The following is a 144,179-nucleotide window of genomic DNA, read 5'->3' as shown; positions in this document are numbered from 1 at the left end:
TTTGTTGCGTTTAAGGCTTGCGTGACTTACTACACTAGAAGTGTCAACTTTCAATCAGTCCTGACACGAACATCGGTGCTTGGTTGTGTATTATTTATCAAGTAGCTAAGGGCGTTTTTGCACGCGGTGTTGTCGGCCGACTAATTCTCTGCCCAGCATTTCAGCATTTCTTATTAAAATGACTGTTGTTTTAGCGCAGCTTTCTTATAAATGGCGCACGAGCGTTTTGAAGCGAGGCCCCCTGCGTTTATAGCAGGATAGGGTGTTGATTTATAGATACATGCTCAATATAATTTATTGGCAACGTTAGGGTTCGAAGTTGTGGAGTTAAGCGACCTGGTGTGATCGTAATGGCTAACAGTGAAGTGGGAAAGTCGTTACTGGGAATAAATGTATGTCACAACTGTCCCTAACTTTACAGGTGTACATATTTTTGGATCCTACTCCTGGCTCTTTGTTTAAACCAGTTAAAGAGACCTGTCCAGGAACGGACAACGGAGGGAGATTTTGAGGGTAAAGCATACTCTGACAGCAATCTTCAGGTGTTTTTAAAACCTTTATTTTAGAGTGTTTCTTAGAGTTAAACTATAATTTGCAAACATAATCAAAGTGCATCGTAGATGACCTTGAAGTGGAGTTGGAAATACGGTAACTTCTGAACGTTCTGAACGATGTTTTGAGAGTTTTTGATCATGGGTTAATTGTAAGGGACATGTGAATTTAAAACGGTGTGACCGATCCATTAAATGATGCTTATAAAAAAGAGAGATGTTAGTATGCGGATTATGAGCAAATTAAGTGGTTAATTTTAACAGCTTCACCATTTTGAATTGACGTGTTACTTCATGGCTCAAGTGATTGTTTTCAAAAACCTGGCCAAAACTGAATGAGTGAAGATGACACAATTTGAGAATCGCCCGACCAAGTGACTGCCCTTGAGGTGAATGGGACCAGATAGCATTCTCCAAATATCATACACCTCTTCTGTCAAGACAGGAAACCCTCCAGAGCTGCTGTTTAATGCTGTCACGCTAGATCACAAACACTTACGGCGTTACCACACTCTTCGGGGGATTGCGATGCACTCATCAGACCGGTTTTCACACACAGGATTCTGCTATCTGGCTCGTTCTGCCATGATGCTTAATCAGATGTGAATGACTCTGTTGTAATATTCAGCGTCTGCTGTCACATGACGGAAGTCAAGATAAGAAAACCCACTGCTGACAGCTGAGTGTCATGCAGTGGCTAAAGACCGGAGTATCCAACACTTCCTTTAGTTTCAAACGTCCGTCAAACTGGAAAGTCTTCTGTTCGAGTCTGTTCTGGTTTACAGCGTTAGGGTGGCAGTGTGCTATTAATTTAAAGGAATAGAGGCTGTCAGACTTAAAGGGTTAGTTCACCCCAGAATGAAAGTTCTGTCATTAATTACCCACCTTCATGTCGTCCAAACCTATAAGACTTTCGCTCATCTTCAGAACACATATTAAGATATTTTTGATGAAATCTGAGCGCTCTCTGACCTCCATAGACAGCAACACAACTGAAATGATTCAGCCCCAGAAACTTAGTAAATACATCAGGAAAATAGTCCATGTGACATCACTGATGTCACATCCTGTTTTAACTGATGTATTTACTATCGTACTATCGTACAGTTCACAGGCATTTTCCAAATGATCCACTTGTTAGTGTAGACTTGAGTCGTTCGAAACGCACTTGTCCTCATTCAGCTGGGATATTGTCATGTTGCAAATAAACATTAATTTTATACATCACATGTTGCACTATAAAAACCCCTTCATTTCAATTGTATGTTCTTTCCGCATCCTGTGTGAAAGACCCGTAATACTAACGGTGTGTGGATGATTAATACCAGCAGTCTCTACAGTCATCACCAGTGTCACCACAAAATAGGAGAGATTCCTCCTGAAACCTCAAAATGTTAATAGGTTAGTGCTCTTTGTGTGTGTGTGTGTGTGTGTGTGTGTGTGTCTTTGTAATTGAGTGCAATAAATTTTGGTTGGTAAAAATGAGAATCGTGTATTTTGATCTCAGTTCTCATGGAGAAAAATTGTGATTTACATTTTGGCAAGAATGATCAGATAGGGCCACGCGATTTTAGACTGTTGCCAATATACGATATGCCAATAATTTTCTATTCTTTTTGTCCTATAAGCAGATGCTGATACGATAATTATTTTCTTTTTGTTACATTCGTCTCGCTTTTAGCAAGAACTCATTTGTTAGAATCAAATAAACATTTCCAAAGTTCTTTTATAATGACATTTTTCATGTTTAAAAAGAATCACATGAGTCACGTCTGAAGTCTGACTAATGAAACCAATGGTGCTCACCAACTCTTCTTCACAACTGACTTTTTAGGAACTAAACTCTTTATTCTTATATGGACGCCGGGTGATGCTGCTGACCAGATATAAAAGGACATCAAACCTGTGCTCATCACACTACCTAAATAGTAAATGAGTTTTTATGGTAATGACTGGCAGAGTAGTGTTTAGCAAATAATGTTGACCCATATGCTGTTTAGGTCAAACAAGTAGCCATTTATTCAGAGAACAGTGCTGTTGCTGTGTGTATTGTAAACCAGAGTACTGTTTAGTAACACACTAAAGCTGCTCACACACGGACGGACAAGCGCGCAGTTGCCGTGTGCGATGCTCATAGGAAACAACTGTTCAAATTTTAGAAACATGTGACTTTTTTATTAGCTTTTGAAAATAACAAGCCACTCAGATGTCAGCCATTATTTAATTTTCATATTGTTTTTGTAATTTCACAGAGAGCTTCAAAGACGACAGAGAAACTCAGAATCTCCTTATGTTCACTGCACAGGTTAAAAGAAAAGCTAAAAATAATTTGAGTGCTCAAGTTTGTCCAACACAGGTTTCTGATGATATCGATGTCGCTTCATTTTAGCAATCACATAGCAATGCCTGGCGTAATTTGTCAATTTTAAAGTAAACTGCTTGTTTTCTTCAGAAATCAAATTTAAAATCTATAAACCCATCACATGTGAGCTTAATGCAAGTCATTTGTTTTACTAAAATTGAATTGAAAACAGCTTTAGAGTTTATCTATTTTTTATTATTGTGGGGGTTAATGACAAATTAAAGAATTAAAGAACACTTCAAAACCATTTTTGTATTACTTTTGGTTCAACGTGGTTTTAAAAACATTTAACGCTTTTTGAAGAACAATCCCAAAATATCACATACTATAACCCTCAACTGATTTTAATAATAAAGTTGACCTGTTACCCAAATTGTTACGATCACCCCCACCCCCAAAAAAATCGAATTGAAAGTAAAAAAAGATTCTCCTGAAATACGCTTTATTCTAGTTATGGTATTCTTTTTAGTGATTATCGATCAGGATCATTGGCCTCAATGCGTGATGGTCAGGAGTGTATGTTACGTCAACAAGTGTTTAGTAAATCTTGGTTAACCCAAGCACAAGACGCCAGTCACCATGTTTCTGTTCTTGGCTCACAGGGATTTCCATCAAACAGTCATTAGATCAGACATGATTCAACACGACATATCCTGAAAACCTCTTCACCTCCATTGAGTTTTCCATTTCCTGCTCCACGCTCACTCACGCCAGAAACACCTCTTCTCGCTTGCTCCACTGCAAAGTTATTTTCATATTTTTCATCATATAAAATATCATATAATATATCATTTTAGCGTGTGAACGTGTGTAGACATGGCTGTATCAAATATATTCGATAATGCCGCTTCTTCTTTGCATTAGCTTTTCCTGCATGGTGGTCAGACTCTGTTTTAATGGTACGAATGTTAAAATGCAGCTTATATTTAAGACAGTCATGTGCTGATATGTAATCACTCCACTGTTTCTTAAGCTTATGCAAAATTCTGAAAGAGGAAGAGGCGATTTGAGAGGAAGTGATGACTTAAAGCGCTCCTCTACAGTATTCTAACTCGCTCTTAATTTTTTGTGCCCAGATGAGATGACGACAGACTGCTCTGGTTTGAAGTGGTGTCCCTGTGGGCTACTCGGCGCTGGACGGACGGCAGCGGAACCCGACAGTGACAGATAGAGCGGTCTTTGTCTCCAGCTCACCTGTGGTGCTCCTGGATGTTCATCAGGATGGTGCATTCAGCGTCTCTCTGTGCCTGTCTGTCTCTTCTGACTGTGCTCAGCTGTCACTCTCATGTCCTCCCCCGGCTCTCTTTTCCTATGGGTAAGGGTTACTCTTAAACTTAAAGATTTAGAACTGCAATTTTGGAGTATTTATTTATTTATATATTTTATGCCATTCGATTTTTGAAAAACCTGTGAGTTGCCGTTGTTATCTTTATCTTCTGCCCGTAGCGGTTATCAGAAGGTAATTACTCAAGTACAGAATCAAACATGACCTAAAGACCTAATTACGTTTGAAGGCGTCTTTTAATAGCGTGAATGTGCCGCCTTTACGTCACTGTTATTTTAGGACTATTTATTTACTTTTATTGTATTAATATTTTGAATTAGCTACTGTATTTGTATTATTTATTTGAATATTTCCGTTTCTTAATTTCTTTTGTTTTACTTCAGCTTTAGTCATTTTAGTGCTTAAGTCATCAATATCGCCTTGATAATTGACTGAAACTTGCTTTTATTTAATATTTTAATCTGTTTTTAAAAGCAGTAACAGGAACAAACCTCTTTTAAATTGTCTTTATTCTCCTATTTTTTTCAAATTGTCATATATATATATATATATATTCATTCTATAGTAATATTAATTAATTTATAGTAATTATTTTAGCTCGGGCTTTGTGACAAGACTACTGCAGATCTGTTCACCTGCCCTGACACTAAACGCGCTCTCAGTCTCGTGTTTATCCACCAGCACCGCACATAGTCTTCCTGTAGTCTTTTTTAGCATCCACCATACCTGTTTACTCATTTTTTGACCATGCTTTTTTTCTCGACCGTGTCTATAAATAAAGGCTCGCACTTGTATCCGATCACCTCTCGTCAACATCAGCTCTGTTACAGATATAAATATATATTCTATAATTAGGTAACGAAATGTCAGTGGCGTTACGCTTTTCATTTTTTAATGAGGCATCACAAAATACATTAGACATTTTAAATGAGATCTCGTTTAAAATGCAGTAGACAACTGAATGACTATGGAATGACCCTAGTGCACTTGGTTTAGTCGTGCACTGCAGAGACTGGTGCAGGTACTTACTGAAAGACTTGGATTAGATGCTTAGCTATGATTATGCCAGCAAGAACATTTTTTTTTCAATATATGCAATGTGCAGGTTATATGTAGAATGTCATGGCAATTATTATCGTCCGCTCGGTCACATTGGAGCAGCAAGTTGATTATAAGTATGTGATTTATAAAATGGCGAAGTATAAAAAGTAATTCTTATTATTTAGACTGCATTGCTTGCTAAAGATTTTGCAAACATTATTATTGTCCACAGACTTGAGTCAGTCTGATTCAGCCCAATATGTTCCTCCACTCTTATCATTTTGTGTGTCTTTAAAATCCAACCAGGCTAGAAATGTCAGTCCATTGAAAAGCTTTCTCCTGGACAATGGTTTAGTTTTGCACTAGCAAGACAACGAGCAAAAAGCCTAAGAGAGGTCTTTAGGACAAACAGCGTTCCATGTAGACCATACTTGGTGTTCAGATTAGAAAGCATCAGCCCGTGCAAGGAATGAAAGACGCTGTATGCACCTTCTTTAGAGGAAGTATCTGCCGTTCTCAATGGGAGATGTGAAGCAGGCGCCCTAAAATGGCCTCTTGATCTATTTCTGAAACTTCTAGTTAAGATTTCATTTCTCCATTTGATTGCAGTACAAACAGTATTTGATGCAATGCTCGCTAAAGTTGTCTTTATTCAATCAACCACACAGTAAGAACGGCAATATTCTAAAACATTATAATTCAAAATAGCAATTTTCTATCGCAGTATATTTTAATTTGCAATTTATTCCTGCGACGCAAAGCAGAATTTTCAACATCATTACTCCAGTCTTGATCACATGATCCTTCAGAAATCATTCTGATATACTGATTTAATGTTGCATTATGATTTAAGGATCATTTCATGAGTAGAAACCAATTTTTAAATATTACAATGTAATGCTTCCTTGCTGAATAAATGATCTATTACTTAAAAATAAAAAAAATACAATAAATTGAAAATACAGAATAACATATCTTAATAATAATAATTAAATACAACATCAAATAAGGTACGATAAATCAAAGCAAGCAGCGCAATACTGATTTAATTTTAATTTCTTTGGTACAAATACGTGTCTCGGTCGAACTGACCCTCTAACACACATTAAATAATGCGCTTTATGGTTTTAGGGTAATAAATCTAGGTCACAGACAAGGAAGTTGAAACAACCTACTTTTGAGAAACAAGAAAGTAAACAGAAAGTTGCAGATGAAAGTGGTTATTTGATTGTTTCTTAATGAATGAAGGCCGTTGTTCTCTAAAGCGCAGTTATTTGATAAGAGGAGGCCGTTCTGTGAGCCGGCGAAACAGGGCAGAATTAGACTGACCTGGCAAAAATAACACCAATCTGCCAAAAGGACTTGTTTATCTGAACCATGGTTAAGATGGATACACAGTTGCTTAGACATGCAGATGCATCAGTTTCGCTGATTCAGGATCAGTCATTTGACCCGAGCCTGTTCGCTTACTCGTCGTATTAACGTCCAGACATGAGCGTGAATATTACAGGGCTTAATTCAGACCGAGTCCCTGTTTCCCAGCAGCACCAATTACAGCCGTGTCAGTGAGTCAGATCACACTCACGCAGGGGATTGAGTCTGATGTGATCTACCCGTCGTTGAAACATGAAAACTAGACAATAAGCAAATAAGCAATAACCTGCAGGCCTCAGTGTACACCTTTTTGTGATCTTTCATGGTTAGCGGGATGAATTATTGTTTCAGGTATATTTGCGTCAGTAATTTCATTAGGTTGTGGACACTTTGATGGTTCATGTTGTTATTTTATTTATGCATTTATTACAAGTAGGTTGAAGCTGCGTGCAGCCTAATAGACTAATTAGTGGAACATCATGCGTTCTCCTTCATTTATACAAATAAAATTCAGATTTGATTGAAGGTTGTGGTGTGGCTTCAATAAAGTGATCAACAGCCTGCAAATGCTTTAATTAAAACCTTTTTTTCAAATTTGTGCGGTGCGGTCTTATCTCGGTTTGTCATACGACTAACAAACTGCTCCGTCAACACATTTATTTTACAGTATTTGCTAAAACCCCTCTTTTGACGCATGTCAGCTTTCTTTTTAGATATGTCATCAAGAAATGCCAATGACGTACCCATCATTCTTTATCATTGACAACGTCTTTAGTTCTGAGATCATATATTATAATCATCATGTCAATTCGACTGCGACTTTTAGAATCCGTTTATGCAACTTAAATCAAACTGGATTCATTATGATTGAGCATTAGTGTTATGATAACATGGTGAGAGCTTACTTTTCACCGTATTGCTCTCTTTGTTAGTAGAACCAGTCACTTTGGCCACCTTGTTGCAATAAATAGTCTCTTTTTACTGTGGAAAAGTGATCTAAAAGTTTAAAATAATGTTGTTTGTGCACCAATTCTCTCAAATAGCTTATAAGCAAACATATTACTAGCATATTAACTGTTTATTATTACTTATGAAACGCATCCTAATGTCTTATTCTGCACGACTGTATTTTACCTGAACTTAACTACCTTACTAACTATGAATGAGAAACAAATTAGGAGTTTATCGAGTCAAAAACTGTAGTAAAGCATGGCCAAAAAATGTACACTTTAATAACAGATAACTGGGTAACACTTTATTTTACGGTTACACCTATCTGTTGCTTATTAGCATGCATATTACTAGAATATTAGCACATATTAGTGCCTCATTCTGCATCACTGATTCTTCACAGTAGCTACATGTTAAGAATTTATTGAGGGAAAAGTCATGGTTAATAGTTACCTATCTTAAAGGAAGTTTTGATTCCTCATGTGACCTTGACATATTTAACGGATTTCCTGCGTAAAGACACGGTAGGCAGTCAAGCAAACCTCTGCTCAGTCACATTTACATTTTTCAGAGTCTGGGAAAATGCACGTCGTTTCAAGACGCCGATTTACTTTACTGGGTCAAGGAGGTTTTAAAGTTTTGGGTTACGGTTATGAATGAACTGAAGCACGTCTTCGGTTCACTTCTGTGGGCCTCGTTGAGAGAAATGCACCCTGGGGTTGCATAATTTCACAGCCGCATGCTGACTGTCACATCCACATTCTTTACAGCCCTCACAAACAAGAGAGCAGCTGATACGAGGAATTACAGGACTTCAGCTCAGCGCAGGCGCTTAAGAGGCCATTACACGCTGCCGATAAGCCAAGATTTTCTTGAAATTCCTCCTCTTTTTGCGACCAGAACGTAACTCGCTTCAGCAGAGCTTCTCTTAATAACCGCATGTATGCATCGGCTGTCTTCTGAGCTGATTGTTGTTTGAAACCTGTTGAAAACATGTCGGTTGTCATCAAAAGCAAGCCGTCATGTGAGCGAGAGATAGTGGAAATGGGCGGAGGAGGAAGAGCGGTGTCGTTCTTCTCTTGGCTCAGAGGGTTGTTTGGAGAAGACAGCTGGTATGCTGCGGCTCGGCTTTAGGATTAGCCTCCCGCGGAGCCCAGTGTTTTCATCTCGGGGTCACGACAGCGAGCGGCAGAAGAAGAACTGCGGTTGGGGCAAGAATGTGTTGATTTTAATGCGACTTAGAAGTTAATAAGCTTGCTTTTGTCGTCGAGCTTCCTTTCGTGACCTCGCTGTCCTCGCTGCCGGCGCTTTTCCAAACGCCCAGATAGTGGTGTGTGTTTCCGCAAGCTTTGGCAGGAGCTTTTCAGAGCTGAAATAGTTGCGTAACACCATCTCACCCTACTTCTTTCCCAGCTTTCTGCATGGAAAACTGAGGATGAAATTACTTTATCGGGTATCTGTCTTTTTTAATGCTGCCAAATGATTAATCATAATTAATCGCATCCAAAATACCGACATTTTTGTTTACATAATGTGTGCGTACTGTGTATAATAATTGTGTATATATAAACACACATGCACGTGCGACGTATAAAAGCAAATACATGTCAATATTTTCAATATTTTTTATATTATCAATTATATATAATATATAATATATTATCAATATTTTCAAAATATATACTGTTTGCATGCATTTATATATACATAATAAATATACACAGTACACACACAAGCAAAAACCTTAATTATAAAATGTGTAATTGTAACTTTAATTAATCAACTAATTTATACATTTTTTAACATTCATTCGTTTTGCATGTACATACAATCATTTGGATGATATAATATAAATGTGGATTTTACAATAACATTCTTTAGCCATTTCTACAAAAGATGAAATATTATTTGCACATGAATTTAATGTGTTCATGAATTAGAAAAGCATTTTCTAATGCTGTTTTCCCCCCTCCAACTCTGTGGTTTTTTGTTTTGAGTGTACGCATTGAACTCTGCTCATATTTGACCCAAGCGAGCTTCCTGTTCAAAAGCTGACATAGTTACGGATGTTAACAGACAAACAGTCACACCTTTTTGTAAAAAAAAAAAGCTTAGACTTTACCCATTTATCTGTTAAGACTTCATTTATAGATACGGTATTTAGGCTGTCATTGTTAACTACACCACTTACAGTTTCAGTTCTTGAGAATAACCTGAAGCATAGCTGTTTATTCTGAGCTCTGTACATTATCTCATGACCCTCTGTGTTTATTTTGCCTACTACAATTATCTTGACTTAAATAAGATCATGGTTCCATGTTGAAATGAAACCTAACGTTGCTGTTTTGCATGAAAACTTGTTAGACAAGAAACATTTGAAAACATTTCTTTAGAACTTTACATAAAGTAGCATTGCTTTTTCCGTGCATTGATAAGAAATGCTTCTTGAGCATCAAATCAGCTTATTAGAGTGATTTCTGATATCATATTTAAGCTAAACGTATTCAAACAGAAAACAGTTCATTTTAAATTGCAGTAATATTTTACCGCATTAAAAAAAATAAGCAACCTTGGTTAATATAATCAAAGATCCTATCAAAAATTTTAAAAATGTTACAGATTTCATAACTGAACTGTTCGGACATTCATGCTCAACCCATGCAGGTCATTAGCATACATTCATGTAGATCATGGCAGATATCACCCGAGCACGCATTATGTACACATGTGTTTGTTCTGCCGTATTAAATCCAATTAAAACACAATCAATAATTCATGCAGCAGCCTTCACATTTTGTTCTCGTTCTCATTGTTCTGCTGTCACAGGCAAGCGTTGTGGTTTATCTGTTCTTTTTATTATACAGTGTTTGCGTGCACCTTAAAGAGATCAAAGGCAGGCTTTGAGTGATCTCATAGCGAGATATTTCAGCTTTAGCCATCTTATCTTCAGTCTAGACTCAACCTGATGTAGCTAAGATATATCAGAGATGTGGTTTTTAGGGGAAGATCACTTCACAGAAAGCAGTTATTGCAGGCTTTGAGGCTCTGACAAAACGGTACAAACCACTTTTACATTTACAAACGTCCCAACTTGAGGTGAAACCAGCCGCTTGTTAAAAGAATAATGCTGCGAGTCTAATAAAAGTCGAGCAAACGCATGACAGGCGTTTATGACGCACTCTATGTTGCCTGTATAGAATCAACAGGAAGTTGTAGTTGTCTTAGCACTTTTTCACAAATAGACTTCTTGGAAATTGCAGTGTCTATCACCTGGGGAGCTAGACGTCAAGGTGGTGAATTTAAGTTGAGATTTAAGTCAAGATTTTTGTGTGTGTGTAATTTCTCAAGCTAGGTTGCAACAAAACCATGATCGTGATTTTAATTCAAATTTCGTAAGTAGTCGACCACTATTATTGTCTCTCACAGGCCAAACCTCAAGATTAGAACATCAGCTGGTGTCTCAGCTCGGTTTGATGCATCAAGTTGTGTCATTTGTGTTTGGTAAACTGATCTCTTCATCAAAAACCTGCAGGCTCCAGTTCTCACCAAACACTGCGTCATTGTCGTGAGAACTGCATTTTTGTCTTTTGCTAATGACCGGTTGCTTGCGGAGACTTGGCTGCCCTCTGGTGTCAGTGGTTATATCCCAGTTTCTCTTATCGTTGCTCTCTCAGCGTCTTTACAAAGCGTATGGCTAATCTGAAGGCTGCTTCTTAAGAAACCAGCAGTTTTGGAAAAATTCCACCAGCAACTGTAGCTGTTTTACTTGCAGTACTGTAATAGTGCTACTGATGTTATATACTGTACACGTAGTAGCTGTAATTTGTATTAGATATTTTGACTAAATTTACCCATTTAACTCATTGCCCTTGTTACCTTTTGTCCATCTGTGTTTTAAATCACCTCAGAATAAAATAATAATTGCATTTGGAAAAGCAGGCCTTAAGATGGACTGTTAAATATGATAAATGCTTTTTTTTTTTTGATTATTCACATCATATGGGCTCCATGCCTTAACTTTTATTCTGACATTATTCACTCGTCCTCATGTCATTCCAAACCCACAAGGCCTTAGTTCATCTTCAGAACATAAATGAAGATATTTTGATGAAATCTGGGATATTTATAACCTTGCATGTTCAGCAATGCAACCACATTCAAAGTCCAGATAGTGAGTAGCACTGTTTAAATGGTTCATGTCACATCCGTGGTTCAACCTTAACATGAATTTCTGAAGATAAACGAAGGTCTTATGAATTTTGAATTTTAATTTTGATCTATGAACCAAATATTGACTTATTTTTCTTTGTCAGTCGCTAAATATGATTTTATCTTTTGTTATTCTGGCAAACGCACTCATTAATTGCAATAAAAATATTGTTAATCATTGATATCTATACAATCAGACAGTAATTCGCCGTCATATTTCCAATTCTGTTTCTGCTCTTTAATTCCCTTTTCTGCTGCGTCACAGGTGACCCAGGTCGTTCCCTCAGTATCTTCACAAACCCTGACGTTTACAACACCACCACGCTGTTGCTTAGCAATGACGAGGCCACGTTATTCGTCGAGCACGCGCGATGCCGTTCTCGCAATCGGCGTCCGGTCAGAGTGATGCGATGACCTTGAAGGAGAAGGTCAGTGGGATTTTGTTTTAACCTAAACATCCACCGTGTCAGTGGAAACCAAATCAGGATAATAGAAACCAACATTTAAACTAAATTATAGACTGTTTGTTATTAATGGATCATCCCTCAATGCTGTTTGGTCAATGCAGCCTTCACACGAGACTCATTCTTCACAATTACGTCTCGTGTTTCACAATACAGTAACGGCTTCCATAGCAAATCATTATTTTGCTGCATAGCAACTTTCTGTTATATCACATACATGGCACTTTTGTACCTAAATGGGCATATAATTATGACTATAATCAAAATTCAGCAAGTTCTTTCATACATTGTTGCTAGAATAATTAAGCTATTGTAAGATTACTTTTACAATAAATATTAGCTTTTTTTGTTGAAATAATTATTTCTTTTGTTAATCAGCGTGCCCTGAAAATTGAAGTGATTTAATGTGTGTATGTTTGCACACATGCATATATTGTGCTTGTTTTCTTTTCATTTTAATAAGCTTAATAATAAATACACATTTGTGTTGAATCTGACCCATTTTTCATACTCTCTTTACAGTTGGACTGGTCTCCGTCAGAAAAAGATCTTACTGACTGTGCTATGAAAGGCAAAATGAAGGTATGGGAAATCAGCCGCTTTCGGCCCGACCTTTTTAACCCCTGTGTTAAAATATGGGTCTTCATAAGCCGCATATGTTTAACCTAACCCTCTATTCCACCCACAGATGGACTGTCATAACTTCGTGAGGGTTTTACAAGTGCTGAACTCCACTCATATGTTCTCCTGTGGAACCTTTGCCTTCAGCCCGCGCTGCATCTACATCGTAAGACACACAGCATCCGTCTTATCACAGTTATTTTTGCCCTCGGTTTACTCCTATTAGGTTGCAACAAGTGATAGACCAGTAGAATTTTCATATTTACATTAGAGCCTTTTATAATTAAATCGGTTTCTATTGTGTTAAATTTGTCTAGACTGTATGCAACCACTAGACCGGATATGACGTGTTCTAATTAAAGCCTTTGAGGTGCAGGGTGAAAATGACGTATATTTTGCTGCATTCATTCTTCATTTATTTTGCAAAAGTGAATAACAAGTGGAGGGCAACGGTTAAAAGTTCTGTGTGGCTGCCATTGGGTGGCAAATAGCAATAATCTATTTGAGTTAGTGGAAGGCTTTTTTACTGTCAAAGGGCCCGAGTTCATGTAATGTCCACTTTTAGTAAGATTTGATTAGTTTAAGACTTTAGTGCTCTTATGGTACTGTGCACTTTAAAGATGGAAACTTGCGTGACTGTCCTTCATACACCATCGAGCTTTCTGAGATCCAGTCATGCATGCACTTTTAGTGCCTCTTCCTCACTCTGTGCTTTCATGAGTGTGAGAGGAGAAGATCTGTACGTGTGTGCGCAACATAGAAAGCTTTCTGTATGAAACCGCCGTGGCCTGTGAAGGATTTCTCATCGCTTTTTAATTTTTCAGATCAAATCTGAACAATCAAGAGTGAACATGTGGCGTGAACCTTTTCCTAGTCTTATTGCTTCAAGTTGTGATCAGTTTATTAATGTTCATATGCTTTATGTGCTCGCATCTGCAGAATTCAGAGACATTTTCCATGGCTACAGGCCCCAGCGGTAAGCCAGAAGAAGGTAGAGGCCGGTGTCCTTATGACCCGTACCAGAAAAACACTGCCATTACTGTGGGTAAGAACCTTTCCTCTATTGGAAACATAACAAACTGGCATTCGGTTGATTGGTGTTGCGTAAAAGAAGCATAGCTGGAAGTTAGGCTGAAATCACTATAAACAAATTGGTTGGTTTTAGCATGTTAATGGTTATGGTTTTGGCAGACTGTATCTGCTACATATGCTATATAATCTTCAGAATAAGCAGAGGCCAATCACCTTGCGATTGAACTAGAAGACTAACAGATTTATGCAATATTACAAATGAATAGAGCTTGATTTATCGTCTTGTATTCAGAGGTTTTTGGTTCAGTGACAAATATATATTTTTAGTCATACTTGGGAAGAAGGAAAACACTGGTCATCAGGTCTTTGTAATCACAAGGACACTGCGTTTACTTGGATCTGGTTTGAAACGAAACCTCATAATCTATACAAAGGGAAAAAAGTAAAGGACCGAATACTGAGCCCTGTGGAACACCACATTTTTATTTCATTTTTTGTATTTACGCAAACAAACCGGTATCTTAACAATGTATAAAAGTAAAAGCATGCAGTGTAATCAAATAAAATGTTAAAATGTCAAATATAGACACCAAGAGAAAAATGCCAATGTCGGGTGTCACTGTTAGAGTGCAACGCAACCTAAAGTGTTTTGGTAATTTGCAGACGTTGCTCTCGCAGGTTAGTTGTGTCTGTGGAAAGGGCCTTGGCGCAAAGAAGAATAGAGTTGATGATAGAGAGAGAGACGGGTAGATTTCCCTCAGTGAACAGACACCATTAATCCTCTTGCTCTTAAAACCTAGTGTTGATCTACTTATCTTTGGGTGGCCGACATGTGACTTCAGACATGAGGCCTGAGAACGTTCACTTCACATTTACCTCACCATCGGTCGGACACGCTTGATTATGTGCCCACAATCCTTAGCTTTATCTAACTTTTCTTTTGTGATTGTCTATATCTGGCTTTGTGAGACGAAAATGTGAAGCTGCAAACACATCAGTTTTTAAATGAACACAGAAATTATGGTTTTGCCATAGACCAGTATCAAAGTCTTAACAAAATGAATAATGCCAACCACAAATAGTTGGTGGCAGATCAAGCAAAATGTAGAATGTGAATGAAGGATGTTGGTATTTGGCGCAATATAATGCTTCTTTACTTGCTTTTCAGATGGAGAACTGTACAGGAACGGTGGCAGACTGCGGGAACTGGCCGTCATTTCGCGACGCGGGCGAGGGCGGCGTGTTGATCGCGCTGACCACTGTGTACGGTCTCCATCTGCTGCTTTAGCGGCTAAATACCAACATCTTCATTCACATTCTTCTTCTGACTTTAACTTGATCATTATGTTCATTTTGTGCTTCCAGTTTCTCGTTTGCTGGTCTATGTGGGCGCCAACAATTTCTGTGTTCATTAAAACTGTGTGTTTACGGCTTCTAAAGCCAGGCTATAGACAATCTGAAAAGTTGGGCAAGGCAGTTAATGGGCGCACGCATAATCAGCGTGTCCATTTTCCGTGTTGGTAATGTGTTTGAGCGTTACTCGGCACTAAATGCGAAATGCATGTCAGCTCGCAAACTAAATGGATCGGCGCTGGAATTTAAAACGGAAGGGTGTGGTGTCTGTTCACTGAAATCTACCGGTCTCTCTCTTCTTATCATCAACTCTGTTTAACTGGCGCCGAAACCACTCTGGTTCACTTGCTGCGACAGCGATGAAACCACCAAAGAATTGCGTTGCTGCAAATGACACCCGACCGTGGCGCGACCGGTATCAACGACATTTTTAACATTTTGTTGATTACACTGCATCTGCACATACATTAAGACTGCGATTGTTCTTGTAAATACAAAAATGAAATAAAAAACAATTGTTCCTGAAGACTTCTTTTCGCTGTATAGATAGCAGTTTAGTTCAAACGATAATCACTAGTACAGACATTGTTTCGAAATAATTTCGCTCTTCCCCAGCTATGACTTCAAAAATATATTTGTCACTGAACCAAACATACGAGCCTGAACGATAAATCAGCTCTATATTGCGTTGTACGCTCGTCTTGTTGATCTTCTGGTTCGTGTAGTGTTGACATAACTTATTCTGAAGATTACTATGGCATATGTGGCGAATACGACTCTGCCAAACCATGACTTAAACAACATGCTAAAAACCAACCAATTTATTTATGGTATTTCGGCACAACTCAGCTTTATGCTTCTTTTACGCAGCGCAACTCAACGAATGCCGAGGCTGTTATGTTTCAATGAAGGAAGATTCTTACCCGTATGGCGTGTTCTGAAATATGAATATAACACGACCTCTGCTATTTCTGAAAGCACGCTGAACTGGCACCGTGGAAATGTGCAATTCTGCAGTGCGACATAAAGCGCTGTGAACGTGAATAAACGATCACAACTTGGCAATAAGACACAGGAAAAAGGTTCAGCCATGTTCACTCTTGATGTTAGTTTGATCTGAAAAAATGGCGATAATCCTTCTGTTGCCAGTGATCTTATCATTAGCGCACACGCCTGAGTCTTCTCCTCTCACATACAGAAGAAGGCACTAAAGATGCATGCGTAACTGGACTCTCGAAAGCTCGATGGTAACATATGGCGTTTCAGTCACGCAGACTCCATCTTTAAGTGCAGTACCATAAGGCACTAAGTCTTAAACGGCCAAATCTTTAAAAGTGAACATTACATGAACTCGGGCTTGTTTTGTGCCTTCCGCTAACTCAAATGAATTGTGTTGCCAATGGCAGCCACGCAGGGCTTTGGCGTTGCCCTCACTTGTTATTCGCTTTTTAAAAATAAATGAAGAATAATGCGGCAAACCTAAATCATTTTCACCACCACCTCAAAGAGCTGAATGAGGCTGCGTCCTTTGTCGGTCTGTGGTTGTACGGTCTGAACAAATTGCTGCAATAAAACGATTTATTATGAAAACTTTCTAATGTAAATATGAAAATTCTGCACAGTGCTCACTGTTGCAACTGGCAGAGCAAGCTAACTGTGATGGCGATTGCTATTCTCTGCGATATAGATGCAGCGTGAACTGAGCTGGTTCCTGAAGGCTATGTAGTGATTCAGCGCTTGTAAAACCTGCGAAGAATTATGACGATCCATCTGTGGAGGTGAATAAGGTGGAATTAGCATATGCGACTTCATGAACGCTATTTTTAACATAGAATTAAAAGGCAGACGCTGTTCCCATGCAGCTCATTTTCACTGTAACGCGATCAATGCTGCGACAGAACGCCAATCAGCTGTAAAGTATGAAAAATGAGTCAATTCAACACGAAATGTGTTATTTGTATTAAGCTTATTAAATGAAAGAAGCTGGCTTTAATATAACTGCGTAAATGATACGCACATTAAATCACTTCATTTTTCGAGAACGCGTAACAAAAAGAATAATTATTTCGGCAAAGAAAACTAATGTTTATTGTAAGAAACAATCTTGCAATAAAGCAATTATTCTGCGGCAATGTGAAAGAGCTTGCTGAACACGATTATGTCATAATTATATGCTTATTGCAAGTACAGCGTGTGATATAACAAGCTATGCAACAGTGTGATTGGCTATGAAGCGTTACTAATGTACGGGCGTGGTGTGAAGGCGTAGACTGCATTGATAGTAACATTGAGGATATCGTAATGGCAAGCGGTCTACTCGAAAGCCCAGTTTAAGTTTCATTATCTGATTTGAATTTCCACTGACGCCGCGATGATGTTGGAAACAATCCCCGCGGTATCGCTACGACGACATCGATCGGCGACGGCATCGGCAATCTGCGTGACACCGTCATGCTGCTTAACAGCATGTCGAGATTTGAGAAACATTTCTGAACGCAATAACATCAAAAGAAAATTAAACGAAACAGGAAATTGAAATGTGGCGACGCAATTACTAATGATATATAGATAACAACCTATTTTATTGCAATTAATGATGCGTTCTGAAATAACAAAATAAAAATCATGTTAACGACTTTGACGAAAAAATAAGTAATATTGTTCGCCGTCAGGTAAAAATTCAAAAATTCATAAGACCTTTACATCTTCAGGAAATTCATGTTGAAGTTGAACCACGGATAGCGACATGGCTCGACTAGTAGTGTACTCATCAGACTTGAATGTGGTACATTGCTGAGCATCCCAAAATTAAATATCGATTTCATCAAAATAATGTTCATTTATGTTCTGAAAGACATGAACTGAAGCACTGTGAAGTTTGTATTTTTATGAAAGGTGATGATAATGTCAGAATAAAGTTAGGCATGCTGTTAATGATAATCAAAAAAAGCATTTATGCATGTTAACTGATCAAATAAACATAACTTTCAAGCTCTGTGTATTTTATTCTGGTGAGCAAACACAGATAACAAAGGTAAGTGATGGTAAATGGGTAAATTCAGTCCGTGACGTTACGGCTTTACTGCGTATTGCGTACTCGCATCGGTAGCCTGTTGTGCTGCAAATAAAACGGCGTGAATTTTCCCAGGCTGCTGGTTTGAAGCGGCCTTCCGAATGACCATACGCTGTAGACGCTGAGAGGCAACGATGGAAGAAACACAGGATAACCGCTGACCAGAGAAGGCTGCAGCCAAACTCTCCGCCAAGCAGCCGGTCGTGGCAAGGGCAAAGATGCAGTTCTGCGACGAAAATGTTTACGATATTTGTTGAAGAACTTACTACAGTGTTCACCAAGCTGCAAATGACACAACTTGATGCATCCGAAACGAGCACAGAACACCAGCTGATGTTCCTGTCTTGAGGGTTTTGGCCTGTGAGAAGACAATAATGAGTGATGCGACTATACGAAATTTAAATTAAATCGCGATCATCAATTTTTGTTTGCAACTGGCAATACACACACAAATCTTGACCATCTCAGCAAATTCACCGCATGTCCCAGGTGATAGGCACTGCAGTTTCAAATCTGACTGGCAACTGCAACTTCTGATGATTCTATACGAACGCATAAGTGGCGTCATAACGCCTGTCATCGCGTTTTGCTCGACTTTTATTGAACTCGCAGCATTACCTGTTTGAACAGCGACAATTTCACCTGAAACGGACATTGTAAATAACAAAAGTGGTTGCCGTTGTCAGGCAAGCCTACGTAACTGCTGCAACAGTGTGCTAAACCACGTCTGCTGTTGTCTTGGCTACGGCTCGAGTTGTCTGAGCTGAAGATAAAGGCAGCTGAAACTGAAATATCTGCGTATGTCGAAACCTATTGATCTCTTTTAGTACTAACGCCAGACACTGCTATAATAAAAAGAGCAGATAAACCACAGCGGCTTTACCTGTGACTGGCACAGGCTGATGAGCGAGGCAAAATAATGAGGCTTTGCTGCATGAGCCGTGATTGTGTTTTATTGGTTTTGCTCGACGGGGAACAAACTTACGTATTGTATAATGGGTGCTCTGTATCGCCGTGATCTACGTGAATGTAACGTGCGTGAGTTGAAAATGAATGTCGAACATTCGGTGTGAAATGTAACATTTTACAAAATTTTTGACCAAGATCTCTTTAGGTATATTAACGGAGTTGCTATTTTTGTCTTGGTAAAATGTTTGTTAAATGAGCTATTTTGAATACGTTTGGCAAATGCATTGTCGAAAATCACTCTAATAAGTTTGATGCTCAGCTTCTTATCAATGTAAGCTTTGTCTTCACTATGTAAAAAGTTCTAAAGAAATAATTTTCCAAATATTTCTTGTCTAATTTTCATGCAAAGCGCTGCAACATTAATTCATTTGTATGGGGTATGATGTATTTGAAATAAAGATATTGTATTAGGCCAAATAAGTCATGAATATGCAAAAACTCAAAGCATAGATATCTCAGAAACTGAAACTGCTCAGTGTGCTATTAACAGGCAACCTTCAAATACAAACAATATAAAAGAAGTGAAATAAATGGAAGTAAGTATCTAAGCTTTTACAAAATGTGTGCTATTTGTCTGTGCATCATAACTATAATCAAACTTTTAATTTAAGCTACGCTGGAGCAAAATTCAATAAACACTCAAAACCACGAAATTGAAGAAGAGCACAACGATGGCATCTTTTCACGAACTAATGAACACATTGGAATTATAAATAATGTTTCATCTTTTGTAAATAATAAAAAAATATTGTTATAAAATCCATTTCTAATATATCATCCAAATGATTGTATCTTCACATGCAAGCAACAGATGTAAAAAATTAAATTATTTAAAAACAAAGCCAGATGATTAATTACTGGTAATCACGACATAATTGGAATTTTTGCTTTTGTGTGTGTGCTGTGTATATTTATTATGTATATATAAATGCGTAAACAGTATGTATTTGAAAATATTGATAATATGATATGTATTATATATAATTGACAATGTAAAAATATTGAAAGCTATTAGTCATAACTGTTAACTTTTACTCATCTTGCGACTCTGCTGTGTGTTTACTATACAGTATTATACACGTACACACACGTGCTGTAAGCAAAAAATAATAGATGACTGAATAACGGGTATGAATCAATAATTTGGCAGCATTAAAAAAAGCATATACCCAATAAGTAATTTCGTCTCGGTGCAGCTGGCTAGGAAGTGAATGGTGTGCGTAACCCTTTCGCTCTGGCTCACTGTAAGCTGCGAGAAGGCTACTACCTGTCATAACCCGGTGGCGCCGTGGCGGCGGTTTTAACGATCGCGAAGAAATGGGCGTGCGCGCAAGCTTATTGCTGCAGAGTGGCGTGCGTCAACGCATTCTTGCCCAACCGCAGTTCTTCTGCTGCCGTATCAGAAAGCGACCGAATGAAGCACTGAAGGAAGGCAGCTCTAAGCCGAAGACACGCGCTCTCCCTTACCGGCAATATTTCTCAAACAACCCTCTGAGCCAGAAGGCGGCAACACTACCTCTGCTTACATTTCTACACTATCTCGCTCACGTAACGACTTACTGATGACCCAGCCGGCACGGCATGTTTCAACATTTTCAAACAGCAATCGCTCGAAGCAGCGATCTCTGCCACATGCGTTGTGCTGAGGCGTTCGGTCTGATGTAAAAGGAGTGGCTTATCGGCGGCGTGATAACCTCTTGCGCAACGAAAGCAATCTATGTTGCGTATCGCTAACTCTTTATTTGGTGAAGATATTGAATGTGACGATCGGCATGCGGCTATGTATACGGCCCCGAGGTGGCGAACCGAAGGCGTCTTCAACCGTTCATAACACGTAACCTAAATCGCTTGACCAATAATGCGTGGCTGATACCCCAGCTTTGACGTGCGACACTACGAACTCTGAAAAAATAGCAAGGCTTTGGCTGAAGGTACAACCACCATATTAACTAGCGAAATCGTTAAATATAATCGAGGCACGTGAAGAATCAGAAACTCCTTTTAGGCTCAGATGACTGACCAACCGTGACTTTCACAAATTAACGGCGTGTAGCTGTGAAGTGTGTTTGAAATGAAGACGCTATCTGTGTATGTTGGTAATATGCATGCTAACAACAACAGATGAGTGTGTTTGTAAAGTGCATTTTGGCCGTGCTTTGCTGATTTTTGACTCGATAAACTCTAATTTGTTCATGGATAGTTAATTCGGTAAACTACGATCGACACGAAATAGACATTGAGATGCGTTCATAGTAATAATAAACGATTAATAACTCTTTATTAATATATTTTGCTTATAAACTTATTTGAAAATTGATGCACAAACAACGACATTTTACTTTTAGACCACTTTCAGTAAAAGAAGATATTTATTGCGGCAATAATGTATGACTTTGGTTCTGGCAAAGAGAGCAATACGGTAATAGCTCGCTCAATAATCCAGTTTGTTGGAGCCATAAGCAGAATTCTAAAAATGTGATCGGAAGGCTCATTGTGTTATAATATATGATCTCCAGAAAGAACAAAGGCGTTGTCAATAAATAAATGACAAACAAATATTAACATTCTTGATGACATGTCTAAAGAAAACTGACATGTTTCATAAGTACTGTGAAGCAAATGTGTTGGCCAGGCAATTTGTTAGTCGTGCAAACCAGACATTACGCACCTCTAAGTGAAAAAGGGCACAGTAAGCATTTGCAGGCACTGTTGTGTCAACCACACCCTGTACTCAATCAAGCCTCTGATTTCTTGTATAAATGAAGAGAAGCATGATATTCCCACTAGTATTCTATTGGCTTTGCCTTCTTCTTATAATAAATGTAAATAAGCAACAGCATGAACACAGAAATGTCCCACAACCTAATAGTACTGACATAAACCTCCTGAAACAATAATTCATCGTAATATGAATACAAAAAACAATACATAACTACGAAGACATTACTTATTGCTGTATCTGAATTTTCATGTTTCAACGGCGATCATCTATGGAATAATCCCCTGCGTGGTGTGTCTGACTCTGTTTTCGCGACTGGCGCTACAGATAAGCCACTGTAATTCGCTCATGTGGGCGTTATCGACAGTGGCGAGCTCGAGATGTATTTGATCTGGTCGGCGGAAACGATGCGTACTATTATCCATCTTAACCATGTTCGAATACTTTAACAATTGGTGTTATTTTGCCGAGGTCGGTCTAATTCTGCCCACTGTTTCTGGCTCAACGGCCTCGCTTTATCTAACTGCGCTTTGAGGAACAGCGACTTCATTCGTCAAGAAACAGTCAAATGACACTTTTCATCTGCAACTTTCTATTACTTTTCTTGTTTTCTCAAGAAATGAATTGTTTCAACTTCCGCTGTCTGTGACACCTAATTTTATTGCCTAAAACCCTTAAGCATTATTTAATATTGAAAGATAAGTTAGGCTGCGTATATGTTATGCCAAAAGTGAAAATTAAATCGATATTAACTGCTAACGATTTATCGTACTGTTGATATTTATATTTAAAGTATTATTAGATATGTTATTCTGTATTTTCAATTTATTGTATTTTATTTTAAGCAATGGAAATGTCATTTATTCAACGGAAGCATTACGTATGATATTTAAAAGTGATTTCTACTAAATCAAATGATCATGGGGGTATAATGCAACGATAAACGGCTTATATCAGAATGATTTCTGAAGTATCATGTGATAGACACAGAGTATAATTGCTTTATAAATATCTTGAAATATTGCAAATTAAACGCTCTGCGATAATGCTATTTTAATTATAATATTTTAGAATATTGCGTTGCTTACTGTGGTTGATGAATAAAGACTGACTTTAGCGGCATTGCATCGGCTCTGTTTTGTACTGCAATCAAGCTCGGAGAAATGTCTTAACTAGAAGTTTCGAAATGGAAGAAGGTACCCAGGCGTATTTCCATTGGCGGCTGAGCTTTCTCTAAGAAAGGTGCATGCAGCGTCTTTCGTTCCTTGCGCGAGCTGACTCTTTCACAATCTGAACGCGAAACATGGTGTGCATGGAGGCGCTGTTTTAGCTCTGAACTCTCACTTGGGCTTTTGCTCGTTGTCTTTACTTGATTTGCAAACTAAACCATGTCCCAGAGGCTTTCGGACCATTTCATTCTAACCTGGTTGGAGCACAAGACACACAAAATGATGAAGTGGAGAAGCTCGACAGGCTGGTGAACGACTTCAATCAATGGTTTACAATAACTGTGTTTGCAAAATGTGCAACCTTTCATGCGTCTAATAATAATTGCACATACTTCGCCATTTATAAATGCAGCACTTATAATCGGCGCTGCGTAATGACAGGCTGTTCGACAATGGGCATTCACATAACACTGCGCATTACGCTGCTGTTGAAGAACATTCTTGCTGTTTTTTGTAATCGCATAGCTGGCATCAATCCCGGCTCTTTCGGCGAAATGCCTGCGCCGATGCGGTACTGCGACTAACCAGTGCGCAAGGTCATTCCCATAGTCCTTCGATTGTCTACTGCAGCGGATCATTAAAATGTCACAGCTGCTATTTTTGTGATGCCCTCATTAAAATGGCTTGTGGCATACTGACCTTTAAGACCACCTAATATAGAATATGTTGCTGTGCTGTGGCTGGCAGAAGACAGGCTCCGGTCTGAAAGTGCGACACTGACTATGAACATGATCAAGAAAAAAAGCATGATCCAAAAAATGAGTAAACATGTGAATGCTAGCGACAGCAAATGTGACCTTTGAAACAGACAAACACGAACTGAAGCGGCATGGCAGGGCGAAATGAACAAGCTCTGCAATAATCAATAAAGCTTGACTAAATAATTACAACAAATTAATTAATATTACTATAGAACGAATATACTGCTATATATATGACAATTTGAAAACAGAAGAACAAGGCACAATTTAAAAGAGGTTTATTCCTGTTACTGCTGCAAAAACTCAATTAAATAAGTTTCAATCAGTATCAAGCGACAATGATGACTAGCTTTAAAAAATGACTTAAAAACTAGTAAACAAAAGAAATGTAAGAAAGCAGTATTCAAATAAATAATACAAATACGATAACTAGTCAAGTATTAATACAATGAAATGAAATAAATAGTCCTAAATATTTCAGTGTGACGTAAGCGTACATTGCATGATAAAAGGCCTTCAAGCGTAGTGCGTCTTTAGGCTCATGTTTAATTCTGTGCCACCTTCTGATGGCAGCTGCGGATGAAGACAAAAGATGCTGCGACAACTCACAATTTCAGAGCAGTGGCATAAATATGTAAATAAACAAATACTCCCAAAATGCAGTTCTAAATAACGTTTAGGTAACCCTTACCCATAGGGAAAAGGCAGAAAGGTTTATGAGTGACAGCTGGCACAGTCCCGGGGGCCACAGAAAGCGCTGAATGCACCATCATCGAAATTTTCACAGGTGAGCTGGAGACAAGGAGCAGCTCTGTCTGTCGCTGTGGGAATTTCACCTGCGTCGTCTTGTTGGAACACCATAAACCAGGCGATGTCGTCGCTCATCTGAGCACAAAACAGGCGAAGTTAGAAACTAACAACCAGGTTTGTAAGCTTAAGCGCAGTGAGTATGTTCACACTGGCGGCACGCGACTGTCTTAAATATAGCTTGCATTTAACATTGCGTACCGACCAAGCAAGTCTGACCACCATCCGAAAGCAATAAGAAGAAAGCGACATTGCTCGAAAGTGTATTTGACTGCGGCTTCCACGCGATACCTTGCATTAAAATGTTATGATATATGATACGCATGATGAAAAATATGAAAATAACTGCGTGAAGCTGGCTGAAAGGCTGTTTCAGCATTAGTGGCGTGGAGCGAAATGGAAAACTCAATGAGTGAGTGAGATATGTCGTGTTGAATCATGTCTGATCTAACTGTTGTTTGATGGAAACTCGATAAACAAAGCGTGCGTCTTGTGCTTGGAGATTGGCCTTAGACACTAAACACTGTTGACGCCTCTGACCATCGCACATTATCTGACCATTAATCACTAAAAGAAATACCATAACAAACAAAGCGTATTTCAGGAGAATCTTTTTCAATTATTCGGGGGGCGACGGCATTTTTGAAGAAGAGAGGGTAAATCACTTTAATTTAGGTAACAGTCAACACATTATTAAAATCGGTGAGGTATAGTATGTATTGATGTTGAAAAGCATTAAATGTTTTAAAACCACGTTGGCTCAACATTAATGCAAATAATTTTAGTATTCTTTGAACTAACTAATTTGTCATTAACTACAACAATAAAAAATAGATAAACTCTAAAGCGCTGATAATTCGAACACAGTAAAACAGAAGCTTGCATTAACTTCACATGTGACTGGAGTTTATAGATTTTAAATTTGATTTCTGAAAAAACAAGCAGTTACCAAAATTGACAAATGCGCCGAACGTACTATGTGTTAGCAAATAGTGTTTGTCAGTATCGTAGAAAACTGTGTTGGTTTAATAATTCTATTTTTAACTTTTCTTTAACACAATGCGACATTCATAAGGAAGATTCTGAGGCTATACAGCCAGATCTTTTAAAACTCTCTGTGAAATTACAAAAAACAACTGTAGTAAATAATGGCTGACTTGTCTGAGAGTATTGTTATTTTCAAAGCTGAAAAAGTCGCATGTTTAAGGGCGATTATTTCCTATGCGCTGCGCTTTGTCGTCGGCATTAATGTTGGCACGGTGATGATTGCTAAACGCACTGTACCACAGCAACACGGCACTGTTCTCTGAATAAATAATGCTTGTTTGACTAAACTAGTCAGCATTATTTACTAACACTTCTCTGCCGGTCGTACCATAAACTCATTTTACTATTTGAAGCAGTGTGATGACACGGATTTGATATCGCATCGGTCGGCAGCATCACCGAGGCATCCGTATAAGAAATAAAGAGTTTAATTCCTAAGTCGGTGTGAAGAAGAATTATTGAAACGCCATTGAACCTAAACTCGGCGTATTTCATGTGATTCTTTTTAAACGTAGAAAATAAAATATAAAAGAACTTTGAAATGTTTATTTGATTCTAACAAATGATTCTTGCTAAAAACGAGCTTGAATGTAACAAAGAAAATGATATCGTATCTGGCATCTGCTTAGCAAGGATAAGACAAAAGTGTTATACTCAATATATTAACAACAATCTAAAATAAGCGTGGCGTACTATTTGTCGTGCAAATGTGAATCTGCGAATTTTCTCCATGAAAACTGAAGTCAAGCTGCATTCTCATTTTCAACAAAAACTATTAAATCGATACAAAAATTTTAAACACACACACACAAGCAACTATTGCATTTTGAAAGGTTTCGAGAGAATCTCTCTATTTTGTGGTGAGCACTGGTGTTGTTCGTTGAGAACTATGGCTCGTGTCATCCGCACCACGTTAATGTGCGGTCTTTCACACCGGGATCTCATGAAAAAGTATACAGTGAAAATGAAGGGCCTGGTGCAGCATGTGATATATAAGAGGCTGACTTGTGACAATGTATCCCAGCTGAGGTGAACAGTGCGTTCAACGACTCAAGTCTACAACAGAATGAATCATTTGGAAAATGCCACGTAATAAATAGCTCGTCAGTTAAGAGCAGGATGTGACATCGGTGATGTCACATGGATATTACCGATGTATTTACTGGTTTCTGAGGCTTCAGCATCATTTCGGTGTGTTACTGTCTATGAAAAAGAAGTCAGCGCTCAGCATCAAAATATCTTAATATATGTTCTGAGAAAGATGAACGAAATCTTACCTGGGCACGGGCTTGTTCTATAGTGGTGATAATGACGAAAAAAAGAACTTTACCCAGGAGAGTGAACTAACCCTTAGTCGGCGGCCTCTATTCAACTGCCACTAACGCTAGTAAATGACGGGCTCCAGTGGCGTTTTTGGTGTTCTTTAAAAAGGAAGATATTATCGATCTTCAACATGCGTGACGCTCGACTGTCGCTGATGAAATTTCTTATCTTGACTCAAAATAAATATGACGGCGAGCATCTGAATATTACAACAGAGATAAATTCACATCTGATCAGCATCATGTGGCTGAACGAATAACGAGAATCTATTGTGTGAAACCGGTCTGATGGTATCATAATCCCCGAAGTATTAATGGCGCGTAGTGTTTGTGATCTGGCGTGACAACGATGACTAACAGCTCTGGAGGAACTCTGTCTTGCCCGAAGAGGTAATGTGATATTTGGAAGAATATATCTGGTCCATTCACCTCGAAGCGAGTCTGATAGGGCATTCTCAAGTGTGTCATCTCACTCATTCGAGATTTGCCAGGACCACAAACTGTCACTTGAGCCGTAATGTTCATCAATTCAAAATGGTGAGAGCATGTTCAGGCTGTTAAAGTAACACTTGACATGATCACATCACTAACATCTCTCTTTCAAATATTTGTATGGTCGATCACTAGATACAAGTCACATTAACCCATGATCACTCTCAGGTACATCGCTCAGGTTCATGTTAAAGCTCAGGTCACTAAATCTTGTTATGTTTACCAGTTCAACTCTGAAAGCTGCTCTAAAAAATAAGGTTTTAAAAAACACCACAATTGCTGTCAGTAACTTACCCTCAAATCACTCGACCAGTCGTTCTGAACAGGCCTCTGCCAACAGTTTAAACAAGAGGCAGAGTAGGGTCAAGCATTCAATATGTACGCCTGTCAGAGATGAGACAGTTATGACATACATTTCCCGTGACGTTTGCTAACGACCGGCCGATGCGTCACGCAAACTGCGCAGCTTTCAAACCTAATGATGCCGGTATATATTGACGTAACATCTATAAATCGGCACTATCCTGCTATGACGCTGAAGTACAGCTTCAAGCAACTTGTCTTTCCGACTATAGAAGCTCGCTAAACTCGACTGTGAAATGCGAAGACGTGAAGGCCGGTGCAATTTCTTGCGCGATATGTAACTATGATAAATAATACGCAACCAACGCGATGTTAAATGGAACTGATGAGTTGACTTGAAAGTAGAATCGCATGAGCGCAAGCGCCAACAAACCTCGCATCATACTCGGGTCTTTTCCGCGCATCGTTCACAATGGTGCGTCGTCGAACACTACGAGCAAGAAGCATATTCCCCAGCCTGCTTGGTCAAGAATGCTGAGCTAAAAACAAGCAGCCGACACAACTGAGGAGGACTATAAAACGTTTTGCGTCAAAGATGTCTGAGACTTTTCACGTCATGCATTTCAAGGAGATGTGAAGACTTCGGCCTACTCACTAGAACTGAAGATAAATAATTTCATTTTATAACTTCCGTAGTCCCTTTGAGATGCCAGTTTGAGAAGCCTAAGTTGATGAACAAACAGTGGTAGAATGAACGTCTGAAAGCTCACTGCAACTGGTAAAACCATAAGACATTATGTTGCGGAACTGTTTGCTACAGACATGTCAAGTCTATTGAGCGTTTTTCGAAATACCGAGGGAAGGAAAAAGAGTGACAATGAAAACGGTGTCTGACTGCGACAGAAACAGACAAATCGGCGTCAGTATGATTTCTGAACTGAGATCCCCACAGTGAAATCTCCCTTTTAAAAGTTTTTTCCCAAAACACCTGAGCTGGTACAACGAAAATAGTGAGAAGGAAGGGAAACTAGCGGAAAAAGTATCTGGACACAGAAACCCTGAGCCTAACACAGTGTGAACTAGTAAACATACGAAAATCATGTTAGAAAAATCTGCAGGAAAAGCTACTGACAATAAACTAAATTACTTTTATGCTCCTGTTACTCTCAAAACATTTATGAGCTGTTCTGCTGAACAAAAAGCAAACATGTAAATAGTATGGCATAACTACAACAAATATTTTACTATGAGTATTCACATTTAAAAACATGAAATTCTTTCGCTGCATGACACTACAATGTCACGATGGGAAGCCTAAGCAATGCTAAACTAATCAATGGCATCAAATAAACGCGACTGACAGAAAAAACGGCCACTGGCATCGGGCGAATGAAGAAAAATCTGCCTCTGAGAAGGCATTCGCGTGCTTGATGGTAGCTTCGACCGGCTCTTGACGGAAATAGCTGCCTTGTCCCACCGAAATGAGTGTTGAGAAAGGGAGAAGAGAAGCCTTTGCTCAGTAACTTTCATTCGTGCAATTGCCATGACTTTAACTGATGTGTTGCCGAGCAACGTGATGACGTCTGTTGAAAACCAAACACTTTTGTTTGCGGCGTTTATGAACAACCGGCCCCTCCAACAACGTGTTTTCAGGCTTATGCTGGCTCTGGAAGGAAAATGAGCAGCGGCGTTACCAACGCAGCCATTGCCGTGCCAAACATTTGAAACCTGAGAACTATTAAGATCATCTTCAGGTAATGATAAATTTCTTCAAAAAAGGTAATAAAACACTCTTCTGAATAGTGTTGCAATGACTATGTCGCTGATGACAGAAGATATCCATATCGCATAATAACCGGAATCATCACACATTGTTTTGCGGCTTCACGACAAAACGAACAGAGCTGCTGCAACAACTCAACGCGACGCTCGAGCAGAAGCTACGCTGCACGTCTGTGACCAACTAACATTGAACTGAATCAAGCAATGCGTGTGGTCAAGGAACAATGTGCGAAGGCATCGTACGATATTTGCAGCTGCGCACAGAATCGGAATCCCAGCTTTGTTGCTCCGATACGATTCTGGAAATGGTGGTGTGAATGTCGGCTGATATTTTCATTCCTTGGTTCACTAAGTTAGAAAAGATAATGAGAATCGCTCCTGAAGTCGACGCTATTCTATTCAAGCAAACTTTGCGTGCTGATTCAACTGTGGCTCTATTGGTTAAAAGGCACAAAAGCAGACGCTGAAAACAGACACACCGCCAAGCGCGTCAACTTCTCTGCTCGTCGGCGTTGTATTTTGAGGATCGATTACGCGCAACCGAGCACCCTTCATTAACGGCGCTCGTGTTGGCGAAGTTATCGCGCAAGCGGCTCGATCGCGACGCGCTTCTGCGAATCGTACTTAATCGGACTATGCCCTATCCGAAGGCGGCGCGAACCGCTGTTTATCTCGGCCGACTAACGGTAAATAACTCGTACTCACATCAACGCCGCTTCTCAGATCTGTTGTGCTGCGCCCCCGCAATGTTGACACGGTCCATTTCTGTGCAGACGGCGACACTGCGGCCTGTGGCGCGCGTCTCTCTCTGTCTGACGTTGACAAAAATAGGCTTGGCTTTGCCGCGAAGAGAGGAAGAGGGTCGGCGGCGACCAAACGCGCGCGACACGGCACAACTGATCCGGGCGCTGGCATCAACTGACTGAATATGCCGAGAAGGACTGTTCTTCGAGGTACAATTCTGGGACAACATTTGCGATACGCTGCAGCGGTTGGCTTGCCAGATCCGCACGATCACGGTTATAAGCCGACACCTTCTGTAACCGACCTGGCGTGAAACTGGAAGTGACGTTTTACTCCTCTGCGTCAAAAAAAAAAATGAATCGTAAATATGCGAGGCTCAGCGTCGAAGTCAAATGTTGTAGTGGCTGGACGGGTTTCGCGGATGGCGCGGTCATGTGACATGCGATAAATGTGAATTCTTCTCAAACGAAAAATCACGTGTTGTGATGTGTTTATCAGCTAATTGAACCTCGCGCTGTTTACCATCACTGCACAGGCGTCGTCGTGCTGGCTGAGTACATCTTCGGTGAAGCCATTCTGTAGGCCACAAGGCTGCGGGCACCAGTGAAAATCTCTATTTCGCTTTCGGGTAGTATTCGAGATAATAATCGCCTCTTGCCCTGGCAACAATCTGCGATCAGCTCGATATTTTAATCTCACGGTTTAATTCTGCTCCACTGAGGACACAAAACGCTGTCAGCTACTAGAAGAACGATAGTATGACGAAATGATATTTAGTCACGAGCAGTGCACGTCAGCTACTGTTGACTTCAACTGGCCACAGTTTTGGCCCGCATCTGTCATCTGTTCTTTGGCCGTGAGCGACGAAACTGGACACGGTACGAACAACGCTGTGAATGATTTCTGTGCCTTTGTGCAAAAAACGCGTTGAATTATCTAAAGCGGAAGGCGAGAACACGACTGCGAATGCGGCCGGCGTGTTTTAAGCCTTTCGACGGAATTTCTCTTCTGCGTGTGAAATCAGAAGTGCGCGCTCATCTGGCAACCGCTGGCATGTATCGCTTCAAGGCATTTAACGCTCGGAGGCTGCCTCTTAAACCCATGTCAACATCGCGCCGCCACCAACGTACCCATCGGCCTCGAAGAACGCGGAAGGGAGTCGTCTTCTCCATCTTCTTCAGAAATTCAAACTCATCGCGCTTCGCTTTCTCCAACTGCAATAACGACTCTTGTCTGGCTGAAGTTCGGGTAACAAACAATCAAATAATCGCAAGACTGGCTCGTCTCGGGCTTTCGCGGACCAGGTAGGTCGAGAGCGCCGAAGAGAGCGATGGTGGTGAACGAGCAAGGAATTTGAGGGCTTAGCGCGACGTTTCTTTGCCTGGCGGCCTCTCTTGCGCGCTGGCGCGGTCAGATGCGCCTGCTGGCGATGTAAACCAATGCGCATGGCCGATGTTGAGCATTGAGCGTGCGGTGATGGTTGCGTATGCGTGAGCGTCGTTGCTGTGGAAAGAAATCAAAGTCGGATGCTAGTTCCACTGGTCTGTGTAGCTCGATTTGGTCACGCAGTCATTGCAACGAAACGACCCGATGACCCATTTAACAAAGCTTTGTTTTGAAGCTGTACTATTTGGCAATTCTCTTCTGCGATGAGAACGCCGTTGCAGATGATCTGTTGTCGAAGATATTATTCTAATTCTTTGGAATTCATGAAGGCTGTTAACTGCTGCTATCGGTAGGCTTACATTGCGTCTTCCGCACTTTCTGAATTCGAATTCACGCTCACTGCGCCCTTTACGCTCCGGGCTTTCCAGGAGATTGGTATTTTAACGTCGTGTTTGTTCTTTTAGTATAAATGACGGCAGTTGTTGAATATTTTCTTGGTTACGATAATAACCTGTTCCGAAAATATTAACGCAAATATGTGTGTTGAAATAATAAACTTGAAAAGTACAACTTCCATTTCTGGTAAAACTATTTTACGTGCTGAAAACACTAGGTAGTGATTGCAGTATTGAAATACATTAAAAGTTTTGTTCAATGTTAATTGACTGAACAATTTCGCACAAAATAGACTTCATGTGATGCAATCATTATGGCCCATTGTTATTTTTCTATGATGTATTGTTGTTTATTAAAGATTGATGAAACAGAATATTGATGGTGTTATTTTATGAATATATATATATGTATATATATGTATATATATGTAACTATATGTATATGTATATATATATATATGCATACGAAGAAGAGAGAATATTGATTCCTGCAATACTTTTGAGTAGGCGCAAATATAATTTTACTAATGATGAAAAAATATTGCAGCATACATTTTGCGCTCTTGCGCAAAATATGATACCTAAAAAGCTATTTGTTATTTATCTTTGATATTAACTCAAGAAAACAATGCAAATCTGGTCAAAAAACTAAAACTGTGCCGATCTCAAGGCGTGTGGCTGAAAGAAAATATGTTCCGTGATCTAACAACACGCAATTTTAGCTGCATACAGCGGCGTTCGCGATGCGAGGCTTCGGCCTGGCAAAATATACTGGTAACGATGATTTATAATCTTTCTTTCTTCAGAGAGATTTATTGAAGACCTTATCGGCTGTTGAAACAACTGGCGTATCGCGACTACATGTGATAAAACTATGAGGAGTTGTATGTCGAGCAAATAGCGTGGAGGCGTGATACTAGTGAACATCTTGTAGCTCCTACTGTAACATCAGTATTATTGAAGCAGAAGCGAAATGCGTGGATGAATGGTGTGTAAAACGAGCTGGAAACGCTACGCTCATGCTCATTACGGTCTACCCTTCAACGCTGAAGAAACGTTGACAAGCGAATATTTACACAAACTCCACGCTCTGCGTTACGACATACATACGTCCCCACGAATCATAAGCCATGTGTTGGCGAGAACGCGACTGCGACCAAATGGCATCCCATTCTCATAATAACAAAGGGGGCAAGCATGACGATACACACACTGTCACTGCTACATAAATCATTTGTATTGCAATGTTTGTGCGAGCAGTATTCAAATACCTATGAAATCTGAGCACGACATACACCAGAATTAATAGCAGTCTAATTCTATCTGTGGTCTATTTAATCTGTTAGTGTTATACACAGCACTCGTGACTAACTGTTTACTATATTATATTATAATTTTCATTTGCTACTTTTAATGGTTTTGTGAAAGAAAAAACGATTTCACATCTGCTTACTTCGTACTGTATTAAAGGCAAATATCTGCTTTTTCTGTGTGAAATCGAAAACATTGATCACGTTATAAATTGCGCGTGTGTTGTGATGTGATGGCTAATCTGCAATTCGAGGCGAGAAAGGTGCTGAAAACGGCGACACCTTCCGAAGACTGCCCTTTCATCTCGCACTCCCGTGGTCAGATCAAGGTAATAGCGTGCGCGACAACGAACAATAAGCGGAAGAAATCAAGCAAAAGAGTACCTGCTGTTCATTATTTCTGAATGGCTTTATGAATGTAATCTGGCGCTTCTGAAGCTAATCGTGTGAAAGCGCCAAACGCCAAACATCGACCTCTGTATGGCAATGCTACAACAACTTACGTTCTCTTTAACTCTTTATTCCGTGCTTAATGATTATATCAGCGACCATGTGGGAACGACACAAATAATAACGGAAGCTTCAACGAAACGAACGTATGCACTTTTCAAAAGCAGAGAATACGGAAGTGAAGGCTTTCAAGTGTCATGCGTAGTGCATTATTTAATGCGTGTTTTCAAAAGCGTGCCGACCAGTATAACAGTGGCAAGCATAATAATCTTCCTTTATGCACAAGCAAGCCTGCCGTTTATCGCGACACAGCAACCATTACCAGGCATGGGCACACCGCCGAAGGCTTTGCCGTTTTCGTCAGCTGGAGGCGTTTTATCTGCTTTATTGGATGGTGTATCGGCGAATGTCCGAGCACTGCGCTGAAGACCAACTTTGAATGCGGTACGGGCTGCGTTTGGCTTTTGCCGCGCTGGTTGACATTCTGAAACATTTAACTATTTAATAACTATTCCGGTCGTCAACTGAAACTTTCGAAAGCAATGTTTTATCATTATTTGTTTGCAGCATTCACTACGTTCGTGATGCAGCGTTCAAGCTTCGTCTCCGTCGACTCTTCTGTGAGACCAAAATGTCAATTTAACGAGCCTTTATGCTGCTTCCTACTGTTACGAATCTGCCGGTTCAAACACCACCGTGGGCTAACCATGAACAAAATTGTTCGAGTCAAGGCTGTGTTCTGACTCTTCATAGCAAAAGCGGCTGCTACCGACCAGTCTTATGATGTTCAGCGGCACGAGTGATAATGGCTGATACCTTCCTGAAACTCTGGGATCACGGTACTAAAAAACGGCGTGTTTGGCACTGAGCCCAAACTTCTCCCACCAAATCGCACACAGAAGAAGCGATGCGACCCTTGTCTGATGTCGAGAATGCCATTCCGTCTCGAAATAATGTTTACAGATGATGGAAGAAGGACATAATCTCACAGATGGTGAAATCTGTGAGACAATGCGAGTCGGCGCCGAGTTACTAGGAAACTCATCTCTCTGTTCCACGTCGAAGGCCCGACGATATTCAGTGCGTCGCCGTATGACGGCTGGCTGTCTCCGAACTCTGTCGCGAAAGAAGGCGCTCGCGGAAGTAACGAATGATAATCGACGATAATGTCACCAGTTTCTACTTTGCATTATGAAACATCAGTGATTAAGCCAATATACAATTTGTAACAACAAAAATACATGACTGAGAAAAAATACTATATGACATAATTACTTAAAAATAGTACAACGTACATTATGAACTTGGTAATAAATGACTGAATATAATGATCTGCCGGCTACTATTTTCGAATCGACAAGTCTACGTAGCTTATCTACACCCGGCGTATGACGCTCAGTCCTGACCATATTACTGGCGTGCTCCACAACAATGAGATTGACCTTCAAATGCTACTCATTTATGCTAATTTAAACATTTTAAGCAAAGAGCTGCGTGCTTTCATTTACTGTGATAATCAAATATTCACGTAGCACAGCTATGATTCAGCCTATTGCGAGGAGCTAAATAACATGCAATGCCAAGTATTTGAATGTAAAAATCTGCCTGCTGAAATAAAAACAACATTTAAACTTTCGAATTAACTGCTGATGAAGTAATGCTTTGATATGTGGCGTTTCTTAACAACATTTAATTTGTCATTAAACTTCTCCGAAAATGCGTGATATTCAACAAATCCCAGAAGGTCGGTATCATGACTTTTTAGTCGCTCTAACGAATTTAATACAAAGTAATAACTTGGACCCGTCAAATGTTTATTTTAGGCACAAGAACACCTGAGAGCAGTAAGCGCAGCATTTTAACTCTCCCACATGGTCCTCTTCCAAATAAGCCAGCTATGTCTCAATCAAAAAAATAGTCAGCTTGTAAGAAAAAAATGAATGTTTAGGCAAGCAGACACACTGAAGAAAGACTTCATCTGTCTGGTAAAAGCCAGATAAACATTGATATAACTTTTTTCACGATGTGCTATATGCCGTGAAGACTGCTGAAACTTTCGTTTATGCTCTGCTCACAACATTCTGACTTTGTCTTTAAATAACATGCAATCTTGTATGTTCTCCGGTAATATTAGTAAAGCTTTTTAACATGACACAGCATCGAGCAAAAAAAGATTATATGCAAATAATAAATAATAAATACATGTTAATAAAAAAACGTCTGAGCTAATATTTAACTTTGAAAGCAACATCATTCAAAATGTGTTTTAATAACGTCTTTATTCCTTACGGACTATTTGGCTCCCAAACTTTAACTTTTCTTTGGGCTATAGACTGCGTGGTGTCATGAATATCATAGAAAAACATTTTTGAAACCTCTTTGTATGCATGACTATATGAATTTATTCCATCGGTAATCAATGTTTATTCATTATGCATTACTCATTATTCGCACAACAAGCTACTAGAAATGAGCAAACTCTTTCGAAAGTAGTCAAACTCTTTCTTATAGAGGCATGAAACTGCGGCACTATTGAAGATGAGGAAAATCTTCTGGCGACACATGATGTTGATATTTTTGTCGGTGTTTTATACCCAGAGTCCCATCAGTCGCGAACGAAGACACAGTCCATCGAAGAAGCTAATGAAATGTAATGCAAGAAGTACCCTTACAAAAAGTGATAACACAAATATCTGTCAGCTCTTTTCAGCGTGTCTTACTGTAAGCACTAAAAGAAAAGTTTAAAAATGTAATATATTGTTATATATTGTTTACTCATAGCAAGAATCTCTGTTCTTCTTTTGTTATAATACATGAATATATTTATTGATTGAAGGCTTTGTTCTTAAGGCTTGTTTTTAGTTGAATATTCCGACTTTATATTGATGGTCCTCATGTTACATTATGTTGATAATGGCGTAACTTTGCAATACAGCCGTTAAAGTGTGAAGTAGGCTTTAGATGACCAATATCTAACCAACCCACATTGTGATGATGCCTACAACAGGCGCATTATATGACATCAGAAAGTAACTCTCAAAACATTATTCTATTTAACCGATCTTATGCCGGGTCGTTATTTGTCTTAGTACTGTATTTGGTGTATTGTCATATGTGTTACGTTACCAATTTTTAGTTTTGGCGCTTTCGCAATGCGAAAATGTTTGACCTCTTGCTATAGCCTTCATCTGCTCATTCGGCAACTTGTGATTAAAGCATAACAGGGTGTCGGAAGAACGAATGTATGACTTTGGCGCTGCTGCAGCAAGCGCCACTGCTTGTTATTTAAGCCTGATGAAACAATTTAAAAAATTGTGACTCATGTATGTCTTTCCCTCCATCACTTACGACTATGTAAATAACACTTGTTATTATGACATAATAAATAGGAAATGGTAACAAGCGCTAATCTCGCTGTCATATCGGCATTTCATCAACATGCATCTTACTTTTGAAAGCATAATGTGTTAATCAACGCTGTCGACATATAAACTGTGAAGACAACTTACAGCTGGTACTATTTACACTATTTCATGTTAGAATCTAAGTAAACATAAGCGTCCATTTTTCACTGTTATCAACCTTGTAATTTCCATTATATGGCAGCGATAAGTACCGTGAACAGCTGACCCCAAAATGCTGTTTATTATTGCGTCGTGCTTCAACTGCTGACTTTCGTTCGTATTGGCGCAACTGCGAATGAGCGAATATTCCCGAAAGCGGTAATTTTTCTTTATTATTGGCGACATATTCACAACACTGCGTGTTAACGCGCAGTAAGCTATCAGTAGGTGAAATGAAGCGATAGATCTTCTACCATCACGAACCAAAAAATGGCTGCCATTCAGGCACGTGAGCTTTCGAAAACACATTTTCAACGCGCATAACTATCTTGCATAGCACCCTTCAGCGTTTGCAGCGAAAGCACTATGGTATAACTCATGCACTGTCTTAAAATCGCGCCAGTGCATAACATTTGTTTTGACTACCATACAATTAGTTAAGTGGCGTAAATAGTCTTTCGCGATTTACTTATGAAGGTCCCGCCCTCTGACGGATTTTTCGCGCTGTTTCAAATAAAGAGCTGTTGCGTATGACTGGCGACGATGGTCAGCGCGGCTATGGCGTAATTGCCTGAGTAATGCTGCTAATTTTGTGCGTTTTGCTTCTCTGCGAAAACAAACTATCAATATCGAGACATATATCTCGGTTAACTTATGATTTCATCGTGAAAATACGTGCTGTCATTTGCAACCGCTCACTACGGTCATCTTGACTCGTCACCGGTTCAAACTCGTCTCGGCTACGTATATCTAACAGGATAAAATGTCGGTTGGCAGACGCTGTGCTGCTTTACTGCTGTTACATGGCAAAGCTGAATGCGGCTGAAAGAAACTTTCACCGCATTAATCCGCGAACAAAGTGTCAACTCCGAGGACTGTTGTAATGTTCTGATAACAAAAGCTTTCAATATGCTCTTTCTGCAGTGAATCGACCGAATCACGTAACATGATAAACAGCGGCTGGAAATGATAAATGGCGACTAAGTATAGGATCACAGTTATAAAAGCAGCAGTGTTTTAACTCTATTCTCTACTGCCGTCACTGAGCTTAAACTCTCACCTGGCGTGATGCGACGCTAAATCATCAAATGTCCATCCGTCTGATAATGTATTCTGGATGATCGGAGGATATACAGATGGACTGAAGGTCTGGCTGAACGAACACGCGGGAGTCGACGCGTAATCTCTCTGTTCCGTCGAAACGACGATGATATTCAAAGCTGTAACGGCATTGAAGACTCTGATGTATCTTGCAACTATGTCTATTTTCAAAATAACTCTCATTTTAATTTAAAAACCAATTAATAATTACACTTTTATTCTTATTTTATTTTATTGTGTTTATTGCAAACACCTATTAACTTTATTAAATAACTCAAATTTAGAATTGAATATTTTAGAATATTCATAAAAACTAATATTGAGTATATTCAATCTGTTGTACTAAACTGTCACATTAGATTTAATTCTCTAATTGGCAATAAACACGTAAAAAATTATGACTTTGATTTAATAACTCTAATTTAATGAAATATAGTAAGAATATGAATGTAAATATAACGTGCAGGAAATTTGCTCTTCATACTAATAAACAGCTAATATGTTAATAATGAAGCATGTAAATAACAACTATTAATGTTGGTACTAGTTTAACATTGTCTGAAGTGTAAACAAGTAACACTTTTATTTTATGGTTACTTATTAGTATTCTTGACCTTATTCATCTAACAGCCCTTTGTGCTATTAATATTCGGCAAATTAGAAATTTGCGGAAAATTATTGGACTGTTAACATTGGTGTGCGCAATTACGTGAACAAACAACCGCTTTCTACAGCAACATTAACAGATGAACAAACTCAAGCGCCATGTTATTATTGCAGTAACTAATATAACCTGCCGTTATATAATATAAGACCAAATCACTGTTTGCTGGGATGTGCAATTAATGAGTATGATATTATTATGCTCTATCATGGTTGATCTTTCGAATCTGGTCAGTTTCTCGGTAATTTGTGTTCTGGAGAAAACGTTTGCTGGCGTGTGTTATGTTCTTCTCGTTTATTTATGCCAAGGTAATTGGGGTAATCTGCAAACCTATTAAACTATGGTGACCATTAAAGATGCAACTAACTATTAAGTAAGTAAAATAATACGAATACTTGACATGCTTGAACGAATTATTATGCGTTCTGTACTATTTACAATGTGTACGAAATTGTGCAATGAATAATATATAGTAATCGATGTGACGCTATTCTTTGGCTGCTGCCAGTGTAGATAAATACAATTGCGCTTAACTGTATCTGGCTGCATTCTAGCACGCTTAACGCAATGGATATTTTATTGTATTGAATAGGCAAGTATTGTTTTTTCTTTTAACAATAGTCGAAACGAAGTATAATATTGAGCAGCTGACAAGCATTATACGCGAATGTGTTATCGTTTGAAAAATGTTTCTTTTGAATGATTGACCAGATTTATGCTTTGAACCTTTTACGAAGATGACTATGAAAAGGCAGAACTGCTATGAATGCTTACTCATTATATGTATGCCTTCTTATTTGGTCTAGTTTTACCTAATGGATCCCACAGACCCAGGGCACAATTTGGGTGACAAATGAAGGCAAATAATTTGTAATTCTTAATAACCATGTGTTATGTAAAACAATGCTGTCAATCTGTGTAAAGAACCGCACCACTAATTTTCTCGAATATTTTCCTTTTTTTCTCTAATTTTCACTGAACAATGATGATGATGAGAAAGGTTATGCAAACTAAATAATTAAAACAGATAAGATAAATGTAATTAAATGAACTGGTTGCCCTCCCCAATATCTTATGAAGATGTACTTTACTCTCTGATCGGCTTGCTGTGCTGTGTGAATGAATGAGCGTCTTTCAAACCTAAAGAGATTGACAAAAAATAATGTATATTGCTGTAAATATTTTTTCCTACTCAGATGTACTACGTTATTTGTTAAGCAACAGGATGTTTTAGTCTAATGAGTGTTATGTTAAATGCAGCAATACTAGTAATTTGGATGTTTAAACTGAGCAGTTGCTACTCTGGCACTCAGTCAAAAACACTATTGTTGCTACTATAATACTAATATTATAAACAGTGTTGCTTTGATTCTGCATCAGACTACACTGTTTGACCTCTTTTACACCAGCTACTCGTGAATAACATGTGTGCTCTGCTCCTAAAGACAGAGCCCCCAGTGGCACTCGACTTTGTTACTGTTGAGCCTCCAGTATGCCACCAGTTAACAATGCAAATAATAAAATGTTTTCAATTGCTAAATCGCTATTGAGGGCCGAAATGAAGCATAGAAGATATATTTTACGGTTTTTCTTTCGGTTGTTGATCGTGTGTAACATATCAAAATCACATGACACCCATAGTGCTGCGCTGATATTGTGAACGAGAAGGAGTTCTGTAGCAAAATGAATTATGGAAGAACGTGGTATTTTCACGAGGCTTCGCTCATTCTGAACTGCAGTTTCAGCCTGGCTCTCTGAGTCTGAAGAGAGTAATCTGCTGTATTTCTGTATATTAACAAAACAGTGACCAACACAACTGCTACGCCCAGCTTTATGCGTCTACATTAATGCAATAGCACACACTGAACAAATGCCATTGAACATTTTGCTGATGAGTATTTTATGGCGTATATCAACTGTATCACATCCCATCAGCTATATATATATATATATAACATATATATATATATATATATATATTTGTTGAGTGTTTATCTGTGCAGTGTGGAGTGATTCATGACTAGGCTACAGCTGAAGTCAGGAAATTAAAATCAGACTATTCTTTTTATATTTCACACACACACCTGCCTACCTGGCTACCCACACCTGGCTGCACACAACACACACACACACACACACACACACCACCTAGCTACACACCTGCTAAGCGCCACCTATTTTGCACACACACCCACACACTGCACTACCACCTGCACACACACACTGCGCTTTTTTTGCCTTACACACACACACACACACACACAGTTGTAATAGTTTTACTGCTAACCCCACAGGCTGTATCAACGACCTCTCATCTACACTAAACCACACTTTGAAAACTACTGACATTTTTAGATTGTCAAAAAAATTTAATCCTGTATGTTTATAAGCTATAAAAGTCCCCACAAGGTCAAAATTTACTGGTATTCCTATCCTTGTGCACACACACACACACACACATGCATATATTTTTTTTCTGTTTCCAATTGAACATAGGCAAGAAATACAATTAATGTATGCATAAACAATAAATAAAGAAACAAGTAAGCAAACAAGCAATAGAATAGCACATTAGATTACATGTTGAGATCTAGGCCTTTATTCAGAATGAATCTATCATATATTGAAAAAGACACATTTACTAGTTTTAAATTTTTTTCATATTTTATACAGCTACAGTTGAAGTCTACATAGTTTACTATTAAATTACTAGTTTAATTATTAACCAAAATATCAGGGATCATGTTATTGTTCATTTGGTACTGACCTGAATTAGATATTTCACATAAAAGATGTTTACATATAGTCCACGGAGAAAATAACAGTTACATTTATAAAAAGCGCCTGTTCAAAACTTTACATACGCTTGATTCTTAATACTGTGCCGCTATCATCATCCACACCTGTGTTTTTTTAGTGATAGCTGTTCACGTCTCCCTTGTTTGTAGTAAACAGTTAAACGGCCAGCTATTCTACAGAAAAATCATTCAGGTCCTACAGGAATTTCGTGTATTTGACAACGACCTGCATAACGATATGATTTTGAGATTCATCTTTTCACAACGAGGACAACTGAGGACTCATACGCCACTATTACAGAAGGAAAAAAAATTTAAAGACGAGGGTAAATGTAACTTCTTGGTAACCAGCCCGATCTCATGGTAATTCATACAAATTTTTACAAGGTGCCTAATTTGTCCGACTTTGTTCAAACTCATTTTGCTAAATCGCACATGTGTTATGAGTTATTGGGGTGTGAAAGCATTATTTGTAGCAAATCAACATTTGTTTTGATGGTTTCGGATCAAATACACCATTTCTGGTTCACAAGCGTCCTGCTAAAATTGCTGAGGTAGTTAAAAAGAGCAGAGCAGTCACAAGTGCAAAGATTCTGCTTACACTGACAAGAGGATAGCAAGTGTCCTGGATATCTGAGGAAATGAATAAAACCAAGCATTGTGAGAAAAGAATCAAAAGCATTTCTTCTTAAAACTGGACAAAACAGCCCAAATAACACAGATCCATCAAGAAATCCCGCCTACCCCATTTATAAAGAGGTACTATTATTGATTCGCCATCTTGATGAAGATATATTATGAAAAGTGACTTTACCATGATAATGCAGAGTTTTGTTGAACATCCATCCGCTGAACTTCACAACGCAGGTGCAAGCTCCTCCTGTCCTCCACTCCTCAGCCGATACTGCCGCAGAATTATGAGTTTTCACAGAGACCTCTTCACCTTCTTCCCAAACAGAGAAAGCGCGCCCATTGTCCTTCCTGCTCCCTATGAGCCAGTGCACATGGACCTGTGATGAAGCAAATCCTCCGACCGCACACTGAGAGTGACTGTGGAGCCGTGGTTCTTGCTGCTGGCAAAGCCATGATATCAATAGACGGCATCACGGCGTTATCAGCTGCAAGAAGAGCGATAAAACAGCAAAAAGAGCCGACACATAATTATACGATGAAAGCACGCTTTCTCATAACCCCAAACTTCAAGAACCTTCATGTCATGCGGTAGAAACCTTGATACAGTACCTTGCACAGTAACAGCCGTGCCGTTCCCAAGGTACATATGCTCACGGTCTGTAGCGATGCAGTAATACATGCCCGAGTCTTGCACCGTCGCGCCGTGGATGGAAAAGCGACACACCGAGGATTCCGGCTGCTCTTTATTCTGATGAAGCTTGTCCTGCAGAACGTCTGTTATTCCACTCACGGATGCACTGACCCAGGCCACTCTGTGACAGAAGGACTGCACCTCGTTCAGCTGGCAGCTCATGCTCACTCTTTCACCCGACTCACCTTCACCGAAGCGGGAACTGATAAACCGTCCCCGCCGTCGCTGCGAACGCATTCAAAAGGTCGATAATGCTGCTCTTATCAATTGGAGCAGTTTTATGTACAAACTCCATGCTACGCGTGAACAAATAATAACACCGGTAGCTTACCTTCTGGCGAAATTAAACAGGACAAGACAAGAAAAAGGAGGTCGTGCATGCTGTCTGAAGACTTCACAGGCCCAAGACACATGTGCGTGTGACAAATCACACACCTTTTCCTGCTTATATCCACAGTCGTTTCTTCAGCTGTTAAAGCTGTTAGACCGAGAAACTACTTTGTTCCTGACATGCCTGCCAGAACTTTAAAAAACGCGACTCAAATAATGTTAATATACCAATTAACTTTTTTTTTTTTACCTTTACCTTTATAATATACTGACCTGAAAAACATAGTGGTAATGAGAAAAAAGGTTCAACACAAGTGTCTTTTTCACAAATATTAATATATTAGAAGGTGCACAGTGTCCATTCACACAAACACAAATCATCTTAATATACAAGACGCTGAAATAATGCAATAAAGATTCATTTAACAAATATGGTATAGCATAAAGCCCTAACGTAATAACTAATAAGAGTCATCAACTGTATGTAATAACAAAGTTATAAATTCACATATATTTATATTTACAAATATACAGTTGAGATTTTGTACTGTTTGTATCACTCTACTTGTTTGTGTTTGTATATTCGTGGAGTGTTGGTTTTCACTGAATCATAACTTCAACCAATTAAGTTCCATTCAATCACAAAAGAAACAAGCTAAAGACTTCATATGAGAGTCATTGAATCATTCACTCATCTTTTAGTTCAAAACAGATTCATTTTATGAACTAAATGCTTTATTTATTAACTACTATGTACTTCCATAAAAAAAATAAGTGCAATATTCTTATTCTGTTCATATTGTATTGCAAAAGCTGATTTTGAGGATGCGACGAACAGGTAAGGTTAGGCACAGGTTGGGTGGCATGGGTGGGTTTAGAGGGTTAGTTCAGCCCAACATTCTGTCACAAATCCTGTTGTGTTGCTGTCTATGAAGGGTAGGACAGCCATTTTGTCATTAAAAATATCTTACTATGCGCTCTGAAGATGAGCGCAGGTCGCATTTAGGGTGAGTAATTATTGACTGAATTTTCATTATGGGCTCAACTAACCCACTAAATGTGTGTACAATGTAAACGCATGTATACAATGAGTGCATTGCATCAATGATTAATTTATCAAATTATTACTTTAACTGTAAATACATAATAGTTATGGCAACCTAATATAAAGCGGGACCGCCTTTTTTGTTAGCGTATAAAACCTCAAAGAAACTGGTATGAACATGTAAAACTTATAAACTTCTACAGCTGGAATGACAGCTCTAGTGCTCATGTGATATTGCTTTATACAAGTGTAATGAATGTATTTATATTGTTTCACATAAACTGGATGCCATGGTTTTTTCAAGCTGTACTGAAATTTCAAGAATTTGGAATTTAATTCGATTAGATGAGAGCTGCATGGCAAAATCATGCTTTTTTTGATGGATAACACAAAAGCTGTCATTTATTTAACATAAGACAATAGTGACTTAACTCATGAGACATGCGGCGCATGGCTCTGTCCTATTTTATTTGAACAAAATCAGCAATTTTATTCTTCCACCAAAGCCTTTGGGGTTGGAATTATGCATCTTTGAGGTTTCACTGCGGTGTACTTTGAGACTGGAAGTTTTTTCCGCTGACAAAGTAAAGTGTGGACATTAACCAATATGAGGCGAGGTCCACAGCACCATTTAGCGATGCATGCAACCACACAATAAAGAGGACACAGAGATAAAACTAAACTGATTAGGTGAGAATAACATCACTTCCTGCGCCCCGCAACACATAACAGAGGCCAGATCAGGCACAATATCTAAATAAATATCTGAAGATTTGTTGTTTTTTCCTCACGGTTATCACACTGACACTTACAGGCTATAGGTAATAACAAATAACATAATATATGAAAATAATATTTTTATATAGTTATTTTATTTTCTCTTGTTTTAGATTATTGGTGTAAATTCATATGATTTTAAGAAAAACGTCTCAAGCAATACATTTTTATACGCTTACAGTACATTTATTTTATTCCGTTTTTTAATGTTCAGAACATATTGGATTAAATACATCCTTTCGATTACCAAAATAAACAATGATATTCAAAACATGAATCACCGAAAAACATTAACATAAACATTAACATAAAACTGTTTTTTTTTTCATACACATATCATATAACAAAGGTTTTCCATCTCAGTCTATAAACAATCACTGTCACCAGAAGCAGAAGGCCAAAAACGAAGCAGACAAACAGATATATGTATTTTAAAGCATAACACGCATCTGTTGCATCTGTGGAAAGAGAAAATGTGAAAAAGTTATCAAAGATTTATCAAAGAAACCTAAGGTTTCTCACCAAAGAAAGCTGCATTTATTTGATCAAAAACACAGTAAAACGGTAGAAATGTGATCATTTTAACTTATAGATCATTTGATCTATAAGTTGGCTTTAATGTTATGCTGTACCATGTGGCTGAAGGGTCTTGGTATAGAGCTGTCCTCCAAACTCCACTACACACACACACTGAGCCTTCCTTTCCCACTCCTCGGCGGTAACCAGGATCTGGTTCCTAAAGGTCCGGATAGCACCATCGTTCCCATGCGTCAAAACTGGTTGTCCTTTTTCTTTTCTCCCCTCCACGGTCCAGAACACGCGAACCCCAGAAGCCTCGACCCCGTTCACAACACACTGGAGAGGGACCAAAGGGCCGTTCGTGATCAGCGGAGTAAGAATATCAATAACAGGAAACACAGTGCGTTCTGGAATGAGATTAGGGGAAATATGAGGTTACGACGGAAAGAAATACTTCACATAATAAAGCCTTTGAACTGTTTGTGGCAGTCATTATGTCGCTGCTCAATGGGTTAACTCTAAATCAGGTTGATAATGAAGATGTGTGGCAGGAAATAAAACAGTAATAAAAACGTGCCAGGGTCTCACATATTGAACCTGTGTTTGAGCACAGACCAGGTTGGTATCTTCAGCTTCATTGCTTCGATTTATCCAACTTTCAAATCTTTAGTTTAGAAGGCTGCTGATAAAGTCAAGTCACCTTTATTTAAATAGCACTTTTAACAATACAGACTGTGTCAAAGTACTTAACAGTATCAATTTGGAGAATAGAGGGTCAGTAATACTAATATTAATTTCTCAACCCAGGGCATAAACCCCAGGTACCACAGATACCCATTCATTTATATTGAAATATGTAATACATTTGGATATTTTCGTAAAGTCAATTAGTCAATATTAGTTATATTATGGCAGTGCATTGCACGCCTAATACTTCAAAACACCTTAAAGCTGCCAGCATTTTTATCTTTAAACTTCTATTCATAAGTATTATTATATGAATTCACAAGAGATTGTTTTATCACACCTCACCTTTCACAAAGACTCTGGATCCATTACCGATGTGAGCTTTAAGCGCCTTGCACAGCCGCGCAGTAGTACGTACTGGAGTCACGCACCGTTGAATTGGTGATAACAGCGGTACAGATACTGCTCGCCTGGTTGGAGGAGTGATGAGGAACGATCTGAAGTCTGTCGGTCAGGCTGATCGTTGCGTTCCCGGGAACGACTCTCAGCCAAGCCACCGTCGAACACGGGCGACAGCTCTACAATGTTGCACTTTAAAACCACTTCTTCTCCAGCCATCACCTCAGCCACCGTCGGCCACTGTGTTACAATGAACGCCTTGTTTGCTAGGTGAAAAGATCGCAATGTTTGTCATTGCGTTATCTCTTTTCTGTCGTCGTTTCAAACAACTTAAAGAAGCCTTTCATTTTTGCAATTAAAAAATTCCAACCCATCAATTTATCGAGGCCTTTCATTATCGCTTTGCCTTCCGCATTAAATGTTTGCTAAAGCTTAAAAGATACGGCTTACAAAACACAAGTATAGAAGAAAATAAATGCATCTCACAGATTAAAGTTTATAGTTTAAAATATATTTGAATTTCAGCGCAATTTATTGGAACAGAAAAATGGAATAATTGAATGAAAACGGTTTACCTGTTCCCACAGTGTGAGACACCCAGATCATAACCAGCCAGACGCTCATCTTTAAAGTCTGACGATCACGACAGAATCTAGCCTTCATTTGACTACTTCAGCAAAACCCCGGTCTTCCTCTCAGTCGCCTGACTACAGAAAACACATACTGCGATTTAAACCTATGGCCACAGAGCAACAACAACACGGAAACATATCGAAAGGTTTATTTTAACAGAAAAACCAGGTCAGCCGAACTGTACAACGATCTGACAGAGCGCATGTCGATCTGGTCATGATTTATATATGGTGTATATGCAGTATATAAACTGTCAGTTTGTTGTTTTACACACATGCACACAGACGTTATTTAATAAACGACATAGTCACAAAGAAACTACAACTTTAGACTTGGACATAACAACAAAAAGACAATACTTTATTGAACCTTTTCAGATAAGAAGTGTGCAAACACAGGCATTTTTGACGATCGTTTCAGTCCAGTCTATTTGAGGCTGTATTACAACATCACAACATCTTCCCTTTGTTTTCCATCCATCTAGCGCTGACGTAATTGTGACGTTGTTAAATTCGATTGGCCAGGCCAATCAGAAGAGAGGCTCGTGAATAGTAATTAGACGGGACAAAACCGACCTGTTTTTGACAGAGATCCTGAGAAATGTGCTGTAAAAACAAATTGAGATGGTTTTTGTTACTTATTGACATTGAGACCTAAAATAATTCCAAAAAGGTGTATTGGATATTTAAATATTTACAATACATCCCGATATATTTTTTTCTGAGTTGTCTTCAAAACCAATGACTTGTTTTTTCATTCCTAATCACTCAATCATACATTTCTAATTGTTCAAGAAAACCTTTTTTTTGTACGATGCAATAAATATTATATAAAAAAGCTCCAAAATGCACCTTTAGTCAGCACTGAAGCAGTTAAGCTACTTTGTATTATTGCTTTTATTATTGTTGATATACGAATAGACATGAAAACATAACTCATACGCACTATGCTTTCTAATGACATTTCGTGGTATAGAAATCAAAGAATAATCCCTGGCCTCTGGAAGCTGTGCTCTAGTACTGACTTAAACGGAGACAGGGAGAGTCGTGGCTGAGGTGTCGGTGGTTGTGAGAAATGAAGGCAGGGTAAAGGTAGAGTCGTTTTAGCACAGGTTTGAACAGGACAGGGTATTGTGACACCGGCGTCAGAATAGGCAGAGTAAATACATATTCAATCAGTCATATTTCAACCCTTGTTGAGATGACAGGGAGCTAATCCTTAAGTACTCAGGTTTCCTACTTCTCTGCTTCTGTGAAGTAACATGTTGGAATATTATTTCACAAAGTTATGAGCTAGCTACCCAGTGGTTGATTGAGCTATATATATATATATATATATATATATATATTCCAATGCTCTCTCTCTCTCTCTCTCTGACTCGGTTAAGTCATTCAAACAAGCGCCCTTGTAAGGCAGATGATGACACACTCGTGAGCAAATTCTTGACGCCGAAACTGTGCGTAATCTTCGCATCACAGCCATGCGAGTGCGAACACGAGTCTGGACGCACAAAGCACATTTGTTCTCTTTGTGAGTACGTAACACTCGTAGCGGGCCGCAGGTAAAAACGGGCGGCCTGCGAATGGCGGCCTGCCATCAGAAAACTGCGCGGCATGAAGAATAACGTCTGCAGCGAGAAACACTGCTGTCTGCGCACACACCCAAACTACATGACTGTGAAGCAAGAAAAAGAAAAAATGTGTATTTTAAGATGGCGCTAAACGGCGATTCTTTCAAGCAGACGCAGGAATAAACAGCGCGGTAACAAACTAGAGTCGACATGCAATAAAGGAGCTGACAATAACACTTCATAATCCAGACACAAAGGGCCATTGTGTTCCTGCGGAAAAGAAGGGTGCTTAACTGTGCTATTGTAGTGTGCTTCGAAGCACACTTTTAAAAACTGTACCTGCAGATAATGAAATAAAAGGCCACTTTAAGTTGACTTAAAAGAGAGCTCATGTTGTCAACGCACTTTTAAGTGCACTTTGTATTAAATTTCAAAGTTTCAAGCAGTACACTTACTGTGATGTGTTGACTAGCATACTAAAACGCAAAGTAGTTGATTATAATTTTAACAGTAGTGCGTTATTCAAAATCAAGTTGCATTTAAAGTTAATATATTTTAAATGAATTAAAGTGCAACTTCATCATTACAAATGTTTCATTAAAAACATATATTTAAATGCATGTTTCAGCATAAAAACTATTAAAGTATATTTTAGCTTACCTTCAAAAGAAAAACAATGTGTGAAATTAAATAAGACATACTTAATCTAGAATAAATAAGTATAAAATATTAATTTAAACTGTTTGATTAAATTCTAAATAACATGTAATTGTGTCAAAACACTATTCACACAAAGTATATTCCTGTGATATACAATAGTATGCTAAACTGTACTTTTTTTTTTTACAAAAGGGGTTTGTATGTGTACAATGTAAAAAAAAAAAAAAGTATTTTTCTTGAAATATTCATATGATCAAAGCGTGCATGTGCGGTTGCTTGTGTAAAACAGCTATACAAAGCCCACTATGTATCAGTTACCAGTTTTGAACTTGCACAAGAGGGTGGTGCAACTTCTTGAGGATGAGGACAGACTGACTAAGTCGGTGCTCAGTTTGTTTGTGTGTAAACCTGTGCATCGCTGTCCTATATCCCCTACAAGCCGTGGAAGGTGAGTCACGTCTAGCACTCTCACTGCACCCACCCAGAATGCTGAGCGCCCTTGCCTGCGCGTTCCCCAAAACTGTGAGGAAAACAAGCAGAGGAAGACGAATTGTATCTGACCAGAGACACGCCTCGCTCAGCGGGAATCCCGCTATACGGCGTTTCCAAAAGATTCCTGGAAAGCATACATCATAAAGACACCAAAGCTATAGACCACTGGATATCTGGCAGAACTTCTGACTTTTAAAGCGCACGCTTATATATAAAAACTATCCCACCCGCACGTTCTGATACGGGCTTGTTGTTGTGCAAAAGATTTTCCCTTTTTTTCATCCTGAAAGCTTCCAGATGTGTTCCCAAGGGAGCAGTAAGTCTGTTTTCCGATAGTTCTATCCATCAACAAAAAAATGTGTCATACGGAAACCTGGTTTTCCAGAGTTTTTTTTTCCAGAGCGCGGAGCCTCCGAAACCCGATCGTCTCCGCCCCGTTAGGTTCGCCGTCCCGAAGCGTCGAGTTACAGGAGGCGTTTTTCCCGTAGCAGGCACTGACACGGAAGGTGGGTTTAGTTGTTTTTTTTCCCTCCCGAGTGGGAGGATTCAGGACGTCGGCCAAGATGTGACAGAAGCGATGGGACGCTGAGAGCGAGAAGTAAGGAGCACTGCGCGACGGGAACAGCGAAGTCTATCAAGAGCCAGGAAAATAAAAGCGATCACTTCAAATGGCGACGCAGGTACGTAGTTTGCGTTTTATTGAGTTTTTTTTTTTGTTCGTGCTCGTTCACATTTCAACGGGGTTTCACGCAGGTTTTTTTTTTACTTAAGCGCAAATCTCCGCGTTTTAATGTCCATCTCGGACTTGACCGAAACGGATGCTGTAGTTTGCTGTCGACGACGAGAGCGGTTTATACGAAAGCTTACTTAATAAAGTTTTTGATTGTGTTTTTTTTTTTTTTTGCGAGCGATCAATAAGCGCCAGTGACACGTCTCGCCTCGCCCGTTTTCTGCCCTTCTTTGACAGAAGGCTGTTTTTCGCGTCCCGTGCCGTTTTAACGCGACGGCTGCGTTCTCGCGCATTCCGCCGCTCCGTTTCTCGAGTCAGTGGTCCCTAACAAAGAAAAAAAAAATATGGCCAGTATCAAGATAATTCAAGCCATATGAGCTCCCGCTGCAGCGAAACGCTCGCAAGTCTATGCGAAAGACACGATGGCCGTGTGTCAAAACCTCCCTGCCCTAACCACCCCCGTCTGGCCTCGTTTTACCCAAAAAATGCCGTCTGCGAAGGCAGCTCGCTAGGTTTTGACATACAGCCGTTGTGCAGAAATGAAAAGCACGGGGAATCAATCAGTGTCTTTGCGTTGTTTCTCTCTGGGAGAAGCCTCGAGATGCCTATGTGGACTTAAAGAAGCAGCGGGGAAGTGTGTGAAAAGTTTTTAAACGCCCAAGACTGCGATTGGGGTCACATATTAACACTTTTGTGTGACACGTTTTATGCATTTCGGAAGCCTAACCTTTTGTCTTAATAAACAGGGAAATGGTTTCCATTGTACGTGCACAGCTTAAGTAAATAACGCACAGAAGGCGGGTGTCATGGCCTGAAATGCAGGTATTTCAGGTACTGCACTGGATAAATGTCTGAGAGCAAAAAGGTTTGAATAGACACAGTTTACAAAGTCCGTTGATAGCACTTCGATAGTCCTGGAGGGCGGAAAAGCGCAAACCTTTAGATTTTTCTTCACCTTTAGATTTTTCTTCACCTTCAGAAACAGGTGCATGTAACAGATTTAGTCCTAATGAATTCAATTAGTACAACAGAAGAGCTATTAAGCTATTAATTAATGCTCAAATGAGTACAGATCATCATAGGTCGCGCGTTACATTTTCCAGTTGAATTATTACATGCATTGAACAAAAAAGATCATTGCAACTCAAGCTCAGTGTATTTGTTTCTAGGCTCTTTAGAGTTTCATTTTTCTAAAATTTTCGGTTTTCTAAAGTATTAAACTTTTAACTGTAGTAAACCACCCCACCTCTTAATTCTGCAGTATTCTGACCTCGAGAAGGCCATTAACACCTTGGTCACAAACTTCCATTCTGCTTCCCCTGATAACCGGCCTCCTCTGAAGGTAGATGAGTTCAAGCATCTCCTCTCCTCCCAGCTGCCATCTTTAGTCAAGGTAAAGCTATATTCATACCAACAGACACCAAGTGACTCAATACTGTTTTTACTCATTTCCTGTGATTGCACATAGCATAGCTGTTAATAAGTTCAATATGAGAAAATGGGAAAATCCGACAGCGAAACCAGTTCAGTGATTATATTGTTAACAGTGATATTAGGCCCATAATTACTTTGTGTCGTTTTAAGGCCTGTGTGTTGCTCGTGGTGTTCTTGTCTTTGTGTAGGAAACACAACGCGCCGTCCTTGTTATTATTGGCTCCACGTGCTGGAAAGACCAGTTTTGTTTAACCTTTAAGCCAGCATGCAGGTTCTAGTTATTATTATCTGTACATTTAACTTATTTCGATAGCAAAAACAGGTTTTTATTTCATATACATAAAGTTGAAGGCTATACACATGCCTGTAAAGCTGTCATCGTATTTAAGGAAAGGAATCCCGCCACCAAACCCTGAATGAAACCTTTTTTTTTCACTCTGAGGGATCGGCTGGTTTCACAGAGAACGTTGCCTCAGAAAAGAGGTGTGGACTGATTACACAGATCAGCTCGAGCTCAGGTTGAGCCAGCGAAGGACGCTGGGTGTGGCTCCATACTGAGAGCTAAATGGTGGCTGGCCTTGATCTGAAAGATAAATAATTTCTCCTGCAGTCAAACCGACGCTGCTCTTCAGTTACAGTCGGTATGGGATCGTGTCATGGCAGGCCTTGTACAGCTTAAGGGTGAACCTCTGACATAGTAGTTTCTGGTGCTGTAATACGGCAGTGATACCGTACTTCGGTGCTGATGTAATTGCAGTTCATGTTGTGACGCGTTTGTAAAAGAAAACGGTACAGACCGTAGCGATTTAGAGAAAAGGCAGAGCTGACATATATCACGTGAACGATTGTGGAAGTGTCGCCGGGTTTAATCATTTGATTGTTTTTGAAGATTCCAACCGAAAGTTTAAATATGCACGCATTTGTTGTATGTGATTCTGTTAAAGCGGCTCAAAATATTTCCAAAAACTAAAAGGCCCCTAAGAATATTTACTATGAAGCCCTACGGACAAAACACATGAGGGCAGCAAAGTGGCAGTTTTTCAAAAAAAAAAAAACCTTGTGAAATGAGTTACACTTTCACAGAATACATGAACGCCAGTGAGTTTCTCTCTCTCTCTCTCTCTCTCTCTTTTCTATAGTCGGATAATTTTGGAGAAGTGCTGAAGCAAATGGGAGTGAAAGATGGGGAAGGCGTCAGCTTCAAGCACTTTTGGAGCCTGATCCAGAATTTGGCCACAACCCAGCATGGTCTGCTGAGCCACGAGAAGTTGTCCAAATGCACCTGCCTTTTACTATGAGCCGTGGGCTTCAACTGCATCTGCCACTAAGACCTGGTCTCTCTGCATTTATCCAGAACCATTTATCCATCTCCAAACAAAACACTTAACTTTTCTTCCTAAGCATTCCAATAAATAAGCAAACTTTTATAGGCCTACTTTTTTATTTTAAATAATGTGGCAAGCAGTACAGCCATCATCTCTCATCATAGCAAGCATCAAGTAAATCTTAATGTACAGACCAGTTTACTACTTCATATACCATAACTGGAGTCCAATTGTTTTTCACTTGTCTCTGGATTTACAGCTTCCTGTGCATTTAAGTGTTTTTAAGTAAATTGATGAATAAATAAAACCTTTCTTTTTTTCTTGCGATAACACTACATATAAACATACTGCAATAATCGTCTAGCATGTGTATTTCCAGACAAGAGTGGTTTATGCAAGCAAAAACAATAATAACAACACTTTTTATTTATATTTTGTAATACTGTTTTTTATGGCCAAAAATCAATAACTCCCTGAATTATTGTCTAATAAAATTTATAACAAAAACTGTTGCTTGTTGTTGGTGTTTTTATATCTATTCTCAGTTATTCTATTCGGTTTTGCAACAGATATCTGCCCTAGTGTACATTTAATTAAAAAAAAATAATAAACAAAAGTTGGTAGCAACAGAACATACACATTTTTTTTTGTGCCTTTGCAACAAAGGTCTAGTGAGACGACATACATCAAGTGTGAATGCATTTTCTAATGCATTGCTCCCTTATGCTTTGAAGGCAGTTTTACACTTGTCCATATAGTCCTGACAATTCCTTAAAAAGTAACTATTCACTAAAATTATATATTTTTTAATTAACTGAAGTTTTTTTGCAAGCTGTAATTTGCACTTAGACGTACTCCTAAGAAAGTCAGAAACAGATACTTTTACTGTGCTGTGCTGCTGCAACGGTTTACAGTTGGTGTTGTCACTCGCCACAATGTCCTGTCAAAACAACCCTACAGAATTAGAACTGTTGTGTGAACTGTTTTCCTTGTTGAAATCACACTTATGCATGCATTTCTTAATTTCAATAGACATTAGTATTATGTGCTCTTTAATAAGTGTTTAAATGTAAAATGTAAGCATTTTTAGCTAATATATCTAAGTATATATACCTAATATATTGCCCAACAATCATTACACCATTGATTTTGGTTAAACATAAGAGTAATTATTGTAATTATGTAAGTGCAATATATGAATTTACTCATAACCTTTGAACTTTAAAATGGGGAAGCACTACAACCACGAGAAAGATCATCATCTGCTGTTGAATGAGAACAAAAGACATCATTTTGAGGGTACTGCCCCAATGACAAGCTGTTGTACCCCTAAAGGTACTATAGGAGAAGAAATGCGCAACATTTTGGGAAAAATTTGAGTTTACGGAACGCATAAAAGAGCTTAAAAGTTTATGCATTCCCCCCGGAATTAAACACAAATGAGCGGCTTTTCACAACCAATATGAGTATCACGACTTGATACAACTAATAATATGTTTATTAACGGCAGCAGTTAAAATGTCACAGACTCAGTTTGATAAGACTTTGAAGACTAGATATTATTTTTGTGCATGAAATGTACCGCTGATGGTGAGTCATAGGGTCAAAGAGCTCGCAAAACATGAGACTAAAAAAAACAGTTTTAACGACTGCTTTAAATTGAAGTGTTCATACGTACAGGTATTTATTGATATGCTGTATATATTTATTGTCATGACCACCAGCTGTTGAGCAACAGACCAAACAAAGAAGTTTAGATATTAATGTCTAATATATATAACGACTGCAAAAATTAGTTCCTGGTGTAATGCATGCACAGGAAGTATGTGGGCGGAGAACATCAATAAGCTACATAGTGAGAATGCTGACAAAAACAAGTCAGCCAGCTTCGATTAGAATTATCTTTAAATTAAATTCTATGTGATATTAGTAGTTTTGTATGCTATACACATTGGGACACAGGAAGTGAGTCCGTCTGAATCACTGGATCACTCGATTCCTTAAAAAACAGATTCATTCCAGATACAGAACACTGTTGCTCTGCACTATTGTATAAAATAGCAAAACTAAATGTGCTAGTGCACATTTTGAGGGATTTTTTGTTGTTGCTGTGTAAGGGCATTCTTACAGCATGCTGTTCACTGCATGCTTTTGGATTCTTTCGGATTTTTTATTTTTTTTTGCAAAGTTAGATAATGCCAGCTCTTTTCTAAGTCCCATGAATGCATGATAAGTTTTAAGTAATACACCAAATTTATAATTCAAAGGGCATGGTAAGGGGGGATGGTGGTTTTACAGAGGGGATGCTTTTTGTAATTTCTTTTTCGACCATGCCCCTGGATGCCATCATGATGAATACATAATCTATCATAGTTTTCTTAAAAATAGTGTATGTATTCATGTATTTATTTCACAAGCAATTTCTGTATTTGGTATCTGAGAGGTGACTGAGGATCTGACTTGTGTCAGCAATGCAGTAACTGTTTACACATTTAGCCAAGCTTCCAGAGAATAAATATGTATAACTGGCAAATTAGGATCACTACCAAAGCTTCATGGATGCTATCCCTTCCAGGGTCCTGTGGGAGCACTCCTGTGGCCCATCTGTCTGGCGTAGGCCGGTGTTCACCAAAAGAAGGCCAGCAACTATTCTCATAGTACTACCCCACTCAGTAAGACTGGGAAACGTACCCGGTTCTACTTAGGACAGGAACGTTGCAGAAGTACCTTCCTTCCCAATTTCAGATCACTTCAATGTTTAGATGCATATGAAAGATTGGAGGTGATTGTAACTGGCCTCTGTGATTGTGATTGGCCTCTGAGGCTAACCGTGGAATTACACACATGAGAACCTTTTAGGTCAGTACATACTGACCCCAGCCCTCTACCGGTTCTCAAGGATTCAATGAGTGAGGGCTTGGAGCCAAACGCTCCGCCACGTCTTGCTGACAAAAGGACGGAGGAGCTCATCAGGGTATATTGTATGGATAGGTAAATAAGGCAACCCTAAGCCAGGCCTCTCAGTGCTTCTATCCGTTTAAGGTGAGAACACAGGAGGATATCAGCTCCACACAAAGGCTATAGAACGTCGCAAACGTGCTAGGGGTCACTCAGCCCTAGAGACAGTGGAGGATTGGTTTGTTTTTATACACTCAAAGTAGGTTGGTATCTTAAAGCGAGATCTACTGACGTGACTCAGTAGTTTCAGCAATGGGCAGTATAACAGACAAAATATCACCTTAATATCACATTTGACAGTTTGTATTTTAGCGCAAACATAAGTGTTACTTTGAACAGTTACTGGCTCTGGAGGTTTCCATATTTGCTCCGGCTAAGTTTGAGACTGTCGTCTATCTTAATTAAAGTTAGTGAGTCCATGTACAAACCATAATAGTCAACTGGGTAACACTTTATTTTTGATAGTCCACTTTATACATTCTACTGACAGTAAGTAACTTTGCAACTACATGTCAACTAGCAGTCATTAGAGTATCAGTAGACTTTCTGCTTAATATCTTCTAACACTTTATTTTAATGGATCCACAACATACCACATGCTTTCCTAAAGTCAGTTCATTTTACTAACCTAAACGCCTGCTCTGAGAGAGACATGCATTAGCGTAATTAATGAGAATTAGTCAGTTCTCACATGCAAGTAAAGAACACATAAACAAAGGTCTACGTTAAACCAATTAAATTTAAATTAACGTAAATTACTGATAGGTCAATTGCATTGCAATGCAGACAGACTGTCAAGACTGGCAGGGTTTGACAAGATAAAAGTGACACTTGTGGCTGAATTGTTAAATTTCACACACTGGTCCACAGCTGTGAATCTATGCTATTCAGGGTCATGGAAAACGTTATGAGAAAAGGTGAGAATGATGACCAGGATGTGAATACTCTGAATAAATATTCTGTCATCATTTACTCACCCTCAAGTAGTTCTAAACCTGAATTTCTTTGATGTGCCACATAGGAATATAGTTTGAAAAAGGTTTGCAACCAGGCTGTTTTGGGTCAACATTGACTTCTATAGTAGGAAAAAAATACTATGGAAGTCAATAGTGACCCAAAACAGCCTAATTCTAAATGTTTAGTTGTAAATTCTCCTACTTTTGTTAGTTTGTAATATGCAGTTTTATCTTGATCTCTAATACGGCAGTATATTTTTTAAATGTTTGCCGGTGAGTATTGCTCACTACCAAGGCAACCATGTTTAATGCTTCTCGTAGCTATATGAAAATATATTAGTCTGTCTATACATATAAAGTGTAATTGGAACACCGTTCTTTGGTGGGACTGATGAGCTGAATCAGGAGAGAGAGAGAAATGAAGAGCATATGCAGAGCAGGGGTGCGCAAAGAACAGGACTAAGAACTGCTGCTTAACTTTTACACATACTGTATATCCTACATCTTTGTAGATTGCATTATTGCTGTTAGTTCGTAATTGTTCCCCCTTCAAAGGACATGACATGTGCGTGTGTTAACACTACCATCCATTTGTTGATGTAATTGACACATCTATGAACACATGACATGGCACATCATGTTCCCACACAACGATGATTAATAAATCATCGGAGGAATTGTCAAAGCCACATCATAGCATACATATATATATATATAACAAACCTGACAACCACAGTCACACAGCCATCATACAAGGACATAGGTTAGCAAGACAACTTATTTCATGATACATTTCTTAACGCTTTGTTTCAAATCTTTTGTGAATTTACAGAAAATCATCAAATTAACAGTTATTATTTTACAGAAACAAATGTAATTATATTATGTATTAGAATGTTTGTCATTTAGAAGTAATAATAAAGTTACTTTTATTACATTGTTAAATTCAAATTCTGAGTCATTGTTCATTTGATGTTAGTTTTTACATCCAAAATGATTTGAAATGCATGTTTCAGTCTCCCAACAGATCATGGGGCAGTTGAAGGTTTACCTTGTTTTCTGGACATTGCTTCTCATGACCATTTCTGCAGAGGATGATATAAGTCTATCAAAAGAGTGTGAGGATGCTCCCTTCGTTCCAGGATATAATCTCGCTGGAGAGGGATTTGATGTTGTGACCATGGAGCGTAAAGGTTCTTACGTGATCAACACGGAAAAATGGGATGTAGGAAATGGCACTTGTAAATTGCGCAGCAACAAGTACATGGGTGAAATAAAACAGAAGCTACCAGCAGCAGTTGTGTTCTGGAGGACCTTGCCAAAGTGTTCAATGAAAGTCTCCAGTCAGATCTTTGAGTCAAGTGAAGCTCTGGTCAATGATTCATCATCAGCACTGGATGCCAGCTGGAAAGTTGGTTTAGATGTTAAGGCCGTTGGAGCTGCTGTTGGAAGCACTCATTCCAGGGAAGCAAAATTTGCAATGACTAAATCTAAAGAAGACAAATACAGTTTCACCAAACATGAAGTTGGGTGCGATTTTTACAGGTGAGAGAGATGTTTTTATCATACTGTTAAAAGATGAAATTAAACAAAAACTTTAAAAACGTTTATTACACTGAATTCAAACATGGTTACTGTTTATTACAGATATCGTGTAGCTGAAAACCTCCTCTTCATGCAGAATTTCTTGAAGCTATCAAATCACTTCCTGCATCCTACGACCCAGACGCCTACCGCAACCTGATCAGCACATATGGCACTCACTATACCACAGGTGTCAACTTAGGAGGAAAATGAAAGCCATAACAGCCATCAAAAGCTGTCAGGCAGCAGTGAGTGGACTTACAGACACTGCAGTGAAGGACTGTTTGGATGTAGAAGCCTCTGGTTCATACAGTGCAGCAACTGTGAGGGCAAAGTCACATTTTGTCAAAACCAAAAAGGAAGATGCATACAAATGAAAAGTTCAGCTCCATGTTCAATGAACGTCAGACAGAGATTACTGGAGGAGACAAAATGGGGAAAATCTGTTTTTTTCTGATTCATCACATGCAGATTCCCTTAAAAAATGGGTCGAATCTTTGAAGAGTCTCCCTGACATTGTGCATTACTCTCTGAAACCTCTTCACTTCTTACTGAGTGAAAAACACCCTGCAAGAAAAGGACTGAAGAAAGCTGTTGAAGAATACATCGTTCAAAATGCCCTTATGAAGGTTTGCTCTGAGCCTTGCAAGATTGGCAGGAAGTGCAGTGCAAGAGACAGATGTACTTGTGTTTGTCAAAGTAGTCAAATTATAAAGTCTAACTGCTGTCCACCTGAAAAAGGACTTGCCACCCTGAAAGTCTACAATCTCAGAGCCAAAGGTCTGCACGGAGATACATTTACACAAACAGATGGCACAGTTACTGTTACATATGACAAACAATACAAGCGCACTGAGACCATTGATAATAAAGACAATCCACGCTGGCCAGAAACATTTGACTTTGGTCCTATTAAAATCAGAATGGCTAATAAACTCAGTTTTAAAGTATATGATGCAGACAGCGCCTGGAACAGTGATCTTCTTGGTGAATGCTCTTTTGATCTTAAAAGTGGAGTTGTGACTGATGCTTGTGTTTTTAAATATGGCACCTTTTTTTTTACCTACGAAGTGAAATGTGCTCCCAGTCTGCAGGGCCCTCGGTGTGATCAACACAAATCTTCTCCGATGGCTGCCAGTCTGGCTGATATTTTCAGCTCAAGAAATGGTGTTCTGGTTAAAGATCTGCCGAGGCTTGAATTAGCTCTCAATAACTCAGATAAGTTTAGCTCCAATACTTATGCAAAGCTGATGATGCTGTAATCTGCATCTCAAATCCATCATTTATGCATGAAAAATAGCCCCAATATAGCTTAGAACCATTTTTGTGTGCTAGTATCAAAAGTGTATTTAACGTTTGCCTGTTTCCTTTCCCATTGCTTTCTGTTTTATTTTGTGTTTTTGCATTAATAAAGCATTCAAACAAATATGCGTTTCATTATTTGTATAAAAAAAAAAAAAAAAAACTCTTATTTTTCATACTTACAAAATGCTATTTCAACTACCTACAGGGTTAGGTGTTGTTGCTGTCTCCTTTGACATTATAAATAAGAAACAAGAAACCTAAAATCTTTATTAATTATGCAAATTTACAAAAAAAGAAGGAAACAATTATTGTCATCAAAATATATTTCATATAAAAATATATAAAGTGAATGCCGTTAATACAGACCATTTATGGTTATTGTGAATTTTTGCTATTTATATTTCTTGCGGAGAGTATTACACATGATTGAGTTTTGACTTTTACTTTGAGTTTAGTAAAGTTAAAGAAATAGTTAACTAGATTCTTCTAACAATGGTTTGTAAAAAACAGTTTTATTTTATTATATTTATTATACAGTTTTATTTTATTATATTCAATTTGTCAAAAAATGTGTCCTATATTCTGTGTACTAAACAGAATATTGGTGTCGTTTTGAAACAGTTGTGTCTGTATGGTGTTATAAGTCTCCTATTTTTCCTGCTTTGGCCAGCCAGTGGGTGTGGCTAGGAGACTCATTAAGATATTGATGTCCACCTGTTAGTCTTCAGGAACTCGAGCCGTGTCAACTGATGGGGCAACGCCCTCCAGCATGACAACGTGCAATCGGACCAGTAAGATGGTGAGACGTCATAGACGGGTGACGTCATGGGCCAGGAAGCATAAGAGTGCGTGGAATAAGTGTGCTTAAGCCCCCTCTGGAGAGCAGCGGTTAACACCACAGTATATGGTGTCCACCTGCCTCCGGTGCGCTCAGGGATCTACCCCACCAACCCTGCCAGTGTTACAGATTCAACCATGATGCAGGCTCGTATGACACCTGCTCGGATCGACTCGATTCTCACTACAGTCGCGAGAGTGAGAGAAGGCCGGTTACTCACTGTCAAGCAGTTTTAGACTGCTGGGTCTGATGGCAGCTGCGTCCAGTGCCGTACCTCTTGGCCTGCTGTACATGAGACCCCTACACTGGTGGCTCAGGAAAAGGGGGTTTCCTTAAGGGGAAATCAGCTTTGCATGATCAAAGTGACATGTGGAAGACGACATATGGAGGAAGCCCGAGCGCTGTGATGGGAGCGCCTTGTTGCCGTGTAATGCTAGAGATGGGGAGCGGTCATCAATGGCCACTCGGCCTGCGGCCCTTGGAGGAGCTGCCATCTCACGTGGCACATCAACTGCCTGAAGGTGCTAGCCGTGTTTCTAGTATTGAAACACTTCCTCCCAGGTGTAAGAGACCGACATGTGTTGGTGCGCACTGACAACACATCTGACGTCTCTTACATAAACCACAAAGGAGGTCTGCATTCGCGCCCTTTTGGGCCCAGGACAGACTCCTCTCACTGAGAGCCATCTACATGCCCAGGTATCTCAAATATGGACGCAGACGTCCTGTCAAGACAGGGGCCGGGGCCCAGGTAGTGAATGCTCCACCCCGAGGTGGTAGAGCAGATCTGGAGAGAATTTTACCAGGCAGAGGTTGACCTCTTCGCGACACAAGAGAAAGCACAATGTCCCCTCTGATTTTCTCTAGTTCATCCAGCTCCAATGGGGCTTTACATCCTCCCTCCTTTCCTTTACAGGGCCAGGTCAGCAAAAGCTCAATTGTGTGTGTCCGGTGCGAGCACTGGACACATACGTCCACAGAGGTGCCCTGTGGAGTAAGAGTGACCAGCTGCTCGTCTGCTTTGGCTCCCCTAGGAAGGGTTTTCCAGCAGGCAAGCAGACGCTAAGCAGATGGATCATGGATTCCATTAACATGGTGTATGAGTGCTCTGGTCTTCTGCCGAGGCTAGGAGTCAGGGTCCACTCAACTTGTGGTGCTATCGGCTGCTCTGTCCTCCTGTCCTAGACTGTACACAGGGCTAGGACTAGCGAGTCTGGGGGCGTGGGCATCTCGTTCCCCAAAGCGTCAGTTGACGCGGCTCGAGTTCCTGAAGAGGAACATCTCCAGGTTACAAATGTAATCATGGTTCCTTGAAGGAACGAGACGCCGCATCTCGAGGCCACACTTGCGGCATCCCTGCCCGTGCCCCTCTTCATGACAGAGGCAGAGGCCAGCAGCATTCCACGCGTTCTCATGCTTCCTGGCCCATGACGTCACTCGCCTATCACGTCTCACCATCTCACTGGTCTGCTTGCACATACGCACAAACGAGTCATCATGCTGGAGGGCGCTCCACAAACGCGGCGTCTCGTTCCTTTGAGGAACCATGTTTACACTCGTAACCTGGAGATGCTCTTCCTCTATAAAAGTTTTGGCTTTCTTGTAGTGGTGGTTCTGTGTTTGCTTTTGGCTTAAGGATGTTTGTATTGATTTTGTTATTAGTTGTGAGACTTGTTCTGTCTGAACACTTCAACATCTTGTGTCAGATGGAAATGGAAGCAACTAAAAATAACTGCCTTGTTTTAAATGCTTTTCCTTTCTTAAATTAATAAATATTTAGTTGCAGCCTCACCAACCACCTCCTTTCATCTTTGAGGGGGTTGTAACAATATGATTGTTGTAACACTGGGCTGGGACAGGCAAGTCTGGGGGCGTGGGCATCTCATTCCCCAAAGCGTCAGTTGACGTGACCACACTGGCTGCATCCCTGCCTGTGTCCACTTCATGACAGAGGCTGAGGCCGGCAGCATTCCACCCGCTCTAATCCTCATATGCTATGATATGAGGGTTTCTTAGAATAAGTAAAATGCTCATTAAGTGACTTAAGTTCTAGAGATTGTTCATGTACTGATATTTTAAGGTGGCAGAGGCTGAAAAAACGGCAAGCTTTTTAAAAATTATGTGATTCTCTCACATTGGCGGAGATGTGGAATATCTACTACTAATGATTCTGAATTTATTTACAGTTTCCGATCATTACAGTTTTGTTAATGAAAATCATTGTAAAAAAATTTACAGTAAACTACTGGCAGCTAGATTTGCCTGTATAATGCTTTAATCTTACAGTACACCTACTGTAATATACAACAACAGTTTATGACTGTAAAATATTGGACAGTACTGTGCTGTAGAATCTATAGGATGTACAGTATAACAAAAGATGGCTTTAAAACATCAGGCTTTCATTATCACAACATTGACTTAATGTGTTTCGGAATAACTGAACGCATGAAATTAGCTAACTGCACGATTTGTATTATCTTATAACTGTACTTTTGACACAATATGCCAATCACTACACAAATAAACAAGATTTGAAATTGACAAACTGCTATCCTTAAAGGGTAAGCTCGCCCTCCTTAAGCACACCCACGAGACTTTTGTTCATTTTCTTAGCACATATGAAGATATTTTTAAATCAAATCTGAAACTTATCTCTCAAAGCATTCATAAACAGATCATAAAATAAAATAAAGGTAATTTTACTGTTTTATGGTCACTCTTCACTACGTGGCCCAGACCCTCCACTGCTTCACTAGATAGGCTACTCAGTATACACACTACTCATTGCTACCCATACAGATTAAGTAAGCTGAGCAGCAGCACACGGTCAGCCAACAGGAACTGCTGTCAGCGTGCTCTTTAATTACCCACACAAGAATTTAACTATTAGGCAGCACTCGCAAATGAAATAAAAGCTTCTACACAACAGGACTTGACTTGGGCATACACAGAAAGTTTCAGTCAAGAGCTGGGGAGACGTGATTCTCTCTAGCAGCGTCTGAAGGCTACATTTATACTGATCTCAGACATGCCCACAACGAGCGGCAGCTGGGAGTTATCAACCTGAGAGATAGGGAGGGAGAGACAAAGTGCACACGTTTATAATAAAAAAAGAAAAGGAAGTCATAAACGCCTTGGGGAGTAACAATCTGTAAATAAGTAACAGAGACGTTTTATTTTGTGTTTATTCATTAATATATAAAAAGAAGGATATTTCATAATACTTGTTAAACAGTACAAGAAAATTAAGTAGAAGCATTTAAGCGCTGTAATATATTTTAAAACAGTAATATATATACATTTTAGTAATCTCTTTATTAATGATAAGTTGTTTTCACAAAAGCAGATGAGGCCGGAATATGAACATAATCCACTTAATTGTTCAATGTTTTCCTTATAACGGTTTTAACAGTTTTTTTTCTATGGGAACAACAGAAAGAATAACGCAGGCTTGAGGGTCTCAGAGCAACCGTTCTTTATTGAAATTAAACCGTTTTTTATTAAAAAACAAAGCGGGACACAAACGTGGATTTAATTCCAGCACTGCATGTTTTTGACATTTCCACACGCTAACATAACCATATTTACTAAATTTCCTATTATTCCGTAAAGAAGAGGGAAAAAAAAATGTGCCAAAGTTCAAAAATCTATTCAAAAGTAAATTTCTATGCAAAAATACATTTCTGGTTGAAGTAAATTTGTCATCTTGGTTTTCAGAGTTTATTTAAAATTAATAGACACATCTGTTTATTATTTTTTACAATTATTTCACAGTTATTTTAATTTCTGATCTATGCTTAAAAATTGAAATAAAAGAGTGAAGAGTATTTCTACGCACACTGGAGGACCATGAATGCAATTTCTGTGCTGAACCCTTTGATGGGTTTAACCACACTCACAGCGCAGGTTACAGGAGGCTAAAAGCCATGCAGAAGTAAGTGTGTTTGCAGTTTTAATAAAAATTTTCATAAACAAATCAACTTCTATTCATGAGGAAATTAAAATGTAAACATTAGTAGTGAAATTTTACAGTTGTACTGTAAAAATGGTTTGTTTTCTAAATTGTTTAGAAAATTACGAATAAGCTTACAGTAATGTCAATTGTTTTGTTTGGTGGGTCTCGAAAAAGATCACACTGGTCTAAGCGGCTCGTGGATTCGAAAAGTGTGATATATATGCTATATGTACTTACAAGTCATTTGCCCACTGACTAAAACAAAAACTATAGATTTCTTGTAAGATTTGTTTTGTTTGGATGATGCTAGACCTTCATGATTATGTATATATAAAACATAATGCTACGTCCCCATAAAATATGTTTTAGTAACATGAAAATTGTCTTTCTTTGGAAGGGTTTGCCGTCGTCATCCTTCTCTGAAGTAGGAGTAGGAAGTTGACAGCCTTAATGCGATAGGAAGTGAACACCTTTTTCTTTTCACTTGAAATCCTTTATTTGGTCCTTTGCTTGCATGTCTTTGAGATAGGAACAGAGATAACAGAGAATAATGTCACAAAAAAAGTGACAACATTGACCTGCGGCAACTATAATTGCCGGTGGGCTTGGTTAGTTTCACTCTATAGCATAGCATTTGAAAAGCACACACTCCTCCTTCCTGGATCTATATCTTTCTCGCTGTATTCCTCTCATTTATGCCTACGTCTCTAACGTCATATCAGTGTGGACTTTAGTATTCCAGGAATAATGTTGGCCCGTCACCTTCGTGTTCTCATAATTGTGTTCATCGGGATAGCATTGATTGGGTAAGTAATTACATTTTTAGCAATATTACATTGAATAAAATATTACATTTTTTGCCTTTGTGTTCGGGCTGTGAATTGACGGCATAATAATGCAGTATTATCTCAGAAGTCGGTAGCGTTACCACCGCTTGTTGCCTGGGAAGAAAGCAAAGTATTAGCAAAGTATTGCCACTCTGTTCTGCTTATGCACATTAGTTTTAACGCAAACACTTTTAAGAAAAATATTGTAAAACTGCATTTTATGACCCCTTTAAAATGCATACTTTTTATTTTAAGCTCAAGATGTATCATATTATATGTTTAGGTTTAGGTTCTGAAAATGCTGAACGATGGCAGGAAAAGCAAACGTATTGTCGATTTTCAGCCCTGCAATTATTACTCTGCATTTTCTGGGTACATGACAAGCGTAAGACGTAAAACTTTAAAATCTGAAAGCTAAGGCTAAAGCCGAACAAAATGAAACAATGGACCTTTTTCACATTTTTTCCCCATATATTTTGTCATTTTTTCACAATCAGTGTATTAACAGAGCTGTTTTAACAATTATTATCATTATTATTGTCTTACTTTTCTTGTTTTATTTTAAAAAGACATGCTTTCTTTATTTGTTGAGGCGTTACTGAGCAGCTGATGAGTAGCAGAAACGGATGAGATCAGTTTCAGGCAGATTTGGACTTTGAACCCTGGCAAACAAGCAGAAAGACTCGTGCAGCGCTGTTTGAATAAGCTACATGCAATTCACGCGCATTTTATAAAACAGTTTATTTGCCGTGGATTTGCTAAACAGTTTTGGTTGCTGAACATTCAATGTATGCGTATGCGTATATTAAAAAGTTGCATACTTACAGTGATCTCTTCTCATGAAATGATGCGCTTTTCTTTTCAGGCTCATTTACCTCATCAATGCCCAATGCAGGTGAGAAAAACGCGGCACAGATGCAATAGACGTAGTGTTCTCTTGTTTGCATTACTGAATAATTTATTTTTGCTATCGTTTTAAGCTGCAACCAGCAGATAACCAAACACCAAAGCTTTGAGTGAGTATACACATACATCACAACCGACACACAAAAAAATGGTTTGTCATCTGTTTTGACCTGTTTTCTTGCCACAATATCCTGCCATCAGATCTTGCAGCTCTCACACATAAGCACGGCTTGCATACATCTGCTCTCTGCACAGCAAAATAATAAATGTTAAAATCAAATCATTTAAAAAATGTACATACTATCCCAATCTTTTCAGCGTTACATTAACACTCTTTAACACTATGAATGAGTTAAAAATCAACTGGTCCACACCGAAGTGTTCATTTTTCATTTTTCAATACCAGTGTAAACAGTTACAGTTTAACAGTGTATTGATTTAACATTACAGTACTGTCCTCTGTTTTGACATAAAAATGAAAAATAATAATAATAAAAAAAATAATTTTGAAAAAAAAAAATAATAAAAAAAAAGCACCAATGTTCAGGTGAATTATTACTATTGTAAATATTTTTCCTTGCACCGAAATGTCTTTATATTCAGCGTTTTCAGCACATGGAAAATATGGTTCTAACAACAATTAAAACATCATAATGTCTATGATAATTGCAAATGGCGCCCGCAATATGAGCACGTCACTGTTTTTTCTTTACTTTTATCACCGGCATATTGTCAGAATTTCTAGTTCTGACTTTATATCTAAACTCGCGATTCCTTGATTAAAAAAAAAAAAAAAAAAATTTGCAAAGCATAAATTTCAAATCAATCGATAAAATCTGAAAAATGGCCCAGCCCTGCTATGTCACAATTAAAATTGAAAGAGAATGGTTAACGTGGTATTAATGGTTGGTGCTTATTCATTACTGCTTCAGTGTAACATAATATGTAAATGGGAACATTTGGTTATATTGCAGTATGTGACAGGCAGAGAGCAGAATAGATCTGAAGTAATTTGTTTGAACTAAATATGATGCTAATAAATATGCAAATTAATATGTTGCGTGACCCATCACCACACGTGATTTTGCTGAGTTCAATGTGTCTGGGTCAACATTTTCATCCAAAAATTGAATCTACACCTAAACCTAACCTTACCCATGAGTGATGCCTAAAATCTGTCCAGGCACCAAACAATAATCATAAGCCTAAAAAAGCCTAAAAAAAACTACTTTTTCAAATCTAATTGGTTAATCACAATGTTGTTCTAGGGTCAACTCTAGGGTCAACAGAGATGTTGATTATTGCACTCAGCAAAACCAGGTTCTGCACCCATGGCCATAAGTCTCACAAAATCCTGTTGAAAACATTGACACAGATGCTGGTATTAATGTACAATATTTGAGAAGTTTGCAATTGTTTTATTTTTATTTATTTTTTTTTTTTAAGCTGCAATCAGCATTTAACAGAACAAGCCACCATGAAGTAAGTAATGATTATAATAAATTTCATAACTTTGTTACATCAGGCGACGGCCCTGAATGTGTGTGTTATTCTCTTGATTTAAGAAGTTTGCAATACTGTTTTATTTTTTATTTATACCTTATTAATATCGTTTTTTTTCACCATTTTAAGCTGCAGTCAGCAGATAACAGAACAAGGCACCATCAAGTGAGTAATGATAACAATAAATGACAATGAAACAAATAATAAAATGAAATTTAAATGAGTATGATTCTGTATGAGTATGATATGTTTCATTCAGGCAAAAATGGAAGCAAAAGATCTATGGATTGTGTTCAACACCAGGGTGTGTAAAACTTCATCTTCTTAAAAGTGGCTTTATTTTTAAGTTAACCTATGAGGGCTACTTCTACTTCCGTGAAACATTCTTGGTTCATGGTTGTTTTTGTGGTTCTGATCAAATGCCAGTGAGAGAAATAATGATTCATAGTTGTTAAAAAAAAAAGAAGCTGTGAACCCATGTTTTTAATGTCTATCAACTTCATGAATCAATAAAATGTCTGTTGTTCTCTCTGCTTGTTCATTTTTATTACAGGCTGTTGTACAAGCAGCCAAATGTGTTGGTAGGGTGAGTATTGTGTTTTAACTATCAACCTGTTCATACTGAAGGGAATAATTGAGATGATCACAGCCTGAATGTGTGTTTTAATGAAGTCGGAAAGATGTTGCTTCTGTGTCACCATGGGCAGCTCCAATCATTTGGGAGGAAACCTTTGACCCCACCCTGATCGACTCTATCTACAAACAACTCAATCTAACCATAGCAACCACTGCCTTCGCTTTGGGAAAGTAAGTCTTCATGATACCTGTATTAATAATTCTCATTTGTTTCCCCTCCTCTGTTTTTCGTGTTTCTGGAATCAGTAATCATTTAAAGATAAATGAACCGTAATGCATCTCCCTGTATTTGTTTTCTCTGTTTGCTAGATACACACGTTTTGTCAAAGATTTTCTGGAGTCAGCAGAGGTACATTATTTCGTCGGATTTCGAGTGCATTTCTACTTGTTTACGGATCAACCAGAGTCGATTCCTGAAGTGAAAATGGGCGAAAACCGTACTTTGACGATTCTAAAGGTTCCAAGCTTGAGCCGATGGCAAGACATCAGCATGAGCAGGATGGAAAAGCTGGAAAAGCTAATAGAGAATGAACTAGCTAATGAGGCCGACTACATTTTTTGCCTTGACATAGACACGAAGTTCTATGGCCGGTGGGGTGCAGAAACTTTGGGTCGTCTGGTAGGCACGATACATCCTTGGCTTTTTAATATTCCGAGGAGTCAGTTCACATATGAGCGTAGACCAAAATCTAAAGCATATATTCCACTTGAGGAAGGGGATTATTATTACGCCGGTGCTGTATTTGGTGGCTCACTGGAGGCAGTACATCATCTCACCAAAACCTGCAGGGAGCAGCTGAGCATCGATGCAGCAAACTCCATTGAGGCGGTATGGCAAGAGGAATCTCACTTGAACAAGTATTTCCTTTTGAACAAACCCAGTAAACTACTCTCTCCTGAATATATGTGGCGGGACATCAATGAAAAAGCAGCCCCAATAAAAATAGTTCGCTTCACTAATGTACCTAAAAACTATGCTGAGATTCGTCCAAACCCGTAGCAACTGGTGGCTATATTCAGCTTCACAGACATGGTGTGTTCTCACAGACTTCCAGTAAGACATTGTGAATCTGTTAACAGGTAACATGGGCAGCAGAGGAGACGACTTCTCTGAAATGGATAATACACATTTTTATGAACACAATGCGGAATCGGAAACAATATTTGCCCAAATCTTTTTAAAGAACACACTTAAAAATATCTTATATAAATACAAATAAAAAATCTCAAAAGAGCTTTTTTAGCACTTTTTTAGAAGTGCTATTTTACAAAAAACTTTTTCATTATCTAAATAATGTTTTTGCTAAAGTGGGTCATGCTCTCAAGTTGTTCAGCAATGATGTCACAGGCACGTTTCGTAATAATAATAAAATTTCATAACGGGTGACTCGACCTACTCATCATTCATTTTCAATCACTTGATGGAGAAACAACTTAGGACTTGAAAGTCTTTACTCTTCCTGATAAAAAGACAACGTCTCATATAACTTCCATGATATCTATAAATAGTTATCACATTTTTTGCAATACTGTTTAATCTAACTGCAATTAATCTGCATCGCAATTTGTATGTGCTCCACTGAAAATCCTTAGTTTGTTTTTTACTTTTAGGAAGAGAGCTGAGCGAGGAATTTTAGGAAGCTATAAGGTCTGAAATGTATGGAAAACTTCTCGTTTCTCATAATAATGTGAAAATATACACACACAAACTGTATAAATACATAACACAATGTCAAACATCACTGCCACTGTTTTCATAAAAACGTATTAACCACAAAAATGGAGTTTAGGGAAAATACATACATGCCACCAGTCCGCTTCAGGTTGAAGGTGTGATTTTCTGAATTTGTCAGACCACCATGAATGAAGTAATCATTTCACTGGTGATGCTCCAATGCATGCAAGACATCTAAACAACCTCTGCAATACCCGAACTCTAATGACATTGGTGATATGTTTGATGAAAAGTAGCGGATATAATGAACAGAAAGAGATTAAAAATCTGTAGCTCAGCTTTTTTTTTCAATCTTCTTCTGTGTATATAATCCGACCTCGATCCGACCCAATTGCATAAAGCACTGTGCCTTTTGAGTTAACAGGCTGCCATAATTGGAGTTGTGTTATGAGAAAATTATTTTTGCTTTATTGTTTTTTGCTATATTTGCTAGATTTAGAATGGCATCATTGATATCTATGTTTGACAGCATGACAATTTCGGCTCAACAATTTTATTACAAAAGTTATTTGCATTTTTGGAAATATCATTGATTATTTTTGGTTTCGGAAAACCATCTCAGTTTTGTAAAACTCAGCAACATTCAGCACAAATGAACACTATACTAAAGGGTTAGTTTACTCAAAACCTCACTCACCCTCAAGCCATCCTAAGCGCGTATGCCTTTATTCTTTCAAACAAATCCAATCTGTGTTGTATTAAAAATTTTCTAAGCTATGTCATTGCAGTGGGCGGGTACTTACATAAAAAAATAAGTACAATGTTTATTGAAGTCATATTGTATTGCGAAACGCTTTTGCTGCTATTGAGGTGGTATACAGGTAAGGTTAGGGACAGATGTAGTGGTATGTAAATGTAAAAACATGTATGTACACAATAAGTGCATAGTAACAAATTATTTATTTAAATGTAAGTACATTGTAATTTAGGCCACCTAATAAAAAGTGGGACCAAAAAATATCCATAATAAACAATTTATTATCACTTCAGCTATTTGTCATATGCTAAAGCAATCCCGACAGATTGTGTAAGACATTCGCGTTGCATGATTAGTGTCAAATGCAGAGAGAGAACAAAACAAAACGCCGGTCACGAATTAGAAGAACAAAACATAGTTTTCTTTGCTGCTACATTTCTGAGAGACACGCACGAGAGATGTGGATGTCTGAAACCACATGACATTACAGGAGGCCTTTATACACCCCTCAAAGCCTGCTTTATTATGTTCATGGGCACTTTATTTACTGTGTTTCAGACTGTTAAATGAAAACACCCCCTCACTACAATGATACTTTTTTCATTCTATTTTTACAGTCATATCTATTAAAACAGGGCACAAAAACAATCCCTATGGAAAATGAGGGAAGCATGCAAAACATCTCCAAATCTATGAAAGGAATCATTTCTGTAATAATTCACTCACTCAATTGCACCGTGAACTAAATTTTACCTGTTGCAAAATTATCTTCTAAAATTATCTTCCTTTTTTATGTAAATTATTTTGTAAACCAAAATTAATATTTGATGGCAGATATGTTGGCTGTATAAGCACAAAAGCTGATTATTTAAGCTATTTATTGAAGCCTGTCCTATAAAAAATTATTAATGAATTATATATATACACAGTATATAACTGTATACTTATGCCAGCAATTGTGTATTTTGTATTTTTGTCTAAAAATTTGAATTTAAGATGAAATCCTCTGCAATTAAATTGAATCTTTTTAAATTAAAAAGGAAACAAAAGCTGCATTCTTTGTCAGAAACTACTTACTTCAATGACTATTTTTAAAAAGGTGATAGAAACAAGAAAGCACTAGTTGTAACCAAGATATGTATCAGGCAGTCAATAAGCAAGCTGACTGAAGCTAAAAATAACAACCCTGTGGCCGAGAATGACTTCCACATCCCTGGAGAAATAAAAAAATTTAAGGAAATGCTGCTCCTTTGTCACTGTTGTGGTTTTGCGGGGAGGAGCACTCGAGAAGTAAATAAACTTAAACAGATTTAATTTCGAACGGGCAAAATAATAATAATTACAGGCAGACAGGACATAAACCAAGTATGTAACTGTTGAGACTATTTCACTCAAACGGCTCTTTACCAGGAAGGATCAACTCAAGGCGAAATAAAACACAAGACAAGTTTTTGGATTTTTAGCTTGCAAGGATTGCGCTGTCGGTTGCAAGCGGGAGAGAAGCAGGTTTCTCCTTAACCTCCCTTTTGCCTCCAGACGGATCTCAGTCCGCCTGAGGCCGGGGCCGGGCAGGCCCCCGCCTTCCTTTGCCTCCTTCCCTGCTTTGCCTCCGAAGCTCAGATCGCAAGTCACTTTATTTATAGAGGAAAGGACAGAGCAAGATAAGTAAAAGCAACAGGCAAAACAAAGACTTCAGACATGTTCGTCACATAAGTTATGACTAGTCACATATCTTTTTGTGCGTCAGAATCTTCATTCCCTCAGATTCCCCTGGCACCCATACCAGTCTAAGATACTATATAGAGGCCATGTCATGTCATGACCTAGAACAAGACGTGTTATACCAGATGGAAGCTGAAACTGAAGGATCAAAGTTGCATAATGTCAATACATAACCCTATCAGTAACCTCGACGTTCGGACCAACGGAATACAAACACACAGGACTTAAATACACAAGGTAATTGAATAAATTACCTTGGACTCGAGGCTACAAGACACGGCTGAAGACAATAATACAATTAACATGAAGGGAAGGTAGGGCACAGAGAGCACATGTCACGAGACAAAAACAATAAACAAAGAGTCCAGAGACGTGACATAACTCCCCACTCGCGGAAGGTGCCTCCTCGCACCTAAAGTAACATCAAAAAAAAAAGACAAAAAACAAAACTTAGAATTGGGGGATACCGGATCTTGGGAGGAGGTTCTGGTGGAGGACGGCCCCCCGGAGGGAGTAGGCAGACAGCAGTCCAGGGAGGTGCAGACGGAGGGAGAAGCCAGGGAAGAGACAGGAGGAGTCCAGAGCAGGAGGAGATCCAGAGCCCAGCCATGATAGTCAATGGTGGAGCCGACGGAGGGAGGAGCCATGAAGGGGGAGCAACCATCGACTGCATGGGGTGGAGCAGGTGGTGGAGGAGACTGATGCAGAGGCGAAGAGCCAGGGTGATGCCGAGGTGCTGGAGGACGCGGCAGAGCCAGAGCGACAGAGGACTGAGGTTGAGGAGCCAGAGGGAAGGAGGAGCCTGACAGAGCCGGAGGGAAGGAGGGACGAGGCGAAGTCGGAGGAGAGGAATCCCGAGGTGACGGATGGTCGACGACTGACCAAGGTGGAGCCAGAGGGACGATGGAGCCTGGTGGAGCTGGTGGACTGATGGACCACTGTGGAGAGGAGGGAGCTAGGAGCTAGGAGCCTAGGAGGAGCCAACGGGTCTGCGAGCCGAGGAGGAGTCCGGGACTCGGAGGCGGGACGGTGAGGCGAGGGATCCTCCACCCACGACGGTGATGGAGACCGGCAGACCCGTGGCGCACACCAGATGGTGAGCTGAGGATGAGCGCAGGGGCTGCTGGGATCCATCGACAGCGTGTGGAAAGGGATTGGAAGGGTGGGAAAACTTGAGGCGGCACTGGAGGGAGCACACGGGGCACGGGCACTGGAGGGAGCGCACAGGGAACAGTCTCTAGGGTGCGCTCTTGAGGCAGGCATTCAGGACAGCTGGGCGGAACCAGCGGGCTAACAGAACGGTTGGGCGGAACCAGCGGGCTAACAGGATAGCTGAACAAGAACAGGAACTCTGGATACAGGGGAGGTGCCCAGTCTAAATCCAGGTCGACATCGTCCAGCTCCTCTTGTAGATCCAGCAGCCCCAGGTGGATAATCAGCTCATCCTCAGCCAATGTGTAGTGGGCGGAGCTCCACTCCGTGCTCTTGTTGCCAACGGCTGTCTTCACTGTGGCGAGCTCTGTTGCCGGCTCACGCAGTCTGTCGCAAATGGTGCCATGGTCGTGCCAGACTCCGTGACTGCGCCATCGGTGGGCTCAGAGCCCAACTCTGCGACGTGGGGAGATGGTGGGCTGGGCTCTGGATCTGGAGTGGGGCTGGTGTCGTTGTCCTCCAGCGCAACAGTCATTGACAAATTGTACGACACCAGCACCCACTCGATGTATGCGGCGATGCTTTCTCAAGGGCCGTCCCCGGGCAGCTTCACTCGTGTGGAGTTGTCGAGTCCCCGGAAGTACAGTGAGCAGAGGAAGCTATCTGGGTAGTGCGAGTCATTTGCGAGGGCGAGGAAGTCCATCGTATAACCCTCGAGAGAGCGATCCTCCTGCTCCAGCAGGAGGATGAGGAAGTTGGGGTCGTCATAAGGGGGATCCATAGCAAAAAACAAAAGGGGAAATACGCCGCTTTACTGTTTAGGTCCGAACGTACCGTCACGGTCGTGATTTCAAGGGAAGGAGCACTCGAGAAGTAAATAAACTTAAACAAATTTAATTTCGAACGGGCAAAATAATAATAATTACAGGCAGACAGGCAGGCAGACGGGACATAAACCAAGTACGTAACCTCGACATTCGGACCAACGGAATACAAACACACAGGACTTAAATACACAAGGTAATTGAATAAATTAAACAAGAGACGGCTGAAGACAATAATACAATTAACATGAAGGGAAGGTAGGGCACAGACAGCACATGTCACGAGACAAAAACAATAAACAAAGAGTCCAGAGATGTGACATCCTTACATTGAGATAATAAACTGGACAGTGTTTGAATCACTGCCAGTTGCAACCTTTTCAGAAATGCACTAGTACGATGATCAGCTGCTTGTGCTATACTGTCAAACCTTCAGGACCTCTTTTTTTTTTTTTACAGGTGGGCTGGTGGTCACTTTCAATTCATTTAACTCTTTGTCAATGTTGGTAGTTTCATTTACTGTTATTAAGCACATCCAGCCATTGCCAAACTTGGTGATTTCATAGGTAAGTGTTAAAAAATATTACAATTATCATGTAAAGGAATAATAAATAAACAGATACTTTTATTTACTGGGACCTTTTGAACTGAAACCTGAAATGTTTTGAAATATTCTAGAGTCTCTTGAGCATAAAATTTATGTGCTTTGTAACACTGCATTTGCAGAGGTTTATTGACACCTTCAAGACATGTTCTTTGCTGTTCACTGAAAGTATTTATAGCATTGCTCATCTTAGGCCCACTAAACGTGTCAAACATCTGAACATTTGTCATAGCCACGTGATGGCATATCATTGAAACCAAAAGTCGTTGACACCCATAACCACACAATCATACGAACAAGACAGGTTAGAGACACAACTTTTTTTTTTCCTATTAATTTGTTTGAAAATAACCAGACATTAACTTTAAGACATAATAGTTACAATTATAGGCTTCTGTTCTTGTTAAATGATGAATTAAATTTTACAACAAAAATACATTTACAAAAATATTAACATTTTCTTATGTCACTATAGATTATGGGGCAGTTCCAGAATTACCCTGTTGTTTTCTTGGCATTGCTTTTCGTGATCATTTATGGACAGGAGGAAATAGGTGTATCAAAAGAGTGTGAGGATGCTCCCTTCGTTCCAGGATATAATCTCGCTGGAGAGGGATTTGATGTTGTGACCATGGAGCGTAAAGGTTCTTACGTGATCAACACGGAAAAATGGGATGTAGGAAACGGCACTTGTAAATTGCGCAGCAACAAGTACATGGGTGGAATAAAACAGAAGCTACCAGCAGCAGTTGTGTTCTGGAGGACCTTGCCAAAGTGTTCAATGAAAGTCTCCAGTCAGATCTTTGAATCAAGTGAAGCTCTGGTCAATGATTCATCATCAGCACTGGATGTCAGCTGGAAAGTTGGTTTAGATGTTAAGGCCGTTGGAGCTGCTGTTGGAAGCACTCATTCCAGGGAAGCAAAATTTGCAATGACTAAATCTAAAGAAGACAAATACAGTTTCACCAAACATGAAGTTGGGTGCGATTTTTACAGGTGAGAGAGTTGAAGTCTTTTTTCATATTGTTAAAAGATAATGTATTAATTATTATTTAAATATTAAAATATTAATTGTAGACTGTTTCTTTGATTCCACTTCATTTAAATGTCATTATTTGTTTACAGATATCGCGTAGCTACAAAACCTCCTCTTCATGATGAGTTTCTTGAAGCTATCAAATCACTTCCTTCATCCTACGACCCAGACGCCTACCGCAACCTGATCAGCACATATGGCACTCACTATACCACAGGTGTCAACTTAGGAGGGAAAATGAAAGCCATAACAGCCATCAAAAGCTGTCAGGCAGCAGTGAGTGGACTTACAGACACTGCAGTGAAGGACTGTTTGGATGTAGAAGCCTCTGGTTCATACAGTGCAGCAACTGTTAAGGCAGAGGCACATTTTTGTAAAGAAAAGAAAAAGAAGATGGGCACAAATGAAAAGTTCAGCTCCATGTTCAGTGAACGTCAGACAGAGATTATCGGAGGAAACATAAATGGAGAAGATCTGCTTTTTTCTGGTTCATCACACGCAGATTCCCTTAAAAAATGGATTGAATCTTTGAAGAGTCTCCCTGACATTGTGCATTACTCTCTGAAACCTCTTCACTTCTTACTGAGTGCTAAACACCCTGCAAGAAAAGGACTGAAGAAAGCTGTTAAAGAATACATCGTTCAAAATGCCCTTATGAAGGTTTGCTCTGAGCCTTGCAAGATTGGCAGGAAGTGCAGTGCAAGAGACAGATGTACTTGTGTTTGTCAAAGTAGTCCAATTATAAAGTCTAACTGCTGTCCACCTGAAAAAGGACTTGCCACCCTGAAAGTCTACAATCTCAGAGCCAAAGGTCTGTACGGAGATAAATATACAGAAACAGATGGCACAGTTACTGTTACATATGACAACCAATACAAGCGCACTGAGACCATTGATAATAAAGACAATCCACGCTGGCCAGAAACATTTGACTTTGGTCCTATTAAAATCAGAATGGCTAATAAACTCAGTTTTAAAGTATATGATGCAGACAGCGCCTGGAACAGTGATCTTCTTGGTGAATGCTCTTTTGATCTTAAAAGTGGAGTTGTGACTGATGCTTGTGTTTTTAAATATGGCACCTTTTTTTTTACCTACGAAGTGAAATGTGCTCCCAGTCTGCAGGGCCCTCGGTGTGATCAACACAAATCTTCTCCGATGGCTGCCAGTCTGGCTGATATTTTCAGCTCAAGAAATGGTGTTCTGGTTAAAGATCTGCCGAGGCTTGAATTGGCTCGTAATAACTCTGATGAGTTCAACTTAAAGAGTCTTGGAAAGCTGATAATGCTGTGATCTGCATCTCAAATACCTCTATTTGCCTTAACAGCAATTTTATCGACTATAAAAATATCTGTAACCTTTTCGTATTTCCTTTGCCATTATTTTTTTATGTTGCTTTTTTGCATTAATAAAGCATTCTTAAAGACAGACCTTTGTTCTCATTCTTATTTTTTAGAATTTCAAAATGCAAAATTTGAAGTTTTGCCACTTAAGATGAGATAGCTTATTTCTGCAGGTTTAACACCCAGAACATGCTAGCTATATATGAACATGTGGCAAGTCTCTCACACTGTATAACATGATTAATGATAACTAAATAAAAAATAGTTATGAATTACAAATTTTGGATAAGAGATCCAGTGAGAACTGAGTCATTCCACAAAACCGGTACAGTTTAAGTCCCTCCAACATTTTAAAATGCATTTTATCTTTTGGGTCACCAAATTCTATATTATAAAGGTTTTCATATTAATTAAATAGAATCATGAAGAATATTAATAGTGATTTGAAGCCTGAGGTGGTAAAATCGGGTTTTCTGCAAGTTAAATATGTCATTAATGCTGTGGGGTGTTCAGAAAAGTAATACATTTTGGTCTAAAGTCTAAATCGTACCAGTTTCGTGGAATGACTCAACTTGTTTCCTATATGGTAAAGATGGTTGATTCACACATTTGAACTATAACACACTAATCTACCAAGTAGGATGCAAGCTAACCTACACTTGCTGCACATTCAATGTGTTAACGTCCAGAAGAAAGAGAAGAGCAGGCATATGACAACATTTGAAAAAGTAAAAAGGCATGATATATAGGATGTGTACCAATATATTGAATCTGTGCATTTGGCCTAAAAGTGACAAAGGCCTAGTAAACCCAGATCCATTGAGAGAGAGAGTTGCCCCAACTATTTTCAACAAGTTCAAAATGCTTGATAGTCACATTATTCATGTAGACTTAAGAATTTTATGGTCATGTAGACCATAAAATTCCAGGAATTGTATAGTGAGCAATTAAGTCAATAAATAAATTTATTTAAAATACAGACTGACATGTACATAGTAGATGTAGTTTAAGCAATTTTGTTTTAAAAAGCAACATTTGCTGACTTTTGAAGATTGGATGGTCAACAATCATTACCTATTAATTTTAGGATAAAGTTGTTTTGTTTTTTAAAACATTCTTTACTTTTGTATGTTCATCAAGTGCAAATACCTCTTAATGTGTGATTTAAGTAATCATGTGATAACTGAGGCTCTAATTAATCTTAATGACATGATTTTAAAGTCAAAAATCACTGCAAATAATTGACATTTTAGGCATGTGTGAAAAAATGCTGTACACAAAGAATGCTTTCAGAAATATAAATAATAATTGTTTATTTTTGTCAATTTATAAAATGCAAAGTGAGCGAACAAAAGAAAAATCTAAATCAAATCAATATTTGGTGTTACTACCTTTTGCCTTCAAACCAGCATCAATTCTTATAGGTACATTTGTACCTATGAGAGATTTTGTATGATTAGTCAGGTGTATGATCAACCAATTATTCTAAATAGGTGCTAATGAGTCACACGTAGGTTAAACTCAGTCATGAACTGAAACAGAAACAGCTGTGTAAGAGGCTTAAAACTGGGTGAGGAACAGTCAAATTCTGCTACCAAGATGAGGCTGTGAAAGACAGTTTCATGTCATGGCAAGATTGAGCACAGCAACAAGGTAATTATACTGCATCAACAAGGTCTCTCCCAAAAAAAGATTTCAAAGCAGACTGGGGTTTGATGTGCTGTTCAAGCTCTTTTGAAGAAGCACAAAGAAACAAGTAATGTTGAGAATAATAAACGCAGTGGTCGGCCAAGGAACTTGCAGCAGATGAAAGACACATTAAGCCAATTACCCTTCGAAATCAGAAGATGTCCAGCAGTGCCATCAGCTCAGAACTGGCAGAAACCAGTGGGACCCAGGTACACCCATCTACCGTCTGGAGAATCTGGCCAGAAGTGGTCTTCATGGAAGATTTGCAAGCAAAAAGACATACCTCTGAAGTGCAATCAAGTCCAAGCAACTCAAGTACACATGTAAACATAGGAACTGGAGTGCAGAAAAATGGCAATGGGTGCTCTGGACTGATGAGTCAAAATTTTAAATGGTACAATAATGAGTGCCTGCAGGCAACAGTGAAGCATGAAGCATTTCTGCAAATGGAGTCGGAGATTTAAAATGGAAGGCATTTGGGTCGACCAGAACCCTTCCTAGAGTTAGCCGTCCAGCCAAACTGAGCTATTGTGGGAGAAGAACCTTGGTGAGAGAGGTAAAGAAGAACCCAAAGATCACTGTGGCTGAGCTTCAGAGATGCATTCGGGAGATGGGAAATGTTTTTAGAAAGTCAACCATCATTGCAGCCCTCCACCAGTCGGGGCTTTATGGCAGAGTGGCCAGACGGAAGCCTCTACTCAGTGCAAGATACATGAATGCCCGCATGGAGTTTGCTAAAAAACACCTGAAGAACTCCACGATGGTAATAAATAAGATTCTCTGGTCTGATTACACTAAGATAGAACTTCTTGGCCTTAATTCTTAGCGGTATGTGTGGAGAAAACCGGGAACTGCATCATGCAATCCAAGTACAGGGATGTCCTGGAAAACTTCTCCAGAGTGCTCAGGATCTGAGACTGGGCTGAAGGTTTACCTTCCAACAAGACAATGACCCTGAGGACAGCTAAAATAACGAGTCACAACAAGTTTGTTCTTAAATGATCCAGTCAGAACCCTGAATTAAAACCAATTGAGCATCTCTGGAGAGACCTGAAAATGGTTGTCCACCAATGTTTACCATCCAACTTGTCAGAACTGGAGAGGATCTGCAAGGAGGAATGGCAGAGGATCCCCAAATCCAGGTGTGAAAAACTTGTTGCATCTTTCCCAAAAAGACTGCTTCTACTAAATACTGAGCAAAGGTTCTGAATACTTAGGACTATGTGATATTTCAGTTTTTCTTTTTTAATAAATCTGCAAAAATGTCAACAATTCTTTGTTTGTCTGTCAATATGGGGTGCTGTGTGTACATTAATGAGGGAAAAAATTAACTTATATTATTTTAGGAAATTGCTGCACTACAACAAAGAGTGAAATATTTAAGAGGGTCTGAATACTTTCCGTACCCACTGTAAATACAGTAAAACATTTAGTTTTTACGAATTTAATCTTATATCAAATTTTGTTGTGTATTTTTTTGAGCAATGGATTGGACATTTTCTTTTTGCTGTGTTTGATGCTACCTGAGCTCATGAAGAAAACATGTCTGTCGGAATTTCGCAAGAGGTGAAGTACGTACCAATAAGTGAATATCTCTGTGGTTTGAACACTAGAGGTGGTAAAGCAGTAATTGTTTTCATACACAGTTGCATGGTTTCCCTTTTCAGAAGTAAGAAGCCTGCACAGAACTGGACTTAATGGGAAATCCTTGGGTAGAAATGGTGTTGAAAAAAATTATTCACAACGAAAGGGCTGAAAGAAGAGAGTATGAAAAACAAGCTAAAACAAAATGCTTGTGATTTGCATTTTTATGTCACATTCATGTTTGTTCGTACTATCAATTAAGTTTAGGTGTGGTGCAGATGGTATGTTCCTTGCCTATTTCTTCTGCTGGGGTTGTAGGTAGATAGTCCACTCTATGTCCTGGAAAGCCTTACAGGAGGGTTTGCCTGTTTATTTAGGCTAGCTGTGCAGGACTACCTATTGGTGCTTGACGATTACTCTTCTTAGTGTTTTTTAAGTAGCAGCCTCCTTTTTAAGTAGCATGCAAAAGACAAGAAGTGCGCATTATCTGTGAAACCGATATGAGTGACAACAGAACTCGTTCAAATCTCTGTGACATTTAATCAGTCGGTTAGCGTTAGCATTAGCTCGCTCTCAGGGCAGGAGTGCTCAATATTCAAATTCATGTTATTTTTAGTGTACTATGTGCCGCTCTCAGACCAGGAGTATTCAAAATGTGTTTTACTGTTGCCTTTTACTAGAACTAAGTATGTTCATATTAGGTTGGTTCTGTCAACACTGCACTGGCCCCTATCAAAAATTGGATAGTTTTTAACATTTACATTTAGTCATTTAGCAGACCCCTTTATCCAAAGCGACGTACAAATGAGGTAGGCATATAGAAGCAAATTAATATCAGCAAAAGGGCAGTAGTGCATAAGTGCTCTGAGTGGGGTCTTGTCTTACCTAACGCAGACACAAGGTTTTTTTTTTTTTTGTTTGTTTGTTTGGTTTTTTTTTTAAACAAGAAAAGTATAGGAAGGAGCAGGAGAAGAAAAGAGTGCTATCGATGTTGGGTCAAGTGTAAACGAAAAAGATGAGTTTTGAGTTGGTTTTTGAAGATTGCTAGTGACTCTGCTGCCCTAGTGGTCGACGGAACAGACCAGGTGAAGGTGCGCAAGAGTGATTTTGCACCTTTTTGTGAAGGCACTGCAAGATGCCTTTCGTTTGCAGAGCGTAGAACATATGATTCAATTAATGAGTGTAAGTATGAGGGAGCGGAGCCTGTGATTGTCCTGTAGGCCAGCATCAGGCATTTGAATTTGATGCGGGCATCTATAGGAAGCCAGTGTAAACTAATGTAGAGGGGTGTGACGTGGGCCCTCCTTGGTTCGTTGAAGACCACCCTTGCCGCTGCATTCTGGACCATCTGAAGAGGTCTGGTTGTAGAGGCTGGGAGGCCAGCAAGGAGGGCGTTGCAGTAATCAAGTCTACTCATGACTAGTGCCTGGACAAGGATCTGTGTAGCGTGTTCTGATAAGTACGGTCTGATTTTCCTGATGTTGTACAGCACAAACCTACAAGATCGAGCAGTTTTTGAAATGTGCTCAGTGAAAGTTAGCTGGTCATCAATGATCACTCCAAGGTTCCTAGCTGACTTAGACGAGGATACAGTAGCCGAGCCTAGCTGAAATGATAGGTTGTGCTGTATGTTTGGATCGGCCGAAAAAACGAGGAGCTCTGTTTTTGTGAGGTTTAACTGCAGGTGATGATCCTTCATCCAGACTGAGATGTCGTTTAGGCACGCAGAAATACGTGCAGAAACAGTGGGATCGTCTGGTTGAAAGGAGAGATGGAGTTGAGTGTCGTCAGCGTAGCAGTGATATGTGAAGCCATGCTTCAGAATGACAGAACCCAGTGATGTCATGTAGATAGAAAAAAGCAGTGGCCCAAGTACTGAGCCCTGAGGCACTGCAGTAGTGAGGTGATGAGACTCTGAGACATCGCCCCTCCATGATACCCTGAAAGACCTACCAGAGAGGTAGGACTCAAACCACCGAAGGGCTGTTCCAGAGACACCCATCTGCCTAAGGGTTGATAGGAGTATGTTATGGTTTACAGTGTCAAAAGCAGCAGACAGGTCCAACAGGATAAGCACTGAAGATTTTGATAGTGCTCTTGACCGTCTCAGTGCCTCAATGACCGATAGAAGTGCAGTTTCTGTGGAGTGGCCGCTTTTGAAACCTGATTGGTTGCTGTCCAGGAGATTGTTTTGTGAGAGATGGGAGGAGAGTTGGTTAAAGACAACACGCTCTAGTGTCTTAGCCATGAATGGGAGGAGAGATACAGGTCTGTAATTTTCAATGAGCTCAGGGTCAAGTGTGGGTTTTTTAAGGAGAGGGGCAACACGAGCCTCCTTAAAAGCTGAGGGAAATGTACCAGTGTAAATAGAGTTGTTGATGATGTGGGTGAGTGCAGGGAGGACGGAGGGAGCGATAGCCTGAAAGATGTTAGTAGGGATGGGATCTAAAGGGCAGGTTGTGGCATTCGTGGCAAGGACGATTTTTGATACCTCTGTTTCAGAGAGGAGGGAGAAAGTGGAGAATGTGTTGGGGTGCTGTGGTTTGGTGTGTGTAAGGCGAGTAGCAGCAGGAAATTGATTGCTGATCTTAGTGGTTTTGTTACTGAAAAAACGAGCAAAATCATCAGAGGTTAAGGATGACGATGGTGGGGGGACAGGTGGCAGAGAAGAGCAGAGAATGTTTTAAAGAGGCTCTGTGAGTCAGAGGTGTTGTTAATCTTAGTTTGGTAATAGTTACGTTTAGCAGTGGAGACATTATTAGAAAATGAGGAGAGAAGAGACTGATAAAAACAGAGATCAGATGGATCTTTGGTTTTACGCCATTTTCTTTCCGCAGCTCTGAGTTTGGAGCGATGTTCACGGAGAACATCAGATAACCAGGGGGCAGAGGGAGTTGGCTGGGCAGGTTTGGTTGTTAGAGGACAGAAAGAGTCCAGGCAGGATGTTAGCGTGGAGCAGAGGGTATTGGTAGCAGTGTTAACATCTAGTAAAGAGAACTGGTTAGGAGGAGGGAGTGACAGTGACACCGCAGAGGAAAGACAGGTTGACGAGAGTGTGCGTAAGTGATGGCGAAAAGTGACCAGCGGAGGGTTTGGTGTTATGTTGGAGGAGGTTAGGGTGGTGTTGAATGTAATCAGGAAGTGGTCAGATGTGTGCAGTGGTGTTACCTGGGCATGATGAGTAGAGCAGTTTCGAGTGTAGATGAGGTCCAACTGATTACCTGATTTGTGCGTGGCAGTGGTGGATACACGGCTGAGATCAAAAGACGCCAATAGGCTGTGGAAGTCACAGGCCAGACTCTTATCTACATGGATGTTGAAATCTCCTAGCAGTACCAGAGGAGTGCCATCCTCTGGAAAAGCAGAGAGCAGCACATCCAAGTCATTAATGAAGTTACCGAGGTGCCCTGGGGGGCGATACAGAACAATCAGGTGAATTTTAAAAGGGTGGGTGACAGTAATGGCGTGTGATTCAAAAGAGAAGTTTGTATTGAGGGTCTGTATTTGGCTGTGCTTCCAATTCTTTGATATGAGCAGACCAGTACCTCCACCCCTCCCAGAAGTGCGGGGGGAATGAGTGAAAGTATGGTTGGCAGAGAGGGCAGCTGGAGTGACAGTGTCCTCTGGTTTAATCCAGGTTTCGGTAAGTGCTAGAATACTTAGATTGGAATGTTCTGTGATGGCTGTAATGAAGTCCGTCTTTTTTACAGCAGACTGGCAATTCCAAAGGCCAATGGAGAAAGTGTGTGATGTGGTAAGCGATGTGGGAATAGTATGCAAATTATTGTAGTTGCGCCTCCGATGACGCCGGATACAGGAAGTGCGAGTGGTAATGAGACTAGGGATGTTTAAAGACATTGTATTAATAGGGTGGAACAGAGACACAACAGTGGAAGAATTTGGAAGAGGAAATAGGGAAAGTGTTTAGCCGGTGTCTTTGCTCGGTGGAGTCGATGGTCTTTACACTCATCGTTCTTCACACGATGAGGCCTGCATGCGTGGGGTTGCCGCGACCGATCTGAATTGCGTGACTGAGTTCAGCAGGGCACGCCTCCCAATTTACAACAACAAAAGGTCCGAAACTCGCACGACACTTCACGACAATAATCACGTGACACGAGGTAAACAATACAGCGAAACCTAGCAACGAGAACGTGCTACAATAAGACTAGACTACAAACAAATACACTTACACGCTCCTGCAGACTAATGCCGATCAACTGCTTCTCCAATTAATACTTTTAAAATTGTATTAATCACCTATAAAGCCTTGAATGGTTTAGCTCCTAAATATTTGAGCAAGCTCATATCACATTTTAGTCCTGCATGTCTGCTGCGTTCTCAAAACTCTGTTTGGCTGTTTGATAACACCTAGAACATCAAAATTGACTGTGGGCGGCAGATCCTTTTCCTATCTAGCACCCAGACTCTGGAACAGTCTCCCTAACACAGTTCAGGAAGCAGACACACTCTGTCATTTTAAATCTAGATTAAAGACACATCTTTTTGACCTAGCCTACACATAACTCACTAATAAACTTTTATTATTCAAATGCGTTAAAGGATTGCTAGGCTGCATTAATTAGATCAGCCAGAACCGGGAACACTCCTCATAAAACACAATGTATTCGTGACATCATAAAAAGAGTGGCATCTACACTAATATTAGTCTAGTTTCTTTCTTATTCTGTTTCTCAGTTTGTATCCAGATTAGATTGTGGATCAGCACCCAGAGATTATGTTCATCAGAGACCAGAACACCTAAATGCGCCCTGTGGACAGATCACCAGATCCTGATGCACACACAAACACACACACACAATAAGTCCTTTAAATGATCTGACACAGCTGCGTTTAAAAAAAAAAAACCCAGGTAGTTAAGTGCTGGGCATCCGGCCAGAGGAGAACTGGCCCCAACTGAGCCTGGTTTCTCCCAAGGTTTTTTTTTCTCCATTTTGTATGGATGTGGTTTTGGTTCCTTGTCGCTGTCACCTCTGGCTTGCTTTGTTGGGGACACTTAATTTCTAGCAATTATCGTCAAATTGATTACAGAGACCGTCTCTGCATTAAATAACAAATTGTTCAATCTCTTCATTATACATCCCTATCATTGTATTCTTCTTTTCTATACTGTTCAGTGCTTTGATACAATCTGTGTTGTTAAAAGCGCTATCAATTTTTTTGTTTGTTTTACTGCACTATATTTTTTTGTGTACTATGTGCTGCTCTCAAGGCAGGAGTACTCAATAGCTTCATAATTTAAGATGTATGCAGCTGAAAATGTAATAATCCAAAAAAACTATAAATTACCTAATTGTAACAATAATAATAATGCTCATAGCAGTATGTTTTTTCAGCTGGTACCCTTTCATTTAATTTTTCTTCTATTTTCAGAATAACATTTTTGAGAAAGCCGAGGATTTACCGGATATTAGTCATCATAGATCGTTTTTCCAAGTCTTGCCACTTAGTACCTCTCAAAGGGCTCCCCACGGCCATGGAGACAGCTCTAGCCCTATTCCACCAGGTTTTTCAAATCTAAGGTATCCCGAAGGACATCATCAGTAATCAAGGTCCCCAATTCACTTTTCAGGTCTGGAAGGCCTTCTGCAAACACCTGGACATTAATGTGAGCCTCACCTCAGGATATCACCTTCAAAACTTCTAATGTGTGTTAGGATTTCAGCCTCCCATGTTCCCATGGTCGGGTGAACCATCCTCAGCTCCAGCCGTCAATGATTGGATTCGACGTAGGGTGAGGGTGTGCTCATGTTCATCTTCAGAGAGCTATTCGTACTCAGGAACTCCAGGACAATTGACGACGTCGCCCACACCCTCCCTAACAACCTGGACAATGGGTCTGTCTCTCAACCAAGGGACATCAAACTGCGGCTGCCCAGTAGGAAGCTCAGTTCCAGGTATGTTGACCCTTTTAACATTTTTGAAAGAATTAAGGACGTAATGTACAAACTTGAGCTTTCTGCTAACTACCGTATCTCTCCGTCCTTTCATGTCTCCCTCCTGAAACCGGTCCACCCAAGAGCTGACCTCGGCCATGAAGCCCCAGAACAACCTCCACCTCTAGATATTGATGGACAACCCGCGTGTCAGGTGTGTGAGTTGCTATACTCTCGGAGGAGGAGGGGTCGGCTCCAATATCTGGTGGACTTGGAGGAATACAGACCTAAGGAGAGGTCATGGGTAGTCGTCCAGGACTTCTTGGATCCCTCTCTCATCCAGGAGTTTCATCGAGCCAGATCCGACCGTCCAGTACCACAACCACAGGGATGTCCACATCGAGTTCCAAGAGTCGCTCCTGTGGGGGGATTCTGTAACACCACACTAGCAGAGGGAGTCGTCACCGAAGTACTGACTTGGATCCACTTTCTTTGAAAGCTTCTTGCTACAAAGTTTTAATTAGCTGATTTGGGAGAACTGAGGGTCATGCCTGCGTAGGTGAGCAACTTATGTCAAGGCAAGAGCACCATTCATGACTATTCTCTCAAGTTTAGAACACTCGCAGCTGCAAGCGGATGGAACAAGTAATCACTCTTGACCACTGATTAGAGCTGTAGCCCAAACTTGGGTTGCAGCTTGCTACACAAGATGACACAATCAGTTTGGAGAAATTCATTCAACTGTTCATTTGCTGTGAACATCACATGCAGACCTGTCTAACAGAGATCACTCTTTTAACTCCACCTAACCTCCGCTGACCAGAGAAAGATCCCCCACCAGAATCAGCTGATACTAATGTATACCAATCGTCTCACTCTAGCTGAGCAGCAGAGAAGGCTGATCCGGGTTCTCTGTCTCTATTGTGATGCTCAGGGGCATGGGAATGCCCAATTCAGTCCCCGCGACCTCTGTTGAGTGTCATCCAACCCTCTAAATCAATCAATTGATTTGGAGTCTGGGACTCAGGGCTGGAGGCAGTGTCAAGAGATCCTCCAGCCACAACTCCGATGGAAACGGTGTCATCTGCGATGTCCATGGTCAGTAGAGATTTGCATGACACCAGCACCCACACAATGAAGGCAGCGAGGCTCTCTCAAGGACCATCCCCAGACAGCTGAGCTCGTGTGGAGGTGTTCAGTCCAGTTTGATAAAACAAAGGCAGCTGTCCAGGTAGTCAGGTGTCAGGTTCGCAAGGAACACAAAGTCATTAGTGTGGTCCTCAAGAGAGCGGTCCCCCTGTTCCAGCAGGATCATTCATAATAAAATTTAAAACTAAACACGGTAAAACATGCCGCGTACTATCATTTAAGGTCCGGTGTTCTGTCACAGTGGGGTGTGGGAAAGAGTGCTGAATGATGACAGCAATTAATAATACACAATAAGGCAATTCCAGACAGAGGGGTAGCAACCACACATATACATTGTTGAGACGGACAGACTTACACTGAACAGAATCAAACTTAGAAAGGGGAGGTAATAACATTAAATGACAAGATACACCTGAACATAATGAACAGATTAAGAAAGGACAAAAACTCAGAGCACATGGGGAATAAAACCACACACAAAACTGTCCAGCGGTGTGACACCTATGCTATTATGTGCTACCCTAGAAACTATGTCAATGATTCATTCCACAACAAAACACTATAGTATTTATAAATATAATGTATTAATTTGCCGAAATAATATCAAATATGTTTTTGACTGCATTCCAGTAAAAAAAAAATCCAGCCAGCATAATCAAAGGTTTATTAGCATGCCAAATATTTACCCTGGTTGCACATGTACATCTCGGAGATGTCAATTTGACATATGCATTTACGTCTGTATTTTTAATATATTTTTTATATAGTTCTTTTAGATGTCATTTTCAGAAATTTCAGATGTTTATGCTTAAAATTTATGTAAAACTGATTTCTGAAAACAATAATTCTATAATGATGAATAATTTCTTAATTCAAAATAAGATAATAAATACATCTTTGATGGGTTTCCAAGTTATAGAATATAATCATTAATACCCTTGAAGTATACAGACAATTAGTCTGGCTGCAAGTATACATGTTTTTTTTTTTTCACTGGGGAACACTCATAACAATGCATATCATTTGTAGCTATTACAAATATTTGACACCCAAGGCTACACACTCATATAAAATGAGCAGTAAGACAAAAAATATTTCATTTTGCTCTGCTCACCAGTGAATTAAGTGGTAAGAGACAAATTAAATAAAAATATGATTTTAAAGAAACATGCTAAAGAACATGTTTTATATGCTTGATTTTTCAGAATAATATTGTTGATATATTCAGTTTATTTTTATACACAAATCTGACACTAATAAGGACAACTGAAAGGTTTACAATTTGTTCTCTCTCTACAGATTATGGGGCAGATGAAGATTTATCTTCTTGTATTCTGGGCAATGCCTGTCCTGACCATTGCTGAAAAGGATGACATAGGCTCATTAAAAGAGTGTGAGGATGCTCCCTTCATTCCAGGACACAATCTCGCTGGAGAGGGATTTGATGTTGTGACCATGCAGCGTAAAGGTTCTTATGTGATCAACATGGAAAAATGGGATGTAGGAAAGGGCACTTGTAAATTGCAAAGCAACAAGTACATGGGTGGAATAAAACAGAAGCTACCAGCAGCAGTTGTGTTCTGGAGGACCTTGCCAAAGTGTTCAATGAAAGTCTCCAGTCAGATCTTTGAATCAAGTGAAGCTCTGGTCAATGATTCATCATCAGCACTGGATGCCAGCTGGAAAGTTGGTTTAGATATGAAGACATATGGGGCTGCTGTTGGAAGCACTCATTCCAGGGAAGCAAAATTTGCAATGACTAAATCTAAAAAAGACAAATACAGTTTCACCAAACATGAAGTTTCATGCCGTTTTTACAGGTTATTTTTCTTCACTCATACTGATAAAAGAACTATCAAATAAAATTACAAATTAAATTAAAACTTAGAATGTAAATTGTTCCTTCTGTGATCCCATTAAATTTAAACATGTTAACTGTCTCTTTACAGATATCGTGTCGCTCAAAAACCTCCTCTTCATGCAGAGTTTCTTGAAGCAATCAAATCACTTCCTGCATCCTACGACCCAGACGCCTACCGCAACCTGATCAGCACATATGGCACTCACTATACCACAGGTGTCAACTTAGGAGGGAAAATGAAAGCCATAACAGCCATCAAAAGCTGTCAGGCAGCAGTGAGTGGACTTACAGACACTGCAGTGAAGGACTGTTTGGATGTAGAAGCCTCTCGTTCATACAGTGCAGCAACTGTGAGGGCAAAGTCACATTTTTGTCAAAACCAAAAAAGGAAGATGCATACAAATGAAAAGTTCAGCTCCATGTTCAGTGAGCGTCAGACAGAGATTATCGGAGGAGACATAAATGGAGAAGATCTGCTTTTTTCTGGTTCATCACACGCACATTCCCTTAAAAAATGGGTCGAATCTTTGAAGAGTCTCCCTGACATTGTGCATTACTCTCTGAAACCTCTTCACTTCTTACTGAGTGCTAAACACCCTGCAAGAAAAGGACTGAAGAAAGCTGTTGAAGAATACATCGTTCAAAATGCCCTTATGAAGGTTTGCTCTGAGCCTTGCAAGATTGGCAGGAAGTGCAGTGCAAGAGACAGATGTACTTGTGTTTGTCAAAGTAGTCCAATTATAAAGTCTAACTGCTGTCCACCTGAAAAAGGACTTGCCACCCTGAAAGTCTACAATCTCAGAGCCAAAGGTCTGCACGGAGATACATTTACACAAACAGATGGCAATGTAAATGTTGTGTATGAAAGAAAAACTAGGCACACTAAAACCATTGATAATAATGACAATCCACGCTGGCCAGAAACATTTGACTTTGGTCCTATTAAAATCAGAATGGCTAATAAACTCAGTTTTAAAGTATATGATGCAGACAGCGCCTGGAACAGTGATCTTCTTGGTGAATGCTCTTTTGATCTTAAAAGTGGAGTTGTGACTGATGCTTGTGTTTTTAAATATGGCACCTTTTTTTTTACCTACGAAGTGAAATGTGCTCCCAGTCTGCAGGGCCCTCGGTGTGATCAACACAAATCTTCTCCGATGGCTGCCAGTCTGGCTGATATTTTCAGCTCAAGAAATGGTGTTCTGGTTAAAGATCTGCTGAGGCTTGAATTGGCTCGTAATAACTCTGATGAATTCAATTTCAAGAGTAATTTTGAAAAGTTGATGATGCTTTGATCTGAATATTAAATCCCTTCTGAATGCATTAAGCCTAACTGCACTTTCATCTGCTTCAAAAAAAGTATATCTCGAGGGGTGAGAACCAGAAGAGTGTAAGTCACATTTTGGGTGAAATGGAGATATATATATATATATACACACTTTTTGCTTACTTATAATCTTTTCTGTATTCCTGCATTAATAAAGCATTCATAAAGACAGATCTTTGTGTGTATTTGTTCTTTTTTTGACATAATTCAAAAGCTATTCCTGCCACATTTAACATTATAGATGAGAAACCCCACCCTCATAACCAAAAGCAAACTTACATACTTTTTAAAACTCACATGTCAGTGGAAATTTAACCTGTGTCCTTTGCAGTAATTAACCAGGAAGTCAAGGTTCAGCTGATTACCTTTAGCACTTAGCGCTTGCTATAAATTGAGCATTATGCATTTGTTAATCCAATGATGTTCATGCAAAAGCACCATTCTGAAAATCCATATAAATCTAAAATGCAAAAAATGTATCATAGTATACATCAATTCAATATCTCACAATATTTTATGGTAAGCTGTTATCAAATGGGTGTGATGCACTGGCCATTTATCCAGGATGCCTCTTTGCCTCTTTCTGAGATGCAAGGACAAGTTTTTTGCTAGTGTTTCTGTGACAAAATGTATGAGAAGCAGTTTGCAGAATGGATATATATATCCATATAGGCTAAAATAATATGCTACAATAACTTTTTGTGCAATAGAAATATAGGTGAAATGGACCATGAGGAACAACAGTTCCCTGTCTGTCAGTCACTATAAGTTATGTTGTGACGACAGACTGGGGTCTTGCTTGGAGCCCATATTTGCACTGATAAGAAAAAGCGCCAATGAAATTTGGCAAGTGGTTAACTAATCCTGAGCCCCTCAGGGCTACGTAGAGTGCCGGTTCCAACCCCACGGACCACTCATTCCTTCTGCAGTGCATGCAGGGGGGCCGTCTCATGACAGGCCTTTCGTTTTGTTTGGTGCACTGAGGGAGGACCAGATGTCAACCACAGCTTCAGAGGATGGGCTATCATCAGCCGAGGAGGGTGACGAGGAGGAACCATGGCCTTCAGGAGCTGCGGCTTCCTCCAAGTCAGATTCAGAGCTGCAAGCCATGCTTGCCCGGGCTGTCATGTGTTTCGGGCTGGAGGTGTCCACACTGCCCAGCCCTGAGCCCTTGCGGTTGGATGCTTGGTTCCTGGGTGCTGCCTGTGATAGTAAATCACGGCCCGCTCCAAGTGCCTTTCTTCCTGAAAGTGCATGAGGAGTTGACGACTTTTTTTCAGTCAGAAGCCGCTCATCTTCCTCCTCTGTCCTCACCACCCTCGATGGTGGGACGGCAAGGGGTTATGTGGTTATTCCCCAGTATGTATATGTAATGAAATATAATGTAGCAGCAGCCTTAACAAGTTTGTTTGTGTGTGTGTCTGTCAAGAAAATAAGAAAAAAAGGACACTTTTCTGAAAGTTACTTTGATGTTTATACAGAGAGAGAGAGACAGAGAGAAAGAGAGAGAGAGAGAGAGAGAGAGAGAGAGAGAGAGAGAGAGAGAGAGAGAGAGAGAGAGAGAGAGAGAGAGAGAGAGAGAGAGAGAGAGAGAGAGACAGAGAGAGAGAGAGAGAGAGAGAGAGAGAGAGAGAGAGAGAGAGAGAGAGAGAGAGAAAGAGAGAGAGAGAGAGAGAGAGAGAGAGAGAGAGAGAGAGAGAGAGAGAGAGAGAGAGAGAGAGAGAGAGAGAGAGAGAGAGAGAGAGAGAGAGAGAGAGAGAGAGAGAGAGAGAGAGAGAGAGAGAGAGAGAGAGAGAGAGAGAGAGAGAGAGAGAGAGAGAGAGAGAGAGAGAGAGAGAGAGAGAGAGAGAGAGAGAGAGAGAGAGAGAGAGAGAGAGAGAGAGAGAGAGAGAGAGAGAGAGAGAGAGAGAGAGCGAGAGAGAGAGAGAGAGAGAGAAAGAGAGAGACAGAGAGAGAGAAAGAGAGAGACAGAGAGAGAGAGAGAGAGAGAGAGAAATCTTTTTACTTTTTTTTTATCTGTTCATATTTGCTTAGTCTGTGTTGGTTTTTAAAAATAAGTAATTAGTGATTTGGAAATATAATGCAGTTGACAGAATTGATAGCTTAACATAACTGCACACTTTATGTTCATCAACCAATCCAAATATCCAAGTATTACATTCAAGAATATGATTCCCAAAATGCGTTTGCTTTATGATCTTCCTTTTGGTTCACAAAAGTAACAATGTATTTTGGAGTTAAGGCTGAAAAGACAGACCTAACTTTTTGTATCATCAGTGCAAGGAAAACTGAACTACCACACAATTAGTATTATTGCTTGCTTGTATTAAAACTCCAGGAAACGGCATTTCCTGTACAATTCTAAGTACTGTTGTGATGTGTTTAAGTGTCTGTGGCTTCCGATCATTAAATGAATTTAGCACTTCTCTCTGTCATGCAACACCATTTAAGACTTATCATATAAGAATCAGACTTAGGCCTAACCATTCTGCTTTTTTAAAAAAACAAAAATGTCACATAAGAGCATCACCATCTTTGATGTCAAAACCATTTGTATTTGTATTTGTTTGTTTGTTTGTTTGTTTGTTTGTTTGTGTTGTGTGTGTGTGTGTGTGTGTGTGTGTGTGTGTGTGTGTGTGTGTGTGTGTGTGTGTTTTAGGTGGCTCACAATACAAGCATGAGCTAGTTATATGCTGGCATAGGCTATGCATTATATCAAATGGCTGTATATGCATATTTGTATATGTATATTTCCTTTTAGCTATCCATCTTGCTCCAGCTGCACATTTTAAAATTTAAAATTAACTTTTTGGTTTGTTTTGGTTAGGTTAGGTTACTTGTTTAAGATGTAGCAGCGTCGTCCGTCACGTCAAGACCCCAAGTTTACGCCCTCTCTCGACGTCACGGAAATTCACAATTGCGATTGGCTGCTGCAGAAAGGCGGGTCTAATCTACAGCGCCTAGGAAGAAGAAGACGGCCATCTTCGTGAGGTCGCAGGCCTTTGTGGTGAGTTTTAATGGTGATTTTGAAGACAGAAATCGCCGTATATTCTTCTCAATAAAGGCGCCCAGCATTTTTATTGAATAGCATGGGCTTATACTGCTTTCGGATGATTAACTTGTTATTTACCGCCTCGGCTGTTTTAGTATCCTGCTGTGTAGTTATCTAAAGACGACACTACAGTCCCAAACACATCACATACACGAGCTGATATCGACACATATCGATACGGGCGATCGCCGATGGTCGACTGCATGGAAAACTGCTAAAACAGAAAAGTTTACGATATATGGCCATTTGTCATCATATGGACTGTCAGCAAATAATTACCATGAAATTATAAGCAGATAAACAGGGGGGAAAAAAGTGTTAGGTCGGGAGCACCAGTCTTTCAAAACCTAAAATAACGTGAAATTAATAAATCAATTACTCAATGTAATATATCCTGAAGGTTCCTCAACATGCAGAATTAATGTTGTATTATTTAAGTTATTATTTATATAATTTTGATGTTTTTTTTACGTTATGTAATTTATTATATATATATATATATATATATATATATATATATATATATATATATATATATATATATATTATATATATACAGGGTTAAATTTCTTGTGATTTTTATGTAGAAAAAAGTTTGTGCGTGATAAAAGTTAATAGCCATCCCTGTAGTGCACATGTGGTGTTATGTTTGTATTTTTTATTTATTTATTATTTTTTTTTTTTTAACAAATTTGGTTAAAATGTTGTTTTTGCTTTTCCCTAGATGCCAAGACACTGTTCTGCTGTAGGTTGCAAGTCACGTGACACAAAAGACATTAGGAAATCTGGGATCACTTTTCACAGGTGCACGGATGTTTCCAAATCAAATGCTATTTTATCATACTTCTAGCATTTTATGACATGCTTCCTGCTGCCCCTGTCCTTAACAGAACACCAGTTGAGAACCACTGCTATACAACATGTTCAGATCAAAATCTGCCTTCTAGTGACCATTTCACTGAACTACACGTTTACAATCATTTGCATTGTTAGTTTTTTTATGTTTGTTTGTGTTATGTGATGAATATAATATAATGTGTCTCAACAGTAGTATCTCACTGGGTGATTAAATGATCTTAACTGGTTCATTATGTTTTCCAGATTGCCAAAGAAGGGAAACCCTCGACGCACAACTTGGATTATCAACTCTCGCCGCAAAGACCCGGAGGGAAAAGGACAGTGGGACCCACAGAGCGGATTCATCTATTTCTGCTCTCGACACTTCACCCCCGACAGCTTTGAACTCTCTGGTGTCAGGTCTGCAAATAAGCACTTCACATTTCCTGAAGCAATGGGCAAAAATGTGTTCATTTTGTTGTTGAAATACAGTATATTAGAAGGTACAGGTAAATAAATAATTAGTTTTTTTTTTATTTTTAGTGGTTATCGCAGACTGAAGGATGATGCGATTCCCACTGAGTTTGAGATTCAGCCTCACGAAAGAGGAAGTGCTGGTAAATGCGCCACGAAACAGAGAGGCAGACCTCGAAATGTGGACAAACATATCAGGTATTCTACATTAAGCTTAAAAAAACAGCTCTTTCTAGTTTGATTCTTCTTTAAAAAAAAAAAAAAAAAAAGTGTGCATAATTGTAGCCAGTGTGCACTTCAAACTTAATATACTTAGTGCACTTCACAATAATGTCAAATTTATTTTAAAGTACATTCTAAATTATTATGTTTAAACAATATAGTTTTTTCTTTAAAAATGCACACTTATTTTGGTGTGTCAACTAGTATACTAAAGCACAAGAACTTTATTAAAAATGAATTGATAATTACATTTAAAGTTAGTATATTTTACACTATATTTTGATGGTCCCTCATGAACATTATGTTGATAATACGTAACTTTGCAAATACATGTCAACTAACTTTCATTAAAGTATAAGTAGACTGAATGATTATTATCTAATAACCCTTTATTGTGATGATCTCCCAACAGACATTATACTGACTGTAGGTAACTTCTCAAGAACATTATTCTAACGCTATCAGTCTTATAATACTCTACTAACACTCTGATTAAGGTTAGATGACATGTATAAGCTACTTACAGTCAACAGAATGTTCATAAGAGACCAACAAATTAAAGTGAAACCTTGTACTAAATTGTCAACTTTACCACTGAATGTGTAATTACAGAAATAACTGCATTTAAATAGACATGACATTCAAGTATGTTTAGTAGCGACTTAAATGGGTCTAAAAAGAGGTCAGCTAACTGCATATAAACCATAATATATTTTAATTTCATTGCAATTAACATGCAGCTAGGCGTAGCATTAGATTCTGTTTGCAAGTATACTCTATTTAGTAGCCTCTTTTCATAAAGTGTCCTGTTGCTGTTTAAAAAAAGTGTCAATTTCACACACAATCTCTCAAGTGTCAACAACTCCACCTACGAGAACTCAGAAACCCAGGAGATCTTCAACAATGAGACCGCGGTGCAAAAAGTAGCAGAAAGTGAATGTGAAAATGGCAGTGAAGAGGACAGGCATGCCCGGCCTGCACCAGAGGCTCCTCAGACCCCTGAAGAGTCGACTCTGGACGACCAGCCGCCTGACCCCACCTCTCCTCCACGGCCACCTTCTCCATCGTGCTACATGAGACGCCTCCCGCCTCCTCTCGGTTTTTACTTGCCCAAAGAGCACAACTACGCTCAGCTGTGCCCTCTAGTGTGGCGCAAGCGCTACGACAAAGCCATCGACAGCTTAGAAAAAGCACTACGTCTTCTGAGCGCCGCCCGGCGCCGGGAGAACCGCCTGCGCCACGCACTGCTGCGCCTCCGGGAGAACCGACTAAGAAACACGTTGTTTCGCACACGAGACGGAGCCAAAGGAAAGGAGGCCAGAGGGGGCAGGTTGTCGAGCTGGGCTGCTCAAAAGGGACAAGGGGCGAAGGTGGACAGAGGTCTTGAGGGATTGGAGGAGAGCGCAAGTGATGAAATAGACCTTTTAGCTGAAGGCTGGAACGGACAAGCACAGACGAAAGGAAAAGTGGCAGGGGAAGAAGAAGAGGGGTGCTGCTTTTACTGCGGGAGAGACAATGAAGGAAACAAAGTAAGTGGATACAAAGAAGCGCCCGTAGGACACGAGGAGCTTCAAGGGTCCCATACCAGAAATAAGCCCAAGAGAATCCCGGAAATCAAAAGGAAAGCCAAACCGCTCAAAGGGCAGAAGTCAGAAACTGATGTGGCGCCTGTGGAGCAGCAGAGCTACTTTTTGTATTACTGCGAGAGCGCGGAGAGCGAGGACGCCATGCAGGTGGTCACCATGGAGCTGCAAGCGCCGCAGCTGAGCAGCGAGGAGGAAACATCTCTGGAGCTCCAAGAAGACCTCCAGCGCCTGGCTCTGCTGCACCCTCAGACCGAGCCCGTTCAGTACGCCGCAGCTCTGCAGGAGACGCCTGCGCCCTTCCAGCTGCAGCAGATCCAAGTGCTTCAGCCGCAGCAAGGACTTCTCCCCGACCAGGACAAGAGCGACGCGGAGCAGGGGCAGCAGTTCTTCTGGGTGCAGGAAGGGGGCGACGATCACGTCCTGCTGATGCCCGTCCCTGCCGAGACCAGGGACGCTGAGACTGTGCAGCCTCAGGTGATCCTGGAGAGATACCAGTCGAAGGAGGCCGAGGAAAGGCTGGCCGTCAAGTGCGATCCGGCGGTGTTATCGTCTCCGGCGTGGGAAAACGGCCAGCTCGCGCATCAGTCGGAGCTGAGGCCCGCGGCAGACGTCAGAGAGAGGCTGAAGGAACATCTGGAGGGCTTTCAGCTTCAGCTGAGCAGCGAGTTTGTTGACTGAAACCATCACATTTTAATGTTTTTTTTTATTCTCCAACTACAGAACGCGCACTGACTCAGCATCTTTTTGATATGAAGGCAAATTATTGTTAAAATTGAATATGTGTATTTTATCCGGAAAGCCAAAATGCAGTAAAACTCTAGTTAGTAAAAATGTACATGGGTTAGTAAATTGGATTTGCTGAAACAGATTAATGGCATCACGGTTACTGTTCAAAAGTGCCAAAATTACACAGTACATCAGTTTGTAACTTGCTCTCTTATTTTTCCCTGTCTGTTTACCCACAAACATGGATTACTGCAGATGGGGGTTTGGAAGCAATTCCCTCAGCCATGATGATTACGTTTTTCTTTCATAAAGAACAAAAAGATATTAACTGCCTGCATTCCTTCTTGTGTTTGATCTACTAGAAGAAAACAATGACATAAATTACATACGTTCTTAAAAACGTGACTATTATTGCACAGATAATAGAACTAGTTAAAGTTTATATATATATATAGGTACTGTCAAATGATTAATCACATCCAAAATAGGTTTTTGTTTACATATATTGTGTGTGTGTATAAAATTACATACATAAAAATTACATAAAATTGTGTTTATATAGTATACACATATATATACACACACATAATTATCTCTATATATGTGTGTATACACTCTCATATGTTATGCAAACAAAAACTTCTTTTTTTTTTCTTTTTTTTGTGGGATGTGATCAATCACACAAAAGTTCAGTTTTCCACAGGTTTTCTTTCTCACTCAGATTATGTTTCCAGATAAACCTGTCTTTTATTTCTGCCCCTTTTCACTTCTGTGACGTGAAGTCCTTTAAACACACTTATCAATATAATCTCGGGGATGTAAAGGTGCGTGTCTGTGGGTCTGCACCGGTTGGATGAAGCAGCTAAAGCATGCCCATGGTGACAGGATTCACACATAGAGCCTGAAGAGACTGAAGAGACTGCGAGGTGGATTTAAATGAAACAACAGACCATATTACCATAACTGCCGGCGTTTACATAAAGCGAACTTCTTCTCTTTAAATGGCAAAAACTCCCTTTCAGTGTTTAACAACGGTGTTTAGACTATTTTACATGCAGTTTGCTTTTTAATTTAACCAAATGTTCTGTTTCCTCTATTGGTCAAATGGGCTTCATCCCGTCTTTTATTAATGTGACCGCCAGGGGGAGCCCATTTGATCCTTACTCCAAACATGAACACATTCGTGTTTTATTTAAGACATATATACATATTAAAAATTACAAATTAACATTATTAAAAATATATTCTAAAATAGTATTGATCTACAAATTTGACATATCTTGGTAAAAAAAAAAGCCTTGAAAAATGTTTCTCCACGAGGCGTCGCTCTTTATTAATAAAGTACGTTCATGTCAAGAAGCACAGCACGATATTCATAGTAGCATGAAGGCTGCAGTGCGCTTTAGAGCAGGATCTACACAGCGTGGTGTAAAAAATAGATCAAAATGCTGATTTTTAGAAAGGCGATGGCCTTTGCATCTGGTGAATTATTGAACTACTAACGTATTGTAATGAAAAAGCATTTGACAGCTTAAGAAGGGCAATGGGTTTGCGCTGAATTGCTAATTTAATGTCGTGGTAAGTAGTTGCTAAAGACAACTTGTCGTTCAGAAGCATTTGCAATTCATAGCCATAGCCATAGAATCGGTGTCATGCCTTGACAAGGCCCACAGCAGTTCGTTGCTGAAATGTAGTACACGGTAGTAGGCCTAGCAGTAGTAAATCATAATAATAATAATGTTATTTCATATATTAATGTGCATTGTATTTAGACATTTTTAGGAATTTGCCCTTAACTCCATCCAAATATTTCAAAATAGCGGACTCATTAAAAATAGTGTTTATTGATCTAAAATACTAAACTTAATACTAAAAAAGAAGAAAAAAAAAAAAAAAAAGTTTACCTGCGCGCTAAAAACGTACCTAGCTCAAGAACAGACGCTCTTGGCTCTGATTGGTCAGTCTGGAGAAAGCCCCTCCCACTCCCATCGAGCCTGTTTAAAAGCGCTTTCCGCCTGCGCTCGTCGATGTTCAACACCTGCTCTCTGTGGGACTCTCATCAACAGGCTCTACTACCCACCAATGGTTGTTCAGGTGAAACCTCGCATTCGCCACACCAGCAAAACCATGGAAGGCAACCAGCAGAAAGTGGAGGCCAATATTTTGTTACTCGGAGCTGAGAATGTCGGAAAGTCTGGTGAGTTGTGTTGCAAACGTTGCCTGCTGTCTTTATGCATATAGTCTGAAACAGAGCCCTAACAATCTCTTCTTCTTCTTCACAGCTCTCACCGTACGCTTTCTAACCAGGCGCTTCATAGGGGAATATGGAGATATAGGTAAACATACTGCGTTTGATCTCCGCGATTTGCAGCGAAATAGCCTTCGTTTTGCTTAACTTTTTATTTTCATTCACAGAATCAATATACAGCCATACTGACAAGATCGACGGACGTGACATTTGTTTCAACATATGGGACTCGCTTTGCCCGCAGGTAAGCATCTTTCTGCACTTTTCGAGGTATGATTAAATGTATTATGCATGACAGTAAGCTATTTTAACATTTAACTCCTTAAAACGAACCCCTATCTATTTTATCTGTTAAGTTACAAATTTTATAAAATAAAGTCAATTGCAATTATTATTTTCATATATATATATATATATATATATATATATATATATATATATATATATATATATTTTTTTTTTTTTAAATTATTATTTATTTATTTTTACGTACAACTACATACTAATAACTTTTAGGGATATTTGCTATTATAGGACTGGCAACAATTGAAATGCATGCTAGTTAGAAGTGAACAGAAGTAATGCATTCATGTGTTTTTTTTGTGACTGGACAGGAGTCTGGATATATCAGCGACAGACAGCTGCAGTGGGCAGACGGCTATATACTAGTTTACAGCATCTGTGACCCCGCCAGCTTCAACGTGGTGCGGCAACAAGTGCAGCGCATCCGACAGGCCAAGCAAAAACTGTCCAGCGTGGCTCAGATCATCATCGTGGGGAACAAGAGGGACCTCCAGCACCGGCGCACGGTGTCCAGCGAAGAGGGCCGGCTGCTGGCGCTCTCGGCCGACTGTGGCTTCTTCGAGGTCTCCGCCGCAGAGACGTACCACGGCGTGCTGATGGTGTTCCACGAACTGTTTGAGCTCATCCGAGAGGCCAGGGCGCTCAAGAAGGGCCCCGCGGGGTTCAAAGGTATCGTGAGGAGCATGTCCGCGGTATTTGGAAGAAAGCGGACTGAATAGTTTCCCCCCCGACGCGGCGGGAGAATCAGGGTTGAGCCCTTTACGGAATCCATATTGGAACAAAGACTTTTGATATCAACTGGATTTTTGCAAGTTGACCGTCTCGGGAGCCGTTCACAAAGTTCGGTCTGCTCTGGATAGAGCATTGCGTTACTGTTTTTCTTCTTGGGCATCTCACTCCACGAGCATCACTATTAAGTCACCTGTCAAGAGTAGTTCATCTTTTCATCTTCCAGTTCCATTTTTTTTGTATTCTGTTTTGGAATGCAGAAACGTGTTCTGTGTGAACGGCCCCCAATTCCTGAATGTTCTAAGAATGTTCAAATTAGTTCTAAGTTTATACAAACAATACTGTGTCTCATTGCTGTGTTTTAATATATTAGAAACCCGCCAGTTCTCTCTTTGTACTACTATCGGTTTTACTGTAGCTAATAAGTGCAATTGGTGGCTTAATCCTACTTAGTCCCTATGCAATTAAATGTGGCCTATAACATGAATATTGTAATAATGTAGCAGTTCTTTAATGTTCATATTCAAGTTTTCTTGCCCTAAGATGTCTATGAACTAGGGTCATATGAACTGCTACAGTCTTAAATTAAAGGGATGTTGTAGAATGTTACACAACGACACCCACTTTTGCCTCGGTTTATCTTTACATTTGTTAACTACCTGTTTTTGAAGTCCTATTTCATTCGATGCATTGCTGACACAAATTGTCAAACACAGATTGTTGTATATATTGCAAGTGTAAAAACATGCTTATATTGTTTTATAATAAAACATGAGAAAGAATTTGATATCTCTAATGCATTTTATGTGACAAACAATACCTTTTACAACTTATAGCAGAAAGGTATAGCCATTAAAACTGTACAGGTTGTCCACGTTTTAGATTTTATTTTTTTATTTTTTTCACTATTGTCAATTGTGTGCATCCTTATTATTATTTTTGGCAGCTTACATTTAGCCTTTTTTTTTTAAACTTTACACACAAATGCAAAAATTGCACGCACAAAATACCTCTCACATCTCTTGCAAAGTAATGCATTCAAAATCTCAGTTATAATCACAATGAACAGCAAATGAATGGTTTCAGCTCTCTGCTTGTAAACGACTCTTAATTAATCTCCATTAACATATAAAAGATCGCCAATCATCATAACTGAAAACGCTACATTTTCAGAAACATGTAATGCTCCAATTACCAACAATGCACTTTTTTTTTTGTGGGAGTATTGCAGGTTTTTGAAAACGTAAGCTGTTCTTCCAGCTCGCTGCTCAAAATTACGACGATGGGTGATATTGTGTATGTTAATGCCATTAATTAGGGGAAGTTTACAAGGCAGAGAGCTGAAACCATTAAGCTGCGCACGTTACGATGATTTGCAATTGATAGATTTCGCATCTGAAAGAGAGGTGTTTTCTGTTCGTACGCTCATTCTATGAATCACATGTACACATAAATGCAAATTTAGGATGGTTTCTGCACCGCATAAATGAGGGCCCTGGTGTTTGAATATCAGGTTAAGAAATTGCCTGACGAGCACAGATTTTGTGCGTAAACATTTAATTAATATGAATTAAAGCTAATGTAATTTGAGATAAGCTGGAAAATGTTTTGCTAGGGAAAAGCAAGAGCGCTGGGTTAACTAGATTTACTGGACTGGTATCCAAAAAATTTGCCAGAAAACTGTCCTAGAAAACTGACCTTGTTTGACCCGTGCTTGAAAAAGGTTTAAAAGTATCGTTAGCGGAGAAAATCCTAGTAGATTAAAGAATAGACTTGTAAGCATACATTTACATTTAGCAGACACTTTTATCCAAAGCAACGTGGAAGCGATTAAAATCAACAAAACTGCAATATATCAACATTATTCTTTGTACATGAATATATGACCTACTGACTGTACTTTTCTCACCTGTTAAATTCCTTGCATGTCAGAAACCCTAAAAAGTAGTTAGTTACTGGCTCAGATTAACCATAATCTTGGCCCTTTGAGGTCACTTCCTCTATATATATTTATATAAGTCAAAATGCACTTCCCTCTAATGCAAGTAAAGCTAATATGTCTCAAGTCCAGACACCTGAGCATCACATGTTCATTCATTCACATATTAGCGAGGTCAGAGCGGATAAGATCACATGTAGGGCCCGTTGCTCTTGGTTATGTGGGATTTCTGCTAATGACTTTACTATTCCTACGAGAAAAATGGCCTCATATATATATATATATACACGTCAACTTCATCATGTACTTGCACTTGTTTTGAGGAGGCAAACCATTTTGCTCGACTGCATGCGCTTGTGATAAAACGCACGTGAGCGAATGGGGCTACGGCTGTATATCAAGTGTCATCTCCAGGGTTTGGACACAGAAAAGAATGAAATGGCAAAAGAAACAGATCGAGAAAGAGACAGTGAGAGTGCCCCCCTCCAGCCGAGTGGGATTTAGCGGGGGAGCTGGAGGAGACCGTGAAAGCTGTTGCCATGCGCACCACGATAGCCCTCGTCAGCGAGTAGTGACATCACTGACGCAGACGTGTCTCCGTCCTCAGTGACACAGCAGCCCGACTTCCTCCCACAGTCGAGTGCGCGCTAACGTTCACACACACGAGCATACGCATGAGTATTCACCACGGGGAGCAACGTTCTGACATACTTTATCACGCTTTCGCGGCAGAGACAACAAAACAAGGGTCTTCCTCGGGAAACGGTGCCATTTAATGAGTTCATTTGAAAAGGTTACAGCGGAGCGCTTCTCTGCTCCTCAGGCGCTAAATGCCAGAGCTGTGGGCGCCATGGACATCACCTCAGGAGCCACAAAACAAAAATTCACATGGGTTACGGGTTTTAGAGTGCTTGTGTGTTCATCCATGCTTGTGCTAGCCTTTTAAAATAAAAACTAACTATTTAAGCGCGTTTCATCAAAATGTCACAAACTCAATCCTGCAGCAAAATGCAAGAGTTCAGTTATTTGGTCTGCATGTTAAAATAGGGAAGAAAAAAAGAAGAAAACATGAAAATACATTCTGCACTGTGACTTTAAAACCTCTAACACAACATCCTGGGTGGGTTTAGTTCACGCGCTTTATTTCAAAATATTGATGATAGTATTACATTTATACTCTGCTGTAACTGATAAAAAAGTTAATAGCTCATGTCTCGGTTTTGGGGTTAAATACAACAGGTTTGAAGATCAGAGCAAAATCGAATATCAATGAAGATGCCAGAAAATATCAACTCACCACACAAGATCATTTCATTATTATAATATGTTCCAAAAGCATTTTTTTCTTGTATAAATCACCAGTCACTATGATGGATAACTCGGACAATGTCTGAGTTATTGTTGAACTTTATAATACCAGTTAACGTGTAAATATTATAAAATACTGATATAAAGGAACTAATGTCAATTTATTTTTGTTTTTTTTTAATTAAACAATAGCAAAAGTTTAATTTTCTTCAATATAACAATCAGTGATACACCACATGACTGATATTCTGCATGCAAAATAAATATTTAGATATAATATCAGTGCTTCAAAAAAGTTTTTTAGTTAAACACTTCGGTGTCATATTAATTTATACATTAATGTAATTTCTAGAATCTATTGCAAGGCGCACAAACTGTGATTCACGCAATGATTTGCAATGTTTCCTGAGGATGACCTGCTTATAGCTTACTTATAGCATTTTGTCATTGCCAGCTTTGACCTTAAACTGATAAAAGGAAATCTCTCTCTACTATAGAAAAGCCCCAACTGCAAGGCCATGTCTCCTCATTTGCCTTCATGCAAGATAACAACATCTCAAGGTCCTCGACCGCAGAGGCAGGGGAACAATGAAGATGTTTCTCCAACCCTATCTCTCTGTCTCGCTCCCTTTGTCCTTTTGCTGCTCTTCCTAATTTCATTTTAAGAGATAAAGAGTGCCTTGGGGCTTGCGGTGGTCTGGTACCTGAGCATGCGGTGAGGTGTGTGAGGTGAGTCAGGGACATCGGGGACTGTGGGAACAGACAGGCTGTGAACGGTACATGTGGGAACCTGCACGTACAGATGTGGTACACCGAGTCGCTGCGTGTCAAGGGCCCTTCAGGAAGACAGAGTGTTAATCACACAACAGCCACTGAATAGTATGTAGTTTGTCACCTTTTATCTGTGGACGATTCTGAATCAAACATGATTGCGTGAACACCTTAAGATCTAAACGAACACTATGCAAGCATAAAAAATAAATAAGCAACGCACGATGCAGGATTTGTGTAGCTGGTGTGAACTGCCACGGACCTGCCTTGGAATATGAGCCAGGATTATAACTCTGATTTTGGGGAAGATGGGCTGAAGAAACAGGGTCATGCTCATGTAACAACAGCAGGATGCAGAAAAGAGGTGTGCAGGAGAGATATTTGATTTGCACGGTTTGATTTAATAAGAGGGGTGAGATGAGAGTGAGGTGAGGGCTCTTGACCAGCCACTGCATTATAATGAGGCCTGATTACCGGATGTTGTGCTTCACCGTTAAATGTATTTCGCCAAAGAGAGAGAAAAAAACAGTCTAGGTCAAGAAATGATGCTTGCATAATTTCCTTTGTAGGCTAATGAAGAAGTCAATGTCAAGTTGCCTGAAGGAAAGATTCGTTTGTGATTTAAAAAAAAAAAGATTTCATATGCCATATTAGGGGGAACTTTAAGCATATCTTTGTAAAAAAAAAAAAAAATTATATATATATATATATATATACTAATAATAAATAATAATATATATATATATATATATATATATATATATATATATATATATATATATATATATATATATATATATATATATATATATATAAATAAAAATAAATAAAAATAAAAAAATTAGCTGTGCTTAATTCTACTGAACACTTTATTTAACAGTGTCCTTGTTACATACATTACTACAGTAATAACCATAAATCATGCATAAATACATGCAATAATCCAAAATCAAATCCTAATCTAACCCTAATTGGTGCATGTTCTCAAATAATACATTAAAAACGTGGTACAATAAAATGTAACTAAAAGAGTAATTGCAGGTAATATTAATGAAAAAAAAGGTACTCTATAACTCTATATTGTCCTAGTATTCAATGTGAATTAGGCCTGTGCTCATTGCTGGCTCATCACCGTTTGCTTTCGACTAGTCCTGAGTGTTTTTTAAAGTGTTTAGGGTCATTGCCCTTCTAGTAGACCCATGACCTTTGACAGACACGGCTTTATTATGCGGGGTTTAACCTTGCGCTTCAAAGGCTTTGTGGTAAATTCATGACGTCATTTGTATATTCAAGGCAACAGTATCTGTGCGTGCCAATTCAGGGGCGGCATCCTTAGAAGGCCGAGAAGGTTGCACCCAGTGTTGTTAAAAGGGACGATCTAGCGTGCAGAGGATTGTTCCTGTCGCCTTGCAGCTGCGACAGCGGCCGTTAAAAAGCGGCACATCTACGAAAGCGAATTCAAGTCTGAAAACACTACATAATAACAACAAAAAAAACATGATCTATAAAATCACATTTTAGTAAAATATGCCCATTTGCTTTGTAATGTTAAATATTTTATTAGGCTGAAACCCAGTGCTTAGATTTAAAAGTGTGATATGGTATTTTTGCTGCAAAAAATAAATGTTTGTGAAGCGGAAAGCTGATCCTAGTTCTTTCGGATGCTATGAGACTTCAGCCCTGACCTTTAACCCCAAGTGGGAGGCATACGCATGTAAACCTTTTCACCTTAGCCTGATGGCCATCCTATTGCCTTCATACATTGACTCACAGGAATGTGAGAGGAATTCTGACACGAGCTGACCAAACCAAAGGTTGTTCCTGTTATGAGTCACATCGCTGGAGCGTCATACCAAGATGTACTTGGGCTTGGGTTTTCACTTCGTAGTGGAAAATTACTTGAAACCGAGTGTGTAACTCATTAACATCCACCAGGGGAGTGTGCAGTGGACTGGTATTGCTAGGAAAACCTTTAAACTAGTTCTGTAGGCAAAGAAAACCTGTTTTAATGAACAAGTCAAGCCTAATATGACTTTAATAATTGATACTTGAATGCAGAGCATTCAAAGATCTTGCCTGCGTTTCCTTGTTCACGTTTGTGCGATTTGTTTTGGAAGTCGGTTAAAAACATCAGTTAATAAAATGACTTTTAAATGTCCCGTAATAAAGCTTCTGAACGTAGGAAGTCTTCTACTCAAAGCTATTGCAAATCACTGAAGTTCACTGCGTTATGGTTGATTCAGCTATAAATCTTGGCCTCCCAAGAGTGTAACGGACCCCAAGCGGCGTAAGCTAATGATTAAACTCCATGCTAAATCCTTAGGAATGTCAATAGAAGTCAATACGCGAATACAGCACCTATAATAAGATAAATGTGTCTTACAAATAATATATCGGGGTTTTTAAGGGAGCATATCGCATTGAAAAATGTTCATGTAATTATCCCTTAGTTTTATAAAAATGAATAAAACTGCTGTAATTCTATTGCCATAGCTTAACATTTAGCTAAACCATGAATAATAATTTGAGGTCTACAGATTTAATAAGCTATTAAAAAGGCGATTAAACATTGACAAATTGTTTGCAAATGCATATTTGGACGAATCTGGGTATGCAAAAAGAAGATTGCTAAAGCCGAGGTGGCCTTGTAACGGGTCACTCAGGATAAAAGTGTCCTCGTCAGACTCAAGATTTCTTTTTTATCCTTGCTCTGCATCAGTGGGGTATTCGTTTTTCAGGACTCCACTGGGAAATGAGACAGGCCTGAATGAAAAGAAGGATTTGGTTTCTTTATCTTTTCTTACTAAATAGTCACGTCATATTTTGTCGCCAGCATCACTAGAGAGCATCTCAGTGAGCCGCCGAAGCCTCACAATGGGATGATCTCTGCCGCAGGAACGTTCTCTACAAATCACTGCAGTTTTATTTTTCACTGAAGTTCGTCTAAAATGTATTATTTTGTTGGTCTGATCAGACTATTAATCAAGAATGATGTATTAAAGGAACAGTTTACCAAAACGTAAGCCGTAGGGCATCCTAAATATCAGTGAGTTTGTTTATTGGAACAGATTTGGAGAAATGTAGCATTAGATCATTTGCACAGCAATATGTACTCTGCAGTGAATGGGTGCCGTCAGAATGAGAGTCATAAAAACATAGCAATGATCCACAAGTAATCCTCACCACTCCAGCCCATCAGTTAACTTCTACTGAAGAGAAAAGATGTGTGTAATAAATCCATAAGGATTTTTTATTTTTATTTTTAATTTTAATCTTCTAAAATACAAGCCGTCTTCTTCAGTCAAAACAGCGTGAAAATCAGGTGAGAAATATGTACATTCTGAAACAGTTCTAAACAAATATGTGGGAGGATTTTGACGTGAGAGGACAACAGATTGTTTTTTTCACTGGAGAAAGCATAATTATGTGCAGTGTCCAGAAGAAATGGTTTAAAGTCAAAATGCATTAACAATGGATTTGTTTCTTACAAACATGCACATCGTCTCTTCACAAGATAAGTTAATTGGTGGACTGGAGTGAAGTGGATTATTGTGATGTGTTTATCAGCTGTTCGGACTCTCATTCTGACGGCACCCATTCACTGGGTATATATAGCTGAGCAAGTGATGTAATGCTACATTTCACCAAATCTGTTCTAATTAAAAAATCTTCTAAAAATCGAAATTTTTCTCGTGAGATATGAGAAACTAAATATTCACCGTGGCTAATAGTAGTGGTCCATTTAGCACACAGTGAAAGAAAGTTCACATCAAATGCATTGCATCCTGGCATTCGGTGATACATGTGATAATAATACCGTTCGATTAGTCAAATTAAGCAGGTCATAGGTTTACTGTGCATAACAAAAGTGTGCCTGGTATATTCTGAATGTCGACTAAAGGTCACAAATAACTCAAAATGTCAAGCTACAGACTTCACGAAAGAGCTGGTTTACTGATCTCTCTCGACCAAAGCTTAGCATGAGAGCACCTTTATGAACTTGAGTTGAACTTGGGTTGTTTATTTTCATGCATATTCGGCTTATTCATGAGTATCCTCTTATAAGTTGAACCAAACAGTGCCATCTTCTTCCTAATAACACTTAAATACGGCATATGCTGTCTATGTTGTGGATAAGCTCCAGCTGACTGTTTAAGTGTTTCGTAAAGAAGTGACTCTTAGTGTGAGCGAGGCCATAATGATTTAACCGAAAATAGAAAGCATTCCATTCATTCCATTCTCTGCTGCAATTCTGACGAAACTCCAAAACCTTCATCTTCCTTTTAAAGCAGATTCATATTAGCTGAGAGCCGCTGTACTTTGCCCCTGTCAAACAACGCAGGGGATCCAAACATTATACTGTTTAGAGTTTATTAACCAACCGAAAACAGACTCTCAGTCAAGGTTTAACTCAACAGCCCCCTAACAAGGAATAACTCCCTTAAAACTACAGTTCGCTCCACATTATTAACCTAAGCCAACACAATGAAATCAAAGTTCACAGCAAACCAAATCTCAACTACACTTCCCTGCTGAGAAACTCTGAAATCATTAGAGCAAGACAAACACTTAACCGTGACCTATTCAAGAGGGCACCCTTTACGAAAAGCGTTTTTAATTGTGCACTTAAAATATATTTAAAAACAGTACTTGCAGATATAAATGAGGTAGTTTAAATCGTTGTTTTAAGACACTTTTGCAGTGCTTAAGAGAAAGAAGTTTATTTTGATGTGCTGACTAACATAAAATTTTTACTGTAAGTGTTATTCAGTGTTACATTTGCTGTTCATATATTTTAAAAGTTATAAACTACAACATCATCTTTACAAATGTGCAACTATTTTAATACAGGATGTACACTGTTCTAAAAGATTGCAAAATTCAGCAGTACGTTTTAATCATATTTGACCTACAGTAAAATTAATTTTTACTGTAAAGTAAATTTTTGTTTAAAGTGTTAGATTAGATTTTATCAATATTTTTAGACAGTTAAGAAACTATTAGAATTTTTGCATATGTTTAATTAGTTTTTAATTTTTTAATTAAGCTTTGGTAAATGTGTTTTGCATGTTTTTCTTTTATTTATTGACTGATTTAACTTAACCTGTTTTGTTTCAGTTTTCATTTCAGTTGTAGTTATTTAGGTGGGTAAAAAAAGAAAAATGTAAATAAAAGAAAATAATAAATGTTGCTTTGACAACTAGTTCAAAAAATATATTTTGTATTATTTATCATTATTTATCAAGTATTACACAATTTAATTGCATTTTGAAAATACATTTAACAACTAAATAAATAAACAGTAATTCCGTAAATTATAGTAGTAAACGTTTCAAAAGTATGCTAAAATATAAGGTTCTTATTCACAGTAAATCACAAGTGGTGTCTCATTATCTCAACCAGCCCTAAAAACTAAATAGACAGCAAATGGAAATGCCTTAATTAACATGTTCTGTTTTTGGCTGCAGGATCATGAAGAAAAGATCAGAAAAACTGGGCTTCAGTCATTAGTTTAGAGCCTAGCGCGTCTCCTGAGCTATGAGAGAGCAATAAAATTCTCCTCTGCGCTGTGACCTCCACAATGTCTGCCGAAACCGAGATGCAGATAAAGCACCCTCGAGGCCTACAGTAAGCGCGCTCACAGTAGGCAGGTGTGTGCTGAGATGGGATTTGAGACGGGCATTCCTGGCATTCCAGCGGGCACCTCGTCCCCCTCCGATCCCGAATTCCACTCATTTTAGCCCAAATGCTGCGAGGCGGCGCACCTGTTCGGCACGACACCTGTGCACCTGTGCCGCTGATGGCTAAATTAAACTCACGTGCGAGATGTCCTCCTGCGCTCCGACTTTAATTTGACAGAGAGTGACCTGTAACAGCTCAGTCTGTACGAACTAATAAGCGGCAGGCCGATATCAGCTCCGTGGAGAGGTAGACAAGTGAAGCTAAACGCTGGCATGCTTCGCTGATCCAGCGGGATGTCCAGCATGATGTAGTCCATCCTTTTTTAACATGCTTTTAAAATACACTTATGTTTGAATTTAATGTTTCTGCATGTTATTTGCAATTAAATCAAAATGTATGGTTCAAATGAACTGCAAAAGTTATTTGCGTACAGTAAGTGCATGTAATGTAGAAATGCTTTTTTTAGGGCCTGATTAACTAAATGGGGCCAATTAGCAAACAATTAGCATGCCAGGGGAGTCTGTGATAATCAGGTGTGTTTATGGTAACAGCATTAAAGCTTCTCATTTACTCTGAACGGGTGGCATCATGCACTGCTGAACTGTATTGTGGGTCTGTTGTGTCGCACCACTTGAAAGAAGAATAAAATAAGGGAAAAAAAGTAAATCTGAGTCGGTTGCATTGCAAATACAATAAAAAACTATATCCATCTCAAGTGAGTGCATAGGTTTCAATGCACATTTTGGACAGTTTATTCACGTTTTGGTTTTTTTCCATTCATCAGTTTCCCAAAATATCAAATAAAGCAATGCCAGAATGTATTGGGACAAACTTCAAAAATCTATGAAAGACTGCTACACTGTGTTTGATCAGATGTCTCAACATGTCTCCAGCTGCAGCAAAGAGATGGCAGAACTGATAAAACAATGGCTGCCAGACATTGCATTCTCTCTCTCTCCACAATGCCACCTTTGGTTTTCCCTGCACGTCTTTCACGTGTACGTGGTTCAGTGCCAGGCTACATCAGAGCATGCTGTCTTTAGTCTGAAGTGATTCTCAACAGACAAGGGTCTCTTTAACGAACTTTACTCATTTCCAAAAAAACCAGAGGTGCTAATTATTGGATCTAAACACCCCACATCTACAACACTGTCCACTGCTCTGTTAATTTTTCTTCATCAGTTAGGAACCTAGGTTTGATGGCAATCTTTCCATGTTTCTAGCATCAGTAAAACTGTTTTTCTAAACAGTATCTAAAATATGACCTATGCTCTCAATGGCATTTATGACCTCAAGGTTAGATTATTGTAATGCTTTATTGGGTGGTTGTTCTGCACGCTTGATAAACAAACTTCAGCTAATCCAAAACACAGCTAGAACTAGGATTTATAACCATATTAGTCCGGTTCTGTCAACACTGCACTGGCTGCCTATCAAACATCGGATAGATTTTAAAATCTTGTTAATTACTTATAAAGCCCAGAATGGTTTAGCTCCTCAATACTTGAGTATCTTATCACATTATAGGCCTGCATGTCCGCTGCGTCTATGCTAACATTGGTCTGTTTCTTCCTTATTGTGTTTCTCAGTTTGTATCCAGATCAGATGGTGGATCAGCACCAAGCGATGACCTTCATTGGAGACCAGAACACCTAGACGTGCCCCATGGAAACCTTAGATATACCTCTAGTCTAGTCACATTATTTTCCCCATCTGACTGAAATAAAATGATTACAGAAAAAAGTGTGTTGTTCCTATTAATGTGAAAGCGGAAAACGTTTTAAATGGGTCATGAGCTGAGAAACACAAAAGGTCATTTTATATGTCAAAAAAAATCCTGTAAGTTTGAGAACTTTCCCATTAGTCTAAAAACAGCTTAGGTTAAAGCAAGTCTGCCGAAAGGACAGCTTGGGACGTTTTTACTCTACGATGATAAGCACTGCCTCCACAGAAGAGGATCAATGCCTGCTTCCAAATCGCTGCTTGTTTAGCCCCGCCTACAGATTCTACATCATACCTGTCAAACATCCCATTTTTCCCGTATCCTATCCCATTATCATCACGTCAACATATTCCATGGTTTGTCCGTTTGCCAGGTCTTGTATGAAACGTGTCCTTCTCGCACAATCGACACATACAAATTTCAACCCATTTATCCCCTTAACTTGGCACCATTACGACCCAGTGATGCTTTTGATATCTGCTGATGTGTGGACGGCGGTTATATCTGTGCATGATCCACGGGTCGGAGATTAAATGGAGAAGACACCATTATATTAACTTCATTTTCGTGGTTTAAATATGCATTTTTAGACAGCCATAAATATTAGTGAGTAAATGTTTTTATTACGTGATCTCTATTGTCTGTTACACAGAAGATTTGATATGAGCATTTATGCATTTTTAACCTAAATCATAGCAGTATGCCACCTGCGAAGTACGTAGATTGTAAGCCAATCACAGCGGAGGATGTTTATATCCGAGTCTACTATCCATCACAACCATTCAGACAGAACTGAACTAACAGAAAATAAACTATAACTTAAAAAAAATTTATTTTTGATGTATAAATCCGCATTATAAGTGGACCTTAGAATAGTACCAAATAAAAGGTAGTTCATGACCTCTTTAAATCAACAGGATAATATATCCCACCTTAATATTTTATACATTTCCCGCAAAACTAAGCTCTCTAAATCTATTTAATTAGCTATAGAGTTTAAGTGAAACCCCTCAAGGTTGTTTATCTCACCTTCATTCTGTGGTGAACTGAAGTTGACATGGCTAAGACTAAGAGGGTGTTGACTGTACAGAATGAAAGCCTTTAAAGTAGCTTTTTAATGCTAAACTTCAGCATGGAACTAATGTCAACCAGTTTATGTTAAATCTTAGGGGGGGTCCCCATATGATCCAGACCCTTCACACAGAGTCGATGTGGCCACTCACGTGCTGCTATAAAAATCAACACCGTTCCCAGTTTATGACAGGAATAAGTAGCCATAAGAAAACATTAAAGTAGGAATCAGATTAAATGCATTCTTGCTGCTGTAAAACCCAGCAGAAGTTAAAGAGGTAAAGAAAGGGATAAAGCAGCAGTTTTGTAATCCTCTTAGATAGTTAAGTGTTTAAGATATTTAAGCAAATTAATAACTTTGTATGCAGAGGAGAGAAATGTGAAACATTCTCTCTCTACACTGCCAAGACATTGAAAGTCAAAATTAAAAAGTCATAATTATGACATAAGTCAAAATTATTAGATTCCAAGTCATGAAATTAACATTAATATTAGGACATTCTAGTACAAAACATTAAGTATAAATTATGAGATAAAAAGATAAGTTAGGAGATAAAAAGTCATCATGATATATTAGTTTAAAATACTGATATAATGGTAATTATTTAATTTCTGAAATCAAAAGTATCACACAGATTCATAATTAAGACAAAAAATAAAAAGTTCATAATTATGATTTTATATTTCAGAGTTGTAGCTTTTCCTATTTTATATTTCATTCATAATTTGAAATAAAATAAAAGAAAATTGTTCAAAACTTTCTCTAATTCTTACTAAAATGTCTCAAGCATGAATGTGTATTTCAATAAATGTGAAATTTTTTCAACAAAATGTGCTATTTCAAAACAAATGGAAATTTAATGAACACCGGGTCATTTTAATGCGATCAGTACAAACACCTATTTTCAAAGAAAGGGCATAACCTGCACATTAACACCAGTTTCTTGATATATTTCTTGATAATACCTCAAAGGATTTCAAATGAGAATCCTAACCACTTTAGTCTCGGCACATGACCATATTATACGGTATGCCACTGTCAGATCTCTTCAGAGACGAACTACAGCTAGAAAAACAGCTCAAAGAAACGTCCCAGGAAAATCTGGTGTTGAACTAACATAGAAATGAGGACTGGAAGGGCACCATCAGGAATCTGAGCAGAACCAGAGGGCTGCCTGGACCATGGGAAAGAACAGTTTGTGTGAGGTCACCCTTTGGAGCAATCAGAGAACAGGTTTACACTGCCTCTTAAAATATACACAAGTTTAGGTTTGAGTAAATGAAACTGGGTCTGGAACAGTGGAAAAAGGCACCTCATTCCCAGGAAACAGAAATACTTCCTTACTAAATATAAAGGAGACGTGCATGTTGTTCGTGCTCCGTGAAGTACGTGCATGCAGCCACTGCTGCCAGTGGAAGCTTATCACTGAGGTTATTAGAAAGAATGTTGGACAAAGATATTGTAAAATATCCAAGTGAAATCAGTGGGGTTTTTTCACTCCATTGTCTCATTGACTAATTGCATAACAAAAACATTAAATCATTAAATATACATTTTGAGTTCTGCAGAAGACCATCAGAAAATGATCCCTTTAAAACAATAGTTCAAATGAAAATTTGCGAAAAATGGATGATGTAGAACATGAGAACAGATTTGGAGGAATTGAGTTGCATTGTGCAGTGAATGGGTGCCGTCAGAATGAGAGTTCAAACAGCTGATGAAAGCATAACAGTAATCCACTAGTACTCCACGCCACTCCAGTCCATCAACTGAAGCAAAAAGCTAAAATATGAGTGCTCTATGTTTCATAAGGTTCCGTTATATTACATTTGAATGAGGAGAGAAATATATATAGATGCACATCATTTACGGCTGAGAAACACATGAAACACAGCTGACGGCACCCATTCACTTGCAGAGGATCCACTGTTGAGCAAGTTCTGCTCAAATATGCTATATGAAGAACAAACTCGTCTACATCTTGAATGGCCTTATGGTGAGCACATTTTCAGCAAACTGTCTTTGTTGAACGAACTGTCTCTTTAAGGCATAGCCTCTTTAAGTCGGAACGGCCACCATAGCTGGACCACCCTCATCTGAGCAGTCTTGTATAATGTAATCACTGATACTCATTAGAGCCACCAGCCTCCTGACCTGCATCTCTTGGCTGCTTTTCATAGTTTTCATTACTGCTCCCAGGTGTCCAGTGGCTGCCGTCCTTGTTTTCTACGAGCTGAGCTTTGGAAAACGAGACAATAATGGCTTTTTCTGTGTCCCTGTGTAACACGGAGAACAGCAGACAACAGCACATTCTCAGATTGCATGAGATCTTTGGTTTGTGCTGTACTGTGTGTGTGTGTGTGTGAGAGAGATCCAGACCTCTTTGCTGTTGGTCCTTTTAGGGCTTTCTGCCCAGCCATGCCAAAGTATCTGTGCATTCAGGGGCGGTGAGGCTGAACCGTGTGGAGCTGAGTTAAGCAGACAAGAAAAAACGGCTATGAAACCAGGAAAGAAAATGGGAGAGAGAATGAAATATACTGTTAATATAAACCACAAACGGAGGTCCTTTACATCAGTTCAATAAATAGTCAAATAAATCTAAGATCATCATATCTCATGGCTTTAACGTGACTGTCTCTTTTTATAAATCATTTCATTTTTATCCTGAAGCTAATATTGTTAGTCAGTGTTTCTTTCAACAAAAACAGTCATAATTTAGCTTCGCCTGACGATTTTCCACCCACTCTTTGACCCGGAGGTTAAAATGAACCCTTTTTTTGTGTAAACACTGAATAATAACTCTTACTCATAGCTTGTAGGTTCGACCAGTAAAACTCGTATAAAAAATAAAAATAAATAAGAAGTGCGTTTCATTTTATTGAATATACGCCTGTAGTGTACATTTAAGGTAGTATAATCAGACTGCTTTTAACTCTTATCAAGTTGATTTAAATACAATAACATTGTGCTGTATTAATATTTAAAAACAAAAAATATATATTAAATTTGTTTTTATGGACTTTATGTTACAAGCTTGGGTTTGTTGTGGAAAAGAAATTCTCCATCACTGTTCAGTTAAATAATGTTCATTTAACACAATCATGTTAGGTTTCCCATTTAAACAATTGCATTGTGTTTGACTTGAAACAGTTGTGTTTTGGTTAAACTTAATGTTTTTATTTAAAAAAATAACATGTTTCAATTAAGTAGGCCAAACTAATATTGATGCTTGTTCAGTTGAATTAAGTAAATGACATTAATCCAACACAAATCTTAACCACTTTACTTCATTTGTTTGAGTTGAGAATACATAAATGATTTTACTTGTGCATCTAAGAAATGGATATTTCTTCCCATCATGCTTTGCACATAGTTGGATAAAGAGAGTAAATGTTGATATAAAATGTTATTTTAGGCATTTTAATTAAGATGATCAAATGTTCAGTGCTCTTTTATGTTTGCATTTAAAACTGGTGTAAATTTCTGGTGTGTTAGTGTTTTGAGGGTGTAGAGCATGTTCTTGGGCTGAGGACCTGCTAACATAACTTAAAACTGTTCAGTATTTTAAAAAATGGATGTAACAAAACTTGTATGGCTATGCCAAACACATACATACATACATACATACATAAATACATATATATATATATATATATATATATATATATATATATATATATATATATATATATATATATATATATATATATATATATATATTTTTTTTTTTTTTTTTAATTGTAGTCTTCAGATTTTGTATAAATTATTCTTCTTGGAAAAAGTTGTAATGAAAATGCTGAATATATTTACTGAAGTCATCAGTGAAACTGCATAATTTGTTTTGATTGAGAGTGACAATATAAATGGTAGAATAACTAAACTTAACTAAGAGATTAAATCAGAGTCAAGAATGTTAAGTTAACTCAACAACATACTGAAATCAATATTGTTACTTAAATGCAACTTAAGGCCAACATACTGTATATATATTTTTTTGAGTGTGGAGGAGGTTTCGAATGAAAAGATAATAAGCCTTAAAAATCTAAAATATAAATAAACAATAAAAAAAAATGTAAAAAAATTCAAAAGTAAATCAAACACTTAATAAATGTCATTTAGGCATTTTAGCATATAAACATTTTTAAAGGGTCATTGGATGCCTACTTTGGTAAAAATTTCTCAATGGTAATGTAAAAAAAACCTCCTTTTTACCATGTTAAAATCATCTCTGTTTCGATAAAGCCATTCCAGTCCATGTTGCTTTAATGGCCAATGAGCTCTGCTGACTCCGCCCCTCTCTTCTGTCGAGTAAGGAGACAAAAACAAAACCAAAAGTAAGGTTAATCCTCGGCATCTTCAGCGGCTCAAACTAAATGATGGCCGCTATATTCAGTATTACATCCAACAACAAAACACCTCAATCACTTAAAGGTCCCATATTGTACTCCTTTTTGATGTTTTATTTTAGGTGTTGAGGTCCTTAAGAATATATTGTGTTTTTACAGTATGTTTTTACAGCTCCTTTCTCAGGAAACTTTTATGGTAGCCCCTAGAACTCATTTATCATGAAAGAAGCCAGGAAATGTCAGATATAGCAATGATGTTGACAGTATGGGACCTGTAACCAGTCGACAGAATGACAGATTAATGACAGCATTATAGGATGGATGTGTACACACATTTATTCTCAAACAACTTGTTTTTATTTATTCTCAAACTTGCGTTTGATTAATTTAAACTAACTGAAAAATATATTTTAATTAACTACATTAATCAAAACTTTTTTTGAAGTATATAATAAGTACCCTTTTTTAATTATACTGAAGTATGCTTCGTTTGGTGGTCTTATTTTTCATTAACCGAGCTGTAAAATGACTAACTCTCACTGTAAACTGTGTCATTAAACAGTGGTCTGTTATCTCCTCATCTCTCCTCTCCTGCTTTATCTGGGCGTCTCTGCTGGACATCGCTCACGTAGGCAGAGCCGTGGATCACTCTTCACCCTCACACAGATCTAAAAGAAGACTGCGCTGTTTATCAAGATTAGCGACAAAGACCAGCTGAATGCACAGAACACCAAAACATCCACTGCAAATATGACTGCGTTTAAAGTCTATATCAAAATCTGCAGTGAAGCACATGGAAAACAAAACATTTATATAGTATTCATACCAAACAAATATTATATATATATATATATATATATATATATATATATATATATATATATATATATATATATATATATATATATATATATATATATATATATATATATATATACGCATATTTTAAATAAATAAGCTAATTATTTTAATAAAAAATGTAAATTAAATTAAAATTAAATTAGTTTTACAAAAGTCTAAAAAAAATATATATAAATGTTTATTTGGCAATTAACTACAATATTAATTTAATTTCATTCCTTTTTTTAATTCAAGTTGTGAAAAAGTTTTAGTTTTAGTTCATTAACGTACCCCTGGCATAATTTGTTGAAAACTATTATTTTCTCTTTATTGTGGATTGATTCAGCTCAGTCTGTTTGAATGAGCGTTTGTGCCCTATGAAGTGCAGACACTAGGTCCAGTCTCCCAGAGGATTGTGGGACGCGCCGCACTGGAGAAGGAGGCTTGGCGTGCAGCACGTAGCTGCAGTATTTTTACTCCCCACTGACAGGAGGACAAACAGGGCTGGGCATATTTGGTCTTTACTCCCTTTCTTCGGTCCCAGAGGGATCTGTACTCGCTGCCCTCATAAACCCACAACACGGTTAGTGTTTGAGTCTTTCGGCCGCAGTTCATTTCACCACGTGGGAAATACAGGAATGAAAATATTCCGCATAGTGACTCTGATGTAGGCCAGGAAATGAAGTGAAACGCTTGTTATGGTGATAAAAGCATTGGTTTATATCATTAGCTGTGAAGCCCATTCAGTAGGAAACAATTTGAAAGGTCTGTTTCGTTTCAGTCATGTCATGTTATGCAACAACTGTGGCCCAAAAATGTCTTTAGGTTGAGAGTTGATGCATGCAGCATGTTTTATTAGCAGATTTTTCTGAACAAAATACTACTTTTTCTACTTCAAAATTTCTCTTTCAATGTTACTTGCCGTTTCTTAGTAATTATTTGTTTACTAGCAATTACTGATTAGTCCACAATTCCGCAGCTATTATTATTACTACACTGTAATGCAGTTTAATGTATTCTGCACATTTTAAGTGTGAAATATTTTTTTTACAGACAACTGTACTGCATCTTTGTAAAGCTGTGTGCCATTCTGAACTGAAAAAAAAAAAAATCATGCATTCAGATGTCTTTTCTTGGTGCCCTTTTTCTGGGCAAAATGTGTTGCTATGGAGATAAAGCTGACATTTGATGCTGCTGCTTTAAAAAAAAAAAAAAGATCAGAAGGGGAAGAAAAAATATGAAAATGTGAAAAGGCCTCCGACAAACACCGTTTAAAACACAAATGTCAAAACATAGGACTTAACTTGGACATAAATAAATACATACTGTTAGTTTTGTATGTTTTTTTATTTTATTTCTCATACTAATCAACGTTGCATTTATTTGATCGATTTGAAAATTATCTTTCATGCAGTGTGTAACACAGCTCTAACAGAGTTTGAAAGTGCATAAAACTATTGTCTCTCAAAAGAAAGAGTCAACTCTGAATTGTTTAAATCAATTCATTTTAAAAATTAATCTCTAGCCGTTTCACGCTGACGTTAACATGAAACATATTGCAGTCCGCTTATTGGTCTTCTGTTGTTATTTTTGTATTTTTCTGCACTAGATGCCGCTTTTGGAGCCATAAAATAAAATAAAATAAACAAAAGCGGCTCTGTGCTCACAAACACTGCTTTATCAGGCATTGCAGGCATGATGAGATGAAAATGAGACTATCACCGCAAATTAGCATCACGCAAAGGAAGTGCTTTGGAAAAATGAATAATTTAGGGAATCAATGAGCAAATAAGACCAAAAAAGCATATTAGAAGACAATGAAAGTGTTTTGTTTTGGGGTTTTTTGACCTTGCATACATGTCAAGCTGTCGTTGAAGACTCCCCAAACCAAAATAAGAACCTTTCATTACCACTTTAAATCTATGCTAATCTAATTCTACTGAATCCAAACTTCTGAAAGGTACCCGACATACATAACGAACGGGACATAATGGCCTTTGTATATAAATTCGAGTATATGCCCCATTTTAACCGCACAAACAACATTATATAAACCTTAAACACGACAGGTTGACCTTTCCAAGATACTGCTGATACGGTTTCTGTATCTCGACGCTTTGAATGGCAGGTCTTCATATCTATGCACTTCACCTCACATCCCCTTTGTCCTTCAGAGTTTTACACAATGGCGTCCTGATAAAGCCCCAGCGCTCAGTTTATCTTCTGCACTGAGATGACAGAATGTCAAGCTCCTCTCCTGTCCTCCAGTGTCCCATCAGCCCCGCAGCTCGCGTCCGGCTCGCATGGTGCACAGGACATGAGGGCTGATCCCAATCACCGCACGCGTCTGATAGGATTGTGTGCGCATAAAGACACGTGATCCGTACGCCGAAACGCTTGCTGTATGAATCAGCTGTCCACAAAAGATAAACCACAAACCTCAGGGCAGATTATAGTGTAGAAGGATAGATAATATGACCACATACAATACAGTGTGAGACGGGGAAGTCCAGGCAGAGACGTCTACCGCCCGTATGTTACACTCAGGAGGAGGACAGTGACTCCACATTAAGAAAGACGTTAAATATGTCATGTTCCAGCAAATAAGAAACTAGAATAGATAGATGGATGGATAGATAGATGAAGAAAGGAAGGAAAAAAGTAAAGAAAGAAGTAAAAAGTAAAGAAGTATAGGAAGGAAGGAAGTATAGAAGAAGAGTTAAAAAAGGGAAGGAAGTAAAGGAGAAAGTATAGGGACGGAATGAATTAAAAAATGAAAGAGAGAGAGAGAGAAAGTATGGGGAAGAAAGGAAGAGTTAAAAAAGGAAAGATGTAAGAAAGGAAGTAAAGAAGTAAGGAAGGAAAAAAAGGAGGAAGCTTAGGGAAGGAAGTAAAGAAGAAATGAAGTAAAAAAGGAAGGAAGGGAGGAAGTATAAAAGTAAATATAGGTAAAGAACTAGAAGAAGAAGAAGAGTTAAAAAAGGAGAGAAGGAATGAAGTAAAGGAGAAAGTATAGGGAAGGAATGAATTAAAAAAAGAAAGCGAGAGAAAGTATAGGGAAAGAAGGAAGAGTTAAAAAAGGAAAGATGTAAAGGAAGGAAGTAAAGAAGGAAAAAAGGAGGAAGATAGGGAAGGAAAAAAAGACGGAATTAAGTAAAAAAGGAAGTATAGGTAAGGAAGTATAGAAATAAAGAAGGAAGTAATGAAGGAAGGAATGAAGGAAGGAAGTAAAGAAGAAAATATAAGGAAGGAAGGAAATAAAAAGATAGGAGAGAAGCAATGAAGAAAGGAAGAAAGAAGTAATGAAGTAGAGCGGGAAGGAACGAAGGAAGGGAGGGGAAAAGTTGAAATTGTATCTATCTTTTTGATACAAAGCACTAATTAAATATTATTTTCCATAACAAAAATGGAATAAAGATAGATAGACATAGTAGACAGACAGACAGATACATAGATATATACCCTTGTCATTTTATTGCTTTGGCAAAGAGCAGTTTATTAAATTACTGAGACTATAACCCATGACTATCTAAACTTAAAATTCCTTTAGCATTCGTTGAAGTCCACGCTGTTGTGTTTGGATCCTGCTGATTTCAGACAGCAGTCAGTATTTTGTACAGTGCTTGGCTCGAGGTGATCGGTCTGGAGCTCAGACCTGAGCTTACGTAAGAAAGACCTCCAGTGGGTGGTGTTCACAGACAATCAGCGGTCTATTAACACGGCCTTAAACTCAGCTTGGCACGGGCTCGCGAGGAGACGCGCCAAACATTACTCATGCCCTCTCTGTCTCTTTCAGGAGTCCTGGTGTAACGTTACTGTCTGCAGCAGCGTGTGTGTCCAGATCTTCGCTGGTGGTGTTCAAACGCCCTTCCCATAAAACCAATATCTCCATGACTACTACATTTTGGCAGCCTGACAAAAGAAGGTTGCCTGATCAGGAAGGGTGTCCAATGAAAGACAAAGAAAGCATCTGCTGTGGGAGACTGCGGGGGGGGTGTTGATGCATTTATGTCATTGGCTTCCTAGTAAAAACACTCGAGATCAATATAAAGCCCAACAGGCACGTGTGACTACAACATTTCCTATTATTACTCCTACGATGGCCTCTCTTGAGATTCAGAGAGAGGGCCGGGGGTAATGCAAACAAGTGTGGGAGTGACACGGAGCATGTGAATCAGTGTGATGTAAGTGTGTGGAGAGAGGAGGAGAGAGGAGGAGGAGGACAGGCCTCAATCTGTGCGGTTCAACACATACATCACAAACTACCACGAGGCCCACGCGCAGTCAACGTCTGAAGAGCGTCGAAAGTCCGACGTGTTTTGGTTCTGGGGTTAAACTCACCGCTGTGTCGTTCCAAATCCCTAAGAGTTAAGGTGTTTTGATGAAATCCGAGAGCTCTTTGGTATCCTCCGTAGAAGAAAAAAATAACGACTCGCGGAATCTTAAGAGTACGGTGGCCGTGAGAGGTCAAGCTCGGCCCACTTTTGTCGCGGTAAACGCGGTAACGTGATGTGGCCACGAGATGCTAATTCGTGGGAACGGCGTATTAACGCGTGGAAACGTGATATTATGTCGCGGTAACGACATCCTTGTGCTGCGGCCTCGGGATACTACGCTGAGGGAACAACGCGCACTTCGCGTGGCCACGTAAACAAACCTGCGTGACCATAGCAACCCGGAATTGCCACAGATGGATTCATTTTATTTATTTTAATTATAATTATTTTATTTTGAATTCAATTATTATATTAATTACTACAAAAAATGCGATACAAATTACTATATTTGCACGCAATGTAAACAGCATTATCATGAATAAATGTTACATAAAAATAAGCATTCAAGAATTTTTTTTACACATCCCAGTCTTGCTAGCTATGTGTCCATTAACTGATCGCCTTTTTCTATAATACGTATATTATTATTATTATCACCATCATTATCAACATTATTATTAGTCTGTTATTATAAATTAGCTTTTTATTTATTATTTTTTTCCCATTTACACAACGTTCTGACTTTTTGTAAATAAGCCTACTTTAATATTCGACAATTATATAAATGCATGCAATATGGTTTAATTTTATTTCATAATTATTCATGCCCAGTGTTTCGTCGAGGAATAAATCATTCACGTATTGTCATTTACAAATGAAAAAACGCGCTCATTTATCATCATAAAGAAGCCTATAATAACAATAACTATACAGAACGATAATTAGCCTATACACTAATTAAAAGTGGAAATAAATATTACATCTAGCTTGTTTCATTACATTTTGAGGACTGAACTAAGATATGATTTTAAAAATCTGGTCACCCTAATATATTTTCTTGTCTGAAAGAGGAAGGCTTTTTGAATCCATGTCATGTTTCCGGTAGTAAATGTAGGGTTGTGTTTCCCTCTAGTGCTGAGATGAAGCATAAGACCAGAACGACATTCATAGGCTGCAGATAACCTGGGTCCTTCACAGAAAAGTTCAACAAACTTTCAGATTTGCTGACGTTGTACAAAATGATGATGAAAATGAGGAAACATCACGGTGCAGAATAAAATTCAAGGCGTTATTTATTTCAAAAGTTAGATTCACAGCTCCATCGTGTCACTCTCAGTGACCCCGGTGATGCATAGCATTAACATTCAACAAGTTTCCAAACATGGTTACGTCGAGTAAAACTCCACAGGTCGTGTATGCACGCCTAAAAAAAAAGATCTGCATTATAGGTCTGTCAGTGATGTAGGTAGCAACATATTAATTCTTAACCCCATTCCCCAAATCGTTTTTTGGTTCATAAATTATTAATCACTGCAAAAATGAAAGCTACTGGTTTTTACTAGAGGTTCACAACAAGAAACAGCCTCGCGCAAAGATGTGGCTTTTAAAATAATCTATTGGATGAAGCATTACATTTTTAACAATAACCATCTCTGAACTCAGCAATGTTTGATGAGCAATGTTCAAAACGGTCCAAAAAAGCGGTTAAAGAGATATATATATATATATATATATATATATATATATATATATATATATATATATATATATATATATATATATATACTCTTGTGCTGTGACATTTTGAATCTAGCAAAGCTATATTATCATCACTAAAATACAATTATTTAAAATTGCAATGTACATTTGTAAAGGTCACATATTTGATGCATTAGATTTAATTTAAGTAGATTCTCTATTGATTTCGGGGTGAAATGTAAACCTGACGTTTCTTCATGAGATTCATTGATTCAGTGCTGACCTGCAAGAGCACTGTGAAAACTACAGCATCCCACGGGGAAACAAATGACTTGTGTGGCCAGACGAGGACGTTTTCAGACTTAAATTACTGGTTTTAATTAGAACAGGTCGCATCTTGTTTTCAGTTTTCCCACACGCAGGAGAAACGGTTTCGAACGTGCGGTGAAAGCGGAATGAACACGAGCTCCGGAAGGAAAGCCACAGGACAGCTAGTCCTCGCCCGGGCGCTCAGGGCTTGAGTTTGAGCCAGGGGTGCACTATAGTGAGGATGGACAGGACGGAGGAGGCGAGGCCGCAGGCCCCCACGAAGCCCGAGCCCGTGGGGTACAGGCCCAGCCGGTCCAGCGGGATGAAGACGTCACACAGGTTCTTCAGCAGGTCCAGCAGCAGAGGAGGGTTGTTGCGCAGCACCGTGATCAGGAGCTGGAGCTGCTTGTTGAGTCTGGCTGAGATCATGGGGAGGGCCGGCAGGGGAGAGGGCACCGAGGAGGGCGACGGGGTCAGAGGGAACTCTCCTCCGTTCTCTGGGCTCGGCGTGAGCGGAGACGGACTGGAGATTAAGCTTTTAGCTGAACTGCTGCGGGACTCTCTCTCCATCAGCAGACGGATCTCATACGCGTCCCGCGTCAGGTTGAGGATCAGAGCGAACAAGTAGTATCTGTTTGCAGGAGGAGAGAGAAAGGCGGGATACTGGATCGCAAATGTCATGCTCTGTTCAAAATGTTTTAATTATATCAAATCAAATGCAACCATCTTCATATGAACAAAAATACACGTAAAAATACATAAACAAAAACTGGACCAAAATAAAATATTTATTGTCTGATGATTTTCTGATATTAAAAAACGTTTCATTTAGCATGTTTTGTGTTTGAATCTTGATCTTTTCCTCACTTGATCTTGAATAACTAAAACTATACGCACATTTATTAAAAATGTTATTCTTATAAAATATATGTAATTGTAAGTATCTTCAAATTACGTGTGTATGTGTCTGTTTTTTATATATATATATATGTATATGTATATGTATATATATATATATATATATATATATATATATATATATATATATATATATATAATAAATATACACAGTACACACACATGTTATGTAACCAAAACATATATTATGTTGACAACACTATAATTTTTTTTATTATTTTATTTTGCAAACACTTTTAACAAATTTGTGCAACAAAAAAAAGAAAACAAAAGCAACGAAAGCCCCCACCTAAACGACCTCTGGCTCCATTTGTTTTGGTCGAGTTCGGGCAGCAGTCCTGTCTTGCCGGCCCACAGTACATTATCACAGGCGAAATACATGGCTCTGTTCAAATGAGCCACGGTGATGCAGAGCCGCAGCACGCAGTCTGACAGATGCACGGTGCGCTTGGCCGCTTCCAGAGCTTCGGCCGAGTTCCCTAACCGCATCACTGACACAGAAGAAGAAGAAGAAGGCGTTATCAGTTTAAACCCCTCCTACAAAGACTTATCATCATGATTTATTATTTTTTAACATGTCAAGTTATTAGTTAGTTCTGTATTTTAATTTAAACATCGCAGTATTATATAAATGAGACGATAAGGAATGAAGAGTTTAGCAAATATCTAATTTTTTTGCGCTAAAAATAAAAAGCTTTTTTCTTTTTTTAATGTTCAAAATATCAGTGCATGCAATCCATTACTCGTATGATGACATGCAAGTATAATTATGTGAAGCACGTACACTTTCTGGTCAGGCTCATGTGAGCTTCCAGCTGTTTGATGGTGTTTAGCAGATCTGGTCTGGCTCCTCCCTTCTGTAGCGTGTATCCCAGCAGAGTGCAGGCATACTGGGCAGCCCTGTTCAGTCCCAAGCACACTAAATCAACACTTACACTGAGGGTCAAAATATTACAACAGTACGATTTTTTTTGTTACTTTTTTTAAGAATTGTCTTCTGCTCACGAAGCCCGCCTTTATTTGGTCCAAAGCACAGCAGAAGCTGTAAAACCTTAAAATATTTTTACCAATAAAATAAGTTTTTTATCTGAATGCACTTCAAAGTGGAATTTATTCCTTTGATTTCAAAAAGCTGAATTTTTAGCATCATTACTCCAGTCACATGATCCTTCAGAAATCATTCAAATATTCTGATTTGGTGCTAAAAATAAATAAATAAATAAATTATATATATATATATATATATATATATATATATATATATATATATATATATATATATATATATATTGTTATTATGCAAAAAACAATAATAATTATAAAATGATACTGATTCCGAGCTTTAGAATGGTATAGTATATAATGTTCAAATCATTTCATTTTAGATAAATGCTGATCTTTAGAAGATTTTCATCATCAAAAAATCCTGAATAAAATGTACTCAACTTTTTAAAAATATTGATAATAATTATCATTATAGTTTTTTGAGCAGAAAATCAGCACATTATAATTATTTCTAAAGGATCGTGTGACAGCCTGGAGTGACGATTCACTAAAAAATCACCTTTTAATCACAGGAATTAATTACATTTTAAAATACATCCAAACAGAAAGCGGTTATTTTAAAGACTAAATTGAAAATGAATGCAGGCTTGATGAGCAGAAGAGACTTCTTTAAAAAAAAAAAATTACTGTCAAAAACTTTTGACTGGTGGTGTACATCCCTACATAGGTCTGGAAACCATTGCATTAAATCACAACACACCACAGCATTAGTGCTCAAATGCCTGGTTACTAGAAAACATGCTTTTATAACAGTACGCCTTATTTGATTAAGTTATATGCACACTGAAAGTAGTATGTGTGAATGGGCTTCCATATATCCATATATGATACAGGCATTTTAGTAAAGACTATGAGCTAAAACTAATGCGAGTAATACTGTGCTTTGTTGCTAGTATAACTAGTTGTGAAGTAACTGTAAACAAAAACAGTATCAATGAGCACAGCTTCCAATTTAGCGCTCCCTGGTCTCTAAACGCTGGCAAGGACCCTAACTAGTGCAGATGTCGCAAACAGGCAGCGAGCGAGTGTTTGTGCACCTGAAGACGCGCTCTTTGGCCTGACTCTGCGCGCTGAATCTCACCCACGACTCCATCATAAACACACAACACGCGCGCGCGCGCTGGGCCTAGCGTCCTTCACGCGCCTCTTCCGAGCGGATTCACGCGCCGGACAGACGTCGAACAGCTCGCCGTGAAGATCCTTGATGTTTTCGGAAAACGCGCACTTAAGACTGTGGCCTGGGGCCGGAATTATGCGGCATACTTGCTGCGTCGCGCTTGATGTTTTTGTCGCTTTGACACTTTAATCCACGGACGGCAGGCGAAGAGGGACACGCCGTTCGCGTTTGGATAATTTGAAAGTCATCGTGCATCCTTTTGACCGAATAACAGCAAGTCAGGTTTTGGCACGTACGAAGATAGAAAAAAACATATGAAAGCGTCAATTAATTTTATTAGAGACTAGACCGATATGTAACAAAATTCAAAGAATTTATTGTTGGTTTCTGGCGACTAACAAAAATATCCACCAGGGGACGCCAAATAAATACACATTTAATATTACTGATATCAATTTTTCATAATTGAGATTTATACATCATGTGAGATCTCCCATTGATGTATGGTTTGCTATGATAACATGACAATATTTGGCCGAGATTAAGCTATTTAAAAATGTAGTATCTGGGGGTGAAAAAAAACGATATATTGAGAAAATGTTGTCCAAATGAAATCCTTTATAATGCATATTACTGATAGGAAATTGTTATTTATATTGAAATATTTTACAGAAGCAAATTTCCCAAATATCTTAACGGAACATGATATTTACTTAATATCCTAACGATTTTTGGCAAAAAAAGAAAAATCGATCATTTTGACCGATGCAGTGTATTGTTGGATACTGATACAGAATGGTTTTGTGGTCCAGGGTCACAAATATTTAATCTTGTACTGGAAAGAAGAACAAAACAATACAATACAAGGTTAAAAAAAAGAAGAAAAATAATAATATTCTCACTATGCCATAGATTGGTAAAGTGAATTTTATTTGAGAATCTCTGATAACAATAAATAAAGGAAAATATAGTAAACCCATTCTGCTTAAAAATAAAATCTAATAATCACAAGAAAAACTATGACATGAATTTGCATGAAATGCCAAAATGAACAGACATTCTATTCATGTACGTGAAGCGCAGTAAGTGCACAGCGTGCGTGAGAGGAAATCATGAGCCACATTGTAGTCTTTCGTTTCCTACACAATGACTGCAGAAACCACTGGAATAAAAATGGCCCTGTGGAAAAAGGAAACAATTTCGTTTTCAATCATAATCAAGTCGGTCAGCATATTAATGTGCTTAAAGTCGGACCTGAATATTGCTCGGCAAAAAGAGTAATAATAATAAAAAACAAAAAAAAGGTCATTCATACAGTGTATTTTGCAACCAGTTCATTCAGCTCAGTTTTCATCAAATACATCCTAGTTGACTGAATCGCACATGTCCAGGTAATATTTCAGGTCAAAATAAAATGTATTTATATAATTTGGAGCAAATTCCATGACAATAAAGCAACCCCACTATTACATTTGCATTAAAGTAAAAAAAAAAATCATTACTGTAAAATGAAAAATATATTAAGTTGTGAAATACTACTGTAATGATGATCTAAATGTAAAAAACAAGTAATAATTGTGACATCCCAGTATTTGGGGGGAAATGTGCTTCCAGTTATGAAAATAATTTGCAATGCATCCCATCTAATTAATTATTTATTCAATAATATTTAATAGAAAGGTCACACTTTAGGGGTGAAATGTGACCCGGACATGTTATTATTCACACGTTTTTTTAAAAAGAAGCTAAAGAACAGATTTGCTACAGCAAGGGTGTGTGAATGTGTCTAACAAAAGGAATGGTTCACAGTACTCATATACTGGCAGGTTAGTATTTCTACCGCAAACCCTCGCCACTTTCTTTTCCTTCTTTCCGCCCTGTGCAACGAGCTCTCCCAAACACCTCCGTCCTTCATTTTATTCCAACATGCACATCTCCGACCTCTCCTTACTTCAAAAACCCCCCCACAAATCTTCATTCTTCATTCCCATCGGTTAAAATACGAGGTACAGCGTTCACCTTCGCGACGTATAATGCTGTCCAAAAAGAGAAAAATAATAACTAGGGTCAGGTTTACTAAGTCTTTCTGGATCCCTAATATCAGTAAATCAGCCCACGTCCCGAATGATGAGAGCGAGGGTTTAGTCTAATGATTGGGATGAGTGCATCGTTGCAGACAATCAGACAGAAGCCATCCGAGGGAGATGGGACTGAGAGAGCCTTCTTCTCAGTGCTCGGACTGCTGTTTCTTATGGAAGGGGGCTTTGAGGCGGCTCCAGAAGGAATGGCTGCGGCGGGTTTTCCTCTCGCTGCCCCGCACCATCTCGGCCTCGCGCTGACGGATCTGACGCACCAGTGCAGCAAACACCTCGTCGATGTAGTAACGAAACGCGGCGGACGTCTCGAAAAACGGGCACTGGAACTCCCTGGCCAGCTGCTTGCCCTCCTCTACAGACACCTGAACATGTGAAGACAAACAGTCTCAACCGCTTCGTTTGTGCCCAGGCCGTCTCCAACCTTAGTTAATCATTAGAGATGTGAAAATGATACGTAAACTACACATACACACAGTATAACAATGTACATGATGTTTTTGAAAGAAGTCCCACCATAGCAGCTGCATTTAATCAGTAAAAACTGTAATATTCTGAAATATTATTGAACATGTTAAGTTTTTGTATTTTAAATATATATATATATATATATATATATATATATATATATATATATATATATATATATATATAAATAAAAACACACACACAATAACATGATACAATAACAAAATACATAAGATATCTAATATATAATACAAATGATAAATATGATGTATATAATAATGAAAATTATAACATATAAATTTTCCTGTGATCAAAGCTGAATTTTCAGCATCATTACTCCTAAGATGTCTTATTTTCAATGTTGAAAACTTTATAAATGTATTTTGTAGCATTATAAATATGTTAAATGTCAATTTAATGTCAATCAAACTGTTTAATAAATGTATATACACACAAAACACAAGCAAATATGTGTGTATTATATATATATATATATATATATATATATATATATATATATATATATATATGTGTGTGTGTGTGTGTGTGTGTGTGTGTGTGTATGTATTTTATTACTATTTATAATTATGAAAATATATACAATTACAAAATATAATAATATAATTACACTATTTACAGCCTTTTGATGAACATAACCTACTAAGGAAGGCAGTAACTAACAGCATTATGGTAAGGTCATTTCTTACTTTAGTTAATACATTTGGAATCATTCATTAATCAACAACAAAAATACTTCCCAGCACTGAGTTAATATTAATTTCCACAACCATCGTGAACACTCTGGAACACCAATGATTCATTTCCTCATCTAAAGCATTTCCAAGTGTATTCTACGTCAGGGTTCGAAGCTGATGTGGGACACGGTTCTTGAAAGATACTAGGTAGGTTAGTATAACCTTTTCAAGAAACGTCCTACATCCCAGTGCACGGTGCGGTCTGTCTCTAAAGGGAAGTAAGATAGCTTTGAACGTGAACAGGCTGGCACATCCTTCAAACTCTTGCACAGCCGATGATTACCCGAGCAAGAGAGGCCATCGAGAAGCCTGCAGCGGCTCTGTAGAAATTACAGCTCTCCATGACAGAGATGAGAGAAACTGAAGATTGGGGAGCTCGTGCTATCTTGACTAGCGTTTGCCCAAAGGCATGTGAAGACCAGGGAGAGTCTGTTCTTCTCGGACGGCACAATGCTCGACTGCGTTTGGCTCGCATCAGACAGAGCACATCACAGAGAGACATCAGCCCTACGGTGAAGCACAGAGGTGGCAGCACTGGGAGTTAGGGATTCGTCCCTGTGGCAAGGAATGGAGACATCATGAAGACAAGGAGGAAAACGGTTGACGCTGAGAACAGAAAGAAGGCCTCCGGGGAAATGACATTCAAAAATGACTTCAATCAAACAGGTTAAAGTCCTCGTCAAAAACCAGATCGTGAGCCACCAAGACATTTTAGCATTTTTGTTTCCATCATGCTGAATTCAATGGGCTTTTTGAATGTGAAGTGGCCCTATTACGGGTTTCTGAAAATGGTCTTGTGATGAAGACATCCTGCAAAGTTTTAAATCTGAAAGCGCACCGTTTATAGTTATTGCCTCTCAAAAGACAGAGTCGGCTCTGAATCATTGCAATTAGTCATGTTTAAAAGCGCACACAAAGTCTGGAAAAAAATCATTGTTGATCGAAGTGTTTGGGAGTCGTTGAGCAAGTAAGGCAAAAATAAATGCACATTATGAGACAATGAAAGGGTCTTTTGACCCTGTATTCGTGTTAATCTGTTGTTGAGGACTTCCCCAACCAAAAAAATGACTCGTTCGTCACCCACAAAAGTCTGTGGTTCACACAAACTCAAGACATCTTCATGTTTTATTCCACAACATGACATACGTCAGTATGCTAGTCTTTTGTTAGCTTTTGCTAGTCTAGAAAAAGGTGGTAGCTAGCAAGTGTCTAAATGTGACTACAGACATTAAACATCACACCGAACAGTTACTTTCACAGTCTCAAAGCTTAGTGTTTTCATTTACAGCCCATGTTCGGCTTTAGACTGTATTTAGGCTTCAAAATCCAAACCGGCCTTTAACATTTGTGGGTCACGAAGCTTATTTTCTGCAATAAAGCCATTGAAAATCTGAGAGGAAATGTTGAAGGAATCAAGGGTTGGCCTACAAAAAATACATTAGCATACCGCTTTGTATCTCTGCTAAAATATCTCTCTATTTATAGCCGTGGTATATTGAACGCGACGCCGTGGTTCAATTATGTAACTCAGTACTGAGGGGGTCTCACCTGTCTAAGGTGGGCCAGGTCAGACTTGTTCCCCACCAGTACGACGGGGGTGTCGACGGTGCGCCGCACGCGGTAGATCAGCTGCTTGAAGTGACGGGCCTCCTGGAAGCTGCGGCGGTCCGTGATGGAGTACGAGATGATGAAGCCTTCGCCCGCTCGCATGTACTGGTCCCGCATGGCTGTGAACTCCGCCTGGTTTCAAACACAGAGGTCCCCTTTACAAACTCATCCTCGCATGCCCCATGCAAGATCACATGATTTAAAAGAGTCAAGAAACTGCGATAAAACCCGTCTCTGAGAGTGGCACAGTTTCGTCTTGTACGCACATCGCCTACATGTGATACCGATTTCTGCATTTTAATATGCGAGAACATAAACTTGTATGTTAAGCAGGTACATAAGCTGCTCTGAGAGTCACTTTGGCAGCTTTGCAGTGTTTCATCTGAGAGAAAACTACCGTCAAATACGCACTGAAACTGAAAGACCATCGTAATGACTTAAAATGGATATAATTTTACTAGTGCTGTCAAATGATTAATCGCAATTAACTGCATCCAAAATAAAGGTTTTAGTTTACACACACACATATACATATATATATATATATGCATAATAAATAAATATATATATATTTATTTATTATGCATATATAAATACTCACACATACAGTATATATTTTTACACTCATATTCTTATATGTAATATTAATATTCAATTATATAATATATTTTATTAATATTTGATATCATTAACATAACATATTTTTCTTAAATATATACATGTATGTGTTTGCATCTATATACACATAATAAATATACACAATATAAACACATACTTTACGTAAACAGTAACTTTTATTATGAATGCAATGAATCACGATTATTTGACAAAATGTTATTAAGCAATTTTACCAGCAGTCAATCACTTGTTCAAAGACAATTTCACATATTAGTCTTGTGGCTTTTCTGACTGCATTCCTGTAAACAACACTTTTGTTTGCTTTAAAAAACAAACAAACAAGAGATTAGTTTATTCCGGTCAAAACATGTCGTAATCAACATTATACCACAAACGTATTGTGAAACATTCCCTGAACGCTTCAACAACGTTCCCAAATGAACCCTAGACACTACATTATTGAACTGTAGGCGAATTTTCAATAAACCCCGTGATAAGCTGACTAATGCATTTTATAACATCGCTGAGTGATCCAATGACGAAAAAGATGCTGATTCAGAGGGAGAAACATTGTCCCCCGATCTGTGTTTGCGTCTCGTGTAGCGACAACCACAAAGACAGAGACAGAAAAAGAGAAGTGAGACACATTTGAGAATGACCTTCTTATAGTCTCCGAAACAAAGTGTTAAGTTGAGCGGCGCAGTCTACCGCAGAGAGGTTTTGGCACTGTTTATTGTTTTGGTTTCCATGCGTCCATCTTTATCACCCCGCCCCTCCTGCCTACCTGTCCTGCCGTGTCCAAGATGTCCAGGTTTGCCGGCTCGTCGTCTATGCGGATCTGTGTTTTATAGGCATCCTCTGAAAACAGACAAACACACGTGCATGAACAGTCGGCATTATTCACAACGCTCCAGTGAAAAAGTCCGTCCCCTGAGCTGTTTAGGACTCTTTACTTGTAAACAGTGCCCGATCTGTTCAGACGAGATGAGCAAGTAATATAGATATTTTAGCTGGAAGCAACCGTTAAAACACCTTAATGATTTTGCTATGTTTAATCAGACTCTCATTCTGACGGCACCCATTCACTGCAGAGCATCCATTGATGAGTAAGTGATGTAACGCTACATTTCTCCAAATCTGTTCTGATGATGAAACAAACTCATCTACGTCTTGGAAGAGTGATTTCAGCCAAAAGTACATTTTTAAATGACTTAGTCTAAACATAGATAGGGAAAATATAAGACTAAGGGACACTTTTTTTTAAACTCCAGAAATTCTTTGGTCACCTGTCCTCGCTGCATCACAAAAAAAACGTAATGAAAATTCGCTCTGAAATGTAAAAGACTTGATCGATGAGGCAAGAGGACATGTTAATATTTCCTTACCAATGGTGGGGTCGTGATCCTCTGGAAATCTGTGACTTATAAACTGCATGATGATGGCTGCGAGACAAAGATAACAAGACAAGCAGAGTTCTTACATAATTGCGGTACCGTGAAATTCAATGAGAAGAGTGTAAACGTCTCCCTCACGCACGGCAAACACACCCTGCTGTCGGCGTGTATTTGCTCTGCATGCAGTCTCTGCACTGTTCCCATGGAGACGGCGATATAAAGACAGAATATCAGTCACCCTAAAGAACCTTCTGCAGTGCACTCGAACAATGAGATCCTCACCAGGTGACCTCCGCTCATCTCCTAGGCAACAGACTCCTGGAGGGGAAGGAAGTTGCTAGGCACCTGCGCCTTCGTAACGACCAGACTAAAGCACCGAGCCAACACCCACACTTTTATTGTCTGGCCGGCTGTGACTGTACGTCTACGGCTACGAAACCGCCCCGCTGTCTGACCGCAGCGAAAGAAACCCCTCGAATCTGGCACAAGGGTCAATCGCATACAATTACGTCCTGCCAAAATCAAAGAAAGAAATAGAAAAGTCTATTTAAGGAGGCAGTAGTGACGATATAGTGACGCTTTCGTCGCCTTCCAGATCTGGCCAAACCACGAAAGAAGATTGGACGTTGGTAAACAAAACAGCTGATGGTAGCCATTGGCTTCCAGAATTTTATTTGTTTTGTTTTATTTATTATTTTATTGGTTGCCAACCCATTTATATGGGTTACCAACATATTTCTAAATAATACATTTTTTGTTCAACAGAAGGTTTAAACCAAAAACCTTGAGGGTGAGTAAATGATGACAGATTCTTTATTTTTGGTTGAACTATCCATTTAAAGACTTTTTGCCCCGTGTCATTATTTTCAATTGTTTTCAAATTAAGCATATTTGACCATCACAAAGTAATGGGCATATTTATTCCCATCATCAAAGGCCAACTTTAGCCCACCTTCTTGTTTTGGGGCCAGTAGACGAAGAAACATTTATGCTTTTAAGAGCCTCTAAAAAAAATAAATAAATAAAAAAAACACACATGAAAAAATTCAATATATAATGGATAATTGACACTGAGGTTCAAACTAAATTTCTAATTTCAAAAAAAGTTAATTTTCTTAAATGTTAATGTTCCTAAACATAGTTTTTAGGCTTCACTGCCTTTGTGAAAAAACAATTTCTTAGAGAAGAAAGTGTGTCTTGCTCACTGGAGGATTTAAACATCATGAAGTGCCTTTCTCACAGCTCCCTGATTACGTTTGGAAAAATTCTGAGAACTGAATGAGAGCTAAAAGATAAATACGATTTGTTTATAGTTACTCGATCAATCAAAATAATAATTTGTTGCAGTCCTGCCGACTGACATCTACATTTCTTTAAGTTGCAAGAAAAGGAAAATTGACATCAATTTGGCAAATGCATGTTATACCATCCAATAAGAGATTAATTCAAGTCTGGGTTAAAACCCTGTAGCGAACAATGATGACAGTGTTCTGTTGAAATGACGGACGCCGGCTTGGGAATGGGAAGGAATGAAAACAAGTAAGCAGCGTCAACAGTGGAGAGAGGAGAAAGAGCTACGTTACTCACCACTTTTGCCCACGCCTCCCTCTCCCAACATCACCAACTTGTACTCGCGGGAGTGACCCCCAGTGCTCCGCGAGGACTCCATCCGGAAAACTGAAACAAGTCAAGCCAAGACCTTTGAACATTCAAGCTGAAAGACTGACTGACAGACAGGTAGGGGATGGATGGATGGACAGGTAGGTAGGTAGATAGATAGATACATGCAGAGAGACAGACAGATAGATAGATAGATAGATAGATAGATAGATAGATAGATAGATAGATAGATAGATAGATAGATAGATAGACAGACAGTTAGATAGATAGATAGATAGATAGATAGATAGATAGATAGACATACAGACAGACAGACAGATAGATAGATAGACAGACAGATAGATAGATAGACATGCAGAGAGACAGACAGATAGATAGACAGACAGACAGACAGACAGACAGACAGACAGATAGATAGATAGATATACAGACAGACAGACAGACAGACAGACAGACAGACAGACAGACATGCAGAGAGACAGATAGACAGATAGACAGTTAGATAGATAGATAGATAGATAGATAGATAGATAGATAGATAGATAGATAGATAGATAGATAGATAGATAGATAGATAGATAGATAGACAGATAGATAGATAGATAGACAGACAGATAGATAGATAGATAGATAGATAGATAGATAGATAGATAGATAGACAGATAGATAGACAGATAGATCGATAGATAGACAGACAGATAGATAGATAGATAGACAGACAGATAGATAGATAGATAGATAGATATCCAGAGAGACAGACAGATAGATAGATAGATAGATAGATAGATAGATAGATAGATAGATAGATAGATAGATCTCTGAGTGGTAGAAAGGCAGTATTAGGTGGTTGTTAGACAGCTGTTAATATAGTTTGCTGGTTCTAGTAGGAGTTGCACTCTTTGTCAAAGCCATCATAATAAACAATGAACCCCTGAGCGTTTGATTCCACAGCTGCACCGCTGCAAGAATGCAGGCCTGTAGCGGAACAGGGCAGAATGTGACTGACTGCACCCAGAAAAACAGCTCTTGTCGAGGCTGTGTTTGACACCAGAGCTTCAGTTTGATGGAGAAGAGGAAGTGAGTCATTCTGTCGAGCTATTCATGTGACAAAGCGATGCGTCCACGGGGTGGGTGTTACATTAACCACGGTCGATAATAGATTATCCGCCAGCGTACCCCTGCCTGATGTATTTTTCCATCGTCATTGACCACGATGCTGCATTAGTAACTTCACAGCAGCCCTTCTGCGTGAGATTCACTGGAAATAGTATTAGACAATGAAAGAGCACTGCTGAGTGCGGAGCAGCTCTATTTATTAATGTGTGTGTGTGTGTGTGTGTGCAGCTCCCCTCCACCTCATTCTATACCCTGCATATGCACATTATTTCAACAGACAATTATTCTGTTTTGCGATTTCGACTTCATAATTGATTGTCATCTTGTACGGGATGCCCGTGAAATGTTATTCTCCAAAAAATGTTATTCTCCAAAAAATGTTATTCTCTCACTCAGCAATTTATTATAAAAAATTAATAACAAATGGCTTAAATGAATCAAACAGATGATTCTTAAATGATTACCAAAGCCAAGAGAAATATCAATTAAGGCCTGCACACTTTCTGTTGATCCTCACGCTCATACATTTCCAAAAATAAGAGCTGTATTTAGACACGTCGCAAAACGTGGATGCAAAAAGGTTTCAACAATGAAACAAACTATTTAGTTTGACTCTCACTATCAAGTTTTCCTGAAGGTTAAGCCTGTCCCTTTAATAAGCATTTCAAAGTACGGTAAAATTCACTTGGGTTCGCTTTCAAACCGTGTCTAAAGCTTTTGTACCTTTTGTACCATTTATAGATTATTAGTATAATTTGATGACAGTGGTGGCTCACACTTTGTCAGGACTCCACTCTTTCACTGCAGGCTTCTTAACGATATTAACTCTAGTAACTGTGGTATGTCGGCGGAAACTATGGTTACTATGGTACATGTTCAAAAGTGCATTCTTTTAATATTAAGGCCTTGAGTCACTAAGTGGCAACTGCACCTCGTAACCAGTGTGCTAAAAAAAAAGTCTAAAAAGAACACTTGCACGACCTCAAGAAAAGCTCTTCAAAACCGCTTAGATATGCATTATTATTAAGTTTGAAACGAACAGACCGACTGAACTAGATTAACTGCAATATATTAATAGAGCGAACGCGTCGACGACCTGCACGGAGTTTACCTCGTCAAAAAAACATGTATGTGTACGGCCGACTTTATTCGTTTTATTCACAAAGTGCGTCTCGTAAACTTTTAGGGACCAGCAAAAAAACCCACGCGAAAGTTTTAACGCTCTTTTAAAGTCGCTGGAGAACCGCTCGGGTTCAGCGATGGGAATGACTAGGCTTGTTTGTGAAGCGAGCGAGTTGCAATGAAACAAACACTCGAATCGTTAAAATAAAATAAACTAGTGGGGAGTTTGCCGCCGCGGTTGAAATGCTTTAAAAAAGTGTGATTCTGTACTTGATAAAACTAGGGTTAGAAGCCGACTGAGTCGCTCGGTGGCTTACCTGTGTCACAGGATCTCCGTCTCCATTGGGACTTTTGTATCGATGCAAATGATGTTTAAATATTTGATGTTAGAAAATTCCTGCCATACAATTCTCACTGTAAACATACAAAGCCATGAGAGAGCTGCGCGCAGACGGGTCCTAAAGCCCGCTGAGTTACGTCAGGCAGTCGACAAAGGGCTATATTACCATGGCAACGCAGGTTCGTTCGAAACGGCACAAAATAACGATGAGAAAATGCGTTTGATAATGCTAATAAATACAGTGATATACTATTATATACAGTATATACGGCATTACAGTAATTATCGCTGTAAAAGTCTAATGAAAGAGTACGTGTAAAGAAAGCAAGAAAGACAAAATAATACATATGCAGATAAATATAATATAGAATATTGTATATACTGTCCATATTAAGAAGCTTTATGAATCTTTAGTAGTTATGTATAATTCTTGCGACTCTGGAGCCCCCTACAGTACACTGAGTGGAATTCACCGTCGTAAAACGCGTGCATTTGTTGCTGCCGTAAAGCAAGCCAACTCACTTAGCGGGATTTCGCAGAATTTGCGCAGAAAAAGGGACCTCACAAAAGTGATTTTTTTTTTACACTTTTAAGGCAGCATGTAGGTTTAACGATTTACTCCGAAACTGAGCTTTGGCGATAATGCCATTATTACAACAGTACTACTTGTGCTGCGGTAATAAATCTTGGTCAAAAAACTACATTTACGCACACTCCAAACCAAAACTTTCTGATTTTATTTATATTTTTGAAATTGAACACAGGATTGCGGGATATCGAAGGCAGCGAGTCATACACTTGTGCTGCATTCAGGAAACAATCAGATGCAGGCATCTCAGAAGACAGGACATACATCTAGCTAAATTTGAATGGGAGCATGGGAAAGAAACATTTTGTTAGTGCAGTTTTCTTGCAATTTACCCACAAGCGGCCACAATGTTCAGAACTTGTCTTACCAACTAGCAAGGGGCGAACAGTGTTACCTTTGGGATTCACATCTTTATGCATCTGATTAAATATGACCTAGATGGCTAACTTATGAGACTAGTTTGAACAGCTTGTAGAACCAGCCCCAATCCCGCCATGCAAGCTAATCCTATTTTTGGATCTGTCACATTATGTTGAAAAATTACGCAAAATCGAAGGGTGGACCGGTGACAGCTCAGTTTTTAACTTGACTTTAATTCACCTTCGGAGCAGAGAAAGAGGGGAAGGTCTGATCTAGTGTATCAGTTTTTATTTTATTTGCACGTCCATTGTGTTAACAACTTCAACATACAGTACAGGTCAGCATTAGTGTAACATACTGTATTTAGCATAAACTCACAGCAGTATGCAGATAACTTGCCCTCAAAAAGCATTACAGTTCACACTTTATGTTAGATGTCCCTGAAGATCGTGTAGTGAAATGCGCGGTGTTAAGCCGGGTATGTAAAGTACATGTTATTCGCAGTACTTACGTTATACAAAGACAACTTGCTTGTACTTACAAATATTGAAAAGGCCAGGTAACAACACGACTCACACTACAGTGGTGGTCAACTAACACCGTTCATCATCTAGGTACAGTGGTTTAAGGGACACCTAAAATAAAGCCCAATCACTAACTTCATTCCACCTTAACCATATCCATATGGACTAATATATTTATTACAGTAATTTTTCTTCTCAGCTCATTTTCGTCTTTGTTCCGCTTTCGATGTTTCTGTACAACACACAACAGCAAAAAACCGAGGGATCGTTAGGGACCAGTGGCAGAGAGAGAGAAAAACAAAAGGGGGGCAGATAGCACTCCAAAAGAGGAGGTTTACACAGAAAGAAACCATTTCCATTCCAGGTAAAACAGTTAGATACAAGAAGAGCAGAAAGTGCTGCTGCCCACCAGTGCATTGGAACAAACACTCATTTACAATTGGTTATATTCATCTTTTATGTCTATACTTATTGATATAAAACAAGCTTTTATGCCCGAAAGATCAAAAAAGTTCCAAGTAACACAAGGAGCCGAGGGTTAAAGTAAAGAAAAACACGCATGTATCATTTCACGTAGGTTGCATTGTGGTTTTTGAGTTGCTGTTTTTTACAAAAGTGGGTTTTGCTGTCATATAAACCACTAAAAACTGTAATATATACACCAGTTTTAAAGCAGAAATTTGAATAGTCGTTGCATGCAGGGTTAAAAACATTATAGAGGGCGGAAGAGTTCACTTTTCCGTCGAAAATGTAGAGAGTGAAACTGCCAGACGATGGGTTTCTTAATTTTATTCAAAATGTAACTGGAATGTGATTCGGTTTTTTCCAAACAAACAACGGTTAATATCATTATGTGGCCCGAATGGAATAGACCCCATATTTTTCTCGCCCCCAAGCCGTCCTATGTGTGTGTGACTTTCTTTTTTTAGACGAACACAGTCAAGAGTTTTTTTTAAAATGCATCCTGGCTCCTCCAAGCCTGACGGTGCTGGTGGATAGTGGTCATTATTTTGAAGCTCAGTAAACCGGATATAACCGCAAGCGCTGCGACGTAAAACACCTACACCCCTCCGGGGGTTATCACATGTCCTTTGAAGCAGATCGACTGGTTTTTGTAACAAAAAAATTCTCGTTTTTTTAAATTATAACGTAAATAACTGAGTGCAAATTTCCGTCTGACGTATGATGTGTGACGTAAGTTGCGTCATCCGTTGAGTCACAGATCAGCCATCAGCCGCTGAAAATAAACATGAGTCAGTTATTTACGTTATAATTTTTGTTACAAAAACCTTCATCTGCTTCAGAGGACATAAGATAACCCCCCGAAGGCGTATAGGTTAGTTACTTAGCAGTGCTTGCGGATATATCCGATTTACTGAGCTTCAAAATAACTCTGACTGTGTTCGCCAGTCACATGCACATAGGATGGCTTTGGGGTGAGTAAAATACGGGGCAATTTAAATTTTGGGGTGAACTGTTCCTTTAATGACTCAAAAGGAGCTTGACTGCAGATATCACAAAGAGAACACTGGGGCTTAATTTACTGCTATATTAATTTCACATGGTAAATATGAAATATCTCTAATGAGCCGGTCGATATCTTTTTTTTCTCCTCTCACCCTCCCACATTCTGCCTTATTAACTAAATACGCGCTCATTCGCTCTGGGAATAGAGCATGTAATCTGCCTCGGGGGCTGTGGGCACCGAATTACATCATTGGGAACACATCCACACGCACATTGCATGCCTTCAAACATGGACTCAGAGGCCTGTCTGAAGCTGCACTGCGAGCTGCTTCATCATGGTCCCCAACACGCCACAAGACATCGGTCCGTCTACTTTGGTTAGTTTTCCACAGCTGCCGCTGCTGACTAACGGTTACTTGGCTCATGCCAAAATCCTATTTTTGATATGGTCAGTTATTAGTCCTATCATAGTTATTAGGGTTTTGATATACATATATATATATAGTTTTTCTTTTGAACACAAATCATAAAAATAAATACAGTGCTCTACGAAAGTGCAAAAATTGGTCTGAATCTGCATATATCTCAGCTATAATTCATAGAATAGAGAATAGACAGGCTTAAAAAGCCAAACTTATTGAAGTAATACGCTGGGGTGGCTAATTTTTGTTCTGTTATTTCCATGACACTTTTGATATTTTTGGCAATGTTCAATTAAACTGTGAAAAAACCGACTAAAGAGTACCAGT

General features: G+C 38.9%; 8 protein-coding genes, 2 long non-coding RNA genes and 2 pseudogenes across 13 annotated transcripts in view; 8 read left to right on the top strand and 4 right to left on the bottom strand.

Annotated features, from left to right (window-relative positions):
- The window catches only part of LOC122323269, a 14,740-nt gene extending 2,606 nt beyond the window's left edge, over nucleotides 1-12,134 (top strand). Inside the window, exons 2-3 of the long non-coding RNA XR_006246985.1 lie at nucleotides 3,990-4,228; nucleotides 12,039-12,134. This is a non-coding gene — a long non-coding RNA (uncharacterized LOC122323269). The remainder of the gene's footprint in view (nucleotides 1-3,989; nucleotides 4,229-12,038) is intronic.
- Nucleotides 12,135-12,144: 10 nt separating this feature from the next.
- On the top strand, nucleotides 12,145-16,969 carry LOC122323831 (semaphorin-4B-like). The gene is made up of 6 exons (XM_043217933.1): nucleotides 12,145-12,201; nucleotides 12,760-12,819; nucleotides 12,926-13,024; nucleotides 13,798-13,903; nucleotides 15,059-15,153; nucleotides 16,931-16,969. Exons 1-6 carry the CDS (start codon nucleotides 12,145-12,147, stop codon nucleotides 16,967-16,969), a joined length of 456 nt encoding a protein of 151 aa, XP_043073868.1.
- Nucleotides 16,970-45,824: 28,855 nt separating this feature from the next.
- LOC122324225 lies at nucleotides 45,825-47,880 on the bottom strand (annotated as a pseudogene).
- A 3,176-nt stretch (nucleotides 47,881-51,056) lies between these two features.
- LOC122323502 (protein S100-A14-like) lies at nucleotides 51,057-54,530 on the top strand. Its single transcript, XM_043217366.1, has 3 exons — nucleotides 51,057-51,214; nucleotides 52,526-52,657; nucleotides 53,838-54,530. The coding sequence occupies exons 1-3, from the start codon at nucleotides 51,203-51,205 to the stop codon at nucleotides 53,994-53,996; spliced, it is 303 nt and encodes a 100-aa protein (XP_043073301.1). The 5' UTR covers nucleotides 51,057-51,202; the 3' UTR covers nucleotides 53,997-54,530.
- A 3,601-nt stretch (nucleotides 54,531-58,131) lies between these two features.
- LOC122323500 lies at nucleotides 58,132-61,630 on the top strand (annotated as a pseudogene).
- A 4,507-nt stretch (nucleotides 61,631-66,137) lies between these two features.
- Nucleotides 66,138-71,506, top strand: LOC122323501 (globoside alpha-1,3-N-acetylgalactosaminyltransferase 1-like). The gene is made up of 9 exons (XM_043217365.1): nucleotides 66,138-66,428; nucleotides 67,315-67,344; nucleotides 67,430-67,465; nucleotides 68,802-68,837; nucleotides 68,988-69,023; nucleotides 69,118-69,162; nucleotides 69,412-69,444; nucleotides 69,531-69,665; nucleotides 69,804-71,506. Exons 1-9 carry the CDS (start codon nucleotides 66,370-66,372, stop codon nucleotides 70,492-70,494), a joined length of 1,101 nt encoding a protein of 366 aa, XP_043073300.1. The 5' UTR covers nucleotides 66,138-66,369; the 3' UTR covers nucleotides 70,495-71,506.
- Nucleotides 71,507-76,524: 5,018 nt separating this feature from the next.
- LOC122323498 (perforin-1-like) lies at nucleotides 76,525-78,685 on the top strand. The gene is made up of 3 exons (XM_043217364.1): nucleotides 76,525-76,532; nucleotides 76,704-77,224; nucleotides 77,354-78,685. Exons 2-3 carry the CDS (start codon nucleotides 76,707-76,709, stop codon nucleotides 78,555-78,557), a joined length of 1,722 nt encoding a protein of 573 aa, XP_043073299.1. The 5' UTR covers nucleotides 76,525-76,532; nucleotides 76,704-76,706; the 3' UTR covers nucleotides 78,558-78,685.
- An 11,543-nt stretch (nucleotides 78,686-90,228) lies between these two features.
- LOC122323497 (perforin-1-like) lies at nucleotides 90,229-92,234 on the top strand. Its single transcript, XM_043217363.1, has 2 exons — nucleotides 90,229-90,746; nucleotides 90,876-92,234. The coding sequence occupies exons 1-2, from the start codon at nucleotides 90,229-90,231 to the stop codon at nucleotides 92,080-92,082; spliced, it is 1,725 nt and encodes a 574-aa protein (XP_043073298.1). The 3' UTR covers nucleotides 92,083-92,234.
- A 2,807-nt stretch (nucleotides 92,235-95,041) lies between these two features.
- LOC122323496 (ras-related and estrogen-regulated growth inhibitor-like protein) lies at nucleotides 95,042-103,073 on the top strand. 2 transcript variants are annotated; one of them, XM_043217362.1, is made up of 8 exons: nucleotides 95,042-95,121; nucleotides 95,891-95,970; nucleotides 96,268-96,423; nucleotides 96,547-96,675; nucleotides 101,078-101,208; nucleotides 101,294-101,347; nucleotides 101,427-101,503; nucleotides 101,874-103,073. In XM_043217362.1, exons 2-8 carry the CDS (start codon nucleotides 95,891-95,893, stop codon nucleotides 102,279-102,281), a joined length of 1,035 nt encoding a protein of 344 aa, XP_043073297.1. In that variant the 5' UTR covers nucleotides 95,042-95,121; the 3' UTR covers nucleotides 102,282-103,073. The 2 variants fall into 2 exon arrangements, with proteins under 2 accessions (XP_043073297.1, XP_043073296.1); XM_043217361.1 differs by lacking the exons at nucleotides 101,078-101,208; nucleotides 101,294-101,347; nucleotides 101,427-101,503; nucleotides 101,874-103,073 and adding an exon at nucleotides 97,553-99,339.
- A 12,549-nt stretch (nucleotides 103,074-115,622) lies between these two features.
- LOC122324049 lies at nucleotides 115,623-124,374 on the bottom strand. Its single transcript, XR_006247095.1, has 4 exons — nucleotides 124,314-124,374; nucleotides 118,999-119,087; nucleotides 117,166-117,281; nucleotides 115,623-117,062 (listed from the first exon to the last, which is right to left on the bottom strand). It is a non-coding gene; the product is annotated as an uncharacterized LOC122324049 (long non-coding RNA).
- A 1,149-nt stretch (nucleotides 124,375-125,523) lies between these two features.
- On the bottom strand, nucleotides 125,524-129,571 carry pex11b (peroxisomal biogenesis factor 11 beta). The gene is made up of 4 exons (XM_043218372.1): nucleotides 129,277-129,571; nucleotides 127,959-128,074; nucleotides 127,464-127,665; nucleotides 125,524-126,887 (listed from the first exon to the last, which is right to left on the bottom strand). The coding sequence occupies exons 1-4, from the start codon at nucleotides 129,333-129,335 to the stop codon at nucleotides 126,458-126,460; spliced, it is 807 nt and encodes a 268-aa protein (XP_043074307.1). The 5' UTR covers nucleotides 129,336-129,571; the 3' UTR covers nucleotides 125,524-126,457.
- Nucleotides 129,572-130,265: 694 nt separating this feature from the next.
- Nucleotides 130,266-140,592, bottom strand: LOC122324057 (GTP-binding protein Rit1-like). 3 transcript variants are annotated; one of them, XM_043218237.1, is made up of 6 exons: nucleotides 140,468-140,592; nucleotides 137,880-137,969; nucleotides 136,284-136,340; nucleotides 135,683-135,756; nucleotides 134,221-134,412; nucleotides 130,266-131,814 (listed from the first exon to the last, which is right to left on the bottom strand). In XM_043218237.1, exons 2-6 carry the CDS (start codon nucleotides 137,959-137,961, stop codon nucleotides 131,584-131,586), a joined length of 636 nt encoding a protein of 211 aa, XP_043074172.1. In that variant the 5' UTR covers nucleotides 137,962-137,969; nucleotides 140,468-140,592; the 3' UTR covers nucleotides 130,266-131,583. The 3 variants fall into 3 exon arrangements, with proteins under 3 accessions (XP_043074172.1, XP_043074173.1, XP_043074175.1); XM_043218238.1 differs by lacking the exons at nucleotides 137,880-137,969; nucleotides 140,468-140,592 and adding an exon at nucleotides 136,575-137,839; XM_043218240.1 differs by lacking the exons at nucleotides 137,880-137,969; nucleotides 140,468-140,592 and adding an exon at nucleotides 136,531-136,554.
- Nucleotides 140,593-144,179: the final 3,587 nt, after the last annotated feature.

The sequence above is a fragment of the Puntigrus tetrazona genome, chromosome 19, assembly GCF_018831695.1.
Source record: "Puntigrus tetrazona isolate hp1 chromosome 19, ASM1883169v1, whole genome shotgun sequence".
NCBI classification, from domain to species: domain Eukaryota; kingdom Metazoa; phylum Chordata; class Actinopteri; order Cypriniformes; family Cyprinidae; genus Puntigrus; species Puntigrus tetrazona.
This window is presented reverse-complemented; position numbering and strand designations above follow the sequence as displayed.

What these genes read in the sequence shown, in the direction of transcription:
- LOC122323831 (XM_043217933.1), top strand. Translation starts at nt 12,145, where the DNA reads ATGCCGTTCTCGCAATCGGCGTCCGGTCAGAGTGATGCGATGACCTTG. An exon ending in GCCCGCGCTGCATCTACATC is followed by an intron (nt 13,025 to 13,797) that starts GTAAGACACACA and finishes TCGCATCTGCAG; the next exon opens with AATTCAGAGACATTTTCCAT. An exon ending in TTGATCGCGCTGACCACTGT is followed by an intron (nt 15,154 to 16,930) that starts GTACGGTCTCCA and finishes TCTGCGATATAG; the next exon opens with ATGCAGCGTGAACTGAGCTG.
- LOC122323502 (XM_043217366.1), top strand. An exon ending in AGCTGCCATCTTTAGTCAAG is followed by an intron (nt 52,658 to 53,837) that starts GTAAAGCTATAT and finishes TCTTTTCTATAG; the next exon opens with TCGGATAATTTTGGAGAAGT.
- LOC122323501 (XM_043217365.1), top strand. Translation starts at nt 66,370, where the DNA reads ATGTTGGCCCGTCACCTTCGTGTTCTCATAATTGTGTTCATCGGGATA. An exon ending in ACAGAACAAGCCACCATGAA is followed by an intron (nt 68,838 to 68,987) that starts GTAAGTAATGAT and finishes CACCATTTTAAG; the next exon opens with CTGCAGTCAGCAGATAACAG. An exon ending in CAGCCAAATGTGTTGGTAGG is followed by an intron (nt 69,445 to 69,530) that starts GTGAGTATTGTG and finishes GTTTTAATGAAG; the next exon opens with TCGGAAAGATGTTGCTTCTG.
- LOC122323498 (XM_043217364.1), top strand. Translation starts at nt 76,707, where the DNA reads ATGGGGCAGTTCCAGAATTACCCTGTTGTTTTCTTGGCATTGCTTTTC. An exon ending in GTTGGGTGCGATTTTTACAG is followed by an intron (nt 77,225 to 77,353) that starts GTGAGAGAGTTG and finishes ATTTGTTTACAG; the next exon opens with ATATCGCGTAGCTACAAAAC.
- LOC122323497 (XM_043217363.1), top strand. Translation starts at nt 90,229, where the DNA reads ATGGGGCAGATGAAGATTTATCTTCTTGTATTCTGGGCAATGCCTGTC. An exon ending in GTTTCATGCCGTTTTTACAG is followed by an intron (nt 90,747 to 90,875) that starts GTTATTTTTCTT and finishes GTCTCTTTACAG; the next exon opens with ATATCGTGTCGCTCAAAAAC.
- LOC122323496 (XM_043217361.1), top strand. Translation starts at nt 95,891, where the DNA reads ATGCCAAGACACTGTTCTGCTGTAGGTTGCAAGTCACGTGACACAAAA. An exon ending in TTTGAACTCTCTGGTGTCAG is followed by an intron (nt 96,424 to 96,546) that starts GTCTGCAAATAA and finishes TTTTATTTTTAG; the next exon opens with TGGTTATCGCAGACTGAAGG. An exon ending in AATGTGGACAAACATATCAG is followed by an intron (nt 96,676 to 97,552) that starts GTATTCTACATT and finishes CAATCTCTCAAG; the next exon opens with TGTCAACAACTCCACCTACG.
- pex11b (XM_043218372.1), bottom strand. Translation starts at nt 129,335, where the DNA reads ATGATGGAGTCGTGGGTGAGATTCAGCGCGCAGAGTCAGGCCAAAGAG. An exon ending in GCCAAAGAGCGCGTCTTCAG is followed by an intron (nt 128,075 to 129,276) that starts GTGCACAAACAC and finishes GGGACTGAACAG; the next exon opens with GGCTGCCCAGTATGCCTGCA. An exon ending in TGGAGCCAGAGGTCGTTTAG is followed by an intron (nt 126,888 to 127,463) that starts GTGGGGGCTTTC and finishes TCCTGCAAACAG; the next exon opens with ATACTACTTGTTCGCTCTGA.
- LOC122324057 (XM_043218237.1), bottom strand. Translation starts at nt 137,961, where the DNA reads ATGGAGTCCTCGCGGAGCACTGGGGGTCACTCCCGCGAGTACAAGTTG. An exon ending in TCTTGGACACGGCAGGACAG is followed by an intron (nt 134,413 to 135,682) that starts GTAGGCAGGAGG and finishes GTTTGAAACCAG; the next exon opens with GCGGAGTTCACAGCCATGCG. An exon ending in ACCTGGCCCACCTTAGACAG is followed by an intron (nt 131,815 to 134,220) that starts GTGAGACCCCCT and finishes TCACATGTTCAG; the next exon opens with GTGTCTGTAGAGGAGGGCAA.